The sequence below is a fragment of the Amia ocellicauda genome, assembly GCF_036373705.1.
Source record: "Amia ocellicauda isolate fAmiCal2 chromosome 11 unlocalized genomic scaffold, fAmiCal2.hap1 SUPER_11_unloc_2, whole genome shotgun sequence".
NCBI classification, from domain to species: Eukaryota; Metazoa; Chordata; class Actinopteri; order Amiiformes; family Amiidae; genus Amia; species Amia ocellicauda.
The window spans coordinates 516,267-660,445 of NW_027102660.1; the positions used below are offsets into that span (position 1 = coordinate 516,267).

At 44.0% G+C, this 144,179-nt stretch overlaps 16 non-coding genes across 16 annotated transcripts in view; all 16 read right to left on the reverse strand.

Moving 5' to 3' along the window:
• The window catches only part of trnav-aac (transfer RNA valine (anticodon AAC)), a 73-nt gene extending 6 nt beyond the window's left edge, over positions 1–67 (reverse strand). Inside the window, exon 1 of the tRNA in view lies at positions 1–67. This exon is cut by the window's left edge and continues 6 nt beyond it. This is a non-coding gene — a tRNA (tRNA-Val).
• Positions 68–32,477: 32,410 nt separating this feature from the next.
• On the reverse strand, positions 32,478–32,550 carry trnav-aac (transfer RNA valine (anticodon AAC)). Its single transcript has one exon. It is a non-coding gene; the product is annotated as a tRNA-Val (tRNA).
• Positions 32,551–33,422: 872 nt separating this feature from the next.
• Positions 33,423–33,495, reverse strand: trnav-cac (transfer RNA valine (anticodon CAC)). Its single transcript has one exon. It is a non-coding gene; the product is annotated as a tRNA-Val (tRNA).
• Positions 33,496–51,022: 17,527 nt separating this feature from the next.
• On the reverse strand, positions 51,023–51,095 carry trnav-aac (transfer RNA valine (anticodon AAC)). The gene has a single exon. It is a non-coding gene; the product is annotated as a tRNA-Val (tRNA).
• An 872-nt stretch (positions 51,096–51,967) lies between these two features.
• trnav-cac (transfer RNA valine (anticodon CAC)) lies at positions 51,968–52,040 on the reverse strand. The gene has a single exon. It is a non-coding gene; the product is annotated as a tRNA-Val (tRNA).
• A 1,529-nt stretch (positions 52,041–53,569) lies between these two features.
• trnav-aac (transfer RNA valine (anticodon AAC)) lies at positions 53,570–53,642 on the reverse strand. The gene has a single exon. It is a non-coding gene; the product is annotated as a tRNA-Val (tRNA).
• Positions 53,643–69,564: 15,922 nt separating this feature from the next.
• trnav-aac (transfer RNA valine (anticodon AAC)) lies at positions 69,565–69,637 on the reverse strand. The gene has a single exon. It is a non-coding gene; the product is annotated as a tRNA-Val (tRNA).
• Positions 69,638–85,523: 15,886 nt separating this feature from the next.
• Positions 85,524–85,596, reverse strand: trnav-aac (transfer RNA valine (anticodon AAC)). Its single transcript has one exon. It is a non-coding gene; the product is annotated as a tRNA-Val (tRNA).
• Positions 85,597–86,195: 599 nt separating this feature from the next.
• trnav-aac (transfer RNA valine (anticodon AAC)) lies at positions 86,196–86,268 on the reverse strand. Its single transcript has one exon. It is a non-coding gene; the product is annotated as a tRNA-Val (tRNA).
• Positions 86,269–101,918: 15,650 nt separating this feature from the next.
• trnav-aac (transfer RNA valine (anticodon AAC)) lies at positions 101,919–101,991 on the reverse strand. The gene has a single exon. It is a non-coding gene; the product is annotated as a tRNA-Val (tRNA).
• Positions 101,992–108,596: 6,605 nt separating this feature from the next.
• trnav-cac (transfer RNA valine (anticodon CAC)) lies at positions 108,597–108,669 on the reverse strand. The gene has a single exon. It is a non-coding gene; the product is annotated as a tRNA-Val (tRNA).
• A 3,348-nt stretch (positions 108,670–112,017) lies between these two features.
• trnav-aac (transfer RNA valine (anticodon AAC)) lies at positions 112,018–112,090 on the reverse strand. The gene has a single exon. It is a non-coding gene; the product is annotated as a tRNA-Val (tRNA).
• A 6,151-nt stretch (positions 112,091–118,241) lies between these two features.
• Positions 118,242–118,314, reverse strand: trnav-cac (transfer RNA valine (anticodon CAC)). The gene has a single exon. It is a non-coding gene; the product is annotated as a tRNA-Val (tRNA).
• A 2,685-nt stretch (positions 118,315–120,999) lies between these two features.
• Positions 121,000–121,072, reverse strand: trnav-aac (transfer RNA valine (anticodon AAC)). Its single transcript has one exon. It is a non-coding gene; the product is annotated as a tRNA-Val (tRNA).
• Positions 121,073–127,223: 6,151 nt separating this feature from the next.
• Positions 127,224–127,296, reverse strand: trnav-cac (transfer RNA valine (anticodon CAC)). The gene has a single exon. It is a non-coding gene; the product is annotated as a tRNA-Val (tRNA).
• Positions 127,297–130,627: 3,331 nt separating this feature from the next.
• On the reverse strand, positions 130,628–130,700 carry trnav-aac (transfer RNA valine (anticodon AAC)). The gene has a single exon. It is a non-coding gene; the product is annotated as a tRNA-Val (tRNA).
• Positions 130,701–144,179: the final 13,479 nt, after the last annotated feature.

The following is a 144,179-nucleotide window of genomic DNA, read 5'->3' on the forward strand; positions in this document are numbered from 1 at the left end:
CGCCCGGTTTCGAACCGGGGACCTTTCGCGTGTTAGGCGAACGTGATAACCGCTACACTACGGAAACTGACACCGCCACGTCTTGCTTCAAACGGTTACCGTTGAAGCCTGCTGGTAAAACGGGCTCAGGCATTTCAGGTCGGCTAGACTGTGAGATGGCGTCTGAAGTGCCGCGAAAGGATGCCATTTTCACAGACCTGTTTGGCATTGCTAAAGGGCACATCAGGACACTTCGGAAACTCTTTCAAAGGCAGGACGCCCTGCGCTCTGACAGTGCCTGCACTTAGCCCAACAAGGTGATGCTGAATGGCTTGTTCAAACGGCTGGTGGTCTTCCGTCACCACCAGACTATCAGAGCTATACTGCGCCTTCAACTACATAAGAGTAGATAGTAGGGTTTTTTGGGCGCGGCCTATTTTGTTATGACGTATGCCCTAAGCTTATTAATATTCCTACGTCATAATTGGGGGGCGTGATTTTAGGTAGAGTTATTTCCTTAATTATTCCTACATCATATCCGTCAGAAAGTGTACACCCATAAAACCCTGAACATCAAGGCCACCCATAAATACCCCCACCCCTCTGAAGGCAACGCCCCGAAACTCTCCTCTCTATTTAAGAACCCGCGCTGCTTTTAGGCAATACCTCTTTAATTCTCAGCATCAGAAACATCCCGCTTCTTCAACATGTCCAGCGACATCAACATGAAACCCCGCAAGAAACAATCCCGGGCAAGGGTTCCTGTACTCACCAATTTGAAGATTGAACGCTCCTGGGTGTTGTTCTGGGGGGCTCGACGGGGTTACCGCTTTAAAAGGGATCCCAGCTATGTTGGAGTGGAGCTTTTTGCTTTGGGAGAGAAGGAGGGTACGTTGGAACCTTTTGAGACGGTAATTGAATACTCTTATGAGGACTGGTTGAAGGTGATGGCCTGGAGAGATCTGGGGCTTGTGGATAAGACTCTAGAAGGCTTGCAAGAGGGTCCAAGAGAATGCGAAATGGAGTCTCCGACTCAGGGTTTTGAAAGGTGTGAATGGGAAAGCTTGCAGAACTACGGTAGAGTGGTGAAGAGTCTATCTCTAACTACAGATCGTAAGGTTTTGTTTAGCAGTACCCTGATTACAAACCCTATTGAAGGGGGTGTGGAGGATCCAGAAAAACAGGTTACTGAAATTATGTTTGACGCCGTGGACTGGCCGTTCTTGAAAGAGGTCATAAACTGTATAAATGATGGTTTTGACATCTTGACCAAATGTTCGCAACTGGATTTGGTTAGAAGGAGAATATGCTGGATTATGGATTATATATCCCCCTTGAATGACGACGACGATGATAAAACAGACGACGTGTGGGGTTTTGGAGGGGGGTCTGACGGCTCAGGGGCTACTCTCTTCTAAGAGGGCGGTGTGTCGTGACGTAGTGAAGAGATAGGATAAAAGGCGCAACAATTCAATCATGGTTTAAAATTAAAGAGAATGTCTTACCTGAAAGCTGCGGACGTCGACAGGCTCTACAGGCCTCTTCAAACCCGGGATCACCCCTGGTTCTATTCCCCAGATTTTGTATACACTCTGGAACCCTTTGACTGCGGTTACTCTCCAAGACCTCAGACCCTGGACTGCTTCTGCAACTGGTTCTGTCATCAACACTCTGCAGCTAACCTGAGAGCGCTATTACACCATGTGCTTGACAGAAAAGTAGCCAACGCGAGCCTTTTCTCTACAGATTTAACCATCGATGAGGATCAACTTTCAAACCTGGAAAAGTTAATGGCTGCTGTAACAAAGACCGGGGGGTACGAACACTGGGATGAAGCGCTCAAGGGGGCCAAGAATGATATTAGGCCATTTCATCAACATCTGTATGACCTTTTACTGAGCATGTTTAATACACCTCTGTTTACTTTTAAAATAGGTCATATTGTTGTTTTATTTACATATGTAACTGAGGTGTGTGCCTACAAGATAAAGAAACAGGTATATTTGTTGATATAGATCAAGTAACCAATCATCTGATTTCTTTTTGTCTGGACCGTAGAAAAAATTGTTGTGTATGTTATACTTTTCTCAAATGTCTAAAAAGGGGTATCTGCTCTCCTGAAGTTGAATAAAAAACCTTGTATAAAAACTTTGCGCATAGTGTGGGTCTGTGTGGTTATTTGACAGAATGACTCGGCAAGCTCCCCAAATGCAGGAACTATACTACAACCCAGCCAAGATTGGGGGTTTGGCGGGTAAGAAGGGTTTTCAAAGAGGACTCGCTGAGGCCGGAGTGAAGGTTAATGATGTGGTTGTTTCAGAATGGTTACGGGAACAAGACGCCTATACCTTACATAAACCTCTCAGGATTAACTTTAAAAGAAACCGCGTATATGCAACTGACATAGACTCACAATGGCAAATGGATCTAGTCGATATGTCAAATTTATCAAAACATAACAATGGTCACAAATTGATGTTGATGTGTATCGATGTGTTATCAAAATATGCCTGGGCTCGCATTCTACATAATAAAACAGGTCGGGCGGTGACAAGGGCCTTTGAGGATATATTGTCCCAGGGTCGATGTCCTAAAAAACTGCAGACTGATAAAGGAAAAGAGTTTCTCAACAGAGAATTTCAGAATCTACTGAAGAGACACAAAATACATCATTTCACCACCGGTAATGAGCTTAAGGCATCGGTAGTGGAGAGGTTTAACCGCACCATAAAGACCAAAATGTGGAGATATTTTACAGCGGTCAACACGTTCAAGTATTTTGATAAAGTTCAGGATTTTATCGATACTTACAACCAAGGGTATCACACCAGTATTAAAATGAAGCCTTTAGATGTGGATCAAAGTAATTCTTTTAAGGTCTATAAAAAATTATACGGACCATTTATTAAGAAGGGAAAAACTACTTATAAGTTCAACATCTGTGATGTGGTTCGCGTTTCAAAGCTAAGGAGTACTTTTACAGTTACCAAACAGTTGGCTAGAGACCCCCCCGTGTACCGGTTAAAAGACTATGACGGGGAGAATATAGAAGGAACGTTTTACGAAGCCGAGTTACAAAAAATTATTGTGGGTAAAGACAGTGTATACAGAGTTGAAAAGATATTAGCTGAAAAAACCCAGAACCGGAAAAAATATGTGTTGATGAAATGGCTTGGATGGCCTGAAAAGTTCAATAGTTGGGTCCCGGAACAACAGGTTTGCGATATTCAATCCTTATAACAACTTGCCCGCGGGTGTGTTGGGGGCATTACTTTCGATACTCAAGATCGAATCAGGAGGCTTCTACGTGACTCTACCCAGTAACGCCTCTCTCGATATATACCCTAAAAATGAAATATTTGGAATTTGGAAAATCTATAGATCTAAGGGGGTCGTGGGAAGTGGGGTTGGCGGAAATACAGTATCCTTACACTTGGGCTGTTTTACAAGATAAGGATGCCACTTTCGCCATTTTTGATGATGTTAAAAAGAGTCAATGGACATTCACGATACAAGGAGGTTATTATGACAATGTGGATAAAATATTAGATGAGATGCATAAACAGTTCTCAGAAGGCACCCCCAACATCAAGCTATATTACAACCCTATTAAAAACAGAGTGTACAAGGTGTCAAAACCAGGTATTAGCATTCAAACCAGCGGCCAACTGGGGCGTATATTAGGGTTCTATTCGGACACAGAGAGCAGGTTCTCAGAAGTGGTGTGGCGGCTTTTACACTCTTTATGTGTATACGGATATCATAACCCACCAGAGGGTCTGGGATAGTTATGTCCCCCTTTTGAGAAATGTACTTATTAAAGGTAAAAGCAATGACATGGTCACAATTACTTATGACAAACCACACTACGTACCAGTCTCAATGACCCACTTTGACAACATCACGATCGAAGTAAAATCGGATCAGAATATCAACGTACCCTTCCGCTTCGGTAAAGTTAATGTCAAACTACATTTTCGACCCCTGAAACAGTGTGTACATTATTAAAATGGCTACCTCGAGGGGTTATGTAGATCCTAGCGCCTATGTGGATTATTACAAGATGCAAGATGGAACGGCTTGCCCGGTTTTGTAGGAGCCCCCACAATGTATGGCGCCGGTCTAGGAGGACTCTTTCATGGTCTCTTTAGAATGGCCGTACCCCTGCTTAAGAGAGGCTTTGCTATAGCCAGACCCCACTTGAAATCAGCGGCTAAAAATATTGTTAGTGACGTGTTCACCAATGTTATGAACCGGGCAGCTAGCCATGAGCATCAGGAGGGTTCGGGTCTCATGGTAATGGCGAGGAGGGGGGGTAAAAGAAGAAACAGCATGTGTCCACCAGGGCGACGAAGATCCGTGGCTAACAAAAAACGAAGAATCTCTCATTCTCCAACATATCGTGGAAACACTCGGAGAAGGAAGCAGCACAAGAAAAAACCTGCAAAAAGAAAGTCTCAAAGAAAGAAAAATAGAGCCTCAGGATACATCTTTTAAACATGTCTTTTTTCCACAGTCTATCGGAAGTATGCGTCAAATCAGAACTGGATCTGTTTACAGTTCCATACACTCAAACGAGTATAGATAAGATCATATATGTAGAGATTCCCCCTCTATCTGCAATTTCAAACACGGCCCCTCTGGAGTTTTTTATAGCTGGCAATGGCGAGGATTATATTGATTTGAATAACACATTTATTTTAATGAACTGTAAAGTGACTGATTAGGATGGCGATGCAATCGAGAATACGGCCATCGCTGGGGTCATCAATTACCCGGTGGCCACCATGTTTTCACAGGTGGATGTGACCCTGGGAGATCGGCTCATTAGTCAAAGCAGCAATACTTACCCCTATAGAGCCATGATGGAGTGTAAACTTAATTATAGTGAGGAGACCCTAAGCAAACAGTTCAGCCCCGGCCTTTTCTTCAAAGACATCTCGGAAGCTATGGACGACAAGGATCCAGAGGGACTCAATAAGGGTTTGCAAAAAAGAACGGCCTCTTCAACAGAAGGGAGGACCTTTGAGCTAATGGGGCATATCCATGCAGACATATTTTTCCAAGAAAAACTCATGCTCAACGGGGTAGACATTAAAATTAAAATGATCCGTAGTAAAAATGCTTTTTGTCTGATGACCCCTGATACGGAAAAATATAAACTGACCATATTATCGGCCTCGCTGTTTGTGAAAAAAGTGTCCGTCTCCCCGGCGGTTAAACTAGGACACGCGCAGGCGTTAATGACGGCAAACGCCGAGTACCCGATCGAAAGAGTCTATATGAAAGTCCACAGTATCCCTGCAGGGACACGGGTGATGAACCAGGAAAATCTGTTTCTAGGACAGCTCCCAAAACAGGTTATTATTGGTCTCGTGGATAATGATGCATTTACCGGGGTTTACAACAAGAACCTTTTTAACTTTAAACATTATAACGCGGAATTTATAGCGTTGTACGTCGATGGTGTGCAGGTTCCATCCAGACCTTTTCAACCTGACTTTGAAAACGGCAATGCGGTTCGTGAATATTACAGTGTAGTACTGGCTACGGGTCGCCATCTCAAGGATCAAACTCTGCTGATCGATCGCCGGGAATACTGCAGCGGTTACACCCTGTACGGTTTCAACCTGACCCCTGACGAAGAGTGTGGACAACATTTTTCACTGATGAAGACGGGCAATATGCGTTTGGAGATGCGTTTCAAGCAGCCTCTACCACGCACTGTAAATATGGTCGTGTATGCTGTGTTTGACAACATTATTGAGGTGAATCGGAGGAGAAACGTTCTGTATGATTATTATTAAAATGAACACCAGAGAGCTCAACCACATCATGAATGCCCTGGCCGGCTCACGGAAACTGTTTCAAGGAGTCTACGCCTGCGATCAGCTACCTAAATTTAAGATCAAGAATTTACCTGCAATGTACATAATCAACACACACCCTAAAAATATGCCCGGAGAACATTGGCTGGCTATTTATCTAAGGGAGGACCACCGTGGTGAATTTTTTGATTCCTATGGAAACCCCCCGGATTTCAGACCTTTCCCTCGGAAGATCAATAACTTTCTGCTCAACAACTGTCAAGAAACCATTTACAGCGGTCGTCAAGTACAAAGTCTTCAGACCTTCACTTGTGGTCAGCACTGTGTGTTTTTCTTATATCATAGATCTAAAGGAAGGTCATACCCCGATATTATGGCCTTGTACAGTGAGGATTTAGGCCAAAATGATAAAAAAGTGGCAGAGTTTGTCAGTACACTGTGGACCCCCCTTATAACACAATGACTTACGACCCTAGCCAGTCATGTATACAGATGGGGTGTTCTTGTGAGGATTTTAAAAGATGTCATGCGTGTTAAGGTGAAAAAATAATGAAAACAGCCTTTGAATCATTAGTTTTGTTTTTATTCAAAACAATTCTTATACAAAGCAGGGGTTATGTTATAAATAAATGTACAACATTTGAAAATAAAAAAAAATAAATAAAAAATTGTTTGTCGGGTCATTATTTACAGGGGAGACAAATAAAAACATGAGATTAATAAGCTTCCCAACGATGGATAGATCCTGAGGATGGTCGCTAAGCACGGTCAGAGTAATGAGATATCGGAGTCAGATCAGGCTACACCTCTTTACACAGATGGATTTTTTGTCGCGTTTCCTGGTTAGGAACTGTGGATTGGGGCATGTTCAGACAGGCCATCGCCTGTAGGAAAGCATTCCAGCCTACAGGTCGGCGACTCTCGGGTACCTTATTAGTGCTATTGACACTCTTCAACAAATCAAACATGTGTGAACCTTTGATCAGTTGTCCTTTAAAAACAAATTCACCCTGTTCATTCCAAGCCGTTACCCGCGGTTTCTGAACCATTTTGCGCAGGATATATTCTGCATGTCTCCTGCTTCTGGCCGGCATGTTTCTCAAAACATCCGTTACAACATCTCCCTCTGAACTCTCAACAGGTTCGGTCACCGCAACATCTTTATCAACCGTACCCCCCGCATCAGCCCCAGAACCATTTTCTTGAGAGGCCATGGTTAAAGTTAAAATGTTTTGATCTTTTTCACCCTGTCTAACCAGACGGAGGTAACGCTGTAACGTGTTGGTATACAACTGGGCTTTGGAATACTGATTTAAATCGGCCCTGGCCTGTATAGCTTTCATTTCAGAGTCCAGGTTGTTTTCGGCCGTTTGTCTAATGGGCTCTTGCCCGACAACATTTTTTCTCAGTTTCTCAAGCTGCTCCTGAGGGATCAAAAACATTTTCTGAGCATATTCCATTATTAACCCACTCTGGAAGCTAGAAGACTGGTTAGGAAAGGCACGGCTATGCTCAACAGCGGTCCTATAAAACCCCTGGTTTGATTAATCTTCTTTCTTTTTCTTTTAATAGAATACTTCTTATTAGCGATGATCTTGATAACCGCTTTTTGTTTTTTGAGTTTAGAATGTTAAGAAGGGGTTAGGGGTATATTACCGTGTAAGATGTTAAAAGCTATTTCACACATGGTCTCGATCAAATCCGAGGGGGCCCCTGCCAGCACAGCTTTCCTATGGCGCAGGCTCCCCTCAAATAACATTTGCAAAAGTGGCAGATTTCTTTTAATCCGAACAGACATTCTTATTTATTTCCTTTTCTTTAGCACATACACTGCCGGCCAATCGGGCGGGCACAAACCTGTTCTGAGGCGAAAGTCTTCTGGGGTTTGTGCTTTTAAGTCCGCAATCAAGTACCCGTAGGGTTTTTTGGTGGCATCCTCAAATGCCTCCAAAAAGAACTTGGTCTGGTTAGGGTACATTTGACGAGCCAAGACGGTGACCTGTAGTTTATCTCTGGGGTTTTTAAAAAGAATTATATAATTGGCATTTAAATTAATAGTGCGGCTTTTTTTACCTTGAAAAAATAGATTTTGAACTAAATAAAGAATACTTAAATTCCTATGATGAGTGTACTTTGTGAAAGCTTTTTCCACTTCACTGTTGTCACCGGCCTGCTCCATCAGGTCATCAAGGATCACTAGGTTAGTTTGACCGGGCGGGAACAAGTCATCGTCTTACAACGAGGCGGGGAGACCTTGCACAAATTTCAGATTATTTTTTTTCGAAGCCAAATCATCGTAGAGAGGTTGCCAGCAAGAGTAACACCACACTATGTTGTCAAGAGCTTGGGACACGGTTGCGTCCACATCTTCTATGATGTTCCTTATAAGATAGCTCTTCCCCGAATTGGAGGGACCAGCTATAATACAGGAGAAAGGGTGTTGAAGTCTGTTATCAAAACCACCGCTAATATCCATAAGGCAGAGTGGTATAATCAGTCTTCAACACTCCTTTATTGTACACCACCCTGAACCGTTTGTTTAGTGATCTATTTTCCAACGTGTACTCCTTTTTATTGCGATAGATCTGATTTCCGGCTGTAATAATCTCACGAGGAGGCGCGTCTTTCTCGGTTACAAAACTTTCTACCAGGGTCGTCAGAGACTTGATGTTAATGAGCTTGTTGTTACAATGGTTCAGAGTGAAACCCTTAACTTTCATACAGGTCTTACCCGCAGCCGTTCTGTATGCGTCTTAGGACCCCCTGAAACAAACTCCACTATGTGGTCCTGAGGATCTAGTTCGCTCGTTAACTCCCCAAGGTAGTCCCCGAGGGGAGGGACCCAATCCCCTGGCCTGGTGACAAAGATTACAGAGTCAGAATCATGATAGAGTGTGCGTTCCTGCAACTGATCCATTAAGTTGTACAGTTCAAGCCGGGCGTAAGCCGTGGTAAAAACCGCTATGAAAACATTAACGTTCCCCTGTTTGGTGGGGAAATCTTTAGGGGCCCTCCACTGGACCTGTGCCACGTGGTCATTTAAGAATTGAAAGTGTGATACTGCATGTTGTTTGGAAAACATAAATTCTATAAACTGTTCAGGGGTTTTAATCAAGGTTGTGTTTAGACGGTAATTTCTTTCCCCAAACTTACCCCACAGACTGTTTAAAATCAGTTTGGACATTTGTCTCTTGGCGGGGTTTACAGTTATGTTCCCCGGCTCTAGACGGATCCCTTCCTTTTCAAAATATTGCTGAACGTATTGCTCTTTGGCCGCGGAGTCAACACACCATGAGGGATAGCCCGATGCCTCCTGTTTCCCTTTCAGATGGGTCATAATGTAATCAGCAAAAAGAGTATCAGGTTTTTCAGAAAAATGCCAAACCTCATACACCTTACCGACTCTGTAACCTTTCTCCACCGCCTTGTCAAGCTCAATGCTACACCAGACACCCGTCAGCGCTCTCTCTTCATCACTGTGCAGACAAGAGGTAGTTTGATTTTCAGTTTCCACACACGTTCTACACAGAGGGAACATCAATTTTCCCGAACACCTGTAAGGCAACACGGGTAAGAACAGCTCGCGAGGAGGGTACATGGTGACTTTGATCAAACCAAAGTAATGTCCGATTTCGAGAAAGTCACGATAAACAATGGTTGGACGCCCCATCGGGTACATTTTGGTCTTGTTGACATAAGGGTACAGACTGGTGAAATCATAGTAATCTACTCTCTCACCCTCCTTTACCTCATAATGTAAACAGAGGGCATTGGTACGACCCCCAAATAACGCATCCCGGGGCTCTAGACGTTCAGGAAAGTCCAAGGTTTCCATAAACCGTTGTACCCCCGCATCCTGTTGCTTCAGGGTCGTCCACTCGTGTTCCCAAATCACCAGCACGTTCAAACCATAGGTGTTTTTTAAAGTTTCAATTCGTTCCTGGAAATCATAGTACATATCACCGCAGAGTTTTTGTGTTACAGGGTTAAAGGTGTTTGGGTCGAAGCACTGAGGACAGCCATGGTAAATACAACCTGCAAACTCATAAGCGGTACGCCGCCCGGACACGTCGCTAAAACCGTCTAAGTAGTAAGGCCCCATTTTTACTTCCCCTTGATTTAAAGCATGTCTGATGAAGATGTTATCCCGGGCACTCAGGTATTCCAGCCACTGTATGGAGACAGTCGAAAAGTTATTTTGTCTAGCACGATAGTTGTCAGAAGTGGTGACCGCTATAGTGATTTTCTGCAAGAAATTGGACCGATACATTTTCATGCAGAGAGACGCTATGGTCACACTTTGCAAAGGGTCGAGACCCGATGTGTTGATAACCTCGGCGCGGAAACGCACACAGGCTTCTTTAAGGATCACCACATCATTTTTACAATAAGCGGCCATCTCTTCTCGGTAATCAAAAACACCTCCCTTAACCGTATTGTACCATTTAAAGAATTCCTCCCTCTCATGAGACATCATAGTATCAACCCCATAATAAGAGGCGGGCAGGTAGGACCCTCGATAATTTTGAGTGTCCAGAGTATTAAAAAAATGGCAGAACCAACCTTTCTTCTGAGCCTCAAAACCCAGAGCCTTAGGCAAAGCGCTCAATTTCATGGGGAGGAAATTTAACGAGTCTATGTAACGTTAGTTGAAAGCTTCGTCGGTGAAACACATGATCTTGTCACCCTGAGCTATTATTTTTGGGGTCACCCCATTTTCCACCAGATACTTCATCAAAATGTAAGAATCATAACCCTTAGCATTGTGGGCAATAAATGTGTAATTGAGGTATTTTGGACCGCGATACCGCGTAAATCCCTGACACAACTCTCACCGCTAGCTGACCACTCACGATCCAACATGTCAATACAGTGTATATAATTAGCAACGTGGACCCCGTTTTCTTGCCGGCATTCAAAAGCAAAAAAGACATACCGGTTGTGCGGCGGCTCCTTTTTAACCGGCTGAATAAAGCACTGGTGTTCGGACCCCGGGGTTAAATCAGCATTACAGATCCTGCATCTCGGCTCCAGACATTTGTGTGGTTTTATCTCATGAAAACGGTACTGGAGGCAACACTGCGGGCAATATTTAGTTTGATCACAATAACTCAATTTTTTAACCCCCTCAGCAGCGCCCTCTGTACCTTATGCTCGGAAAAACAGAACGCTGAGAGACAAATCCTTAAGCAATCTTTACATCGGATGGTAGGGGCCAAACCCTTACGACATTGCGGATTGAAACAGACGTTACAGTAACCGTCACAGCGGTGCTTAAGCTTATCATTGAAGGCCTTATAACACCAATGACAAACATACAAACAACCCAAAAAAGCCGTCAAACTCTTTATTCCATAGTAATGACTATCACTTAGGAAGAGAAACAGTGTCTGTGTATGGGTTTCAGGATGTGTCTGAAATTTCACAAATACTTCCTTTACCTCACAACGGTACCACACAACAATTTTTAAAGACAACAACTCCTCAAACTTGGTGATGTCTGAAAAGGCAACCATCTGTTGAGAGTTTAAGCCGGCCCTCTGATGAAGCATTAAAGCCTCTTGCAGAGCTTGGGGTTCAGGCATGTCGGGGGTGAGTAGTTTTATTAAACTGTAAGCAAAACAGAGCTTATTGTCCCCACTGGAACTCACCACTAATTGCCTGAGCTTGGTCCTAATTATGTTGTTCTTCAAGCATTTCGACAGTCTTCTAAGCGCCCCACCCTCAGGGTTATGAACCACATTCATTACCAGAGACAGACTTTCATCAGCTAAGATGGCTGCGTTACTTTGCAATAACGCTTCGATTTTAGCCAGACATCTAAATTATCTCCACTCAGCATTACAGATAGGTTGCTAAACAAATCATCCCCTCTGAGTTCTAACTGTACAACATCTCGAGGTCTGACCCTTTCAGCAACCTGTTCAAGCATTTTCTGCAAGGCCTCGTGTATGTTGACAAATATTTCTGCATAATTGTCACAATTTAAAAGTTCTGCAAAAGTAAAACGCTGAATCATTTCAAAATTGTTATAGGCCGGTCTATCTATAATCACGGGATCACTGGTACTCTTGGACACATCATCATTTTGAACCAAGCCTTCACCCCCTACATTCTCACAGAGCATGTCCTCCACAGCCTTATCAGTCTCAGAACCCTCCACATTCCGAACACCCCCACTGCTGACATCTACAAAACCCCCTTTTTGAGGAGGCTCATTTAAAGCCTGTAAAAGTCCTTCAAAGATATCCAACCGGTTAATGTCAATACCCTCCTCTATAGTGATGGCTGCTTCTGCCGCCATCCTGTGTTCTAATTGTCTCAAATCATTTATAATAGGGGCAGAATTTGGTAGGGGTAGCTCCTCCAAAGCCTCCACCATTTCAAACAAATCGGGGTGAACTAGGGGGTGAACCTCTATAAGCGCTACCGGTGGGAGGTGGTTATTTAGATCATTGACCATCTGTAACAGGTCGGGGTTCACCGGTAAGTCTGTTAATTCACATTCTATCGGTGGTAATTGGGGGTTATTTGAATCATTTATCATTTGTAATAGTTCCAGGTTCATTGGGACATCAGAGGAGTTCACAACAGGGCCGGGGATGTTCTCTCGGGAAGGTCTTTTTGGGGCCCTAGCTTGTTCATAATCCTTTAGTTTGTGAGTTCTTTTACCAAGTCAGGACATTTTTAAAAAAAAAAAATATTTTTCCAACAACCCACAATAGTAAGGCATTTTGTGTCTATTAAAACATTAAATACGGTACAATTCGTTAGTAAGGGGATTAATAAGGGTGTTTTGGCTCTCTATCATCAGGTTTTGCCCCACTAACACAAGTCTTTGATTTTGTAACAAAGTATGTAGCAACTCATGCCGACCTTCAGGAAGTAGCTCCGGGGGCTGGTGGCCTGGCTCAGCTTCAAAGGATGGTCGCTCCGGTAAATCTCGGTCGAAGGAGGCAGGGAGCGAGCGTATACTCATGGACGGAGACCAAGAAGGCCTTTGCGGTTACACCCTGGCCAAGCGCGGGGTACTGTTCCGCGTTTCTGTAGCCAAGAAACGGGTCTGGGGGGACGATGTTGAAACCAGGCCGTCGTTGGGTGGTGTGTCAGCCCTGACTGACGGCGACCCCTGAGGTTGTTGGATGCCTGTATTTGTTCCGCCCGACAATGCGGCGGGCTGAATCTGGGGTGTTGAATTACCCCCAGAAGGCTGTGGCCTGAGTAGATGTTGGGGTGTCTCCAAGACCACCGTGGGGGATCCTCTCGGTGATCTCACCGGGGAAGATGTTTGATCCCACTTAGACGGGGTAATTGTCCTCAATAGCTCATCCACAGAATGACTATCCCAAGAGTCTTGGGAAGAATAAAAATATACATTACATTTACATCTTTAAACGGCGACAGAAATCAAACTTAAAACAACATGTCCAGGACATTCAAAACCTTTAGCTTTTTTAGACCTTTGAAAATAGCCTTAGACATTCACTACAACGCCTTATTATTTACAGACAATATATTTATTAGGACTTGATAATAAATGTAAAACAGAGAAGCCGCTGTAAATAAACTGTTTCTTAAATGTTTCTTTAAAAACTGAAATATTGTTAATAAAACACACACACACACAACAACATTTCATTTTTAAACGAACCTTCCAAGTGTAAACGCTTCCTGATCCCGGGACTTCCTGTTTCACAAACGTTTTCACGATCTGTTTAAATATTAAATACAATGAACACCTTCAAGCCTTTTCCTACAACCACTTTAAAACAGAAGTATAATAGCGGGAGATAAGCCAAACAACTTACTAAACCCTTTCGGACGGCTTTACTTCCTAACCAGACGGTACGGCAATCGGTCATTTCTAAACACGTTCCCCAGAAACAAGCCTAGACCTGTCCGGACTTCTAAAGATCTTTCCCAGAACCCCCCGCCCTACAGGAAACGGTCACCCATCGCTTAAATATTAGCCCCCAACGGGCAAAACAAAGCCCTTTTAAAAACATTAAAGTTTGAAAGATCTTACTTACCTCCACAGAATAATCGTTTCTTATGTTTTTCGGCTGGTTTAGCTTTTTGCACCGCTGTGAATGTAAGAGACATGTTTAACCTTTAACCACACCGCTTTATAAAAAGCTTTAACCTCTTACAGGCTGCAGATATATACTCACAGCTATCAGATACCGGGGCTGACGGCCTTTCAGATTCTTGAAAGGTTACGGTTCTCGAAGGTAAAACGAAACAAGCCCTCGATGTGGAAGGCCTTTCGTTGTCTCGAACCACGTTTCTTAATACTGCTAGACAGGATAATTTTTTAAAATTAACAAAACTGGACTCAAACATCTTACAGAAACGTTATACAAACAAACAGGGGTTTAGTTCTTACCCGGTCGGCAGACAGCCTGTCTAGGGACAACCACTTCTCTTGGTCGATCCTCGGAGACATTAATCACAGGCCTTTCGATAGTTTCTGTGTAATTAACGAGACCGGCATTAATATATATTAAAACGTTTTCATAACTCTAATGAGCCGCTTCAAAACCACACACACCCATACATAAGAACCCATGAGCGCAAACACAAAAATCTTACGTCGTTGTTCCAGATGATCTCCTCAGCGTTGGGAATTAACTCCTGTTGACTGGCTGAAAAATAATTTTACAGAACTTAAAACAGATGACGCTCTGAGTCAATGAAAATAATCTGAAGACTTGCCTAAAAACTCGTTTAAATCGAAGTCGCTGATGTTGTTTCCGGACATTGTTGATCTTTAGTTTTAAATCGAAAGGTCAGTGTGAGTCTGTCGAGCTGAAGACCAGACCTTCATACTTATACTGATGGCCACATGCCGGATCTGCTTGTAAGGCATTGTTCTGGTCTGGCCTTTGTGCCGCCCTGTTACCAATTAACATATCAAAACCAACCAATAAAATGACACTGCATCAAATTTCAAATAGAAACCAAGATGGAGACGATCTCTCTCCTCTCTACTCTAAACTTTTATTAGAACCTTTTGGTCTCTCAAAAAACATTTTTAAGCATCAAGACCTATAGTCAACAACCACTAAGAATATTTCAGGCCTTTATAAGCGCTAATAAACAACCTGAGCCAAGAAAATAACTATAAAGATCTAAAATAACTAGCGCTTTTACAGTGATTTTTTTTTTTTTTTTTTATAGCGATGCTTTGTTTGGTATTAAACAAGTCACAAACTACTCAGAACAGCGTTTATCCCCGCAAAAGAGATATTTGGGTTTATTTTACAAAGCTTATAAATTATATAGGTTAAAAGTATTCTGAATGTTTTGATACCACACGCCATACGTACTGTTGTCTGAGCCCACCCCCGCCCCCCATGGTGTGAGTGATTTAGCCTTGAGTGTTGTGATCTATTTAGCATTGAGTGATCAGTTGTTTTTATTTTTTAAACGATTCCTTATCATCAGGGATTGAGACTGCTAAAATACCTTAAAAGCATATCCTTATCTTAAGTCTAACTCTTATGAGCTTTAAGACCCTAGAATGTATTTAAGTAAAACGACTGAACACATTATGTGAGAGATAAAATTTAACCACAGCTTTTTTTGTTTTTGTTTTACAAAAACAATTAACCTATACACACAAACACCCACACACACACCCTCTTTTTTAATTTTATTTTTAATTAAATTTGAGGGGAGAGACAGAGCCAGATACAGTGTGGATAACATAAGAACCCTATGCAAAACAGGCATTGTTAGGACCTGGGATCATAACAGACAACAGAACTTGTTGATCTTATAAAATGATTGGGCGAGAGAGAGAGAGAGACAGACAGAGACAGTGTGAATATGATAAACGCACTATTCAAAACTGGCATTGTTAAGACCTGGGACCATTACAGACAACAGAACTTGTTGATCTTATAACGGTTTAGATTTACTAAACCATTACATGTATATTTAAAAAAGACCCCCAACCACTACAGGAAGAGCCGACCCATTCACACTCTACAGTTGACCAACAAGAACAACAAGAACAACAGGATATGGGCGGCCTTGTTGTTCAGGGTTTTATGGGTGTACACTTTCTGACGGATATGACGTAGGAATAATTAAGGATATAACTCTACCTAAAATCACGCCCCCCAATTATGACGTAGGAATATTAATAAGCTTAGGGCATACGTCATAACAAAATAGGCCGCGCCCAAAAAACCCTACTATCTACTCATAAGAGTAACAGCAATGTCGCTGATCCTGCTACGGTCGTATTGTAACAGCAACAACATGTATCGATTTTAAAAGTGTCAGTTCCAGCGCTTCGCAAAGCTACCCTTCTGCGATCGTTTGTTCTCAAGGTCAGGATTTCTTGCCACTCCGATGAAGAGAAAACGATGGCCAGCCTTGGGGCAGAGAGATGGCGACAGGTAACACGGCACTGGCACGCGTGCACCGCGGGTTGTTTCCGCACAGTTTCGAACCAGGGACCTTTCGCATGTGAGGCGTATGTGATAACGCTATGCTACGGAAACCGACACTGCCGCTTCTTGCTTCGAACGGTTACTGTTGAAGCCTGCTGGTAAAACGGGCTGTGGCGATTCAGGTCGGTTAGACTGTGAGATGGCGTCTGAAGTGCCGCGAAAGGATGCCATTTTCACAGACCTGTTTGGCATTGCTAAAGGGCACATCAGGACACTTTGGAAACTCTTTCAAAGGCAGGACGCCCTGCGCTCTGACAGTGCCTGCACTTAGCCCAACAAGGTGATGCTGAATGGCTTGTTCAAACGGCTGGTGGTCTTCCGTCACCACCAGACTATCAGAGCTATACTGCGCCTTCAACTACATAAGAGTAGATAGTAGGGTTTTTTGGGCGCGGCCTATTTTGTTATGACGTATGCCCTAAGCTTATTAATATTCCTACGTCATAATTGGGGGGCGTGATTTTAGGTAGAGTTATTTCCTTAATTATTCCTACGTCATATCCGTCAGAAAGTGTACACCCATAAAACCCTGAACAACAAGGCCACCCATAAATACCCCCACCCCTCTGAAGGCAACGCCCCGAAACTCTCCTCTCTATTTAAGAACCCGCGCTGCTTTTAGGCAATACCTCTTTAATTCTCAGCATCTGAAACATCCCGCTTCTTCAACATGTCCAGCGACATCAACATGAAACCCCGCAAGAAACAATCCCAGGCAAGGGTTCCTGTACTCACCAATTTGAAGATTGAACGCTCCTGGGTGTTGTTCTGGGGGGCTCGACGGGGTTACCGCTTTAAAAGGGATCCCAGCTATGTTGGAGTGGAGCTTTTTGCTTTGGGAGAGAAGGAGGGTACGTTGGAACCTTTTGAGACGGTAATTGAATACTCTTATGAGGACTGGTTGAAGGTGATGGCCTGGAGAGATCTGGGGCTTGTGGATAAGACTCTAGAAGGCTTGCAAGAGGGACCAAAAGAATGCGAAATGGAGTCTCCGACTCAGGGTTTTGAAAGGTGTGAATGGGAAAGCTTGCAGAACTACGGTAGAGTGGTGAAGAGTCTATCTCTAACTACAGATCGTAAGGTTTTGTTTAGCAGTACCCTGATTACAAACCCTATTGAAGGGGGTGTGGAGGATCCAGAAAAACAGGTTACTGAAATTATGTTTGACGCCGTGGACTGGCCGTTCTTGAAAGAGGTCATAAACTGTATAAATGATGGTTTTGACATCTTGACCAAATGTTCGCAACTGGATTTGGTTAGAAGGAGAATATGCTGGATTATGGATTATATATCCCCCTTGAATGACGACGACGATGATAAAACAGATGACGTGTGGGGTTTTGGAGGGGGGTCTGACGGCTCAGGGGCTACTCTATTCTAAGAGGGCGGTGTGTCGTGACGTAGTGAAGAGATAGGATAAAAGGCGCAACAATTCATTCATGGTTTAAAATTAAAGAGAATGTCTTACCCGAAAGCTGCGGATGTCGACAGGCTCTACAGGCCTCTTCAAACCCGGGATCACCCCTGGTTCTATTCCCCAGATTTTGTATACACTCCGGAACCCTCTGACTGCGGTTACTCTCCGAGACCTCAGACCCCGGTCCCTCATTACGAAACAACATGCGGTGCGATGGATGTCCAAATGAGTCTCGGGGATCCCCAGCCTCTGGAGCTCATGGAGGGCCTCGATTTTGCCGAACTGTCTACCGTCTGTGCGTCTCAGGAGGGGGTCAGTCCAATTGATGTTGAAACACCCCACAAACCACCAGGCGACCCAATGAGCATCGGACTGTCCCGGGGGGTGATGAAGACGCAGGATTTATGCCCGGGGTATGTGACCAAGTAAGCAGAGTGGTTAAAAGCACCCTGGTGTATATTCTGAGTGCTCTCATCGACCGAGCTCTGAAAGAAGTCTGTCGGGGGTGTGAAGTGAATCACCCCAGTCAGTTGAGACACAGTTGTTTGTTTGAACCAGACCGTTACTATTTCCTGTTCTATTTCAACGTGTTTTACAGAAGACTGAACAAACCGTGGCTGAAACCGGCACTAATCAAGGCGCTGTCTTACTCCCACATACATGTCACTGCGGGACAAGTCCAGAAAATCATAGATGAGATTTTGCTGGAGCTGAAAAAGGAGCCGTTTATAATAGAGAAACTTGGGCAGCTGGTCAATGACCTGGATGAGCCGAGTAGAAAAACCGCTGGCAAGCTAAAAGCTTATTTCTTCCGTAAAGAAGTTAAAGCTGGGGGCAGCGACGAAGAATTCGACATCTACGCCACTGATTCAGACTCTGACCTGAACTAAGGGACTTTGAACATGGGGAATGTTCTGGACTGCTTCTGCAACTGGTTCTGTCATCAACACTCTGCAGCTAACCTGAGAGCGTTATTACACCATGTGCTTGACAGAAAAGTAGCCAACGCGAGCCTTTTCTCTACAGATTTAACCATCGATGAGGATCAACTTTCAAACCTGGCAAAGTGAATGGCTGCTGTAACAAAGACCGGTGGGTACGAACACTGGGATGAAGGGCTCAAGGGGGCCAAGAATGATATTAGGCCATTTCATCAACATCTGTATGACCTTTTACTGAGCATGTTTAATACACCTCTGTTTACTTTTAAAATAGGTCATATTGTTGTTTTATTTACATATGTAACTGAGGTGTGTGCCTACAAGATAAAGAAACAGGTATATTTGTTGATATAGATCAAGTAACCAATCATCTGATTTCTTTTTGTCTGGACCGTAGAAAAAATTGTTGTGTATGTTATACTTTTCTCAAATGTCTAAAAAGGGGTATCTGCTCTCCTGAAGTTGAATAAAAAACCTTGTATAAAAACTTTGCGCATAGTGTGGGTCTGTGTGGTTATTTGACAGAATGACTCGGCAAGCTCCCCAAATGCAGGAACTATACTACAACCCAGCCAAGATTGGGGGTTTGGCGGGTAAGAAGGGTTTTCAAAGAGGACTCGCTGAGGCCGGAGTGAAGGTTAATGATGTGGTTGTTTCAGAATGGTTACGGGAACAAGACGCCTATACCTTACATAAACCTCTCAGGATTAACTTTAAAAGAAACCGCGTATATGCAACTGACATAGACTCACAATGGCAAATGGATCTAGTCGATATGTCAAATTTATCAAAACATAACAATGGTCACAAATTTATGTTGATGTGTATCGATGTGTTATCAAAATATGCCTGGGCTCGCATTCTACATAATAAAACAGGTCGGGCGGTGACAAGGGCCTTTGAGGATATATTGTCCCAGGGTCGATGTCCTAAAAAACTGCAGACTGATAAAGGAAAAGAGTTTCTCAACAGAGAATTTCAGAATCTACTGAAGAGACACAAAATACATCATTTCACCACCGGTAATGAGCTTAAGGCATCGGTAGTGGAGAGGTTTAACCGCACCATAAAGACCAAAATGTGGAGATATTTTACAGCGGTCAACACGTTCAAATATTTTGATAAAGTTCAGGATTTTATCGATACTTACAACCAAGGGTATCACACCAGTATTAAAATGAAGCCTATAGATGTGGATCAAAGTAATTCTTTTAAGGTCTATAAAAAATTATACGGACCATTTATTAAGAAGGGAAAATCTACTTATAAGTTCAACATCGGTGATGTGGTTCGCGTTTCAAAGCTAAGGAGTACTTTTGCCAAAGGTTATGAACAAACATTTTCTTACGAATATTTTACAGTTACCGAACAGTTGGCTAGAGACCCCCCCGTGTACCGGTTAAAAGACTATGACGGGGAGGATATAGAAGGAACGTTTTACGAAGCCGAGTTACAAAAAATTATTGTGGGTAAAGACAGTGTATACAGAGTTGAAAAGATATTTGCTGAAAAATCCCAGAACCGGAAAAAATATGTGTTGGTGAAATGGCTTGGATGGCCTGAAAAGTTCAATAGTTGGGTCCCGGAACAACAGGTTTGCGATATTCAATCCTTATAACAACATGCCCGCGGGTGTGTTGGGGGCATTACTTTCGATACTAAAGATCGAATCAGGAGGCTTCTACGTGACTCTACCCAGTAACGCCTCTCTCGATATATACCCTAAAAATGAAATATCCAGTTACACGGTACAATTTGGAAAATCTATAGATCTAAGGGGGTCGTGGGAAGTGGGGTTGGCGGAAATACAGTATCCTTACACTTGGGCTGTTTTACAAGATAAGGATGCCACCTTCGCCATTTTTGATGATGTTAAAAAGAGTCAATGGACATTCACGATACAAGGAGTTTATTATGACAATGTGGATAAAATATTAGATGAGATGCATAAACAGTTCTCAGAAGGCACCCCCAACATCAAGCTATATTACAACCCTATTAAAAACAGAGTGTACAAGGTGTCAAAACCAGGTATTAGCATTCAAACCAGGGGCCAACTGGGGCGTATATTAGGGTTCTATTCTGACACAGAGAGCAGGTTCTCAGAAGTGGTGTGGCGGCTTCTACACTCTTTATGTGTATACGGATATCATAACCCACCAGAGGGTTGGGGATAGTTATGTCCCCCTTTTGAGAAATGTACTTATTAAAGGTAAAAGCAATGACATGGTCACAATTACTTATGACAAACCACACTACGTACCAGTCTCAAAGACCCACTTTGACAACATCACGATCAAAGTAAAATCGGATCAGAATATCAACGTACCCTTCCGCTTCGGTAAAGTTAATGTCAAACTACATTTTCGACCCCTGAAACAGTGTGTACATTATTAAAATGGCTACCTCGAGGGGTTATGTAGATCCTAGCGCCTATGTGGATTATTACAAGATGCAAGATGGAACGGCTTGCCCGGTTTTGTAGGAGCCCCCACAATGTATGGCGTCAGTCTAGGAGGACTCTTTCGTGGTCTCTTTAGAATGGCCGTACCCCTGCTTAAGAGAGGCTTTGCTATAGCCAGACCCCACTTGAAATCAGCGGCTAAAAATATTGTTAGTGACGTGTTCACCAATGTTATGAACCGGGCAGCTAGCCATGAGCATCAGGAGGGTTCGGGTCTCATGGTAATGGCGAGGAGGGGGGGTAAAAGAAGAAACAGCATGTGTCCACCAGGGCGACGAAGATCCGTGGCTAACAAAAAACGAGGAATCTCTCATTCTTCAACATATCGTGGAAACACTCGGAGAAGGAAGCAGCACAAGAAAAAACCTGCAAAAAGAAAGTCTCAAAGAAAGAAAAATAGAGCCTCAGGATACATCTTTTAAACATGTCTTTTGTCCACAGTCTATCGGAAGAATGCGTCAAATCAGAACTGGATCTGTTTACAGTTCCATACACTCAAACGAGTATAGATAAGATCATATATGTAAAGATTCCCCCTCTTTCTGCAATTTCAGACACGGCCTCTCTGGAGTTTTTTAAAGCTGGCAATGGCGAGGATTATATTGATTTGAATAACACATTTATTTTAATGAACTGTAAAGTGACTGATTAGGATGGCGATGCAATCGAGAAGACGGCCAACGCTGGGGTCATCAATTACCCGGTGGCCACCATGTTTTCACAGGTGGATGTGACCCTGGGAGATCGGCTCATTAGTCAAAGCAGCAATACTTACCCCTATAGAGCCATGATGGAGTGTAAACTTAATTATAGTGAGGAGACCCTAAGCAAACAGTTCAGCCCCGGCCTTTTCTTCAAAGACATCCCGGAAGCTATGGACGACAAGGATCCAGAGGGACTCAATAAGGGTTTGCAAAAAAGAACGGCCTCTTCAACAGAAGGGAGGACCTTTGAGCTAATGGGGCATATCCATGCAGACATATTTTTCCAAGAAAAACTCATGCTCAACGGGGTAGACATAAAAATTAAAATGATCCGTAGTAAAAGTGCTTTTTGTCTGATGACCCCTGATACTGAAAAATATAAACTGAGCATATTATCGGCCTCGCTGTTTGTGAAAAAAGTGTCCGTCTCCCCGGCGGTTAAACTAGGACACGCGCAGGCGTTAAGTACCCGATCGAAAGAGTCTATATGAAAGTCCACAGTATCCCCGCAGGGACACGGGTGATGAACCAGGAAAATCTGTTTCTAGGACAGCTCCCAAAACAGGTTATTATAGGTCTCGTGGATAATGATGCATTTACCGGGGTTTACAACAAGAACCCCTTTAACTTTAAACATTATAACGTGGAATTTATAGTATTGTACGTCGATGGTGTGCAGGTTCCATCCAGACCTTTTCAACCTGACTTTGAAAACGGCAATGCGGTTCGTGAATATTACAGTCTAGTACTGGCTAAGGGTCGCCATCTCAAGGATCAAACTCTGCTGATCGATCGCCGGGAATACTGCAGCGGTTACACCCTGTACGGTTTCAACCTGACCCCTGACGAAGAGTGTGGACAACATTTTTCACTGATGAAGACGGGCAATATGCGTTTGGAGATGCGTTTCAAGCAGCCTCTACCACGCACTGTAAATATGGTCGTGTATGCTGTGTTTGACAACATTATTGAGGTGCATCAGAGGAGAAACGTTCTGTATGATTATTATTAAAATGAACACCAGAGAGCTCAACCACATCATGAATGCCCTGGCCGGCTCACGGAAACTGTTTCAAGGAGTCTACGCCTGCGATCAGCTGCCTAAATTTAAGATCAAGAATTTACCTGCAATGTACATAATCAACACACACCCTAAAAATATGCCCGGAGAACATTGGCTGGTTATTTATCTAAGGGAGGACCAACGTGGTGAATTTTTTGATTCCTATGGAAACCCCCCAGATTTCAGACCTTTCCCTCGGAAGATCAATAACTTTCTGCTCAACAACTGTCAAGAAAGCATTTACAGCTGTCGTCAAGTACAAAGTCTTCAGACCTTCACTTGTGGTCAACACTGTGTGTTTTTCTTATATCATAGATCTAAAGGAAGGTCATACCCCGATATTATGGCCTTGTACAGTGAGGATTTAGGCCAAAATGATAAAAAAGTGGCAGAGTTTGTCAGGACACTGTGGACCCCCCCTTATAACACAATGACTTACGACCCTAGCCAGCCATGTATACAGATGGGGTGTTCTTGTGAGGATTTTAATAGATGTCATGCGTGTTAAGGTGAAAAAATAATGAAAACAGCCTTTTAATCATTAGTTTTGTTTTTATTCAACACAATTCTTATACAAAGCAGGGGTTATGTTATAAATAAATGTACAACATTTGAAAATAAAAAAAATAAAATAAAAAATTGTTTGTCGGGTCATTATTTACAGGGGAGACAAATAAAAACATGAGATTAATAAGCTTCCCAACGATGGATAGATCCTGAGGATGGTCGCTCAGCACGGTCAGAGTAATGAGATATCGGAGTCAGATCAGGCTCCACCTCTTTACACAGACGGATTTTTTGTCGCGTTTCCTGGTTAGGAACTGTGGATTGGGGCATGTTCAGACAGGCCATCGCCTGTAGGAAAGCATTCCAGCCTACAGGTCGGCGACTATCGGGTACCTTATTAGTGCTAGTGACACTCTTCAACAAATCAAACATGTGTGAACCTTTGATCAGTTGTCCTTTAAAAACAAATTCACCCTGTTCATTCCAAGCCGTTACCCGCGGTTTCTGAACCATTTTGTGCAGGATATATTCTGCATGTCTTTTGCTTCTGGCCGGCATGTTTCTCAAAACATCCGTTACAACATCTCCCTCTGAACTCTCAACAGGTTCGGTCACCGCAACATCTTTATCAACCGTACCCCCCGCATCAGCCCCAGAACCATTTTCTTGAGAGGCCATGGTTAAAGTTAAAATGTTTTGATCTTTTTCACCCTGTCTAACCAGACGGAGGTAGCGCTGTAACGTGTTGGTATACAACTGGGCTTTGGAATACTGATTTAAATCGGCCCTGGCCTGTATAGCTTTCATTTCAGAGTCCAGGTTGTTTTCGGCCGTTTGTCTAATGGGCTCTGGCCCGACAACATTTTTTCTCAGTTTCTCAAGCTGCTCCTGAGGGATCAAAAACATTTTCTGAGCATATTCCATTATTAACCCACTCTGGAAGCTAGAAGACTGGTTAGGAAAGGCACGGCTATGCTCAACAGCGGTCCTATAAAACCCCCGGTTTGATTAATCTTCTTTCTTTTTCTTTTAATAGAATACTTCTTATTAGCGATGATCTTGATAACCGCTTTTTGTTTTTTGAGTTTAGAATGTTGAGAAGGGGTTAGGGGTATATTACCGCGTAAGATGTTAAAAGCTATTTCACACAGGGTCTCGATCAAATCCGAGGGGGCCCCTGCCAGCACAGCTTTCCTATGGCGCGGGCTCCCCTCAAATAACATTTGCAAAAGCGGCAGATTTCTTTTAATCCGAACAGACATTCTTATTTATTTCCTTTTCTTTAGCACATACACTGCCGGCCAATCGGGCGGGCACAAACCTGTTCTGAGGCGAAAGTCTTCTGGGGTTTGTGCTTTTAAGTCCGCAATCAAGTACCCGTAGGGTTTTTTGGTGGCATCCTCAAATGCCTCCAAAAAGAACTTGGTCTGGTTAGGGTACATTTGACGAGCCAAGACGGTGACCTGTAGTTTATCTCTGGGGTTTTTAAAAAGAATTATATAATTGGCATTTAAATTAATAGTGCGGCTTTTTTTACCTTGAAAAAATAGATTTTGAACTAAATAAATAATACTTAAATTCCTATGATGAGTGTACTTTGTGAAAGCTTTTTCCACTTCACTGTTGTCACCGGCCTGCTCCATCAGGTCATCAAGGATCACTAGATTAGTTTGACCGGGCGGGAACAAGTCATCGTCACACAACGAGGCGGGGAGACCTTGCACAAATTTCAGATTATTTTTTTTCGAAGCCAAATCATCGTAGAGAGGTTGCCAGCAAGAGTAACACCACACTATGTTGTCAAGAGCTTGGGACACGGTTGCGTCCACATCTTCTATGATGTTCTTTATAAGATAGCTCTTCCCCGAATTGGAGGGACCGGCTATAATACAGGAGAAAGGGTGTTGAAGTCTGTTATCAAAACCACCGCTAATATCCATAAGGCAGAGTGGTATAATCAGTCTTCAAGACTCTTTTATTGTACACCACCCTGAACCGTTTGTTTAGTGATCTATTTTCCAACGTGTACCCCTTTTTATTGCGATAGATCTGATTTCCGGCTGTAATAATCTCACGAGGAGGCGCGTCTTTCTCGGTTACAAAACTTTCTACCAGGGTCGTCAGAGACTTGATGTTAATGAGCTTGTTGTTACAATGTTTCAGAGTGAAACCCTTAACTTTCATACAGGTCTTACCCGCAGCCGTTCTGTATGCGTAAGTCTTAGGACCCCCTGAAACAAACTCCACTATGTGGTCCTGAGGATCTAGTTCGCTCGTTAACTCCCCAAGGTAGTCCCCGAGGGGAGGGACCCAATCCCCTGGCCTGGTGACAAAGATTACAGAGTCAGTATCATGATAGAGCGTGCGTTCCTGCAACTGATCCATTAAGTTGTACAGTTCAAGCCGGGCGTAAGCCGTGGTAAAAACCGCTATGAAAACATTAACGTTCCCCTGTTTGGTGGGGAAATCTTTAGGGGCCCTCCACTGGACCTGTGCCACGTGGTCATTTAAGAATTGAAAGTGTGATACTGCATGTTGTTTGGAAAACATAAATTCTATAAACTGTTCAGGGGTTTTAATCATGGTTGTGTTTAGACGGTAATTTCTTTCCCCAAACTTACCCCACAGACTGTTTAAAATCAGTTTGGACATTTGTCTCTTGGCGGGGTTTACAGTTATGTTCCCCGGCTCTAGACGGATCCCTTCCTTTTCAAAATATTGCTGAACGTATCGCTCTTTGGCCGCGGAGTCAACACACCATGAGGGATAGCCCGATGCCTCCTGTTTCCCTTTCAGATGGGTCATAATGTAATCAGCAAAAAGAGTATCAGGTTTTTCAGAAAAATGCCAAACCTCATACACCTTACCGACTCTGTAACCTTTCTCCACCGCCTTGTCAAGCTCAATGCTACACCAGACACCCGTCAGCGCTCTCTCTTCATCACTGTGCAGACAAGAGGTAGTTTGATTTTCAGTTTCCACACACGTTCTACACAGAGGGAACATCAATTTTCCCGAACACCTGTAAGGCAACACGGGTAAGAACAGCTCACGAGGAGGGTACATGGTGACTTTGATCAAACCAAAGAAATGTCCGATTTTGAGAAAGTCACGATAAACAATGGTTGGACGCCCCACCGGGTACATTTTGGTCTTGTTGACATAAGGGTACAGACTGGTGAAATCATAGTAATCTACTCTCTCACCCTCCTTTACCTCATAATGTAAACAGAGGGCGTTGGTACGACCCCCAAATAACGCATCCCGGGGCTCTAGACGTTCAGGAAAGTCCAAGGTTTCCATAAACCATTGTACCCCCGCATCCTGTTGCTTCAGGGTCGTCCACTCGTGTTCCCAAATCACCAGCACGTTCAAACCATAGGTGTTTTTTAAAGTTTCAATTCGTTCCTGGAAATCATAGTACATATCACCGCAGAGTTTTTGTGTTACGGGGTTAAAGGTGTTTGGGTCGAAGCACTGAGGACAGCCATGGTAAATACAACCAGCAAACTCATAAGCGGTACGCCGCCCGGACACGTCGCTAAAACCGTCTAAGTAGTAAGGCCCCATTTTGACTTTCCCTTGATTTAAAGCATGTCTGATGAAGATGTTATCCCGGGCACTCAGGTATTCCAGCCACTGTATGGAGACAGTCGAAAAGTTCTTTTGTCTAGCACGATAGTTGTCAGAAGTGGTGACCGCTATAGTGTTTTTCTGCAAGAAATTGGACCGATACATTTTCATGCAGAGAGACGCTATGGTCACACTTTGCAAAGGGTCGAGACCCGATGTGTTGATAACCTCGGCGCAGAAACGCACACAGGCTTCTTTAAGGATCACCACATCATTTTTACAATAAGCGGCCATCTCTTCTCGGTATTGTACCATTTAAAGAATTCGTCCCTCTCATGAGACATCATAGTATCAACCCCATAATAAGAGGCGGGCGGGTAGGACCCTCGATAATTTTGAGTGTCCTTAGTATTAAAAAAATGGCAGAACCAACCTTTCTTCTGAGCCTCAAAACCCAGAGCCTTAGGCAAAGCGCTCAATTTCATGGGGAGGAAATTTAACGAGTCTATGTAACGTTAGTTGAAAGCTTCGTCGGTGAAACACATGATCTTGCTACCCTGAGCTATTATTTTTGGGGTCACCCCATTTTCCACCAGATACTTCATCAAAATGTAAGAATCATAACCCTTAGCATTGTGGGCAATAAATGTGTAATTGAGGTATTTTGGACCGCGATACCGCGTAATGATTTCCCTGACACAACTCTCACCGCTAGCTGACCACTCACGATCCAACATGTCAATACAGTGTATATAATTAGCAACGTGGACCCCGTTTTCTTGCCGGCATTCAAAAGCAAAAAAGACATACCGGTTGTGCGGCGGCTCCTTTTTAACCGGCTGAATAAAGCACTGGTGTTCGGACCCCGGGGTTAAATCAGCATTACAGATCCTGCATCTCGGCTCCAGACATTTGTGTGGTTTAACCTCATGAAAACGGTACTGGAGGCAACACTGCGGGCAATATTTAGTTTGATCACAATAACTCAGTTTTTTAACCCCCTCAGCAGCGGCCCTCTGTACCTTATGCTCGGAAAAACAGAACGCAGAGAGACAAATCCTTAAGCAATCTTTTCATCGGATGGTAGGGGCCAAACCCTTACAACATTGGGGATTGAATCAGACGTTACAGTAACCGTCACAGCGGTGCTTAAGCTTATCATTGAAGGCCTTATAACAACAATGACAAACATACGAACAACCCAAAAAAGCCGTCAAACTCTTTATTCCAAAGTAATGACTATCACTTAGGAAGAGAAACAGTGTCTGTGTATGGGTTTCAGGATGTGTCTGAAATTTCACAAATACTTCCTTTACCTCACAACGGTACCACACAACAATTTTTAAAGACAACAACTCCTCAAACTTGGTGATGTCTGAAAAGGCAACCATCTGTTGAGAGTTTAAGCCGGCCCTCTGATGAAGCATTAAAGCCTCTTGCAGAGCTTGGGGTTCAGGCATGTCGGGGGTGAGTAATTTTATTAAACTGTAAGCAAAACAGAGCTTATTGTCCCCACTGGAACTCACCACTAATTGCCTGAGCTTGGTCCTAATTATGTCGTTCTTCAAGCATTTCGACAGTCTTCTAAGCACCCCACCCTCAGGGTTACGAACCACATTCATTACCAGAGACAGACTTTCATCAGCTATGATGGCTGTGTTACTTTGCAATAACGCTTCGATTTTAGCCAGACGTCTAAATTATCTCCACTCAGCATTACAGATAGGTTGCTAAACAAATCATCCCCTCTGAGTTCTAACTGTACAACATCTCGAGGTCTGACCCTTTCAGCAACCTGTTCAAGCATTTTCTGCAAGGCCTCGTATATGTTGACAAATATTTCTGCATAATTGTCACAATTTAAAAGTTCTGCAAAATTAAAACGCTGAATCATTTCAAAATTGTTATAGGCCGGTCTATCTATAATCACGGGATCACTGGTACTCTTGGACACATCATCATTTTGAACAAAGCCTTTACCCCCTACATTCTCACAGAGCATGTCCTCCACAGCCTTATCAGTCTCAGAACCCTCCAAATTCCAAACACCCCCACTGCTGACATCTACAAAACCCCCTTTTTGAGGAGGCTCATTTAAAGCCTGTAAAAGTCCTTCAAAGATATCCAACCGGTTAATGTCAAGACCCTCCTCTATAGTGATGGCTGCTTCTGCCGCCATCCTGTGTTCTAATTGTTTCAAATCATTTATAATAGGGGCAGAATTTGGTCGGGGTAGCTCCTCCAAAGCCTCCACCATTTCAAACAAATCGGGGTGAACTAGGGGGTGAACCTCTATAAGCGCTACCGGTGGGAGGTGGTTATTTAGATCATTGACCATCTGTAACAGGTCGGGGTTCACCGGTAATTCTGTTAATTCACATTCTATCGGTGGTAATTGGGGGTTATTTAAATCATTTATCATTTGTAATAGTTCCAGGTTCATTGGGACATCAGAGGAGTTCACAACAGGGCCGGGGATGTTCTCTCGGGAAGGTCTTTTTGGGGCCCTAGCTTGTTCATAATCCTTTAGTTTGTGAGTTCTTTTACCAAGTCAGGACATTTTTTAATTTATTTTTTATTTTTCCAACAACCCACAATAGTAAGGCGTTTTGTGTCTATTAAAACATTAAATACGGTACAATTCGTTAGTAAGGGTATTAATAAGGGTGTTTTGGCTCTCTATCAGCAGGTTTTGCCCCACTAACACAAGTCTTTGATTTTGTAACAAAGTATGTAGCAACTCATGCCGACCTTCAGGAAGAAGCTCCGGGGGCTGGTGGCCTGGCTCAGCTTCAAAGGATGGTCGCTCCGGTAAATCTCGGTCGAAGGAGGCAAGGAGCGAGTGTATACTCATGGACGGAGACCAAGAAGGCCTTTGCGGTGACACCCTGGCCAAGCGCGGGGTACTGTTCCGCGTTTCTGTAGCCAAGAAACGGGTCTGGGGGGACGATGTTGAAACCAGGCCGTCGTTGGGTGGTGTGTCAGCCCTGACTGACGGCGACCCCTGAGGTTGTTGGATGCCTGTATTTGTTCCGCCCGACAATGCGGCGGGCTGAATCTGGGGTGTTGAATTACCCCCAGAAGGCTGTGGCCTGAGTAGATGTTGGGGGGTCTCCAAGACCACCGTGGGGGATCCTCTCGGTGATCTCACCGGGAAAGATGTTTGATCCCACTTAGACGGGGTAATTGTCATCAATAGCTCATTCACAGAATGACTATCCCAAGAGTCTTGGGAAGAATAAAAATATACATTACATTTACATCTTTAAACGGCGACAGAAATCAAACTTAAAACAACATGTCCAGGACATTCAAAACCTTTAGCTTTTTTAGACCTTTGAAAATAGCCTTAGACATTCACTACAACACCTTATTATTTACAGACAATATATTTATTAGGACTTGATAATAAATGTAAAACAGAGAAGCCGCTGTAAATAAACTGTTTCTTAAATGTTTCTTTAAAAACTGTAATATTGTTAATAAAACACACACACACACAACAACATTTCATTTTTAAACGAACCTTCCAAGTGTAAACGCTTCCTGATCCCGGGACTTCCTGTTTCACAAACGTTTTCACGATCTGTTTAAATATTAAATACAATGAACACCTTCAAGCCTTTTCCTACAACCACTTTAAAACAGAAGTATAATAGCGGGAGATAAGCCAAACAACTTACTAAACCCTTTCGGACGGCTTTACTTCCTAACCAGACGGTACGGCAATCGGTCATTTCTAAACACGTTCCCCAGAAACAAGCCTAGACCTGTCCGGACTTCTAAAGATCTTTCCCAGAACCCCCCGCCCTACAGGAAACGGTCACCCATCGCTTAAATATTAGCCCTCAACGGGCAAACAAAGCCCTTTTAAAAACATTAAAGTTTGAAAGATCTTACTTACCTCCACAGAATAATCGTTTCTTATGTTTTTCGGCTGGTTTAGCTTTTTGCACCGCTGTGAAGGTAAGAGACATGTTTAACCTTTAACCACACCGCTTTATAAAAAGCTTTAACCTCTTACAGGCTGCAGATATATACTCACAGCTATCAGATACCGGGGCTGACGGCCTTTCAGATTCTTGAAAGGTTACGGTTCTCGAAGGTAAAACGAAACAAGCCCTCGATGTGGAAGGCCTTTCGTTGTCTCGAACCACATTTCTTAATACTGTTAGACAGGATAATTTTTTTAAATTAACAAAACTGGACTCAAACATCTTACAGAATCGTTATACAAACAAACAGGGGTTTAGTTCTTACCCGGTCGGCAGACAGCCTGTCTAGGGATAACCACTTCTCTTGGTCGATCCTCGGAGACATTAATCACAGGCCTTTCGATAGTTTCTGTGTAATTAAAGAGACCGGCATTAATATATATTAAAACGTTTTCATAACTCTAATGAGCCGCTTCAAAACCACACACACCCATGCATAAGAACCCATGAGCGCAAACACAAAATTCTTACCGTCGTTGTTCCAGATGATCTCCTCAGCGTTGGAAATGAACTCCTGTTGACTGGCTGAAAAATAATTTTACAGAACTTAAAACAGATGTTATAGCCTTATTTACAATACATGCACACAACACGCTCTGAGTCAATGAAAATAATCTGAAGACTTGCCTAAAAACTCGTTTAAATCGAATCGCTGATGTTGTTTCCGGACATTGTTGATCTTTAGTCTTAAATCGAAAGGTCAGTATGAGTCTGTCGAGCTGAAGACCAGACCTTCATACTTATACTGATGGCCACATGCCGGATCTGCTTGTAAGGCATTGTTCTGGTCTGGCCTTTGTGCCGCCCTGTTACCAATTAACATATCAAAACCAACCAATAAAATGACACTGCATCAAATTTCAAATAGAAACCAAGATGGAGACGATCTCTCTCCTCTCTACTCTAAACTTTTATTAGAACCTTTTGGTCTCTCAAAAAAACATTTTTAAGCATCAAGACCTATAGTCAACAACCACTAAGAATATTTCAGGCCTTTATAAGCACTAAAAAACAACCTGAGCCTAGAAAATAACTATAAAGATCTAAAATAACTAGCGCTTTTACAGTGATTTTTTTTTTTTTTTAATAGCGATGCTTTGTTTGGTATTAAACAAGTCACAAACTACTCAGAACAGCGTTTATCCCCGCAAAAGAGATATTTGGGTTTATTTTACAAAGCTTATAAATTATATAGGTTAAAAGTATTCTGAATGTTTTGATATCACACGCCATACCAACTGTTGTCTTCTACACCTTACGGTAGCAACAAATCTAACTACTGCTTTACTTTAACAATAATAATGACGGCGACCACGATGACAACAAGAACAACAACAACAAGAACAACAACAACAACATCATCATCATCATCATCATCAGATTTTAATTAAAAGTGGCTACACCAGCGTTTACAATTTCAACCTGTCGACGGACGGACGCTCTGAGTGCATCGATTGCGGGCACTCCAATGAAGAAAAGACACCCACCGCCTCCGGGGAACCACGAGGGCAAGCATGACGAAAAGGGCCAGCCCACAGTAGGCTGTTTCCGCCCGGTTTCGAACCGGGGACCTTTCGCGCGTTAGGCGAACGTGATAACCGCTACACTACGGAAACTGACACCGCTGCCTCTTGCTTCAAATGGTTACCGTTAAAGCCTGCTGGTAAAACGGGCTCAGGTGTTTCAGGTCGGCTAGGCTGTGAGATGGCGTCTGAAGTGCGGCGAAAGGATGCCATTTTCACTGACCTGTTTGGCATTGCTAAAGGGCACATCAGGACACTTCGGAAACTCTTTTAAAGGCAGGACGCCCTGCGCTCTGACAGTGCCTGCACTTAACCCAACAAGGTGATGCTGAATGGCTTGTTCAAACGTCTGGTGGTCTTCCTTCACCACCAGACTATCAGAGCTATTGTGCCTTCTACACCTTACGGTAGCAACAAATCTAACTACTGCTTTACTTTAACATTAATAATGACGGCGACTACGACGACAACAAGAATAACAACAACAACATCTTCATCATCAGATTTTAATTAAAAGTGGCTACACCAGCGTTTACAATTTCAACCTGTCGACGGACGGACGCTCTGAGTGCACCGATTTCGGGACACTTCGGAAACTCTTTCAAAGGCAGGACGACCTGCGCTCTGACAGTGCCTGCGTTTAGCCCTACAAGGTGATGCTGAATGGCTTGTTCAAACGGCTGGTGGTCTTCCGTCACCACCAGACTATCAGAGCTATACTGCGCCTTCAACTACATAAGAGTAACAGCAATGTCGCCGATCCTGCTACGGTCGTATTGTAACAGCAACAACATGTATCGATTTTAAAAGTGTCAGTTCCAGTGCCTCGCAAAGCTACCCTTCTGCGATCGTTTGTTCTCAAGGTCAGGATTTCTTGCCACTCCGAGGAAGAGAAAACGACGGCCGGCTTTGGGGCAGAGAGATGGCGACGGGTAACACGGCACTGGCACGCGTGCACCGCGGGTTGTTTCCGCCCGGTTTCGAACCAGGGACCTTTCGCGTGTGAGGCGAACGTGATAGCCACTACACTACAGAAACCGACCCGTCCTGGTGTTTCAAATGGCTCCCATCGAAGCCGGCTGGTAAAACGCGCACAGGGGTTTCCCGTGGGCCAGCCTGTGAGATAAAGGTTTCTATTTTCACTGACCTATTTTGCATTGCTAAAGGGCACATCAGGACACTTTGGAAACTCTTTCAAAGGAAGAACGCCCTGAGCTATGACGAGACTTACACTTACCCTAACAAGGTGATGCTCAATGGCTTGTTCAAACAGCTGCTGCTCGTCTTGTGCCACCATCAGACAATCACAAAGCTATTGTGCCTTCTACACCTTACGGTAGCAACAAATCTAACTACTGCTTTACTTTAACAATAATAATGACGGCGACCACGACGACAACAAGAAAAACAAAAGAACAACAACAACAACAAGAACAAGAACAAGAACATCATCATCATCATCATCATATTTTAATTAAAAGTGGCTACACCAGCGTTTACAATTTCAACCTGTCGACGGACGGACGCTCTGAGTGCACCGATTTCGGGACACTTAGGATACTCTATCAAAGGCAGGTCGCCCTGCGCTCTGACAGTGCCTGCACTCAGCCCAACAAGGTGATGCTGAATGGCTTGTTCAAACGGTTGGAGGTCTTCCGTCACCACCAGACTATCAGAGCTATACTGCGCCTTCGACTACATAAGAGTAACAGCAATGTCGCTGATCCTGCTATGGTCGTATTGTAACAGCTACAACATGTATCGATTTTAAAAGTGTGAGTTCCAGCGCCTCGCAAAGCTACCCTTCTGCGATCGTTTGTTCTCAAGGTCAGGATTTCTTGCCACTCCGAGGAAGAGAAAACGACGGCCGGCCTTGGGGCAGAGAGATGGCGACGGGTAACACGGCACTGGCACGCGTGCACCGCGGGTTGTTTCTGCCCGGTTTCGAACCGGGGACCTTTCGCGTGTGAGGCGAACGTGATAGCCACTACACTACGGAAAACGACCCGTCCTGGCGTTTCGAATGGCTCCCATCGAAGCAGGCTGATAAAACGCGCACAGGCGTTTCCCGTGGGCCAGCCTGTGAGATAAAGGTTTCTATTTTCACTGACCTATTTTGCATTGCTAAAGGGCACATCAGGACACTTTGGAAACTCTTTCAAAGGCAGGACGCCCTGCGCTCTGACAGTGCCTGCACTTAGCCCAACAAGGTGATGCTGAATGGCTTGTTCAAACGTCTGGTGGTCTTCCTTCACCACCAGACTATCAGAGCTATTGTGCCTTCTACACCTTACGGTAGCAACAAATCTAACTACTGCTTTACTTTAACAATAATAATGACGGCGACTACGACGACAACAAGAACAACAAGAACAACAACAACAACATCATCATCATCATCATCATCAGATTTTAATTAAAAGTGGCTACACCAGCGTTTACAATTTCAACCTGTCGACGGACGGACGCTCTGAGAGCACCGATTTCGGGCACTCCAATGAAGAAAAGCCACCCACCGCCTGCGGGGAACCACAAGGGCAAGCAGGACGAAAAGGGCCGGCCCAAAGCAGGCTGTTTCCGCCCGGTTTCGAAAAGGGGACCTTTCGCGCGTTAGGCGAATTTGATAACCGCTACACTACGGAAACTGACAACGCCGCCTCTTGCTTCAAACGGTTACCGTTGGAGCCTGCTGGTAAAACGGGCTCAGGCGTTTCAGGTCGGCTAGACTGTGAGATGGCGTCTGAAGTGCCGCGAAAGGATGCCATTTTCACAGACCTGTTTGGCATTGCTAAAGGGCACATCAGGACACTTCGGAAACTCTTTCAAAGGCAGGACGCCCTGCGCTCTGACAGTGCCTGCACTTAACCCAACAAGGTGATGCTGAATGGCTTGTTCAAACGGCTGGTGGTCTTCCGTCACCACCAGACTATGAGAGCTATACTGCGCCTTCAACTACATAAGAGTAGATAGTAGGGTTTTTTGGGCGCGGCCTATTTTGTTATGACGTATGCCCTAAGCTTATTAATATTCCTACGTCATAATTGGGGGGCGTGATTTTAGGTAGAGTTATTTCCTTAATTATTCCTACGTCATATCCGTCAGAAAGTGTGCACCCATAAAACCCTGAACAACAAGGCCACCCATAAATACCCCCACCCCTCTGAAGGCAACGCCCCGAAACTCTCCTCTCTATTTAAGAACTCGCGCTTCTATTAGGCAATACCTCTTTAATTCTCAGCTTCTGAAACATCCCGCTTCTTCATCATGTCCAGCGACATCAACATGAAACCCCGCAAGAAACAATCCCGGGCAAGGGTTCCTGTACTCACCAATTTGAAGATTGAACGCTCCTGGGTGTTGTTCTGGGGGGCTCGACGGGGTTACCGCTTTAAAAGGGATCCCAGCTATGTTGGAGTGGAGCTTCTTGCTTTGGGAGAGAAGGAGGGTACGTTGGAACCTTTTGAGACGGTAATTGAATACTCTTATGAGGACTGGTTGAAGGTGATGGCCTGGAGAGATCTGGGGCTTGTGGATAAGACTCTAGAAGGCTTGCAAGAGGGTCCAAGAGAATGCGAAATGGAGTCTCCGACTCAGGGTTTTGAAAGGTGTGAATGGGAAAGCTTGCAGAACTACGACAGACGACGTGTGGGGTTATGGAGGGGGGTCTGACGGCTCAGGGGCTACTCTCTTCTAAGAGGGCGGTGTGTCGTGACGTAGTGAAGAGATAGGATAAAAGGTGCAACAATTCATTCATGGTTTAAAATTAAAGAGAATGTCTTACCCGAAAGCTGCGGACGTCGACAGGCTCTACAGGCCTCTTCAAACCCGGGATCACCCCTGGTTCTATTCCCCAGATTTTGTATACACTCTGGAACCCTTTGACTGTGGTTACTCTCCAAGACCTCAGACCCCGGTCCCTCAGGACGAAACAACATGCGGTGCGATGGATGTCCAAATGAGTCTCGGGGATCCCCAGCCTCTGGAGCTCATGGAGGGCCTCGATTTTGCCGAACTGTCTACCGTCTGTGCGTCTCAGGAGGGGGTCAGTCCAATGGATGGAGAAACACCCCACAAACCACCAGGCGACCCAATGAGCATCGGACTGTCCCGGGGGCGTGATGAAGACGCAGGATTTTTGCCCGGGGTATGTGACCAAGTAAGCAGAGTGGTTAAAAGCACCCTGGTGTATATTCTGAGTGCTCTCATCGACCGAGCTCTGAAAGAAGTCTGTCGGGGGTGTGAAGTGAATCACCCCAGTCAGTTGAGACACAGTTGTTTGTTTGAACCAGACCGTTACTATTTCCTGTTCTATTTCAACGTGTTTTACAGAAGACTGAACAAACCGTGGCTGAAACCGGCACTAATCAAGGCGCTCTCTTACTCCCACATACATGTCACTGTGGGACAAGTCCAGAAAATCATAGATGAGATTTTGCTGGAGCTGAAAAAGGAGCCGTTTATAATAGAGAAACTTGGGCAGCTGCTCAATGACCTGGATGAGCCGAGTAGAAAAACCGCTGGCAAGCTAAAAGCTTATTTCTTCCGTAAAGAAGTTAAAGCTGGGGGCAGCGACGAAGAATTCGACATCTACGCCACTGATTCAGACTCTGACCTGAACTAAGGGACTTTGAACATGGGGAATGTTCTGGACTGCTTCTGCAACTGGTTCTGTCATCAACACTCTGCAGCTAACCTGAGAGCGCTATTACACCATGTGCTTGACAGAAAAGTAGCCAACGCGAGCCTTTTCTCTACAGATTTAACCATCGATGAGGATCAACTTTCAAACCTGGAAAAGTTAATGGCTGCTGTAACAAAGACCGGGGGGTACGAACACTGGGATGAAGCGCTCAAGGGGGCCAAGAATGATATTAGGCCATTTCATCAACATCTGTATGACCTTTTACTGAGCATGTTTAATACACCTCTATTTACTTTTAAAATAGGTCATATTGTTGTTTTATTTACATATGTAACTGAGGTGTGTGCCTACAAGATAAAGAAACAGGTATATTTGTTGATATAGATCAAGTAACCAATCATCTGATTTCTTTTTGTCTGGACCGTAGAAAAAATTGTTGTGTATGTTATACTTTTCTCAAATGTCTAAAAAGGGGTATCTGCTCTCCTGAAGTTGAATAAAAAACCTTGTATAAAAACTTTGCGCATAGTGTGGGTCTGTGTGGTTATTTGACAGAATGACTCGGCAAGCTCCCCAAATGCAGGAACTATACTACAACCCAGCCAAGATTGGGGGTTTGGCAGGTAAGAAGGGTTTTCAAAGAGGACTCGCTGAGGCCGGAGTGAAGGTTAATGATGTGGTTGTTTCAGAATGGTTACGGGAACAAGACGCCTATACCTTACATAAACCTCTCAGGATTAACTTTAAAAGAAACCGCGTATATGCAACTGACATAGATTCACAATGGCAAATGGATCTAGTCGATATGTCAAATTTATCAAAACATAACAATGGTCACAAATTGATGTTGATGTGTATCGATGTGTTATCAAAATATGCCTGGGCTCGCATTCTACATAATAAAACAGGTCGGGCGGTGACAAGGGCCTTTGAGGATATATTGTCCCAGGGTCGATGTCCTAAAAAACTGCAGACTGATAAAGGAAAAGAGTTTCTCAACAGAGAATTTCAGAATCTACTGAAGAGACACAAAATACATCATTTCACCACCGGTAATGAGCTTAGGGCATCGGTATTGGAGAGGTTTAACCGCACCATAAAGACCAAAATGTGGAGATATTTTACAGCGGTCAACACGTTCAAGTATTTTGATAAAGTTCAGGATTTTATCGATGCTTACAACCAAGGGTATCACACCAGTATTAAAATGAAGCCTTTAGATGTTGATCAAAGTAATTCTTTTAAGGTCTATAAAAAATTATACGGACCATTTATTAAGAAGGGAAAAACTACTTATTAGTTCAACATCGGTGATGTGGTTCGCGTTTCAAAGCTAAGGAGTACTTTTGCCAAAGGTTATGAAGAAACATTTTCTGACGAATATTTTACAATTACCGAACAGTTGGCTAGAGACCCCCCCGTGTACCGGTTAAAAGACTATGACAGGGAGGATATAGAAGGAACGTTTTACGAAGCCAAGTTACAAAAAATTATTGTGGGTAAAGACAGTGTATACAGAGTTGAAAAGATATTAGCTGAAAAAACCCAGAACCGGAAAAAATATGTGTTGATGAAATGGCTTGGATGGCCTGAAAAGTTCAATAGTTGGGTCCCGGAACAACAGGTTTGCGATATTCAATCCTTATAACAACATGCCCGCGGGTGTGTTGGGGGCATTACTTTCGATTCTCAAGATGGAATCAGGAGGCTTCTACGTGACTCTACCCAGTAATGCCTCTCTCGATATATATCCTAAAAATGAAATATCCAGTTACACGGTACAATTTGGAAAATCTATAGATCTAAGGGGGTCGTGGGAAGTGGGGTTGGCGGAAATACAGTATCCTTACACTTGGGCTGTTTTACAAGATACGGATGCCACCTTTGCCATTTTTGATGATGTTAAAAAGAGTCAATGGACATTCACGATACAAGGAGGTTATTATGACAATGTGGATAAAATATTAGATGAGATGCATAAACAGTTCTCAGAAGGCACCCCCAACATCAAGCTATATTACAACCCTATTAAAAACAGAGTGTACAAGGTGTCAAAACCAGGTATTAGCATTCAAACCAGCGGCCAACTGGGGCGTATATTTGGGTTCTATTCTGACACAGAGAGCAGGTTCTCAGAAGTGGTGGGGCGGCTTTTACACTCTTTATGTGTATACGGATATCATAACCCACCAGAGGGTCGGGGATAGTTATGTCCCCCTTTTGAGAAATGTACTTATTAAAGGTAAAAGCAATGACATGGTCACAATTACTTATGACAAACCACACTACGTACCAGTCTCAAAGACCCACTTTGACAACATCACGATCGAAGTATAATCGGATCAGAATATCAACGTACCCTTCCGCTTCGGTAAAGTTAATGTCAAACTACATTTTCGACCCCTGAAACAGTGTGTACATTATTAAAATGGCTACCTCGAGGGGTTATGTAGATCCTAGCGCCTATGTGGATTATTACAAGATGCAAGATGGAACGGCTTGCCCGGTATTGTAGGAGCCCCCACAATGTATGGCGCCGGTCGAGGAGGACTCTTTCGTGGTCTCTTTAGAATGGCCATACCCCTGCTTAAGAGAGGCTTTGCTATAGCCAGACCCCACTTGAAATCAGCGGCTAAAAATATTGTTAGTGACGTGTTCACCAATGTTATGAACCGGGCAGCTAGCCATGAGCATCAGGAGGGTTCGGGTCTCATGGTAATGGCGAGGAGGGGGGGTAAAAGAAGAAACAGCATGTGTCCACCAGGGGGCGACAAAGATCCGTGGCTAACAAAAAACGAAGAATCTCTCATTCTCCAACATATCGTGGAAACACTCGGAGAAGGAAGCAGCACAAGAAAAAACCTGCATAAAGAAAGTATCAAAGAAAGAAAAATAGAGCCTCAGGATACATCTTTTAAACATGTCTTTTGTCCACAGTCTATCGGAAGAATGCGTCAAATCAGAACTGGATCTGTTTACAGTTCCATACACTCAAACGAGTATAGATAAGAGCATATATGTAGAGATTCCCCCTCTTTCTGCAATTTCAGACACGGCCCCTCTGGAGTTTTTTATAGCTGGCAATGGCGAGGATTATATTGATTTGAATAACACATTTATTTTAATGAACTGTAAAGTGACTGATGAGGATGGCGATGCAATCGAGAAGACGACCAACGCTGGGGTCATCAATTACCCGGTGGCCACCATGTTTTCACAGGTGGATGTGACCCTGGGAGATCGGCTCATTAGTCAAAGCAGCAATACTTACCCCTATAGAGCCATGATGGAGTGTATACTTAATTATAGTGAGGAGACCCTAAGCAAACAGTTCAGCCCCGGCCTTTTCTTCAAAGACATTCCGGAAGCTATGGACGACAAGGATCCAGAGGGACTCAATAAGGGTTTGCAAAAAAGAACGGCCTTTTCAACAGAAGGGAGGACCTTTGAGCTAATGGGGCATATCCATGCAGACATATTTTTCCAAGAAAAACTCATGCTCAACGGGGTAGACATTAAAATTAAAATGATCCGTAGTAAAAGTGCTTTTTGTCTGATGACCCCTGATACTGAAAAATATAAACTGACCATATTATCGGCCTCGCTGTTTGTGAAAAAAGTGTCCGTCTCCCCGGCGGTTAAACTAGGACACGCGCAGGCGTTAATGACGGCAAACGCCAAGTACCCGATTGAAAGAGTCTATATGAAAGTCCACAGTATCCCCGCAGGGACACGGGTGATGAACCAGGAAAATCTGTTTCTAGGACAGCTCCCAAAACAGGTTATTATAGGTCTCGAAGATAATGATGCATTTACCGGGGTTTACAACAAGAACCCCTTTAACTTTAAACATTATAACGCGGAATTTATAGCGTTGTACGTCGATGGTGTGCAGGTTCCATCCAGACCTTTTCAACCTGACTTTGAAATCGGCAATGCGGTTCGTGAATATGACAGTCTAGTACTGGCTACGGGTCGCCATCTCAAGGATCAAACTCTGCTGATCGATCGCCGGGAATACTGCAGCGGTTACACCCTGTACGGTTTCAACCTGACCCCTGACGAAGAGTGTGGACAACATTTTTCACTGATGAAGACGGGCAATATGCGTTTGGAGATGCGTTTCAAGCAGCCTCTACCACGCACTGTAAATATGGTCGTGTATGCAGTGTTTGACAACATTATTGAGGTGAATCAGAGGAGAAACGTTATGTATGATTATTATTAAAATGAACACCAGAGAGCTCAACCACATCATGAATGCCCTGGCCGGCTCACGGAAACTGTTTCAAGGAGTCTACGCCTGCGATCAGCTGCCTAAATTTAAGATCAAGAATTTACCTGCAATGTACATAATCAACACACACCCTAAAAATATGCCCGGAGAACATTGGCTGGCTATTTATCTAAGGGAGGACCACCGTGGTGAATTTTTTGATTCCTATGCAAACCCCCCGGATTTCAGACCTTTCCCTCGGAAGATCAATAACTTTCTGCTCAACAACTGTCAAGAAACCATTTACAGCGGTCGTCAAGTACAAAGTCTTCAGACCTTCACTTGTGGTCAACACTGTGTGTTTTTCTTATATCATAGATCTAAAGGAAGGTCATACCCCGATATTATGGCCTTGTACAGTGAGGATTTAGGCCAAAATGATAAAAAAGTGGCAGAGTTTGTCAGGACACTGTGGACCCCCCCTTATAACACAATGACTTACGACCCTAGCCAGCCGTGTATACAGATGGGGTGTTCTTGTGAGGATTTTAAAAGATGTCATGCGTGTTAAGGTGAAAAAATAATGAAAACAGCCTTTGAATCATTAGTTTTGTTTTTATTCAACACAATTCTTATACAAAGCAGGGGTTATGGTATAAATAAATGTACAACATTTGAAAAATAAAAAATAAAAATAAAAAAATGTTTGTCGAGACATTATTTACAGGGGAGACAAATAAAAACATGAGATTAATAAGCTTCCCAACGATGGATAGATCCTGAGGATGGTCGCTCAGCACGGTCAGAGTAATGAGATATCGGAGTCAGATCAGGCTCCACCTCTTTACACAGACGGATTTTTTGTCGCGTTTCCTGGTTAGGAACTGTTGATTGGGGCATGTTCAGACAGGCCATCGCCTGTAGGAAAGCATTCCAGCCTACAGGTCGGCGACTATCGGGTACCTTATTAGTGCTAGTGACACTCTTCAACAAATCAAACATGTGTGAACCTTTGATCAGTTGTCCTTTAAAAACAAATTCACCCTGTTCATTCCAAGCCGTTACCCGCGGTTTCTGAACCATTTTGTGCAGGATATATTCTGCATGTCTTTTGCTTCTGGCCGGCATGTTTCTCAAAACATCCGTTACAACATCTCCCTCTGAACTCTCAACAGGTTCGGTCACCGCAACATCTTTATCAACCGTACCCCCCGCATCAGCCCCAGAACCATTTTCTTGAGAGGCCATGGTTAAAGTTAAAATGTTTTGATCTTTTTCACCCTGTCTAACCAGACGGAGGTAGCGCTGTAACGTGTTGGTATACAACTGGGCTTTGGAATACTGATTTAAATCGGCCCTGGCCTGTATAGCTTTCATTTCAGAGTCCAGGTTGTTTTCGGCCATTTGTCTAATGGGCTCTGGCCCGACAACATTTTTTCTCAGTTTCTCAAGCTGCTCCTGAGGGATCAAAAACATTTTCTGAGCATATTCCATTATTAACCCACTCTGGAAGCTAGAAGACTGGTTAGGAAAGGCACGGCTATGCTCAACAGCGGTCCTATAAAACCCCCGGTTTGATTAATCTTCTTTCTTTTTCTTTTAATAGAATACTTCTTATTAGCGATGATCTTGATAACCGCTTTTTGTTTTTTGAGTTTAGAATGTTGAGAAGGGGTTAGGGGTATATTACCGCGTAAGATGTTAAAAGCTATTTCACACAGGGTCTCGATCAAATCCGAGGGGGCCCCTGCCAGCACAGCTTTCCTATGGCGCGGGCTCCTCTCAAATAACATTTGCAAAAGTGGCAGATTTCTTTTAATCCGAACAGACATTCTTATTTATTTCCTTTTCTTTAGCACATACACTGCCGGCCAATCGGGCGGGCACAAACCTGTTCTGAGGCGAAAGTCTTCTGGGGTTTGTGCTTTTAAGTCCGCAATCAAGTACCCGTAGGGTTTTTTGGTGGCATCCTCAAATGCCTCCAAAGAGAACTTGGTCTGGTTAGGGTACATTTGACGAGCCAAGACGGTGACCTGTAGTTTATCTCTGGGGTTTTTAAAAATAATTATATCATTGGCATATAAATTAATAGTGCGGCTTTTTTTACCTTGAAAAAATAGATTTTGAACTAAATAAATAATACTTAAATTCCTATGATGAGTGTACTTTGTGAAAGCTTTTTCCACTTCACTGTTGTCACCGGCCTGCTCCATCAGGTCATCAAGGATCACTAGGTTAGTTTGACCGGGCGGGAACAAGTCATCACCACACAACGAGGCGGGGAGACCTTGCACAAATTTCAGATTATTTTTTTTCGAAGCCAAATCATCGTAGAGAGGTTGCCAGCAAGAGTAACACCACACTATGTTGTCAAGAGCTTGGGACACGGTTGCGTCCACATCTTCTATGATGTTCTTTATAAGATAGCTCTGCCCCGAATTGGAGGGACCGGCTATAATACAGGAGAAAGGGTGTTGAAGTCTGTTTTCAAAACCACCGCTAATATCCATAAGGCAGAGTGGTATAATCAGTCTTCAACACTCTTTTATTGTACACCACTCTGAACCGTTTGTTTAGTGATCTATTTTCCAACGTGTACCCCTTTTTATTGCGATAGATCTGATTTCCGGCTGTAATAATCTCACGAGGAGGCGCGTCTTTCTCGTTACATAACTTTCTACCAGGGTCGTCAGAGACTTGATGTTAATGAGCTTGTTGTTACAATGGTTCAGAGTGAAACCCTTAACTTTCATACAGGTCTTACCCGCAGCCGTTCTGTATGCGTAAGTCTTAGGACCCCCTGAAACAAACTCCACTATGTGGTCCTGAGGATCTAGTTCGCTCGTTAACTCCCCAAGGTAGTCCCCGAGGGGAGGGACCCAATCCCCTGGCCTGGTGACAAAGATTACAGAGTCAGTATCATGATAGAGCGTGCGTTCCTGCAACTGATCCATTAAGTTGTACAGTTCAAGCCGGGCGTAAGCCGTGGTAAAAACCGCTATGAAAACATTAACGTTCCCCTGTTTGGTGGGGAAATCTTTAGGGGCCCTCCACTGGACCTGTGCCACGTGGTCATTTAAGAATTGAAAGTGTGATACTGCATGTTGTTTGGAAAACATAAATTCTATGAACAGTTCAGGGGTTTTAATCAAGGTTGTGTTTAGACGGTAATTTCTTTCCCCAAACTTACCCCACAGACTGTTTAAAATCAGTTTGGACATTTGTCTCTTGGCGGGGTTTACAGTTATGTTCCCCGGCTCTAGACGGATCCCTTCCTTTTCAAAATATTGCTGAACGTATCGCTCTTTGGCCGCGGAGTCAACACACCATGAGGGATAGCCCGATGCCTCCTGTTTCCCTTTCAGATGGGTCATAATGTAATCAGCAAAAAGAGTATCAGTTTTTTCAGAAAAATGCCAAACCTCATACACCTTACCGACTCTGTAACCTTTCTCCACCGCCTTGTCAAGCTCAATGCTACACCAGACACCCGTCAGCGCTCTCTCTTCATCACTGTGCAGACAAGAGGTAGTTTGATTTTCAGTTTCCACACACGTTCTACAAAGTGGGAACATCAATTTTCCCGAACACCTGTAAGGCAACACGGGTAAGAACAGCTCGCGAGGAGGGTACATGGTGACTTTGATCAAACGAAAGTAATGTCCGATTTCGAGAAAGTCACGATAAACAATGGTTGGACGCCCCACCGGGTACATTTTGGTCTTGTTGACATAAGGGTACAGACTGGTGAAATCATAGTAATCTACTCTCTCACCCTCCTTTACCTCATAATGTAAACAGAGGGCATTGGTACAACCCCCAAATAACGCATCCCGGGGCTCTAGACATTCAGGAAAGTCCAAGGTTTCCATAAACCGTTATACCCCCGCATCCTGTTGCTTCAGGGTCGTCCACTCGTGTTCCCAAATCACCAGCATGTTCAAACCATAGGTGTTTTTTAAAGTTTCAATTCGTTTCTGGAAATCATAGTACATATCACCGCAGAGTTTTAGTGTTACGGGGTTAAAGGTGTTTGGGTCGAAGCACTGAGGACAGCCATGGTAAATACAACCGGCAAACTCATAAGCGGTACGCCGCCCGGACACGTCGCTAAAACCGTCTAAGTAGTAAGGCCCCATTTTTACTTCCCCTTGATTTAAAGCATGTCTGATGAAGATGTTATCCCGGGCACTCAGGTATTCCACCCACTGTATGGAGACAGTCGAAAAGTTCTTTTGTCTAGCACGATAGTTGTCAGAAGTGGTGACCGCTATAGTGTTTTTCTGCAAGAAATTGGACCGATACATTTTCATGCAGAGAGACGCTATGGTCACACTTTGCAAAGGGTTGAGACCCGATGTGTTGATAACCTCGGCGCAGAAACGCACACAGGCTTCTTTAAGGATCACCACATCATTTTTACAATAAGCGGCCATCTCTTCTCGGAAATCAAAAACACCTCCCTTAACCGTATTGTACCATTTAAAGAATTCCTCCCTCTCATGAGACATCATAGTATCAACCCCATAATAAGAGGCGGGCGGGTAGGACCCTTGATAATTTTGAGTGTCCTTAGTATTAAAAAAATGGCAGAACCAACCTTTCTTCTGAGCCTCAAAACCCAGAGCCTTAGGCAAAGCGCTCAATTTCATGGGGAGGAAATTTAACAAGTCTATGTAACGTTAGTTGAAAGCTTCGTCGGTGAAACACATGATCTTGCTACCCTGAGCTATTATTTTTGGGGTCACCCCATTTTCCACCAGATACTTCATCAAAATGTAAGAATCATAACCCTTAGCATTGTGGGCAATAAATGTGTAATTGAGGTATTTTGGACCTCGATACCGCGTAAAGAAATCCCTGACACAACTCTCACCGCTAGCTGACCACTCACGATCCAACATGTCAATACAGTGTATATAATTAGCAACGTGGACCCCGTTTTCTTGCCGGCATTCAAAATCAAAAAAGACATACCAGTTGTGCGGCGGCTCCTTTTTAACCGGCTGAATAAAGCACTGGTGTTCGGACCCCGGGGTTAAATCAGCATTACAGATCCTGCATCTCGGCTCCAGACATTTGTGTGGTTTAACCTCATGAAAACGGTACTGGAGGCAACACTGCGGGCAACATTTAGTTTGATCACAATAACTCCATTTTTTAACCCCTCTCAGCAGCGGCCCTCTGTACCTTATGTTCGGAAAAACAGAACGCTGAGAGACAAATCCTTAAGCAATCTTTACATCGGATGGTAGGGGCCAAACCCTTACGACATTGCGGATTGAAACAGACATTACAGTAACCGTCACATCGGTGCTTAAGCTTATCATTGAAGGCCTTATAACACCAATGACAAACATACGAACAACCCAAAAAAGCCGTCAAACTCTTTATTCCAAAGTAATGACTATCACTTAGGAAGAGAAACAGTGTCTGTGTATGGGTTTCAGGATGTGTCTGAAATTTCACAAATACTTCCTTTACCTCACAACGGTACCACACAACAATTTTTAAAGACAACAACTCCTCAAACTTGGTGATGTCTGAAAAGGCAACCATCTGTTGAGAGTTTAAGCCGGCCCTCTGATGAAGCATTAAAGCCTCTTGCAGAGCTTGGGGTTCAGGCATGTCGGGGGTGAGTAGTTTTATTAAACTGTAAGCAAAACAGAGCTTATTGTCCCCACTGGATCTCACCACTAATTGCCTGAGCTTGGTCCTAATTATGTCGTTCTTCAAGCATTTCGACAGTCTTCTAAGCGCCCCACCCTCAGGGTTACGAACCACATTCATTACCAGAGACAGACTTTCATCAGCTAAGATGGCTGCGTTACTTTGCAATAACGCTTCGATTTTAGCCAGACATCTAAATTATCTCCACTCAGCATTACAGATAGGTTGCTAAACAAATCATCCCCTCTGAGTTCTAACTGTACAACATCTCGAGGTCTGACCCTTTCAGCAACCTGTTCAAGCATTTTCTGCAAGGCCTCGTGTATGTTGACAAATATTTCTGCATAATTGTCACAATTTAAAAGTTCTGCAAAATTAAAACGCTGAATCATTTCAAAATTGTTATAGGCCGGTCTATCTATAATCACGGGATCACTGGTACTTTTGGACACATCATCATTTTGAACAAAGCCTTCACCCCCTACATTCTCACAGAGCATGTCCTCCACAGCCTTATCAGTCTCAGAACCCTCCACATTCCGAACACCCCCACTGCTGACATCTACAAAACCCCCTTTTTGAGGAGGCTCATTTAAAGCCTGTAAAAGTCCTTCAAAGATATCCAACCGGTTAATGTCAAGACCCTCCTCTATAGTGATGGCTGCTTCTGCCGCCATCCTGTGTTCTAATTGTCTCAAATCATTTATAATAGGGGCAGAATTTGGTCGGGGTAGCTCCTCCAAAGCCTCCACCATTTCAAACAAATCGGGGTGAACTAGGGGGTGAACCTCTATAAGCGCTACCGGTGGGAGGTGGTTATTTAGATCATTGACCATCTGTAACAGGTCGGGGTTCACCGGTAAGTCTGTTAATTCACATTCTATCGGTGGTAATTGGGGGTTATTTAAATCATTTATCATTTGTAATAGTTCCAGGTTCATTGGGACATCAGAGGAGTTCACAACAGGGCCGGGGATGTTCTCTCGGGAAGGTCTTTTTGGGGCCCTAGCTTGTTCATAATCCTTTAGTTTGTGAGTTCTTTTACCAAGTCAGGACATTTTTTAATTTATTTTTTATTTTTCCAACAACCCACAATAGTAAGGCGTTTTGTGTCTATTAAAACATTAAATACGGTACAATTCGTTAGTAAGGGTATTAACAAGGATGTTTTGGCTCTCTATCACCAGGTTTTGCCCCACTAACACAAGTCTTTGATTTTGTAACAAAGTATGTAGCAACTCATGCCGACCTTCAGGATGTAGCTCCGGGGGCTGGTGGCCTGGCTCAGCTTCAAAGGATGGTCGCTCCGGTAAATCTCGGTCGAAGGAGGCAGGGAGCGAGCGTATACTCATGGACGGAGACCAAGAAGGCCTTTGCGGTGACACCCTGGCCAAGCGCGGGGTACTGTTCCGCGTTTCTGTAGCCAAGAAACGGGTCTGGGGGGACGATGTTGAAACCAGGCCGTCGTTGGGTGGTGTGTCAGCCCTGACTGACGGCGACCCCTGAGGTTGTTGGATGCCTGTATTTGTTCCGCCCGACAATGCGGCGGGCTGAATCTGGGGTGTTGAATTACTCCCAGAAGGCTGTGGCCTGAGTAGATGTTGGGGGGTCTCCAAGACCACCGTGGGGGATCCTCTCGGTGATCTCACCGGGGAAGATGTTTGATCCCACTTAGACGGGGTAATTGTCCTCAATAGCTCATTCACAGAATGACTATCCCAAGAGTCTTGGGAAGAATAAAAATATACATTACATTTACATCTTTAAACGGTGACAGAAATCAAACTTAAAACAACATGTCCAGGACATTCAAAACCTTTAGCTTTTTTAGACCTTTGAAAATAGCCTTAGACATTCACTACAACGCCTTATTATTTACAGACAATATATTTATTAGGACTTGATAATAAATGTAAAACAGAGAAGCCGCTGTAAATAAACTGTTTCTTAAATGTTTCTTTAAAAACTGTAATATTGTTAATAAAACACACACACACACAACAACATTTCATTTTTAATCGAACCTTCCAAGTGTAAACGCTTCCTGATCCCGGGACTTCCTGTTTCACAAACGTTTTCACGATCTGTTTAAATATTAAATACAATGAACACCTTCAAGCCTTTTCCTACAACCACTTTAAAACAGAAGTATAATAGCGGGATATAAGCCAAACAACTTACTAAACCCTTTCGGACGGCTTTACTTCCTAACCAGACGGTACAGCAATCGGTCATTTCTAAACACGTTCCCCAGAAACAAGCCTAGACCTGTCCGGACTTCTAAAGATCTTTCCCAGAACCCCCCGCCCTACAGGAAACGGTCACCCATCGCTTAAATATTAGCCCTCAACGGGCAAAAAAGCCCTTTTAAAAACATTAAAGTTTGAAAGATCTTACTTACCTCCACAGAATAATCGTTTCTTATGTTTTTCGGCTGGTTTAGCTTTTTGCACCGCTGTGAAGGTAAGAGACATGTTTAACCTTTAACCACACCGCTTTATAAAAAGCTTTAACCTCTTACAGGCTGCAGATATATACTCACAGCTATCAGATACCGGGGCTGACGGCCTTTCAGATTCTTGAAAGGTTACGGTTCTCGAAGGTAAAACGAAACAAGCCCTCGATGTGGAAGGCCTTTCGTTGTCTCGAACCACGTTTCTTAATACTGTTAGACAGGATAATTTTTTTAAATTAACAAAACTGGACTCAAACATCTTACAGAAACGTTATACAAACAAACAGGGGTTTAGTTCTTACCCGGTCGGCAGACAGCCTGTCTAGGGACAACCACTTCTCTTGGTCGATCCTCGGAGACATTAATCACAGGCCTTTCGATAGTTTCTGTGTAATTAAAGAGACCGGCATTAATATATATTAAAACGTTTTCATAACTCTAATGAGCCGCTTCAAAACCACACACACCCATGCATAAGAACCCATGAGCGCAAACACAAAAATCTTACCGTCGTTGTTCCAGATGATCTCCTCAGCGTTGGGAATTAACTCCTGTTGACTGGCTGAAAAATAATTTTACAGAACTTAAAACAGATGTTATAGCCTTATTTACAATACATGCACACAACACGCTCTGAGTCAATGAAAATAATCTGAAGACTTGCCTAAAAACTCGTTTAAATCGAATCGCTGATGTTGTTTCCGGACATTGTTGATCTTTAGTCTTAAATCGAAAGGTCAGTGTGAGTCTGTCGAGCTGAAGACCAGACCTTCATACTTATACTGATGGCCACATGCCGGATCTGCTTGTAAGGCATTGTTCTGGTCTGGCCTTTGTGCCACCCTGTTACCAATTAACATATCAAAACCAACCAATAAAATGACACTGCATCAAATTTCAAATAGAAACCAAGATGGAGACGATCTCTCTCCTCTCTACTCTAAACTTTTATTAGAACCTTTTGGTCTCTCAAAAAAACATTTTTAAGCATCAAGACCTATAGTCAACAACCACTAAGAATATTTCAGGCCTTTATAAGCGCTAAAAAACAACCTGAGCCTAGAAAATAACTATAAAGATCAAAAATAACTAGCGCTTTTACAGTGATTTTTTTATTTATTTTTTATAGCGATGCTTTGTTTGGTATTAAACAAGTCACAAACTACTCAGAACAGCGTTTATCCCCGCAAAAGAGATATTTGGGTTTATTTTACAAAGCTTATAAATTATATAGGTTAAAAGTATTCTGAATGTTTTGATATCACACGCCATACCTACTGTTGTCTTCTACACCTTACGGTAGCAACAAATCTAACTACTGCTTTACTTTAACAATAATAATGACGGCGACCACGATGACAACAAGAACAACAACAACAACAACAACAACAACAACATCATCATCATCATCATCATCAGATTTTAATTAAAAGTGGCTACACCAGCGTTTACAATTTCAACCTGTCGACGGACGGACGCTCTGAGTGCATCGATTACGGGCACTCCAATGAAGAAAAGACACCCACCGCCTCCGGGGAACCACGAGGGCAAGCATGACGAAAAGGGCCAGCCCACAGTAGGCTGTTTCCGCCCGGTTTCGAACCGGGGACCTTTCGCGCGTTAGGCGAACGTGATAACCGCTACACTACGGAAACTGACACCGCTGCCTCTTGCTTCAAATGGTTACCGTTAAAGCCTGCTGGTAAAACGGGCTCAGGTGTTTCAGGTCGGCTAGGCTGTGAGATGTCGTCTGAAGTGCGGCGAAAGGATGCCATTTTCACTGACCTGTTTGGCATTGCTAAAGGGCACATCAGGACACTTCGGAAACTCTTTTAAAGGCAGGACGCCCTGCGCTCTGACAGTGCCTGCACTTAGCCCAACAAGGTGATGCTGAATGGCTTGTTCAAACGTCTGGTGGTCTTCCTTCACCACCAGACTATCAGAGCTATTTTGCCTTCTACACCTTACGGTAGCAACAAATCTAACTACTGCTTTACTTTAACATTAATAATGACGGCGACTACGACGACAACAAGAATAACAACAACAACATCATCATCATCAGATTTTAATTAAAAGTGGCTACACCAGCGTTTACAATTTCAACCTGTCGACGGACGGACGCTCTGAGTGCACCGATTTCGGGACACTTCGGAAACTCTTTCAAAGGCAGGACGACCTGCGCTCTGACAGTGCCTGCGTTTAGCCCAACAAGGTGATGCTGAATGGCTTGTTCAAACGGCTGGTGGTCTTCCGTCACCACCAGACTATCAGAGCTATACTGCGCCTTCAACTAGATAAGAGTAACAGCAATGTCGCCGATCCTGCTACGGTCGTATTGTAACAGCAACAACATGTATCGATTTTAAAAGTGTCAGTTCCAGTGCCTCACAAAGCTACCCTTCTGCGATCGTTTGTTCTCAAGGTCAGGATTTCTTGCCACTCCGAGGAAGAGAAAACGACGGCCGGCCTTGGAGCAGAGAGATGGCGACGGGTAACACGGCACTGGCACGCGTGCACCGCGGGTTGTTTCCGCCCGGTTTCGAACCAGGGACCTTTCGCGTGTGAGGCGCACGTGATAGCCACTACACTACGGAAACCGACCCGTCCTGGTGTTTCAAATGGCTCCCATCGAAGCCGGCTGGTAAAACGCGCACAGGGGTTTCCCGTGGGCCAGCCTGTGAGATAAAGGTTTCTATTTTCACTGACCTATTTTGCATTGCTCAAGGGCACATCAGGACACTTTGGAAACTCTTTCAAAGGAAGAACGCCCTGAGCTATGACAAGACTTACACTTACCCCAACATGGTGATGCTCAATGGCTTGTTCAAACAGCTGCTGCTCGTCTTGTGCCACCATCAGACAATCACAGAGCTATTGTGCCTTCTACACCTTACGGTAGCTACAAATCTAACAACTGCTTTACTTTAACAATAATAATGACGGCGACCACGACGACAACAAGAAAAACAAGAACAACAACAACAACAAGAACAAGAACAAGAACAACAACATCATCATCATCATCATCATATTTTAATTAAAAGTGGCTACACCAGCGTTTACAATTTCAACCTGTCGACGGACGGACGCTCTGAGTGCACCGATTTCGGGACACTTAGGAAACTCTATCAAAGGCAGGTCGCCCTGCGCTCTGACAGTGCCTGCACTTAGCCCAACAAGGTGATGCTGAATGGCTTGTTCAAACGGCTGGAGGTCTTCCGTCACCACCAGACTATCAGAGCTATACTGCGCCTTCGACTACATAAGAGTAACAGCAATGTCGCTGATCCTGCTACGGTCGTATTGTAACAGCTACAACATGTATCGATTTTAAAAGTGTGAGTTCCAGCGCCTCGCAAAGCTACCCTTCTGCGATCGTTTGTTTTTAAGGTCAGGATTTCTTGCCACTCCGAGGAAGAGAAAACGACGGCCGGCCTTGGGGCAGAGAGAAGGCGACGGGTAACATGGCACTGGCACGCGTGCACCGGGGGTTGTTTCCGCCCGGTTTCGAACCGGGGACCTTTCGCGTGTGAGGCAAACGTGATAGCCACTACACTACGGAAAACAACCCGTCCTGGTGTTTCGAATGGCTTCCATCGAAGCAGGCTGATAAAACGCGCACAGGCGTTTCCCGTGGGCCAGCCTGTGAGATAAAGGTTTCTATTTTCACTGACCTATATTGCATTGCTAAAGGGCACATCAGGACACTTTGGAAACTCTTTCAAAGGCAGGACGCCCTGCGCTCTGACAGTGCCTGCACTTAGCCCAACAAGGTGATGCTGAATGGCTTGTTCAAACGTCTGGTGGTCTTCCTTCACCACCAGACTATCAGAGCTATTGTGCCTTCTACACCTTACGGTAGCAACAAATCTAACTACTGCTTTACTTTAACAATAATAATGACGGCGACTACGACGACAACAAGAACAACAACAACAACAACATCATCATCATCATCATCAGATTTTAATTAAAAGTGGCTACACCAGCGTTTACAATTTCAACCTGTCGACGGACGGACGCTCTGAGAGCACCGATTTCGGGCACTCCAATGAAGAAAAGCCACCCACCGCCTGCGGGGAACCACGAGGGCAAGCAGGACGAAAAGGGCCGGCCCAAAGCAGGCTGTTTCCGCCCGGTTTCGAACCGGGGACCTTTCGCGCGTTAGGCGAATGTGATAACCGCTACACTACGGAAACTGACAACGCCACCTCTTGCTTCAAACGGTTACCGTAGGAGCCTGCTGGTAAAACGGGCTCAGGCGTTTCAGGTCGGCTAGACTGTGAGATGGCGTCTGAAGTGCCGCGAAATGATGCCATTTTCACAGACCTGTTTGGCATTGCTAAAGGGCACATCAGGACACTTCGGAAACTCTTTCAAAGGCAGGACGCCCTGCGCTCTGACAGTGCCTGCACTTAACCCAACAAGGTGATGCTGAATGGCTTGTTCAAACGGCTGGTGGTCTTCCGTCACCACCAGACTATGAGAGCTATACTGCGCCTTCAACTACATAAGAGTAGATAGTAGGGTTTTTTGGGCGCGGCCTATTTTGTTATGACGTATGCCCTAAGCTTATTAATATTCCTACGTCATAATTGGGGGGCGTGATTTTAGGTAGAGTTATTTCCTTAATTATTCCTACCTCATATCCGTCAGAAAGTGTACACCCATAAAACCCTGAACAACAAGGCCACCCATAAATACCCCCACCCCTCTGAAGGCAACGCCCCGAAACTCTCCTCTCTATTTAAGAACCCGCGCTTCTTTTAGGCAATACCTCTTTAATTCTCAGCTTCTGAAACATCCCGCTTCTTCAACATGTCCAGCGACATCAACATGAAACCCCGCAAGAAACAATCCCGGGCAAGGGTTCCTGTACTCACCAATTTGAAGATTGAACGCTCCTGGGTGTTGTTCTGGGGGGCTCGACGGGGTTACCGCTTTAAAAGGGATCCCAGCTATGTTGGAGTGGAGCTTCTTGCTTTGGGAGAGAAGGAGGGTACGTTGGAACCTTTTGAGACGGTAATTGAATACTCTTATGAGGACTGGTTGAAGGTGATGGCCTGGAGAGATCTGGGGCTTGTGGATAAGACTCTAGAAGGCTTGCAAGAGGGTCCAAGAGAATGCGAAATGGAGTCTCCGACTCAGGGTTTTGAAAGGTGTGAATGGGAAAGCTTGCAGAACTACGACAGACGACGTGTGGGGTTTTGGAGGGGGGTCTGACGGCTCAGGGGCTACTCTCTTCTAAGAGGGCGGTGTGTCGTGACGTAGTGAAGAGATAGGATAAAAGGTGCAACAATTCATTCATGGTTTAAAATTAAAGAGAATGTCTTACCCGAAAGCTGCGGACGTCGACAGGCTCTACAGGCCTCTTCAAACCCGGGATCACCCCTGGTTCTATTCCCCAGATTTTGTATACACTCTGGAACCCTTTGACTGTGGTTACTCTCCAAGACCTCAGACCCCGGTCCCTCAGGACGAAACAACATGCGGTGCGATGGATGTCCAAATGAGTCTCGGGGATCCCCAGCCTCTGGAGCTCATGGAGGGCCTCGATTTTGCCGAACTGTCTACCGTCTGTGCGTCTCAGGAGGGGGTCAGTCCAATGGATGGAGAAACACCCCACAAACCACCAGGCGACCCAATGAGCATCGGACTGTCCCGGGGGCGTGATGAAGACGCAGGATTTATGCCCGGGGTATGTGACCAAGTAAGCAGAGTGGTTAAAAGCACCCTGGTGTATATTCTGAGTGCTCTCATCGACCGAGCTCTGAAAGAAGTCTGTCGGGGGTGTGAAGTGAATCACCCCAGTCAGTTGAGACACAGTTGTTTGTTTGAACCAGACCGTTACTATTTCCTGTTCTATTTCAATGTGTTTTACAGAAGACTGAACAAACCGTGGCTGAAACCGGCACTAATCAAGGCGCTCTCTTACTCCCACATACATGTCACTGTGGGACAAGTCCAGAAAATCATAGATGAGATTTTGCTGGAGCTGAAAAAGGAGCCGTTTATAATAGAGAAACTTGGGCAGCTGCTCAATGACCTGGATGAGCCGAGTAGAAAAACCGCTGGCAAGCTAAAAGCTTATTTCTTCCGTAAAGAAGTTAAAGCTGGGGGCAGCGACGAAGAATTCGACATCTACGCCACTGATTCAGACTCTGACCTGAACTAAGGGACTTTGAACATGGGGAATGTTCTGGACTGCTTCTGCAACTGGTTCTGTCATCAACACTCTGCAGCTAACCTGAGAGCGCTATTACACCATGTGCTTGACAGAAAAGTAGCCAACGCGAGCCTTTTCTCTACAGATTTAACCATCGATGAGGATCAACTTTCAAACCTGGAAAAGTGAATGGCTGCTGTAACAAAGACCGGGGGGTACGAACACTGGGATGAAGGGCTCAAGGGGGCCAAGAATGATATTAGGCCATTTCATCAACATCTGTATGACCTTTTACTGAGCATGTTTAATACACCTCTGTTTACTTTTAAAATAGGTCATATTGTTGTTTTATTTACATATGTAACTGAGGTGTGTGCCTACAAGATAAAGAAACAGGTATATTTGTTGATATAGATCAAGTAACCAATCATCTGATTTCTTTTTGTCTGGACCGTAGAAAAAATTGTTGTGTATGTTATACTTTTCTCAAATGTCTAAAAAGGGGTATCTGCTCTCCTGAAGTTGAATAAAAAACCTTGTATAAAAACTTTGCGCATAGTGTGGGTCTGTGTGGTTATTTGACAGAATGACTCGGCAAGCTCCCCAAATGCAGGAACTATACTACAACCCAGCCAAGATTGGGGGTTTGGCGGGTAAGAAGGGTTTTCAAAGAGGACTCGCTGAGGCCGGAGTGAAGGTTAATGATGTGGTTGTTTCAGAATGGTTACGGGAACAAGACGCCTATACCTTACATAAACCTCTCAGGATTAACTTTAAAAGAAACCGCGTATATGCAACTGACATAGATTCACAATGGCAAATGGATCTAGTCGATATGTCAAATTTATCAAAACATAACAATGGTCACAAATTGATGTTGATGTGTATCGATGTGTTATCAAAATATGCCTGGGCTCGCATTCTACATAATAAAACAGGTCGGGCGGTGACAAGGGCCTTTGAGGATATATTGTCCCAGGGTCGATGTCCTAAAAAACTGCAGACTGATAAAGGAAAAGAGTTTCTCAACAGAGAATTTCAGAATCTACTGAAGAGACACAAAATACATCATTTCACCACTGGTAATGAGCTTAGGGCATCGGTAGTGGAGAGGTTTAACCGCACCATAAAGACCAAAATGTGGAGATATTTTACAGCGGTCAACACGTTCAAGTATTTTGATAAAGTTCAGGATTTTATCGATGCTTACAACCAAGGGTATCACACCAGTATTAAAATGAAGCCTATAGATGTTGATCAAAGTAATTCTTTTAAGGTCTATAAAAAATTATACGGACCATTTATTAAGAAGGGAAAAACTACTTATTAGTTCAACATCGGTGATGTGGTTCGCGTTTCAAAGCTAAGGAGTACTTTTGCCAAAGGTTATGAACAAACATTTTCTGACGAATATTTTACAGTTACCGAACAGTTGGCTAGAGACCCCCCCGTGTACCGGTTAAAAGACTATGACAGGGAGGATATAGAAGGAACGTTTTACGAAGCCGAGTTACAAAAAATTATTGTGGGTAAAGACAGTGTATACAGAGTTGAAAAGATATTAGCTGAAAAAACCCAGAACCGGAAAAAATATGTGTTGATGAAATGGCTTGGATGGCCTGAAAAGTTCAATAGTTGGGTCCCGGAACAACAGGTTTGCGATATTCAATCCTTATAACAACATGCCCGCGGGTGTGTTGGGGGCATTACTTTCGATTCTCAAGATGGAATCAGGAGGCTTCTACGTGACTCTACCCAGTAATGCCTCTCTCGATATATATCCTAAAAATGAAATATCCAGTTACACGGTACAATTTGGAAAATCTATAGATCTAAGGGTGTCGTGGGAAGTGGGGTTGGCGGAAATACAGTATCCTTACACTTGGGCTGTTTTACAAGATAAGGATGCCACCTTCGCCATTTTTGATGATGTTAAAAAGAGTCAATGGACATTCACGATACAAGGAGGTTATTATGACAATGTGGATAAAATATTAGATGAGATGCATAAACAGTTCTCAGAAGGCACCCCCAACATCAAGCTATATTACAACCCTATTAAAAACAGAGTGTACAAGGTGTCAAAACCAGGTATTAGCATTCAAACCAGCGGCCAACTGGGGCGTATATTTGGGTTCTATTCTGACACAGAGAGCAGGTTCTCAGAAGTGGTGGGGCGGCTTTTACACTCTTTATGTGTATACGGATATCATAACCCACCAGAGGGTCGGGGATAGTTATGTCCCCCTTTTGAGAAATGTACTTATTAAAGGTAAAAGCAATGACATGGTCACAATTACTTATGACAAACCACACTACGTACCAGTCTCAAAGACCCACTTTGACAACATCACGATCGAAGTAAAATTGGATCAGAATATCAACGTACCCTTCCGCATCGGTAAAGTTAATGTCAAACTACATTTTCGACCCCTGAAACAGTGTGTACATTATTAAAATGGCTACCTCGAGGGGTTATGTAGATCCTAGCGCCTATGTGGATTATTACAAGATGCAAGATGGAACGGCTTGCCCGGTATTGTAGGAGCCCCCACAATGTATGGCGCCAGTCTAGGAGGACTCTTTCGTGGTCTCTTTAGAATGGCCATACCCCTGCTTAAGAGAGGCTTTGCTATAGCCAGACCCCACTTGAAATCAGCGGCTAAAAATATTGTTAGTGACGTGTTCACCAATGTTATGAACCGGGCAGCTAGCCATGAGCATCAGGAGGGTTCGGGTCTCATGGTAATGGCGAGGAGGGGGGGTAAAAGAAGAAACAGCATGTGTCCACCAGGGGGCGACAAAGATCCGTGGCTAACAAAAAACGAAGAATCTCTCATTCTCCAACATATCGTGGAAACACTCGGAGAAGGAAGCAGCACAAGAAAAAACCTGCAAAAAGAAAGTCTCAAAGAAAGAAAAATAGAGCCTCAGGATACATCTTTTAAACATGTCTTTTGTCCACAGTCTATCGGAAGAATGCGTCAAATCAGAACTGGATCTGTTTACAGTTCCATACACTCAAACGAGTATAGATAAGAGCATATATGTAGAGATTCCCCCTCTTTCTGCAATTTCAGACACGGCCCCTCTGGAGTTTTTTATAGCTGGCAATGGCGAGGATTATATTGATTTGAATAACACATTTATTTTAATGAACTGTAAAGTGACTGATGAGGATGGCGATGCAATCGAGAAGACGACCAACGATGGGGTCATCAATTACCCGGTGGCCACCATGTTTACACAGGTGAATGTGACCCTGGGAGATCGGCTCATTAGTCAAAGCAGCAATACTTACCCCTATAGAGCCATGATGGAGTGTATACTTAATTATAGTGAGGAGACCCTAAGCAAACAGTTCAGCCCCGGCCTTTTCTTCAAAGACATCCCGGAAGCTATGGACGACAAGGATCCAGAGGGACTCAATAAGGGTTTGCAAAAAAGAACGGCCTCTTCAACAGAAGGGAGGACCTTTGAGCTAATGGGGCATATCCATGCAGACATATTTTTCCAAGAAAAACTCATGCTCAACGGGGTAGACATTAAAATTAAAATGATCCGTAGTAAAAGTGCTTTTTGTCTGATGACCCCTGATACTGAAAAATATAAACTGACCATATTATCGGCCTCGCTGTTTGTGAAAAAAGTGTCCGTCTCCCCGGCGGTTAAACTAGGACACGCGCAGGCGTTAATGACGGCAAACGCCAAGTACCCGATCGAAAGAGTCTATATGAAAGTCCACAGTATCCCCGCAGGGACACGGGTGATGAACCAGGAAAATCTGTTTCTAGGACAGCTCCCAAAACAGGTTATTATAGGTCTCGAAGATAATGATGCATTTACCGGGGTTTACAACAAGAACCCCTTTAACTTTAAACATTATAACGCGGAATTTATAGCGTTGTACGTCGATGGTGTGCAGGTTCCATCCAGACCTTTTCAACCTGACTTTGAAAACGGCAATGCGGTTCGTGAATATGACAGTCTAGTACTGGCTACGGGTCGCCATCTCAAGGATCAAACTCTGCTGATCGATCGCCGGGAATACTGCAGCGGTTACACCCTGTACGGTTTCAACCTGACCCCTGACGAAGAGTGTGGACAACATTTTTCACTGATGAAGACGGGCAATATGCGTTTGGAGATGCGTTTCAAGCAGCCTCTACCACGCACTGTAAATATGGTCGTGTATGCAGTGTTTGACAACATTATTGAGGTGAATCAGAGGAGAAACGTTATGTATGATTATTATTAAAATGAACACCAGAGAGCTCAACCACATCATGAATGCCCTGGCCGGCTCACGGAAACTGTTTCAAGGAGTCTACGCCTGCGATCAGCTGCCTAAATTTAAGATCAAGAATTTACCTGCAATGTACATAATCAACACACACCCTAAAAATATGCCCGGAGAACATTGGCTGGCTATTTATCTAAGGGAGGACCACCGTGGTGAATTTTTTGATTCCTATGCAAACCCCCCGGATTTCAGACCTTTCCCTCGGAAGATCAATAACTTTCTGCTCAACAACTGTCAAGAAACCATTTACAGCGGTCGTCAAGTACAAAGTCTTCAGACCTTCACTTGTGGTCAACACTGTGTGTTTTTCTTATATCATAGATCTAAAGGAAGGTCATACCCCGATATTATGGCCTTGTACAGTGAGGATTTAGGCCAAAATGATAAAAAAGTGGCAGAGTTTGTCAGGACACTGTGGACCCCCCCTTATAACACAATGACTTACGACCCTAGCCAGCCGTGTATACAGATGGGGTGTTCTTGTGAGGATTTTAAAAGATGTCATGCGTGTTAAGGTGAAAAAATAATGAAAACAGCCTTTGAATCATTAGTTTTGTTTTTATTCAACACAATTCTTATACAAAGCAGGGGTTATGGTATAAATAAATGTACAACATTTGAAAAATAAAAAATAAAAATAAAAAATTGTTTGTCGGGTCATTATTTACAGGGGAGACAAATAAAAACATGAGATTAATAAGCTTCCCAACGATGGATAGATCCTGAGGATGGTCGCTCAGCACGGTCAGAGTAATGAGATATCGGAGTCAGATCAGGCTCCACCTCTTTACACAGACGGATTTTTTGTCGCGTTTCCTGGTTAGGAACTGTTGATTGGGGCATGTTCAGACAGGCCATCGCCTGTAGGAAAGCATTCCAGCCTACAGGTCGGCGACTATCGGGTACCTTATTAGTGCTAGTGACACTCTTCAACAAATCAAACATGTGTGAACCTTTGATCAGTTGTCCTTTAAAAACAAATTCACCCTGTTCATTCCAAGCCGTTACCCGCGGTTTCTGAACCATTTTGTGCAGGATATATTCTGCATGTCTTTTGCTTCTGGCCGGCATGTTTCTCAAAACATCCGTTACAACATCTCCCTCTGAACTCTCAACAGGTTCGGTCACCGCAACATCTTTATCAACCGTTCCCCCCGCATCAGCCCCAGAACCATTTTCTTGAGAGGCCATGGTTAAAGTTAAAATGTTTTGATCTTTTTCACCCTGTCTAACCAGACGGAGGTAGCGCTGTAACGTGTTGGTATACAACTGGGCTTTGGAATACTGATTTAAATCGGCCCTGGCCTGTATAGCTTTCATTTCAGAGTCCAGGTTGTTTTCGGCCGTTTGTCTAATGGGCTCTGGCCCGACAACATTTTTTCTCAGTTTCTCAAGCTGCTCCTGAGGGATCAAAAACATTTTCTGAGCATATTCCATTATTAACCCACTCTGGAAGCTAGAAGACTGGTTAGGAAAGGCACGGCTATGCTCAACAGCGGTCCTATAAAACCCCCGGTTTGATTAATCTTCTTTCTTTTTCTTTTAATAGAATACTTCTTATTAGCGATGATCTTGATAACCGCTTTTTGTTTTTTGAGTTTAGAATGTTGAGAAGGGGTTAGGGGTATATTATCGCGTAAGATGTTAAAAGCTATTTCACACAGGGTCTCGATCAAATCCGAGGGGGCCCCTGCCAGCACAGCTTTCCTATGGCGCGGGCTCCTCTCAAATAACATTTGCAAAAGCGGCAGATTTCTTTTAATCCGAACAGACATTCTTATTTATTTCCTTTTCTTTAGCACATAGACTGCCGGCCAATCGGGCGGGCACAAACCTGTTCTGAGGCGAAAGTCTTCTGGGGTTTGTGCTTTTAAGTCCGCAATCAAGTACCCGTAGGGTTTTTTGGTGGCATCCTCAAATGCCTCCAAAAAGAACTTGGTCTGGTTAGGGTACATTTGACGAGCCAAGACGGTGACCTGTAGTTTATCTCTGGGGTTTTTAAAAAGAATTATATAATTGGCATTTAAATTAATAGTGCGGCTTTTTTTACCTTGAAAAAATAGATTTTGAACTAAATAAATAATACTTTAATTCCTATGATGAGTGTACTTTGTGAAAGCTTTTTCCACTTCACTGTTGTCACCGGCCTGCTCCATCTGGTCATCAAGGATCACTAGGTTAGTTTGACCGGGCGGGAACAAGTCATCGCCACACAACGAGGCGGGGAGACCTTGCACAAATTTCAGATTATTTTTTTCCGAAGCCAAATCATCGTAGAGAGGTTGCCAGCAAGAGTAACACCACACTATGTTGTCAAGAGCTTGGGACACGGTTGCGTCCACATCTTCTATGATGTTCTTTATAAGATAGCTCTTCCCCGAATTGGAGGGACCGGCTATAATACAGGAGAAAGGGTGTTGAAGTCTGTTATCAAAACCACCGCTAATATCCATAAGGCAGAGTGGTATAATCAGTCTTCAACACTCTTTTATTGTACACCACCCTGAATCGTTTGTTTAGTGATCTATTTTCCAACGTGTACCCCTTTTTATTGCGATAGATCTGATTTCCGGCTGTAATAATCTCACGAGGAGGCGCGTCTTTCTCGGTTAAAAAACTTTCTACCAGGGTCGTCAGAGACTTGATGTTAATGAGCTTGTTGTTACAATGGTTCAGAGTGAAACCCTTAACTTTCATACAGGTCTTACCCGCAGCCGTTCTGTATGCGTAAGTCTTAGGACCCCCTGAAACAAACTCCACTATGTGGTCCTGAGGATCTAGTTCGCTCGTTAACTCCCCAAGGTAGTCCCCGAGGGGAGGGACCCAATCCCCTGGCCTGGTGACAAAGATTACAGAGTCAGTATCATGATAGAGCGTGCGTTCCTGCAACTGATCCATTAAGTTGTACAGTTCAAGCCGGGCGTAAGCCGTGGTAAAAACCGCTATGAAAACATTAACATTCCCCTGTTTGGTGGGGAAATCTTTAGGGGCCCTCCACTGGACCTGTGCCACGTGGTCATTTAAGAATTGAAAGTGTGATACTGCATGTTGTTTGGAAAACATAAATTCTATGAACAGTTCAGGGGTTTTAATCAAGGTTGTGTTTAGACGGTAATTTCTTTCCCCAAACTTACCCCACAGACTGTTTAAAATCAGTTTGGACATTTGTCTCTTGGCGGGGTTTACAGTTATGTTCCCCGGCTCTAGACGGATCCCTTCCTTTTCAAAATATTGCTGAACGTATCGCTCTTTGGCCGCGGAGTCAACACACCATGAGGGATAGCCCGATGCCTCCTGTTTCCCTTTCAGATGGATCATAATGTAATCAGCAAAAAGAGTATCAGTTTTTTCAGAAAAATGCCAAACCTCATACACCTTACCGACTCTGTAACCTTTCTCCACCGCCTTGTCAAGCTCAATGCTACACCAGACACCCGTCAGCGCTCTCTCTTCATCACTGTGCAGACAAGAGGTAGTTTGATTTTCAGTTTCCACACACGTTCTACACAGAGGGAACATCAATTTTCCCGAACACCTGTAAGGCAACACGGGTAAGAACAGCTCGCGAGGAGGGTACATGGTGACTTTGATCAAACTAAAGTAATGTCCGATTTCGAGAAAGTCACGATAAACAATGGTTGGACGCCCCACCGGGTACATTTTGGTCTTGTTGACATAAGGGTACAGACTGGTGAAATCATAGTAATCTACTCTCTCACCCTCCTTTACCTCATAATGTAAACAGAGGGCATTGGTACAACCCCCAAATAACGCATCCCGGGGCTCTAGACATTCAGGAAAGTCCAAGGTTTCCATAAACCGTTGTACCCCCGCATCCTGTTGCTTCAGGGTCGTCCACTCGTGTTCCCAAATCACCAGCACTTTCAAACCATAGGTGTTTTTTAAAGTTTCAATTCGTTCCTGGAAATCATAGTACATATCACCGCAGAGTTTTAGTGTTACGGGGTTAAAGGTGTTTGGGTCAAAGCACTGAGGACAGCCATGGTAAATACAACCGGCAAACTCATAAGCGGTACGCCGCCCGGACACGTCGCTAAAACCGTCTAAGTAGTAAGGCCCCATTTTTACTTCCCCTTGATTTAAAGCATGTCTGATGAAGATGTTATCCCGGGCACTCAGGTATTCCACCCACTGTATGGAGACAGTCGAAAAGTTCTTTTGTCTAGCACGATAGTTGTCAGAAGTGGTGACCGCTATAGTGTTTTTCTGCAAGAAATTGGACCGATACATTTTCATGCAGAGAGACGCTATGGTCACACTTTGCAAAGGGTTGAGACCCGATGTGTTGATAACCTCGGCGCAGAAACGCACACAGGCTTCTTTAAGGATCACCACATCATTTTTACAATAAGCGGCCATCTCTTCTCGGAAATCAAAAACACCTCACTTAACCGTATTGTACCATTTAAAGAATTCCTCCCTCTCATGAGACATCATAGTATCAGCCCCATAATAAGAGGCGGGCGGGTAGGACCCTTGATAATTTTGAGTGTCCTTAGTATTAAAAAAATGGCAGAACCAACCTTTCTTCTGAGCCTCAAAACCCAGAGCCTTAGGCAAAGCGCTCAATTTCATGGGGAGGAAATTTAACAAGTCTATGTAACGTTAGTTGAAAGCTTCGTCGGTGAAACACATGATCTTGCTACCCTGAGCTATTATTCTTGGGGTCACCCCATTTTCCACCAGATACTTCATCAAAATGTAAGAATCATAACCCTTAGCATTGTGGGCAATAAATGTGTAATTGAGGTATTTTGGACCTCGATACCGCGTAAAGAAATCCCTGACACAACTCTCACCGCTAGCTGACCACTCACGATCCAACATGTCAATACAGTGTATATAATTAGCAACGTGGACCCCGTTTTCTTGCCGGCATTCAAAATCAAAAAAGACATACCAGTTGTGCGGCGGCTCCTTTTTAACCGGCTGAATAAAGCACTGGTGTTCGGACCCCGGGGTTAAATCAGCATTACAGATCCTGCATCTCGGCTCCAGACATTTGTGTGGTTTAACCTCATGAAAACGGTACTGGAGGCAACACTGCGGGCAACATTTAGTTTGATCACAATAACTCCATTTTTTAACCCCTCTCAGCAGCGGCCCTCTGTACCTTATGCTCGGAAAAACAGAACGCTGAGAGACAAATCCTTAAGCAATCTTTACATCGGATGGTAGGGGCCAAACCCTTACGACATTGCGGATTGAAACAGACGTTACAGTAACCGTCACAGCGGTGCTTAAGCTTATCATTGAAGGCCTTATAACACCAATGACAAACATACGAACAACCCAAAAAAGCCGTCAAACTCTTTATTCCAAAGTAATGACTATCACTTAGGAAGAGAAACAGTGTCTGTGTATGGGTTTCAGGATGTGTCTGAAATTTCACAAATACTTCCTTTACCTCACAACGGTACCACACAACAATTTTTAAAGACAACAACTCCTCAAACTTGGTGATGTCTGAAAAGGCAACCATCTGTTGAGAGTTTAAGCCGGCCCTCTGATGAAGCATTAAAGCCTCTTGCAGAGCTTGGGGTTCAGGCATGTCGGGGGTGAGTAGTTTTATTAAACTGTAAGCAAAACAGAGCTTATTGTCCCCACTGGAACTCACCACTAATTGCCTGAGCTTGGTCCTAATTATGTCGTTCTTCAAGCATTTCGACAGTCATCTAAGCGCCCCACCCTCAGGGTTACGAACCACATTCATTACCAGAGACAGACTTTCATCAGCTAAGATGGCTGCGTTACTTTGCAATAACGCTTCGATTTTAGCCAGACGTCTAAATTATCTCCACTCAGCATTACAGATAGGTTGCTAAACAAATCATCCCCTCTGAGTTCTAACTGTACAACATCTCGAGGTCTGACCCTTTCAGCAACCTGTTCAAGCATTTTCTGCAAGGCCTCGTGTATGTTGACAAATATTTCTGCATAATTGTCACAATTTAAAAGTTCTGCAAAATTAAAACGCTGAATCATTTCAAAATTGTTATAGGCCGGTCTATCTATAATCACGGGATCACTGGTACTCTTGGACACATCATCATTTTGAACAAAGCCTTCACCCCCTACATTCTCACAGAGCATGTCCTCCACAGCCTTATCAGTCTCAGAACCCTCCACATTCCGAACACCCCCACTGCTGACATCTACAAAACCCCCTTTTTGAGGAGGCTCATTTAAAGCCTGTAAAAGTCCTTCAAAGATATCCAACCGGTTAATGTCAAGACCCTCCTCTATAGTGATGGCTGCTTCTGCCGCCATCCTGTGTTCTAATTGTCTCAAATCATTTATAATAGGGGCAGAATTTGGTCGGGGTAGCTCCTCCAAAGCCTCCACCATTTCAAACAAATCGGGGTGAACTAGGGGGTGAACCTCTATAAGCGCTACCGGTGGGAGGTGGTTATTTAGATCATTGACCATCTGTAACAGGTCGGGGTTCACCGGTAAGTCTGTTAATTCACATTCTATCGGTGGTAATTGGGGGTTATTTAAATCATTTATCATTTGTAATAGTTCCAGGTTCATTGGGACATCAGAGGAGTTCACAACAGGGCCGGGGATGTTCTCTCGGGAAGGTCTTTTTGGGGCCCTAGCTTGTTCATAATCCTTTAGTTTGTGAGTTCTTTTACCAAGTCAGGACATTTTTTAATTTATTTTTTATTTTTCCAACAACCCACAATAGTAAGGCGTTTTGTGTCTATTAAAACATTAAATACGGTACAATTCGTTAGTAAGGGTATTAATAAGGGTGTTTTGGCTCTCTATCACCAGGTTTTGCCCCACTAACACAAGTCTTTGATTTTGTAACAAAGTATGTAGCAACTCATGCCGACCTTCAGGAAGTAGCTTCGGGGGCTGGTGGCCTGGCTCAGCTTCAAAGGATGGTCGCTCCGGTAAATCTCGGTCGAAGGAGGCAGGGAGCGAGCGTATACTCATGGACGGAGACCAAGAAGGCCTTTGCGGTGACACCCTGGCCAAGCGCGGGGTACTGTTCCGCGTTTCTGTAGCCAAGAAACGGGTCTGGGGGGACGATGTTGAAACCAGGCCGTCGTTGGGTGGTGTGTCAGCCCTGACTGACGGCGACCCCTGAGGTTGTTGGATGCCTGTATTTGTTCCGCCCGACAATGCGGCGGGCTGAATCTGGGGTGTTGAATTACCCCCAGAAGGCTGTGGCCTGAGTAGATGTTGGGGGGTCTCCAAGACCACCGTGGGGGATCCTATCGGTGATCTCACCGGGGAAGATGTTTGATCCCACTTAGACGGGGTAATTGTCCTCAATAGCTCATCCACAGAATGACTATCCCAAGAGTCTTGGGAAGAATAAAAATATACATTACATTTACATCTTTAAACGGTGACAGAAATCAAACTTAAAACAACATGTCCAGGACATTCAAAACCTTTAGCTTTTTTAAACCTTTGAAAATAGCCTTAGACATTCACTACAACGCCTTATTATTTACAGACAATATATTTATTAGGACTTGATAATAAATGTAAAACAGAGAAGCCGCTGTAAATAAACTGTTTCTTAAATGTTTCTTTAAAAACTGTAATATTGTTAATAAAACACACACACACACAACAACATTTCATTTTTAAACGAACCTTCCAAGTGTAAACGCTTCCTGATCCCGGGACTTCCTGTTTCACAAATGTTTTCACGATCTGTTTAAATATTAAATACAATGAACACCTTCAAGCCTTTTCCTACAACCACTTTAAAACAGAAGTATAATAGCGGGAGATAAGCCAAACAACTTACTAAACCCTTTCGGACGTCTTTACTTCCTAACCAGACGGTACGGCAATCGGTCATTTCTAAACACGTTCCCCAGAAACAAGCATAGACCTGTCCGGACTTCTAAAGATCTTTCCCAGAACCCCCCGCCCTACAGGAAACGGTCACCCATCGCTTAAATATTAGCCATCAACGGGCAAACAAAGCCCTTTTAAAAACATTAAAGTTTGAAAGATCTTACTTACCTCCACAGAATAATCGTTTCTTATGTTTTTCGGCTGGTTTAGCTTTTTGCACCGCTGTGAAGGTAAGAGACATGTTTAACCTTTAACCACACCGCTTTATAAAAAGCTTTAACCTCTTACAGGCTGCAGACATATACTCACAGCTATCAGATACCGGGGCTAACGGCCTTTCAGATTCTTGAAAGGTTACGGTTCTCGAAGGTAAAACGAAACAAGCCCTCGATGTGGAAGGCCTTTCGTTGTCTCGAACCACGTTTCTTAATACTGTTAGACAGGATAATTTTTTAAAATTAACAAAACTGGACTCAAACATCTTACAGAAACGTTATACAAACAAACAGGGGTTTAGTTCTTACCCGGTCGGCAGACAGCCTGTCTAGGGACAACCACTTCTCTTGGTCGATCCTCGGAGACATTAATCACAGGCCTTTCGATAGTTTCTGTGTAATTAAAGAGACCGGCATTAATATATATTAAAACGTTTTCATAACTCTAATGAGCCGCTTCAAAACCACACACACCCATGCATAAGAACCCATGAGCGCAAACACAAAAATCTTACCGTCGTTGTTCCAGATGATCTCCTCAGCGTTGGGAATTAACTCCTGTTGACTGGTTGAAAAATAATTTTACAGAACTTAAAACAGATGTTATAGCCTTATTTACAATACATGCACACAACACGCTCTGAGTCAATGAAAATAATCTGAAGACTTGCCTAAAAACTCGTTTAAATCGAATCGCTGATGTTGTTTCCGGACATTGTTGATCTTTAGTCTTAAATCGAAAGGTCAGTATGAGTCTGTCGAGCTGAAGACCAGACCTTCATACTTATACTGATGGCCACATGCCGGATCTGTTTGTAAGGCATTGTTCTGGTCTGGCCTTTGTGCCACCCTGTTACCAATTAACATATCAAAACCAACCAATAAAATGACACTGCATCAAATTTCAAATAGAAACCAAGATGGAGACGATCTCTCTCCTCTCTACTCTAAACTTTTATTAGAACCTTTTGGTCTCTCAAAAAAACATTTTTAAGCATCAAGACCTATAGTCAACAACCACTAAGAATATTTCAGGCCTTTATAAGCGCTAAAAAACAACCTGAGCCTAGAAAATAACTATAAAGATCAAAAATAACTAGCGCTTTTACAGTGATTTTTTTTTTTTTTTTTTATAGCGATGCTTTGTTTGGTATTAAACAAGTCACAAACTACTCAGAACAGCGTTTATCCCCGCAAAAGAGATATTTGGGTTTATTTTACAAAGCTTATAAATTATATAGGTTAAAAGTATTCTGAATGTTTTGATATCACACGCCATACCAACTGTTGTCTTCTACACCTTACGGTAGCAACAAATCTAACTACTGCTTTACTTTAACAATAATAATGACGGCGACCACGATGACAACAAGAACAACAACAACAAGAACAACAACAACAACATCATCATCATCATCATCATCAGATTTTAATTAAAAGTGGCTACACCAGCGTTTACAATTTCAACCTGTCGACGGACGGACGCTCTGAGTGCATCGATTGCGGGCACTCCAATGAAGAAAAGACACCCACCGCCTCCGGGGAACCACGAGGGCAAGCATGACGAAAAGGGCCAGCCCACAGTAGGCTGTTTCCGCCCGGTTTCGAACCGGGGACCTTTCGCGCGTTAGGCGAACGTGATAACCACTACACTACGGAAACTGACACCGCTGCCTCTTGCTTCAAATGGTTACCGTTAAAGCCTGCTGGTAAAACGGGCTCAGGTGTTTCAGGTCGGCTAGGCTGTGAGAAGTGCGGCGAAAGGATGCCATTTTCACAGACCTGTTTGGCATTGCTAAAGGGCACATCAGGACACTTCGGAAACTCTTTCAAAGGCAGGACGCCCTGCGCTCTGACAGTGCCTGCACTTAACCCAACAAGGTGATGCTGAATGGCTTGTTCAAACGGCTGGTGGTCTTCCGTCACCACCAGACTATGAGAGCTATACTGCGCCTTCAACTACATAAGAGTAGATAGTAGGGTTTTTTGGGCGCGGCCTATTTTGTTATGACGTATGCCCTAAGCTTATTAATATTCCTACGTCATAATTGGGGGGCGTGATTTTAGGTAGAGTTATTTCCTTAATTATTCCTACGTCATATCCGTCAGAAAGTGTGCACCCATAAAACCCTGAACAACAAGGCCACCCATAAATACCCCCACCCCTCTGAAGGCAACGCCCCGAAACTCTCCTCTCTATTTAAGAACCCGCGCTTCTTTTAGGCAATACCTCTTTAATTCTCAGCATCTGAAACATCCCGCTTCTTCAACATGTCCAGCGACATCAACATGAAACCCCGCAAGAAACAATCCCGGGCAAGGGTTCCTGTACTCACCAATTTGAAGATTGAACGCTCCTGGGTGTTGTTCTGGGGGGCTCGACGGGGTTACCGCTTTAAAAGGGATCCCAGCTATGTTGGAGTGGAGCTTTTTGCTTTGGGAGAGAAGGAGGGTACGTTGGAACCTTTTGAGACGGTAATTGAATACTCTTATGAGGACTGGTTGAAGGTGATGGCCTGGAGAGATCTGGGGCTTGTGGATAAGACTCTAGAAGGCTTGCAAGAGGGTCCAAGAGAATGCGAAATGGAGTCTCCGACTCAGGGTTTTGAAAGGTGTGAATGGGAAAGCTTGCAGAACTACGACAGACGACGTGTGGGGTTTTGGAGGGGGGTCTGACGGCTCAGGGGCTACTCTCTTCTAAGAGGGCGGTGTGTCGTGACGTAGTGAAGAGATAGGATAAAAGGTGCAACAATTCATTCATGGTTTAAAATTAAAGAGAATGTCTTACCCGAAAGCTGCGGACGTCGACAGGCTCTACAGGCCTCTTCAAACCCGGGATCACCCCTGGTTCTATTCCCCATATTTTGTATACACTCTGGAACCCTTTGACTGTGGTTACTCTCCAAGACCTCAGACCCCGGTCCCTCAGGACGAAACAACATGCGGTGCGATGGATGTCCAAATGAGTCTCGGGGATCCCCAGCCTCTGGAGCTCATGGAGGGCCTCGATTTTGCCGAACTGTCTACCGTCTGTGCGTCTCAGGAGGGGGTCAGTCCAATGGATGGAGAAACACAAACCACCAGGCGACCCAATGAGCATCGGACTGTCCCGGGGGCGTGATGAAGACGCAGGATTTATGCCCGGGGTATGTGACCAAGTAAGCAGAGTGGTTAAAAGCACCCTGGTGTATATTCTGAGTGCTCTCATCGACCGAGCTCTGAAAGAAGTCTGTCGGGGGTGTGAAGTGAATCACCCCAGTCAGTTGAGACACAGTTGTTTGTTTGAACCAGACCGTTACTATTTCCTGTTCTATTTCAATGTGTTTTACAGAAGACTGAACAAACCGTGGCTGAAACCGGCACTAATCAAGGCGCTGTCTTACTCCCACATACATGTCACTGCGGGACAAGTCCAGAAAATCATAGATGAGATTTTGCTGGAGCTGAAAAAGGAGCCGTTTATAATAGAGAAACTTGGGCAGCTGGTCAATGACCTGGATGAGCCGAGTAGAAAAACCGCTGGCAAGCTAAAAGCTTATTTCTTCAGTAAAGAAGTTAAAGCTGGGGGCAGCGACGAGGAATTCGACATCTACGCCACTGATTCAGACTCTGACCTGAACTAAGGGACTTTGAACATGGGGAATGTTCTGGACTGCTTCTGCAACTGGTTCTGTCATCAACACTCTGTAGCTAACCTGAGAGCGCTATTACACCATGTGCTTGACAGAAAAGTAGCCAACGCGAGCCTTTTCTCTACAGATTTAACCATCGATGAGGATCAACTTTCAAACCTGGAAAAGTGAATGGCTGCTGTAACAAAGACCGGGGGGTACGAACACTGGGATGAAGCGCTCAAGGGGGCCAAGAATGATATTAGGCCATATCATCAACATCTGTATGACCTTTTGCTGAGCATGTTTAATACACCTCTGTTTACTTTTAAAATAGGTCATATTGTTGTTTTATTTACATATGTAACTGAGGTGTGTGCCTACAAGAAAAAGAAACAGGTATATTTGTTGATATAGATCAAGTAACCAATCATCTGATTTCTTTTTGTCTGGACCGTAGAAAAAATTGTTGTGTATGTTATACTTTTCTCAAATGTCTAAAAAGGGGTATCTGCTCTCCTGAAGTTGAATAAAAAACCTTGTATAAAAACTTTGCGCATAGTGTGGGTCTGTTTGGTTATTTGACAGAATGACTCGGCAAGCTCCCCAAATGCAGGAACTATACTACAACCCAGCCAAGATTGGGGGTTTGGCGGGTAAGAAGGGTTTTCAAAGAGGACTCGCTGAGGCCGGAGTGAAGGTTAATGATGTGGTTGTTTCAGAATGGTTACGGGAACAAGACGCCTATACCTTACATAAACCTCTCAGGATTAACTTTAAAAGAAACCGCGTATATGCAACTGACATAGACTCACAATGGCAAATGGATCTAGTCGATATGTCAAATTTATCAAAACATAACAATGGTCACAAATTGATGTTGATGTGTATCGATGTGTTATCAAAATATGCCTGGGCTCGCATTCTACATAATAAAACAGGTCGGGCGGTGACAAGGGCCTTTGAGGATATATTGTCCCAGGGTCGATGTCCTAAAAAACTGCAGACTGATAAAGGAAAAGAGTTTCTCAACAGAGAATTTCAGAATCTACTGAAGAGACACAAAATACATCATTTCACCACCGGTAATGAGCTTAGGGCATCGGTAGTGGAGAGGTTTAACCGCACCATAAAGACCAAAATGTGGAGATATTTTACAGCGGTCAACACGTTCAAGTATTTTGATAAAGTTCAAGATTTTATCGATGCTTACAACCAAGGGTATCACACCAGTATTAAAATGAAGCCTTTAGATGTTGATCAAAGTAATTCTTTTAAGGTCTATAAAAAATTATACCGACCATTTATTAAGAAGGGAAAAACTACTTATTAGTTCAACATCGGTGATGTGGTTCGCGTTTCAAAGCTAAGGAGTACTTTTGCCAAAGGTTATGAACAAACATTTTCTGACGAATATTTTACAGTTACCGAACAGTTGGCTAGAGACCCCCCCGTGTACCGGTTAAAAGACTATGACAGGGAGGATATAGAAGGAACGTTTTACGAAGCCGAGTTACAAAAAATTATTGTGGGTAAAGACAGTGTATACAGAGTTGAAAAGATATTAGCTGAAAAAACCCAGAACCGGAAAAAATATGTGTTGATGAAATGGCTTGGATGGCCTGAAAAGTTCAATAGTTGGGTCCCGGAACAACAGGTTTGCGATATTCAATCCTTATAACAACATGCCCGCGGGTGTGTTGGGGGCATTACTTTCGATTCTCAAGATGGAATCAGGAGGCTTCTACGTGACTCTACCCAGTAATGCCTCTCTCGATATATATCCTAAAAATGAAATATCCAGTTACACGGTACAATTTGGAAAATCTATAGATCTAAGGGGGTCGTGGGAAGTGGGGTTGGCGGAAATACAGTATCCTTACACTTGGGCTGTTTTACAAGATAAGGATGCCACCTTCGCCATTTTTGATGATGTTAAAAAGAGTCAATGGACATTCACGATACAAGGAGGTTATTATGACAATGTGGATAAAATATTAGATGAGATGCATAAACAGTTCTCAGAAGGCACCCCCAACATCAAGCTATATTACAACCCTATTAAAAACAGAGTGTACAAGGTGTCAAAACCAGGTATTAGCATTCAAACCAGCGGCCAACTGGGGCGTATATTTGGGTTCTATTCTGACACAGAGAGCAGGTTCTCAGAAGTGGTGGGGCGGCTTTTACACTCTTTATGTGTATACGGATATCATAACCCACCAGAGGGTCGGGGATAGTTATGTCCCCCTTTTGAGAAATGTACTTAATAAAGGTAAAAGCAATGACATGGTCACAATTACTTATGACAAACCACACTACGTACTAGTCTCAAAGACCCACTTTGACAACATCACGATCGAAGTAAAATCGGATCAGAATATCAACGTACCCTTCCGCTTCGGTAAAGTTAATGTCAAACTACATTTTCGACCCCTGAAACAGTTTGTACATTATTAAAATGGCTACCTCGAGGGGTTATGTAGATCCTAGCGCCTATGTGGATTATTACAAGATGCAAGATGGAACGGCTTGCCCGGTATTGTAGGAGCCCCCACAATGTATGGCGCCGGTCTAGGAGGACTCTTTCGTGGTCTCTTTAGAATGGCCATACCCCTGCTTAAGAGAGGCTTTGCTATAGCCAGACCCCACTTGAAATCAGCGGCTAAAAATATTGTTAGTGACGTGTTCACCAATGTTATGAACCGGGCAGCTAGCCATGAGCATCAGGAGGGTTCGGGTCTCATGGTAATGGCGAGGAGGGGGGTAAAAGAAGAAACAGCATGTGTCCACCAGGGGGCGACAAAGATCCGTGGCTAACAAAAAACGAAGAATCTCTCATTCTCCAACATATCGTGGAAACACTCGGAGAAGGAAGCAGCACAAGAAAAAACCTGCAAAAAGAAAGTCTCAAAGAAAGAAAAATAGAGCCTCAGGATACATCTTTTAAACATGTCTTTTGTCCACAGTCTATCGGAAGAATGCGTCAAATCAGAACTGGATCTGTTTACAGTTCCATACACTCAAACGAGTATAGATAAGATCATATATGTAGAGATTCCCCCTCTTTCTGCAATTTCAGACACGGCCCCTCTGGAGTTTTTTATAGCTGGCAATGGCGAGGATTATATTGATTTGAATAACACATTTATTTTAATGAACTGTAAAGTGACTGATGAGGATGGCGATGCAATCGAGAAGACGACCAACGCTGGGGTCATCAATTACCCGGTGGCCACCATGTTTTCACAGGTGGATGTGACCCTGGGAGATCGGCTCATTAGTCAAAGCAGCAATACTTACCCCTATAGAGCCATGATGGAGTGTATACTTAATTATAGTGAGGAGACCCTAAGCAAACAGTTCAACCCCGGCCTTTTCTTCAAAGACATCCCGGAAGCTATGGACGACAAGGATCCAGAGGGACTCAATAAGGGTTTGCAAAAAAGAACGGCCTTTTCAACAGAAGGGAGGACCTTTGAGCTAATGGGGCATATCCATGCAGACATATTTTTCCAAGAAAAACTCATGCTCAACGGGGTAGACATTAAAATTAAAATGATCCGTAGTAAAAGTGCTTTTTGTCTGATGACCCCTGATACTGAAAAATATAAACTGACCATATTATCGGCCTCGCTGTTTGTGAAAAAAGTGTCCGTCTCCCCGGCGGTTAAACTAGGACACGCGCAGGCGTTAATGACGGCAAACGCCAAGTACCCGATCGAAAGAGTCTATATGAAAGTCCACAGTATCCCCGCAGGGACACGGGTGATGAACCAGGAAAATCTGTTTCTAGGACAGCTCCCAAAACAGGTTATTATAGGTCTCGTGGATAATGATGCATTTACCGGGGTTTACAACAAGAACCCCTTTAACTTTAAACATTATAACGCGGAATTTATAGCGTTGTACTTCGATGGTGTGCAGGTTCCATCCAGACCTTTTCAACCTGACTTTGAAAACGGCAATGTGGTTCGTGAATATGACAGTCTAGTACTGGCTACGGGTCGCCATCTCAAGGATCAAACTCCCGGCTGATCGATCGCCGGGAATACTGCAGCGGTTACACCCTGTATGGTTTCAACCTGACCCCTGACGAAGAGTGTGGACAACATTTTTCACTGATGAAGATGGGCAATATGCGTTTGGAGATGCGTTTCAAGCAGCCTCTACCACGCACTGTAAATATGGTCGTGTATGCAGTGTTTGACAACATTATTGAGGTGAATCAGAGGAGAAACGTTATGTATGATTATTATTAAAATGAACACCAGAGAGCTCAACCACATCATGAATGCCCTGGCCAGCTCACGGAAACTGTTTCAAGGAGTCTACACCTGCGATCAGCTGCCTAAATTTAAGATCAAGAATTTACCTGCAATGTACATAATCAACACACACCCTAAAAATATGCCCGGAGAACATTGGCTGGCTATTTATCTAAGGGAGGACCACCGTGGTGAATTTTTTGATTCCTATGCAAACCCCCCGGATTTCAGACCTTTCCCTCGGAAGATCAATAACTTTCTGCTCAACAACTGTCAAGAAACCATTTACAGCGGTCGTCAAGTACAAAGTCTTCAGACCTTCACTTGTGGTCAACACTGTGTGTTTTTCTTATTTCATAGATCTAAAGGAAGGTCATACCCCGATATTATGGCCTTGTACAGTGAGGATTTAGGCCAAAATGATAAAAAAGTGGCAGAGTTTGTCAGGACACTGTGGACCCCCCCTTATAACACAATGACTTACGACCCTAGCCAGCCGTGTATACAGATGGGGTGTTCTTGTGAGGATTTTAAAAGATGTCATGCGTGTTAAGGTGAAAAAATAATGAAAACAGCCTTTGAATCATTAGTTTTGTTTTTATTCAACACAATTCTTATACAAAGCAGGGGTTATGGTATAAATAAATGTACAACATTTGAAAAATAAAAAATAAAAATAAAAAATTGTTTGTCGGGTCATTATTTACAGGGGAGACAAATAAAAACATGAGATTAATAAGCTTCCCAACAATGGATAGATCCTGAGGATGGTCGCTCAGCATGGTCAGAGTAATGAGATATCGGAGTCAGATCAGGCTCCACCTCTTTACACAGACGGATTTTTTGTCGCGTTTCCTGGTTAGGAACTGTTGATTGGGGCATGTTCAGACAGGCCATCGCCTGTAGGAAAGCATTCCAGCCTACAGGTCGGCGACTATCGGGTACCTTATTAGTGCTAGTGACACTCTTCAACAAATCGAACATGTGTGAACCTTTGATCAGTAGTCCTTTAAAAACAAATTCACCCTGTTCATTCCAAGCCGTTACCCGCAGTTTCTGAACCATTTTGTGCAGGATATATTGTGCATGTCTTTTGCTTCTGGCCGGCATGTTTCTCAAAACATCCGTTACAACATCTCCCTCTGAACTCTCTACAGGTTCGGTCACCGCAACATCTTTATCAACCGTTCCCCCCGCATCAGCCCCAGAACCATTTTCTTGAGAGGCCATGGTTAAAGTTAAAATGTTTTGATCTTTTTCACCCTGTCTAACCAGACGGAGGTAGCGCTGTAACGTGTTGGTATACAACTGGGCTTTGGAATACTGATTTAAATCGGCCCTGGCCTGTATAGCTTTCATTTCAGAGTCCAGGTTGTTTTCGGCCGTTTGTCTAATGGGCTCTGGCCCGACAACATTTTTTCTCAGTTTCTCAAGCTGCTCCTGAGGGATCAAAAACATTTTCTGAGCATATTCCATTATTAACCCACTCTGGAAGCTAGAAGACTGGTTAGGAAAGGCACGGCTATGCTCAACAGCGGTCCTATAAAACCCCCGGTTTGATTAATCTTCTTTCTTTTTCTTTTAATAGAATACTTCTTATTAGCGATGATCTTGATAACCGCTTTTTGTTTTTTGAGTTTAGAATGTTGAGAAGGGGTTAGGGGTATATTACCGCGTAAGATGTTAAAAGCTATTTCACACAGGGTCTCGATCAAATCCGAGGGGGCCCCTGCCAGCACAGCTTTCCTATGGCGCGGGCTCCTCTCAAATAACATTTGCAAAAGCGGCAGATTTCTTTTAATCCGAACAGACATTCTTATTTATTTCCTTTTCTTTAGCACATAGACTGCCGGCCAATCGTGCGGGCACAAACCTGTTCTTAGGCGAAAGTCTTCTGGGGTTTGTGCATTTAATTCCGCAATCAAGTACCCGTAGGGTTTTTTGGTGGCATCCTCAAATGCCTCCAAAAAGAACTTGGTCTGGTTAGGGTACATTTGACGAGCCAAGACGGTGACCTGTAGTTTATCTCTGGGGTTTTTAAAAAGAATTATATAATTGGCATATAAATTAATAGTGCGGCTTTTTTTACCTTGAAAAAATAGATTTTGAACTAAATAAATAATACTTAAATTCCTATGATGAGTGTACTTTGTGAAAGCTTTTTCCACTTCACTGTTGTCACCGGCCTGCTCCATCAGGTCATCAAGGATCACTAGGTTAGTATTACCGGGCGGGAACAAGTCATCGCCACACAACGAGGCGGGGAGACCTTGCACAAATTTCAGATTATTTTTTTTCCAAGCCAAATCATCGTAGAGAGGTTGCCAGCAAGAGAAACACCACACTATGTTGTCAAGAGCTTGGGACACGGTTGCGTCCACATCTTCTATGATGTTCTTTATAAGATAGCTCTTCCCCGAATTGGAGGGACCGGCTATAATACAGGAGAAAGGGTGTTGAAGTCTGTTTTCAAAACCACCGCTAATATCCATAAGGCAGAGTGGTATAATCAGTCTTCAACACTCTTTTATTGTACACCACCCTGAACCGTTTGTTTAGTGATCTATTTTCCAACGTGTACCCCTTTTTATTGCGATAGATCTGATTTCCGGCTGTAATAATCTCACGAGGAGGCGCGTCTTTCTCGGTTACAAAACTTTCTACCAGGGTCGTCAGAGACTTGATGTTAATGAGCTTGTTGTTACAATGGTTCAGAGTGAAACCCTTAACTTTCATACAGGTCTTACCCGCAGCCGTTCTGTATGCGTAAGTCTTAGGACCCCCTGAAACAAACTCCACTATGTGGTCCTGAGGATCTAGTTCGCTCGTTAACTCCCCAAGGTAGTCCCCGAGGGGAGGGACCCAATCCCCTGGCCTGGTGACAAAGATTACAGAGTCAGTATCATGATAGAGCGTGCGTTCCTGCAACTGATCCATTAAGTTGTACAGTTCAAGCCGGGCGTAAGCCGAGGTAAAAACCGCTATGAAAACATTAACGTTCCCCTGTTTGGTGGGGAAATCTTTAGGGGCCCTCCACTGGACCTGTGCCACGTGGTCATTTAAGAATTGAAAGTGTGATACTGCATGTTGTTTGGAAAACATAAATTCTATAAACTGTTCAGGGGTTTTAATCAAGGTTGTGTTTAGACGGTAATTTCTTTCCCCAAACTTACCCCACAGACTGTTTAAAATCAGTTTGGACATTTGTCTCTTGGCGGGGTTTACAGTTATGTTCCCCAGCTCTAGACGGATCCCTTCCTTTTCAAAATATTGCTAAACGTATCGCTCTTTGGCCGCGGAGTCAACACACCATGAGGGATAGCCCGATGCCTCCTGTTTCCCTTTCAGATGGGTCATAATGTAATCAGCAAAAAGAGTATCAGATTTTTCAGAAAAATGCCAAACCTCATACACCTTACCGACTCTGTAACCTTTCTCCACCGCCTTGTCAAGCTCAATGCTACACCAGACACCCGTCAGCGCTCTCTCTTCATCACTGTGCAGACAAGAGGTAGTTTGATTTTCAGTTTCCACACACGTTCTACACAGAGGGAACATCAATTTTCCCGAACACCTGTAAGGCAACACGGGTAAGAACAGCTCGCGAGGAGGGTACATGGTGACTTTGATCAAACCAAAGTAATGTCCGATTTCGAGTAAGTCACGTTAAACAATGGTTGGACGCCCCACCGGGTACATTTTGGTCTTGTTGACATAAGGGTACAGACTGGTGAAATCATAGTAATCTACTCTCTCACCCTCCTTTACCTCATAATGTAAACAGAGGGCGTTGGTACGACCCCCAAATAACGCATCCCGGGGCTCAAGACGTTCAGGAAAGTCCAAGGTTTCCATAAACCGTTGTACCCCCGCTTCCTGTTGCTTCAGGGTCGTCCACTCGTGTTCCCAAATCACCAGCACGTTCAAACCATAGGTGTTTTTTAAAGTTTCAATTCGTTCCTGGAAATCATAGTACATATCACTGCAGAGTTTTTGTGTTACGGGGTTAAAGGTGTTTGGGTCGAAGCACTGAGGACAGCCATGGTAAATACAACCTGCAAACTCATAAGCGGTACGCCGCCCGGACACGTCGCTAAAACCGTCTAAGTAGTAAGGCCCCATTTTGACTTCCCCTTGATTTAAAGCATGTCTGATGAAGATGTTATCCCGGGCACTCAGGTATTCCAGCCACTGTATGGAGACAGTCGAAAAGTTCTTTTGTCTAGCACGATAGTTGTCAGAAGTGGTGACCGCTATAGTGTTTTTCTGCAAGAAATCGGACCGATACATTTTCATGCAGAGAGACGCTATGGTCACACTTTGCAAAGGGTCGAGACCCGATGTGTTGATAACCTCGGCGCGGAAACGCACACAGGCTTCTTTAAGGATCACCACATCATTTTTACAATAAGCAGCCATCTCTTCTCGGTCATCAAAAACACCTCCCTTAACCGTATTGTACCATTTAAAGAATTCCTCCCTCTCATGAGACATCATAGTATCAACCCCATAATAAGTGGCGGGCAGGTAGGACCCTCGATAATTTTGAGTGTCCATAGTATTAAAAAAATGGCAGAACCAACCTTTCTTCTGAGCCTCAAAACCCAGAGCCTTAGGCAAAGCGCTCAATTTCATGGGGATGAAATTTAACGAGTCTATGTAACGTTAGTTGAAAGCTTCGTCGGTGAAACACATGATCTTGCTACCCTGAGCTATTATTTTTGGGGTCACCCCATTTTCCACCAGATACTTCATCAAAATGTAAGAATCATAACCCTTAGCATTGTGGGCAATAAATGTGTAATTGAGGTATTTTGGACCGCGATACCGCGTAAAGAAATCCCTGACACAACTCTCACCGCTAGCTGACCACTCACGATCCAACATGTCAATACAGAGTATATAATTAGCAACGTGGACCCCGTTTTCTTGCCGGCATTCAAAAGCAAAAAAGACATACCGGTTGTGCGGCGGCTCCTTTTTAACCGGCTGAATAAAGCACTGGTGTTCGGACCCCGGGGTTAAATCAGCATTACAGATCCTGCATCTCGGCTCCAGACATTTGTGTGGTTTAACCTCATGAAAACGGTACTGGAGGCAACACTGCGGGCAATATTTAGTTTGATCACAATAACTCCGTTTTTTAACCCCCTCAGCAGCGGCCCTCTGTACCTTATGCTCGGAAAAACAGAACGCTGAGAGACAAATCCTTAAGCAATCTTTACATCGGATGGTAGGGGCCAAACCCTTACGACATTGCGGATTGAAACAGACGTTACAGTAACCGTCACATCGGTGCTTAAGCTTATCATTGAAGGCCTTATAACACCAATGACAAACATACGAACAACCCAAAAAAGCCGTCAAACTCTTTATTCCAAAGTAATGACTATCACTTAGGAAGAGAAACAGTGTCTGTGTATGGGTTTCAGGATGTGTCTGAAATTTAACAAATACTTCCTTTACCTCACAACGGTACCACACAACAATTTTTAAAGACAACAACTCCTCAAACTTGGTGATGTCTGAAAAGGCAACCATCTGTTGAGAGTTTAAGCCGGCCCTCTGATGAAGCATTAAAGCTTCTTGCAGAGCTTGGGGTTCAGGCATGTCGGGGGTGAGTAGTTTTATTAAACTGTAAGCAAAACAGAGCTTATTGTCCCCACTGGAACTCACCACTAATTGCCTGAGCTTGGTCCTAATTATGTCGTTCTTCAAGCATTTCGACAGTCTTCTAAGCGCCCCACCCTCAGGGTTACGAACCACATTCATTACCAGAGACAGACTTTCATCAGCTATGATGGCTGCGTTACTTTGCAATATCGCTTCGATTTTAGCCAGACGTCTAAATTATCTCCACTCAGCATTACAGATAGGTTGCTAAACAAATCATCCCCTCTGAGTTCTAACTGTACAACATCTCGAGGTCTGACCCTTTCAGCAACCTGTTCAAGCATTTTCTGCAAGGCCTCGTGTATGTTGACAAATATTTCTGCATAATTGTCACAATTTAAAAGTTCTGCAAAATTAAAACGCTGAATCATTTCAAAATTGTTATAGGCCGGTCTATCTATAATCACGGGATCACTGGTACTCTTGGACACATCATCATTTTGAACAAAGCCTTCACCCCCTACATTCTCACAGAGCATGTCCTCCACAGCCTTATCAGTCTCAGAACCCTCCACATTCAGAACACCCCCACTGCTGACATCTACAAAACCCCCTTTTTGAGGAGGCTCATTTAAAGCCTGTAAAAGTCCTTCAAAGATATCCAACCGGTTAATGTCAAGACCCTCCTCTATAGTGATGGCTGCTTCTGCCGCCATCCTGTGTTCTAATTGTCTCAAATCATTTATAATAGGGGCAGAATTTGGTCGGGGTAGCTCCTCCAAAGCCTCCACCATTTCAAACAAATCGGGGTGAACTAGGGGGTGAACCTCTATAAGCGCTACCGGTGGGAGGTGGTTATTTAGATCATTGAACATCTGTAACAGGTCGGGGTTCACCGGTAAGTCTGTTAATTCACATTCTATCGGTGGTAATTGGGGGTTATTTAAATAATTTATCATTTGTAATAGTTCCAGGTTCATTGGGACATCAGAGGAGTTCACAACAGGGCCGGGGATGTTCTCTCGGGAAGGTCTTTTTGGGGCCCTAGCTTGTTCATAATCCTTTAGTTTGTGAGTTCTTTTACCAAGTCAGGACATTTTTTAATTTATTTTTTATTTTTCCAACAACCCACAATAGTAAGGCGTTTTGTGTCTATTAAAACATTAAATACGGTACAATTCGTTAGTAAGGGTATTAATAAGGATGTTTTGGCTCTCTATCACCAGGTTTTGCCCCACTAACACATGTCTTTGATTTTGTAACAAAGTATGTAGCAACTCATGCCGACCTTCAGGATGTAGCTCCGGGGGCTGGTGGCCTGGCTCAGCTTCAAAGGATGGTCGCTCCGGTAAATCTCGGTCGAAGGAGGCAGGGAGCGAGCGTACACTCATGGACGGAGACCAAGAAGGCCTTTGCGGTGACACCCTGGCCAAGCGCGGGGTACTGTTCCGCGTTTCTGTAGCCAAGAAACGGGTCTGGGGGGACGATGTTGAAACCAGGCCGTCGTTGGGTGGTGTGTCAGCCCTGACTGACGGCGACCCCTGAGGTTGTTGGATGCCTGTATTTGTTCCGCCCGACAATGCGGCGGGCTGAATCTGGGGTGTTGAATTACCCCCAGAAGGCTGTGGCCTGAGTAGATGTTGGGGGGTCTCCAAGACCACCGTGGGGGATCCTCTCGGTGATCTCACCGGGAAAGATGTTTGATCCCACTTAGACGGGGTAATTGTCCTCAATAGCTCATTCACAGAATGACTATCCCAAGAGTCTTGGGAAGAATAAAAATATACATTACATTTACATCTTTAAACGGCGACAGAAATCAAACTTAAAACAACATGTCCAGGACATTCAAAACCTTTAGCTTTTTTAGACCTTTGAAAATAGCCTTAGACATTCACTACAACGCCTTATTATTTACAGACAATATATTTATTAGGACTTGATAATAAATTTAAAACAGAGAAGCCGCTGTAAATAAACTGTTTCTTAAATGTTTCTTTAAAAACTGTAATATTGTTAATAAAACACACACACACACAACAACATTTCATTTTTAAACGAACCTTCCAAGTGTAAACGCTTCCTGATCCCGGGACTTCCTGTTTCACAAACGTTTTCACGATCTGTTTAAATATTAAATACAATGAACACCTTCAAGCCTTTTCCTACAACCACTTTAAAACAGAAGTATAATAGCGGGAGATAAGCCAAACAACTTACTAAACCCTTTCGGACGGCTTTACTTCCTAACCAGACGGTACGGCAATCGGTCATTTCTAAACACGTTCCCCAGAAACAAGCCTAGACCTGTCCGGACTTCTAAAGATCTTTCCCAGAACCCCCCGCCCTACAGGAAACGGTCACCCATCGCTTAAATATTAGCCCTCAACGGGCAAACAAAGCCCTTTTAAAAACATTAAAGTTTGAAAGATCTTACTTACCTCCACAGAATAATCGTTTCTTATGTTTTTCGGCTGGTTTAGCTTTTTGCACCGCTGTGAAGGTAAGAGACATGTTTAACCTTTAACCACACCGCTTTATAAAAAGCTTTAACCTCTTACAGGCTGCAGATATATACTCACAGCTATCAGATACCGGGGCTGACGGCCTTTCAGATTCTTGAAAGGTTACGGTTCTCGAAGGTAAAACGAAACAAGCCCTCGATGTGGAAGGCCTTTCGTTGTCTCGAACCACGTTTCTTAATACTGTTAGACAGGATAATTTTTTTAAATTAACAAAACTGGACTCAAACATCTTACAGAAACGTTATACAAACAAACAGGGGTTTAGTTCTTACCCGGTCGGCAGACAGCCTGTCTAGGGACAACCACTTCTCTTGGTCGATCCTCGGAGACATTAATCACAGGCCTTTCGATAGTTTCTGTGTAATTAAAGAGACCGGCATTAATATATATTAAAACGTTTTCATAACTCTAATGAGCCGCTTCAAAACCACACACACCCATGCATAAGAACCCATGAGCGCAAACACAAAAATCTTACCGTCGTTGTTCCAGATGATCTCCTCAGCGTTGGGAATGAACTCCTGTTGACTGGCTGAAAAATAATTTTACAGAACTTAAAACAGATGTTATAGCCTTATTTACAATACATGCACACAACACGCTCTGAGTCAATGAAAATAATCTGAAGACTTGCCTAAAAACTCGTTTAAATCGAATCGCTGATGTTGTTTGACATTGTTGATCTTTAGTCTTAAATCGAAAGGTCAGTGTGAGTCTGTCGAGCTGAAGACCAGACCTTCATACTTATACTGATGGCCACATGCCGGATCTGCTTGTAAGGCATTGTTCTGGTCTGGCCTTTGTGCCACCCTGTTACCAATTAACATATCAAAACCAACCAATAAAATGACACTGCATCAAATTTCAAATAGAAACCAAGATGGAGACGATCTCTCTCCTCTCTACTCTAAACTTTTATTAGAACCTTTTGGTCTCTCAAAAAAACATTTTTAAGCATCAAGACCTATAGTCAACAACCACTAAGAATATTTCAGGCCTTTATAAGCGCTAAAAAACAACCTGAGCCTAGAAAATAACTATAAAGATCAAAAATAACTAGAGCTTTTACAGTGATTTTTTTATTTATTTTTTATAGCGATGCTTTGTTTGGTATTAAACAAGTCACAAACTACTCAGAACAGCGTTTATCCCCGCAAAAGAGATATTTGGGTTTATTTTACAAAGCTTATAAATTATATAGGTTAAAAGTATTCTGAATGTTTTGATATCACACGCCATACCTACTGTTGTCTTCTACACCTTACGGTAGCAACAAATCTAACTACTGCTTTACTTTAACAATAATAATGACGGCGACCACGATGACAACAAGAACAACAACAACAACAACATCATCATCATCATCATCATCAGATTTTAATTAAAAGTGGCTACACCAGCGTTTACAATTTCAACCTGTCGACGGACGGACGCTCTGAGTGCATCGATTGCGGGCACTCCAATGAAGAAAAGACACCCACCGCCTCCGGGGAACCACGAGGGCAAGCATGACGAAAAGGGCACAGTAGGCTGTTTCCGCCCGGTTTCGAACCGGGGACCTTTCGCGCGTTGGGCGAACGTGATAACCGCTACACTACGGAAACTGACACCGCTGCCTCTTGCTTCAAATGGTTACCGTTAAAGCCTGCTGGTAAAACGGGCTCAGGTGTTTCAGGTCGGCTAGGCTGTGAGATGTCGTCTGAAGTGCGGCGAAAGGATGCCATTTTCACTGACCTGTTTGGCATTGCTAAAGGGCACATCAGGACACTTTGGAAACTCTTTCAAAGGAAGAACGCCCTGAGCTATGACAAGACTTACACTTACCCCAACAAGGTGATGCTCAATGGCTTGTTCAAACAGCTGCTGCTTGTCTTGTGCCACCATCAGACAATCACAGAGCTATTGTGCCTTCTGCACCTTACGGTAGCAACAAATCTAACTACTGCTTTACTTTAACAATAATAATGACGGCGACCACGATGACAACAAGAACAACAACAAGAACAACAACAACAACATCATCATCATCATCATCATCAGATTTTAATTAAAAGTGGCTACACCAGCGTTTACAATTTCAACCTGTCGACGGACGGACGCTCTGAGAGCACCGATTTCGGGCACTCCAATGAAGAAAAGCTACCCACCGCCTCCGGGGAACCACAAGGGCAAACAGGATGAAATGGACCGGCCCACAGCAGGCTGTTTCCGCCCGGTTTCGAACCGGGGACCTTTCGCGTGTTAGGCGAACGTGATAACCGCTACACTACGGAAACTGACACCGCCACGTCTTGCTTCAAACGGTTACCGTTGAAGCCTGCTGGTAAAACGGGCTCACGCATTTCAGGTCGGCTAGACTGTGAGATGGCGTCTGAAGTGCCGCGAAAGGATGCCATTTTCACAGACCTGTTTGGCATTGCTAAAGGGCACATCAGGACACTTTGGAAACTCTTTCAAAGGCAGGTCGCCCTGCGCTTTAAAAGGGATCCCAGCTATGTTGGAGTGGAGCTTTTTGCTTTAAGAGAGAAGGAGGGTACGTTGGAACCTTTTGAGACGGTAATTGAATACTCTTATGAGGACTGGTTGAAGGTGATGGCCTGGAGAGATCTGGGGCTTGTGGATAAGACTCTAGAAGGCTTGCAAGAGGGTCCAAGAGAATGCGAAATGGAGTCTCCGACTCAGGGTTTTGAAAGGTGTGAATGGGAAAGCTTGCAGAACTACGGTAGAGTGGTGAAGAGTCTATCTCAAACTACAGATCGTAAGGTTTTGTTTAGCAGTACCCTGATTACAAACCCTATTGAAGGGGGTGTGGAGGATCCAGAAAAACAGGTTACTGAAATTATGTTTGACGCCGTGGACTGGCCGTTCTTGAAAGAGGTCATAAACTGTATAAATGATGGTTTTGACATCTTGACCAAATGTTCGCAACTGGATTTGGTTAGAAGGAGAATATGCTGGATTATGGATTATATATCCCCCTTGAATGACGACGACGATGATAAAACAGACGACGTGTGGGGTTTTGGAGGGGGGTCTGACGGCTCAGGGGCTACTCTCTTCTAAGAGGGCGGTGTGTCGTGACGTAGTGAAGAGATAGGATAAAAGGCGCAACAATTCATTCATGGTTTAAAATTAAAGAGAATGTCTTACCCGAAAGCTGCGGACGTCGACAGGCTCTACAGGCCTCTTCAAACCCGGGATCACCCCTGGTTCTATTCCCCAGATTTTGTATACACTCTGGAACCCTCTGACTGCGGTTACCCTCCAAGACCTCAGACCCCGGTCCCTCAGGACGAAACAACATGCGGTGCGATGGATGTCCAAATGAGTCTCGGGGATCCCCAGCCTCTGGAGCTCATGGAGGGCCTCGATTTTGCCGAACTGTCTACCGTCTGTGCGTCTCAGGAGGGGGTCAGTCCAATGGATGTAGAAACACCCCACAAACCACCAGGCGACCCAATGAGCATCGGACTGTCCCAGGGGCGTGATGAAGACGCAGGATTTGTGCCCGGGGTATGTGACCAAGTAAGCAGAGTGGTTAAAAGCACCCTGGTGTATATTCTGAGTGCTCTCATCGACCGAGCTCTGAAAGAAGTCTGTCGGGGGTGTGAAGTGAATCACCCCAGTCAGTTGAGACACAGTTGTTTGTTTGAACCAGACCGTTACTATTTCCTGTTCTATTTCAACGTGTTTTACAGAAGACTGAACAAACCGTGGCTGAAACCGGCACTAATCAAGGCGCTGTCTTACTCCCACATACATGTCACTGCGGGACAAGTCCAGAAAATCATAGATGAGATTTTGCTGGAGCTGAAAAAGGAGCTGTTTATAATAGAGAAACTTGGGCAGCTGGTCAATGACCTGGATGAGCCGAGTAGAAAAACCGCTGGCAAGCTAAAAGCTTATTTCTTCAGTAAAGAAGTTAAAGCTGGGGGCAGCGACGAGGAATTCGACATCTACGCCACTGATTCAGACTCTGACCTGAACTAAGGGACTTTGAACATGGGGAATGTTCTGGACTGCTTCTGCAACTGGTTCTGTCATCAACACTCTGTAGCTAACCTGAGAGCGCTATTACACCATGTGCTTGACAGAAAAGTAGCCAACGCGAGCCTTTTCTCTACAGATTTAACCATCGATGAGGATCAACTTTCAAACCTGGAAAAGTGAATGGCTGCTGTAACAAAGACCGGGGGGTACGAACACTGGGATGAAGCGCTCAAGGGGGCCAAGAATGATATTAGGCCATATCATCAACATCTGTATGACCTTTTGCTGAGCATGTTTAATACACCTCTGTTTACTTTTAAAATAGGTCATATTGTTGTTTTATTTACATATGTAACTGAGGTGTGTGCCTACAAGATAAAGAAACAGGTATATTTGTTGATATAGATCAAGTAACCAATCATCTGATTTCTTTTTGTCTGGACCGTAGAAAAAATTGTTGTGTATGTTATACTTTTCTCAAATGTCTAAAAAGGGGTATCTGCTCTCCTGAAGTTGAATAAAAAACCTTGTATAAAAACTTTGCGCATAGTGTGGGTCTGTTTGGTTATTTGACAGAATGACTCGGCAAGCTCCCCAAATGCAGGAACTATACTACAACCCAGCCAAGATTGGGGGTTTGGCGGGTAAGAAGGGTTTTCAAAGAGGACTCGCTGAGGCCGGAGTGAAGGTTAATGATGTGGTTGTTTCAGAATGGTTACGGGAACAAGACGCCTATACCTTACATAAACCTCTCAGGATTAACTTTAAAAGAAACCGCGTATATGCAACTGACATAGATTCACAATGGCAAATGGATCTAGTCGATATGTCAAATTTATCAAAACATAACAATGGTCACAAATTGATGTTGATGTGTATCGATGTGTTATCAAAATATGCCTGGGCTCGCATTCTACATAAAAAAACAGGTCGGGCGGTGACAAGGGCCTTTGAGGATATATTGTCCCAGGGTCGATGTCCTAAAAAACTGCAGACTGATAAAGGAAAAGAGTTTCTCAACAGAGAATTTCAGAATCTACTGAAGAGACACAAAATACATCATTTCACCACCGGTAATGAGCTTAAGGCATTGGTAGTGGAGAGGTTTAACCGCACCATGAAGACCAAAATCTGGAGATATTTTACAGCGGTCAACACGTTCAAGTATTTTGATAAAGTTCAGGATTTTATCGATGCTTACAACCAAGGGTATCACACCAGTATTAAAATGAAGCCTATAGATGTTGATCAAAGTAATTCTTTTAAGGTCTATAAAGAATTATACGGACCATTTATTAAGAAGGGAAAAACTACTTATAAGTTCAACATCGGTGATGTGGTTCGCGTTTCAAAGCTAAGGAGTACTTTTGCCAAAGGTTATGAACAAACATTTTCTGACGAATATTTTACAGTTACCGAACAGTTGGCTTGAGACCCCCCCGTGTGCCGGTTAAAAGACTATGACGGGGAGGATATAGAAGGAACGTTTTACGAAGCCGAGTTACAAAAAATGATTGTGGGTAAAGACAGTGTATACAGAGTTGAAAAGATATTAGCTGAAAAAACCCAGAACCGGAAAAAATACGTGTTGGTGAAATGGCTTGGATGGCCTGAAAAGTTCAATAGTTGGGTCCCGGAACAACAGGTTTGCGATATTCAATCCTTATAACAACATGCCCGTGGGTAGGTTGGGGGCATTACTTTCGGTACTCAAGATGGAATCAGGAGGCTTCTACGTGACTCTACCCAGTAACGCCTCTCTCGATATATACCCTAAAAATGAAATATCCAGTTACACGGTACAATTTGGAAAATCTATAGATCTAAGGGGGTCGTGGGAAGTGGGGTTGGCGGAAATACAGTATCCTTACACTTGGGCTGTTTTACAAGATAAGGATGCCACCTTCGCCATTTTTGATGATGTTAAAATCAATGGATATTCACGATACAAGGAGGTTATTATGACAATGTGGATAAAATATTAGATGAGATGCATAAACAGTTCTCAGAAGGCACCCCCAACATCAAGCTATATTACAACCCTATTAAAAACAGAGTGTACAAGGTGTCAAAACCAGGTATTAGCATTCAAACCAGCGGCCAACTGGGGCGTATATTAGGGTTCTATTCTGACACAGAGAGCAGGTTCTCAGAAGTGGTGGGGCGGCTTTTACACTCTTTATGTGTATACGGATATCATAACCCACCAGAGGGTCGGGGATAGTTATGTCCCTTTTGAGAAATGTACTTATTAAAGGTAAAAGCAATGACATGGTCACAATTACTTATGACAAGCCACACTACGTACCAGTCTCAAAGACCCACTTTGACAACATCACGATCGAAGTCAAATCGGATCAGAATATCAACGTACCCTTCCGCTTCGGTAAAGTTATTGTCAAACTACATTTTCGACCCCTGAAACAGTGTGTACATTATTAAAATGGCTACCTCGAGGGGTTATGTAGATCCTAGCGCCTATGTGGATTATTACAAGATGCAAGCCGGGAACGGCTTGCCCGGTATTGTAGGAGCCCCCACAATGTATGGCGCCGGTCTAGGAGGACTCTTTCGTGGTCTCTTTAGAATGGCCGTACCCCTGCTTAAGAGAGGCTTTGCTATAGCCAGACCCCACTTGAAATCAGCGGCTAAAAATATTGTTAGTGACGTGTTCACCAATGTTATGAACCGGGCAGCTAGCCATGAGCATCAGGAGGGTTCGGGTCTCATGGTAATGGCGAGGAGGGGGGGTAAAAGAAGAAACAGCATGTGTCCACCAGGGGGCGACAAAGATCCGTGGCTAACAAAAAACGAAGAATCTCTCATTCTCCAACATATCGTGGAAACACTCGGAGAAGGAAGCAGCACAAGAAAAAACCTGCAAAAAGAAAGTCTCAAAGAAAGAAAAATAGAGCCTCAGGATACATCTTTTAAACATGTCTTTTGTCCACAGTCTATCGGAAGAATGCGTCAAATCAGAACTGGATCTGTTTACAGTTCCATACACTCAAACGAGTATAGATAAGAGCATATATGTAGAGATTCCCCCTCTTTCTGCAATTTCAGACACGGCCCTCTGGAGTTTTTTATAGCTGGCAATGGCGAGGATTATATTGATTTGAATAACACATTTATTTTAATGAACTTTAAAGTGACTGATGAGGATGGCGATGCAATCGAGAAGACGACCAACGCTGGGGTCATCAATTACCCGGTGGCCACCATGTTTACACAGGTGGATGTGACCCTGGGAGATCGGCTCATTAGTCAAAGCAGCAATACTTACCCCTATAGAGCCATGATGGAGTGTATACTTAATTATAGTGAGGAGACCCTAAGCAAACAGTTCAGCCCCGGCCTTTTCTTCAAAGACATCCCGGAAGCTATGGACGACAAGGATCCAGAGGGACTCAATAAGGGTTTGCAAAAAAGAACGGCCTCTTCAACAGAAGGGAGGACCTTTGAGCTAATGGGGCATATCCATGCAGACATATTTTTCCAAGAAAAACTCATGCTCAACGGGGTAGACATTAAAATTAAAATGATCCGTAGTAAAAGTGCTTTTTGTCTGATGACCCCTGATACTGAAAAATATAAACTGACCATATTATCGGCCTCGCTGTTTGTGAAAAAAGTGTCCGTCTCCCCGGCGGTTAAACTAGGACACGCGCAGGCGTTAATGACGGCAAACGCCAAGTACCCGATCGAAAGAGTCTATATGAAAGTCCACAGTATCCCCGCAGGGACACGGGTGATGAACCAGGAAAATCTGTTTCTAGGACAGCTCCCAAAACAGGTTATTATAGGTCTCGAAGATAATGATGCAATTACCGGGGTTTACAACAAGAACCCCTTTAACTTTAAACATTATAACGCGGAATTTATTGCGTTGTACGTCGATGGTGTGCAGGTTCCATCCAGACCTTTTCAACCTGACTTTGAAAACGGCAATGCGGTTCGTGAATATGACAGTCTAGTACTGGCTACGGGTCGCCATCTCAAGGATCAAACTCTGCTGATCGATCGCCGGGAATACTGCAGCGGTTACACCCTGTACGGTTTCAACCTGACCCCTGACGAAGAGTGTGGACAACATTTTTCACTGATGAAGACGGGCAATATGCGTTTGGAGATGCGTTTCAAGCAGCCTCTACCACGCACTGTAAATATGGTCGTGTATGCAGTGTTTGACAACATTATTGAGGTGAATCAGAGGAGAAACGTTATGTATGATTATTATTAAAATGAACACCAGAGAGCTCAACCACATCATGAATGCCCTGGCCGGCTCACGGAAACTGTTTCAAGGAGTCTACGCCTGCGATCAGCTGCCTAAATTTAAGATCAAGAATTTACCTGCAATGTACATAATCAACACACACCCTAAAAATATGCCCGGAGAACATTGGCTGGCTATTTATCTAAGGGAGGACCACCGTGGTGAATTTTTTGATTCCTATGCAAACCCCCCGGATTTCAGACCTTTCCCTCGGAAGATCAATAACTTTCTGCTCAACAACTGTCAAGAAACCATTTACAGCGGTCGTCAAGTACAAAGTCTTCAGACCTTCACTTGTGGTCAACACTGTGTGTTTTTCTTATATCATAGATCTAAAGGAAGGTCATACCCCGATATTATGGCCTTGTACAGTGAGGATTTAGGCCAAAATGATAAAAAAGTGGCAGAGTTTGTCAGGACACTGTGGACCCCCCCTTATAACACAATGACTTACGACCCTAGCCAGCCGTGTATACAGATGGGGTGTTCTTGTGAGGATTTTAAAAGATGTCATGCGTGTTAAGGTGAAAAAATAATGAAAACAGCCTTTGAATCATTAGTTTTGTTTTTATTCAACACAATTCTTATACAAAGCAGGGGTTATGGTATAAATAAATGTACAACATTTGAAAAATAAAAAATAAAAATAAAAAAATGTTTGTCGAGACATTATTTACAGGGGAGACAAATAAAAACATGAGATTAATAAGCTTCCCAACGATGGATAGATCCTGAGGATGGTCGCTCAGCACGGTCAGAGTAATGAGATATCGGAGTCAGATCAGGCTCCACCTCTTTACACAGACGGATTTTTTGTCGCGTTTCCTGGTTAGGAACTGTTGATTGGGGCATGTTCAGACAGGCCATCGCCTGTAGGAAAGCATTCCAGCCTACAGGTCGGCGACTATCGGGTACCTTATTAGTGCTAGTGACACTCTTCAACAAATCAAACATGTGTGAACCTTTGATCAGTTGTCCTTTAAAAACAAATTCACCCTGTTCATTCCAAGCCGTTACCCGCGGTTTCTGAACCATTTTGTGCAGGATATATTCTGCATGTCTTTTGCTTCTGGCCGGCATGTTTCTCAAAACATCCGTTACAACATCTCCCTCTGAACTCTCAACAGGTTCGGTCACCGCAACATCTTTATCAACCGTACCCCCCGCATCAGCCCCAGAACCATTTTCTTGAGAGGCCATGGTTAAAGTTAAAATGTTTTGATCTTTTTCACCCTGTCTAACCAGACGGAGGTAGCGCTGTAACGTGTTGGTATACAACTGGGCTTTGGAATACTGATTTAAATCGGCCCTGGCCTGTATAGCTTTCATTTCAGAGTCCAGGTTGTTTTCGGCCGTTTGTCTAATGGGCTCTGGCCCGACAACATTTTTTCTCAGTTTCTCAAGCTGCTCCTGAGGGATCAAAAACATTTTCTGAGCATATTCCATTATTAACCCACTCTGGAAGCTAGAAGACTGGTTAGGAAAGGCACGGCTATGCTCAACAGCGGTCCTATAAAACCCCCGGTTTGATTAATCTTCTTTCTTTTTCTTTTAATAGAATACTTCTTATTAGCGATGATCTTGATAACCGCTTTTTGTTTTTTGAGTTTAGAATGTTGAGAAGGGGTTAGGGGTATATTACCGCGTAAGATGTTAAAAGCTATTTCACACAGGGTCTCGATCAAATCCGAGGGGGCCCCTGCCAGCACAGCTTTCCTATGGCGCGGGCTCCTCTCAAATAACATTTGCAAAAGCGGCAGATTTCTTTTAATCCGAACAGACATTCTTATTTATTTCCTTTTCTTTAGCACATAGACTGCCGGCCAATCGGGCGGGCACAAACCTGTTCTGAGGCGAAAGTCTTCTGGGGTTTGTGCTTTTAAGTCCGCAATCAAGTACCCGTAGGGTTTTTTGGTGGCATCCTCAAATGCCTCCAAAAAGAACTTGGTCTGGTTAGGGTACATTTGACGAGCCAAGACGGTGACCTGTAGTTTATCTCTGGGGTTTTTAAAAAGAATTATATAATTGGCATTTAAATTAATAGTGCGGCTTTTTTTACCTTGAAAAAATAGATTTTGAACTAAATAAATAATACTTTAATTCCTATGATGAGTGTACTTTGTGAAAGCTTTTTCCACTTCACTGTTGTCACCGGCCTGCTCCATCTGGTCATCAAGGATCACTAGGTTAGTTTGACCGGGCGGGAACAAGTCATCGCCACACAACGAGGCGGGGAGACCTTGCACAAATTTCAGATTATTTTTTTCCGAAGCCAAATCATCGTAGAGAGGTTGCCAGCAAGAGTAACACCACACTATGTTGTCAAGAGCTTGGGACACGGTTGCGTCCACATCTTCTATGATGTTCTTTATAAGATAGCTCTTCCCCGAATTGGAGGGACCGGCTATAATACAGGAGAAACGGTGTTGAAGTCTGTTATCAAAACCACCGCTAATATCCATAAGGCAGAGTGGTATAATCAGTCTTCAACACTCTTTTATTGTACACCACCCTGAATCGTTTGTTTAGTGATCTATTTTCCAACGTGTACCCCTTTTTATTGCGATAGATCTGATTTCCGGCTGTAATAATCTCACGAGGAGGCGCGTCTTTCTCGGTTAAAAAACTTTCTACCAGGGTCGTCAGAGACTTGATGTTAATGAGCTTGTTGTTACAATGGTTCAGAGTGAAACCCTTAACTTTCATACAGGTCTTACCCGCAGCCGTTCTGTATGCGTAAGTCTTAGGACCCCCTGAAACAAACTCCACTATGTGGTCCTGAGGATCTAGTTCGCTCGTTAACTCCCCAAGGTAGTCCCCGAGGGGAGGGACCCAATCCCCTGGCCTGGTGACAAAGATTACAGAGTCAGTATCATGATAGAGCGTGCGTTCCTGCAACTGATCCATTAAGTTGTACAGTTCAAGCCGGGCGTAAGCCGTGGTAAAAACCGCTATGAAAACATTAACGTTCCCCTGTTTGGTGGGGAAATCTTTAGGGGCCCTCCACTGGACCTGTGCCACGTGGTCATTTAAGAATTGAAAGTGTGATACTGCATGTTGTTTGGAAAACATAAATTCTATGAACAGTTCAGGGGTTTTAATCAAGGTTGTGTTTAGACTGTAATTTCTTTCCCCAAACTTACCCCACAGACTGTTTAAAATCAGTTTGGACATTTGTCTCTTGGCGGGGTTTACAGTTATGTTCCCCGGCTCTAGACGGATCCCTTCCTTTTCAAAATATTGCTGAACGTATCGCTCTTTGGCCGCGGAGTCAACACACCATGAGGGATAGCCCGATGCCTCCTGTTTCCCTTTCAGATGGGTCATAATGTAATCAGCAAAAAGAGTATCAGTTTTTTCAGAAAAATGCCAAACCTCATACACCTTACCGACTCTGTAACCTTTCTCCACCGCCTTGTCAAGCTCAATGCTACACCAGACACCCGTCAGCGCTCTCTCTTCATCACTGTGCAGACAAGAGGTAGTTTGATTTTCAGTTTCCACACACGTTCTACACAGAGGGAACATCAATTTTCCCGAACACCTGTAAGGCAACACGGGTAAGAACAGCTCGCGAGGAGGGTACATGGTGACTTTGATCAAACTAAAGTAATGTCCGATTTCGAGAAAGTCACGATAAACAATGGTTGGACGCCCCACCGGGTACATTTTGGTCTTGTTGACATAAGGGTACAGACTGGTGAAATCATAGTAATCTACTCTCTCACCCTCCTTTACCTCATAATGTAAACAGAGGGCATTGGTACAACCCCCAAATAACGCATCCCGGGGCTCTAGACATTCAGGAAAGTCCAAGGTTTCCATAAACCGTTGTACCCCCGCATCCTGTTGCTTCAGGGTCGTCCACTCGTGTTCCCAAATCACCAGCACTTTCAAACCATAGGTGTTTTTTAAAGTTTCAATTCGTTCCTGGAAATCATAGTACATATCACCGCAGAGTTTTAGTGTTACGGGGTTAAAGGTGTTTGGGTCAAAGCACTGAGGACAGCCATGGTAAATACAACCGGCAAACTCATAAGCGGTACGCCGCCCGGACACGTCGCTAAAACCGTCTAAGTAGTAAGGCCCCATTTTTACTTCCCCTTGATTTAAAGCATGTCTGATGAAGATGTTATCCCGGGCACTCAGGTATTCCACCCACTGTATGGAGACAGTCGAAAAGTTCTTTTGTCTAGCACGATAGTTGTCAGAAGTGGTGACCGCTATAGTGTTTTTCTGCAAGAAATTGGACCGATACATTTTCATGCAGAGAGACGCTATGGTCACACTTTGCAAAGGGTTGAGACCCGATGTGTTGATAACCTCGGCGCAGAAACGCACACAGGCTTCTTTAAGGATCACCACATCATTTTTACAATAAGCGGCCATCTCTTCTCGGAAATCAAAAACACCTCACTTAACCGTATTGTACCATTTAAAGAATTCCTCCCTCTCATGAGACATCATAGTATCAGCCCCATAATAAGAGGCGGGCGGGTAGGACCCTTGATAATTTTGAGTGTCCTTAGTATTAAAAAAATGGCAGAACCAACCTTTCTTCTGAGCCTCAAAACCCAGAGCCTTAGGCAAAGCGCTCAATTTCATGGGGAGGAAATTTAACAAGTCTATGTAACGTTAGTTGAAAGCTTCGTCGGTGAAACACATGATCTTGCTACCCTGAGCTATTATTCTTGGGGTCACCCCATTTTCCACCAGATACTTCATCAAAATGTAAGAATCATAACCCTTAGCATTGTGGGCAATAAATGTGTAATTGAGGTATTTTGGACCTCGATACCGCGTAAAGAAATCCCTGACACAACTCTCACCGCTAGCTGACCACTCACGCTCCAACATGTCAATACAGTGTATATAATTAGCAACGTGGACCCCGTTTTCTTGCCGGCATTCAAAATCAAAAAAGACATACCAGTTGTGCGGCGGCTCCTTTTTAACCGGCTGAATAAAGCACTGGTGTTCGGACCCCGGGGTTAAATCAGCATTACAGATCCTGCATCTCGGCTCCAGACATTTGTGTGGTTTAACCTCATGAAAACGGTACTGGAGGCAACACTGCGGGCAACATTTAGTTTGATCACAATAACTCCATTTTTTAACCCCTCTCAGCAGCGGCCCTCTGTACCTTATGCTCGGAAAAACAGAACGCTGAGAGACAAATCCTTAAGCAATCTTTACATCGGATGGTAGGGGCCAAACCCTTACGACATTGCGGATTGAAACAGACGTTACAGTAACCGTCACAGCGGTGCTTAAGCTTATCATTGAAGGCCTTATAACACCAATGACAAACATACGAACAACCCAAAAAAGCCGTCAAACTCTTTATTCCAAAGTAATGACTATCACTTAGGAAGAGAAACAGTGTCTGTGTATGGGTTTCAGGATGTGTCTGAAATTTCACAAATACTTCCTTTACCTCACAACGGTACCACACAACAATTTTTAAAGACAACAACTCCTCAAACTTGGTGATGTCTGAAAAGGCAACCATCTGTTGAGAGTTTAAGCCGGCCCTCTGATGAAGCATTAAAGCCTCTTGCAGAGCTTGGGGTTCAGGCATGTCGGGGGTGAGTAGTTTTATTAAACTGTAAGCAAAACAGAGCTTATTGTCCCCACTGGAACTCACCACTAATTGCCTGAGCTTGGTCCTAATTATGTCGTTCTTCAAGCATTTCGACAGTCATCTAAGCGCCCCACCCTCAGGGTTACGAACCACATTCATTACCAGAGACAGACTTTCATCAGCTAAGATGGCTGCGTTACTTTGCAATAACGCTTCGATTTTAGCCAGACGTCTAAATTATCTCCACTCAGCATTACAGATAGGTTGCTAAACAAATCATCCCCTCTGAGTTCTAACTGTACAACATCTCGAGGTCTGACCCTTTCAGCAACCTGTTCAAGCATTTTCTGCAAGGCCTCGTGTATGTTGACAAATATTTCTGCATAATTGTCACAATTTAAAAGTTCTGCAAAATTAAAACGCTGAATCATTTCAAAATTGTTATAGGCCGGTCTATCTATAATCACGGGATCACTGGTACTCTTGGACACATCATCATTTTGAACAAAGCCTTCACCCCCTACATTCTCACAGAGCATGTCCTCCACAGCCTTATCAGTCTCAGAACCCTCCACATTCCGAACACCCCCACTGCTGACATCTACAAAACCCCCTTTTTGAGGAGGCTCATTTAAAGCCTGTAAAAGTCCTTCAAAGATATCCAACCGGTTAATGTCAAGACCCTCCTCTATAGTGATGGCTGCTTCTGCCGCCATCCTGTGTTCTAATTGTCTCAAATCATTTATAATAGGGGCAGAATTTGGTCGGGGTAGCTCCTCCAAAGCCTCCACCATTTCAAACAAATCGGGGTGAACTAGGGGGTGAACCTCTATAAGCGCTACCGGTGGGAGGTGGTTATTTAGATCATTGACCATCTGTAACAGGTCGGGGTTCACCGGTAAGTCTGTTAATTCACATTCTATCGGTGGTAATTGGGGGTTATTTAAATCATTTATCATTTGTAATAGTTCCAGGTTCATTGGGACATCAGAGGAGTTCACAACAGGGCCGGGGATGTTCTCTCGGGAAGGTCTTTTTGGGGCCCTAGCTTGTTCATAATCCTTTAGTTTGTGAGTTCTTTTACCAAGTCAGGACATTTTTTAATTTATTTTTTATTTTTCCAACAACCCACAATAGTAAGGCGTTTTGTGTCTATTAAAACATTAAATACGGTACAATTCGTTAGTAAGGGTATTAACAAGGATGTTTTGGCTCTCTATCACCAGGTTTTGCCCCACTAACACAAGTCTTTGATTTTGTAACAAAGTATGTAGCAACTCATGCCGACCTTCAGGATGTAGCTCCGGGGGCTGGTGGCCTGGCTCAGCTTCAAAGGATGGTCGCTCCGGTAAATCTCGGTCGAAGGAGGCAGGGAGCGAGCGTATACTCATGGACGGAGACCAAGAAGGCCTTTGCGGTGACACCCTGGCCAAGCGCGGGGTACTGTTCCGCGTTTCTGTAGCCAAGAAACGGGTCTGGGGGGACGATGTTGAAACCAGGCCGTCGTTGGGTGGTGTGTCAGCCCTGACTGACGGCGACCCCTGAGGTTGTTGGATGCCTGTATTTGTTCCGCCCGACAATGCGGCGGGCTGAATCTGGGGTGTTGAATTACTCCCAGAAGGCTGTGGCCTGAGTAGATGTTGGGGGGTCTCCAAGACCACCGTGGGGGATCCTCTCGGTGATCTCACCGGGGAAGATGTTTGATCCCACTTAGACGGGGTAATTGTCCTCAATAGCTCATTCACAGAATGACTATCCCAAGAGTCTTGGGAAGAATAAAAATAAACATTACATTTACATCTTTAAACGGTGACAGAAATCAAACTTAAAACAACATGTCCAGGACATTCAAAACCTTTAGCTTTTTTAGACCTTTGAAAATAGCCTTAGACATTCACTACAACGCCTTATTATTTACAGACAATATATTTATTAGGACTTGATAATAAATGTAAAACAGAGAAGCCGCTGTAAATAAACTGTTTCTTAAATGTTTCTTTAAAAACTGTAATATTGTTAATAAAACACACACACACACAACAACATTTCATTTTTAATCGAACCTTCCAAGTGTAAACGCTTCCTGATCCCGGGACTTCCTGTTTCACAAACGTTTTCACGATCTGTTTAAATATTAAATACAATGAACACCTTCAAGCCTTTTCCTACAACCACTTTAAAACAGAAGTATAATAGCGGGATATAAGCCAAACAACTTACTAAACCCTTTCGGACGGCTTTACTTCCTAACCAGACGGTACAGCAATCGGTCATTTCTAAACACGTTCCCCAGAAACAAGCCTAGACCTGTCCGGACTTCTAAAGATCTTTCCCAGAACCCCCCGCCCTACAGGAAACGGTCACCCATCGCTTAAATATTAGCCCTCAACGGGCAAAAAAGCCCTTTTAAAAACATTAAAGTTTGAAAGATCTTACTTACCTCCACAGAATAATCGTTTCTTATGTTTTTCGGCTGGTTTAGCTTTTTGCACCGCTGTGAAGGTAAGAGACATGTTTAACCTTTAACCACACCGCTTTATAAAAAGCTTTAACCTCTTACAGGCTGCAGATATATACTCACAGCTATCAGATACCGGGGCTGACGGCCTTTCAGATTCTTGAAAGGTTACGGTTCTCGAAGGTAAAACGAAACAAGCCCTCGATGTGGAAGGCCTTTCGTTGTCTCGAACCACGTTTCTTAATACTGTTAGACAGGATAATTTTTTTAAATTAACAAAACTGGACTCAAACATCTTACAGAAACGTTATACAAACAAACAGGGGTTTAGTTCTTACCCGGTCGGCAGACAGCCTGTCTAGGGACAACCACTTCTCTTGGTCGATCCTCGGAGACATTAATCACAGGCCTTTCGATAGTTTCTGTGTAATTAAAGAGACCGGCATTAATATATATTAAAACGTTTTCATAACTCTAATGAGCCGCTTCAAAACCACACACACCCATGCATAAGAACCCATGAGCGCAAACACAAAAATCTTACCGTCGTTGTTCCAGATGATCTCCTCAGCGTTGGGAATTAACTCCTGTTGACTGGCTGAAAAATAATTTTACAGAACTTAAAACAGATGTTATAGCCTTATTTACAATACATGCACACAACACGCTCTGAGTCAATGAAAATAATCTGAAGACTTGCCTAAAAACTCGTTTAAATCGAATCGCTGATGTTGTTTCCGGACATTGTTGATCTTTAGTCTTAAATCGAAAGGTCAGTGTGAGTCTGTCGAGCTGAAGACCAGACCTTCATACTTATACTGATGGCCACATGCCGGATCTGCTTGTAAGGCATTGTTCTGGTCTGGCCTTTGTGCCACCCTGTTACCAATTAACATATCAAAACCAACCAATAAAATGACACTGCATCAAATTTCAAATAGAAACCAAGATGGAGACGATCTCTCTCCTCTCTACTCTAAACTTTTATTAGAACCTTTTGGTCTCTCAAAAAAACATTTTTAAGCATCAAGACCTATAGTCAACAACCACTAAGAATATTTCAGGCCTTTATAAGCGCTAAAAAACAACCTGAGCCTAGAAAATAACTATAAAGATCAAAAAGAACTAGCACTTTTACAGTGATTTTTTTATTTATTTTTTATAGCGATGCTTTGTTTGGTATTAAACAAGTCACAAACTACTCAGAACAGCGTTTATCCCCGCAAAAGAGATATTTGGGTTTATTTTACAAAGCTTATAAATTATATAGGTTAAAAGTATTCTGAATGTTTTGATATCACACGCCATACCTACTGTTGTCTTCTACACCTTACGGTAGCAACAAATCTAACTACTGCTTTACTTTAACAATAATAATGACGGCGACCACGATGACAACAAGAACAACAACAACAACAACAACAACAACATCATCATCATCATCATCATCAGATTTTAATTAAAAGTGGCTACACCAGCGTTTACAATTTCAACCTGTCGACGGACGGACGCTCTGAGTGCATCGATTACGGGCACTCCAATGAAGAAAAGACACCCACCGCCTCCGGGGAACCACGAGGGCAAGCATGACGAAAAGGGCCAGCCCACAGTAGGCTGTTTCCGCCCGGTTTCGAACCGGGGACCTTTCGCGCGTTAGGCAAACGTGATAACCGCTACACTACGGAAACTGACACCGCTGCCTCTTGCTTCAAATGGTTACCGTTAAAGCCTGCTGGTAAAACGGGCTCAGGTGTTTCAGGTCGGCTAGGCTGTGAGATGTCGTCTGAAGTGCGGCGAAAGGATGCCATTTTCACTAACCTGTTTGGCATTGCTAAAGGGCACATCAGGACACTTCGGAAACTCTTTCAAAGGCAGGACGCCCTGCGCTCTGACAGTGCCTGCACTTAGCCCAACAAGGTGATGCTGAATGGCTTGTTCAAACGGCTGGTGGTCTTCCGTCACCACCAGACTATCAGAGCTATACTGCGCCTTCAACTACATAAGAGTAGATAGTAGGGTTTTTTGGGCGCGGCCTATTTTGTTATGACGTATGCCCTATGCTTATTAATATTCCTACGTCATAATTGGGGGGCGTGATTTTAGGTAGAGTTATTTCCTTAATTATTCCTACGTCATATCCGTCAGAAAGTGTACACCCATAAAACCCTGAACAACAAGGCCACCCATAAATACCCCCACCCCTCTGAAGGCAACGCCCCGAAACTCTCCTCTCTATTTAAGAACCCGCGCTTCTTTTAGGCAATACCTCTTTAATTCTCAGCTTCTGAAACATCCCGCTTCTTCAACATGTCCAGCGACATCAACATGAAACCCCGCAAGAAACAATCCCGGGCAAGGGTTCCTGTACTCACCAATTTGAAGATTGAACGCTCCTGGGTGTTGTTCTGGGGGGCTCGACGGGGTTACCGCTTTAAAAGGGATCCCAGCTATGTTGGAGTGGAGCTTCTTGCTTTGGGAGAGAAGGAGGGTACGTTGGAACCTTTTGAGACGGTAATTGAATACTCTTATGAGGACTGGTTGAAGGTGATGGCCTGGAGAGATCTGGGGCTTGTGGATAAGACTCTAGAAGGCTTGCAAGAGGGTCCAAGAGAATGCGAAATGGAGTCTCCGACTCAGGGTTTTGAAAGGTGTGAATGGGAAAGCTTGCAGAACTACGACAGACGACGTGTGGGGTTTTGGAGGGGGGTCTGACGGCTCAGGGGCTACTCTCTTCTAAGAGGGCGGTGTGTCGTGACGTAGTGAAGAGATAGGATAAAAGGTGCAACAATTCATTCATGGTTTAAAATTAAAGAGAATGTCTTACCCGAAAGCTGCGGACGTCGACAGGCTCTACAGGCCTCTTCAAACCCGGGATCACCCCTGGTTCTATTCCCCATATTTTGTATACACTCTGGAACCCTTTGACTGTGGTTACTCTCCAAGACCTCAGACCCCGGTCCCTCAGGACGAAACAACATGCGGTGCGATGGATGTCCAAATGAGTCTCGGGGATCCCCAGCCTCTGGAGCTCATGGAGGGCCTCGATTTTGCCGAACTGTCTACCGTCTGTGCGTCTCAGGAGGGGGTCAGTCCAATGGATGGAGAAACACCCCACAAACCACCAGGCGACCCAATGAGCATCGGACTGTCCCGGGGGCGTGATGAAGACGCAGGATTTATGCCCGGGGTATGTGACCAAGTAAGCAGAGTGGTTAAAAGCACCCTGGTGTATATTCTGAGTGCTCTCATCGACCGAGCTCTGAAAGAAGTCTGTCGGGGGTGTGAAGTGAATCACCCCAGTCAGTTGAGACACAGTTGTTTGTTTGAACCAGACCGTTACTATTTCCTGTTCTATTTCAATGTGTTTTACAGAAGACTGAACAAACCGTGGCTGAAACCGGCACTAATCAAGGCGCTCTCTTACTCCCACATACATGTCACTGTGGGACAAGTCCAGAAAATCATAGATGAGATTTTGCTGGAGCTGAAAAAGGAGCCGTTTATAATAGAGAAACTTGGGCAGCTGCTCAATGACCTGGATGAGCCGAGTAGAAAAACCGCTGGCAAGCTAAAAGCTTATTTCTTCCGTAAAGAAGTTAAAGCTGGGGGCAGCGACGAAGAATTCGACATCTACGCCACTGATTCAGACTCTGACCTGAACTAAGGGACTTTGAACATGGGGAATGTTCTGGACTGCTTCTGCAACTGGTTCTGTCATCAACACTCTGCAGCTAACCTGAGAGCGCTATTACACCATGTGCTTGACAGAAAAGTAGCCAACGCGAGCCTTTTCTCTACAGATTTAACCATCGATGAGGATCAACTTTCAAACCTGGAAAAGTGAATGGCTGCTGTAACAAAGACCGGGGGGTACGAACACTGGGATGAAGGGCTCAAGGGGGCCAAGAATGATATTAGGCCATTTCATCAACATCTGTATGACCTTTTACTGAGCATGTTTAATACACCTCTGTTTAATTTTAAAATAGGTCATAATGTTGTTTTATTTACATATGTAACTGAGGTGTGTGCCTACAAGATAAAGAAACAGGTATATTTGTTGATATAGATCAAGTAACCAATCATCTGATTTCATTTTGTCTGGACCGTAGAAAAAATTGTTGTGTATGTTATACTTTTCTCAAATGTCTTAAAAGGGGTATCTGCTCTCCTGAAGTTGAATAAAAAACCTTGTATAAAAACTTTGCGCATAGTGTGGGTCTGTGTGGTTATTTGACAGAATGACTCGGCAAGCTCCCCAAATGCAGGAACTATACTACAACCCAGCCAAGATTGGGGGTTTGGCGGGTAAGAAGGGTTTTCAAAGAGGACTCGCTGAGGCCGGAGTGAAGGTTAATGATGTGGTTGTTTCAGAATGGTTACGGGAACAAGACGCCTATACCTAACATAAACCTCTCAGGATTAACTTTAAAAGAAACCGCGTATATGCAACTGACATAGACTCACAATGGCAAATGGATCTAGTCGATATGTCAAATTTATCAAAACATAACAATGGTCACAAATTGATGTTGATGTGTATCGATGTGTTATCAAAATATGCCTGGGCTCGCATTCTACATAATAAAACAGGTCGGGCGGTGACAAGGGCCTTTGAGGATATATTGTCCCAGGGTCGATGTCCTAAAAAACTGCAGACTGATAAAGGAAAAGAGTTTCTCAACAGAGAATTTCAGAATCTACTGAAGAGACACAAAATACATCATTTCACCACCGGTAATGAGCTTAGGGCATCGGTAGTGGAGAGGTTTAACCGCACCATAAAGACCAAAATGTGGAGATATTTTACAGCGGTCAACACGTTCAAGTATTTTGATAAAGTTCAGGATTTTATCGATGCTTACAACCAAGGGTATCACACCAGTATTAAAATGAAGCCTAAAGATGTTGATCAAAGTAATTCTTTTAAGGTCTATAAAAAATTATACGGACCATTTATTAAGAAGGGAAAAACTACTTATAAGTTCAACATCGGTGATGTGGTTCGCGTTTCAAAGCTAAGGAGTACTTTTGCCAAAGGTTATGAAGAAACATTTTCTGACGAATATTTTACAGTTACCGAACAGTTGGCTAGAGACCCACCCGTGTACCGGTTAAAAGACTATGACGGGGAGGATATAGAAGGAACGTTTTACGAAGCCGAGTTACAAAAAATTATTGTGGGTAAAGACAGTGTATACAGAGTTGAAAAGATATTAGCTGAAAAAACCCAGAACCGGAAAAAATATGTGTTGATGAAATGGCTTGGATGGCCTGAAAAGTTCAATAGTTGGGTCCCGGAACAACAGGTTTGCGATATTCAATCCTTATAACAACTTGCCCGCGGGTGTGTTGTGGGCATTACTTTCGATACTCAAGATGGAATCAGGAGGCTTCTACGTGACTCTACCCAGTAACGCCTCTCTCGATATATACCCTAAAAATGAAATATCCAGTTACACGGTACAATTTGGAAAATCTATAGATCTAAGGGGGTCGTGGGAAGTGGGGTTGGCGGAAATACAGTATCCTTACACTTGGGCTGTTTTACAAGATAAGGATGCCACCTTCGCCATTTTTGATGATGTTAAAAAGAGTCAATGGACATTCACGATACAAGGAGGTTATTATGACAATGTGGATAAAATATTAGATGAGATGCATAAACAGTTCTCAGAAGGCACCCCCAACATCAAGCTATATTACAACCCTATTAAAAACAGAGTGTACAAGGTGTCAAAACCAGGTATTAGCATTCAAACCAGCGGCCAACTGGGGCGTATATTTGGGATCTATTCTGACACAGAGAGCAGGTTCTCAGAAGTGGTGGGGCGGCTTTTACACTCTTTATGTGTATACGGATATCATAACCCACCAGAGGGTCGGGGATAGTTATGTCCCCCTTTTGAGAAATGTACTTATTAAAGGTAAAAGCAATGACATGGTCACAATTACTTATGACAAGCCACACTACGTACCAGTCTCAAAGACCCAATTTGACAACATCACGATCGAAGTAAAATCGGATCAGAATATCAACGTACCCTTCCGCTTCAGTAAAGTTATTGTCAAACTACATTTTCGACCCCTGAAACAGTTTGTACATTATTAAAATGGCTACCTCGAGGGGTTATGTAGATCCTAGCGCCTATGTGGATTATTACAAGATGCAAGCCGGGAACGGCTTGCCCGGTTTTGTAGGAGCCCCCACAATGTATGGCGCCGGTCTAGGAGGACTCTTTCATGGTCTCTTTAGAATGGCCGTACCCCTGCTTAAGAGAGGCTTTGCTATAGCCAGACCCCACTTGAAATCAGCGGCTAAAAATATTGTTAGTGACGTGTTCACCAATGTTATGAACCGGGCAGCTAGCCATGAGCATCAGGAGGGTTCGGGTCTCATGGTAATGGCGAGGAGGGGGGGTAAAAGAAGAAACAGCATGTGTCCACCAGGGCGACGAAGATCCGTGGCTAACAAAAAACGAAGAATCTCTCATTCTCCAACATATCGTGGAAACACTCGGAGAAGGAAGCAGCACAAGAAAAAACCTGCAAAAAGAAAGTCTCAAAGAAAGAAAAATAGAGCCTCAGGATACATCTTTTAAACATGTCTTTTGTCAACAGTCTATCGGAAGAATGCGTCAAATCAGAACTGGATCTGTTTACAGTTCCATACACTCAAACGAGTATAGATAAGATCATATATGTAGAGATTCCCCCTCTTTCTGCAATTTCAGACACGGCCCCTCTGGAGTTTTTTATAGCTGGCAATGGCGAGGATTATATTGATTTGAATAACACATTTATTTTAATGAACTGTAAAGTGACTGATTAGGATGGCGATGCAATCGAGAAGACGGCCAACGCTGGGGTCATCAATTAATCAATTACCCGGTGGCCACCATGTTTTCACAGGTGGATGTGACCCTGGGAGATCGGCTCATTAGTCAAAGCAGCAATACTTACCCCTATAGAGTCATGATGGAGTGTATCCTTAATTATAGTGAGGAGACCCTAAGCAAACAGTTCAGCCCCGGCCTTCTCTTCAAAGACATCCCGGAAGCTATGGACGACAAGGATCCAGAGGGACTCAATAAGGGTTTGCAAAAAAGATCGGCCTCTTCAACAGAAGGGAGGACCTTTGAGCTAATGGGGCATATCCATGCAGACATATTTTTCCAAGAAAAACTCATGCTCAACGGGGTAGACATTAAAATTAAAATGATCCGTAGTAAAAGTGCTTTTTGTCTGATGACCCCTGATACGGAAAAATATAAACTGACCATATTATCGGCCTCGCTGTTTGTGAAATAAGTGTCCGTCTCCCCGGCGGTTAAACTAGGACACGCGCTGGCGTTAGTGACGGCAAACGCCAAGTACCCGATCGAAAGAGTCTATATGAAAGTCCACAGTATCCCCGCAGGGACACGGGTGATGAACCAGGAAAATCTGTTTCTAGGACAGCTCCCAAAACAGGTTATTATAGGTCTCGTGGATAATGATGCATTTACCGGGGTTTACAACAAGAACACCTTTAACTTTAAACATTATAACGCGGAATTTATAGCATTGTACGTCGATGGTGTGCAGGTTCCATCCAGACCTTTTCAACCTGACTTTGAAAACGGCAATGCGGTTCGTGAATATTACAGTCTAGTACTGGCTACGGGTCGCCATCTCAAGGATCAAACTCTGCTGATCGATCGCCGGGAATACTGCAGCGGTTACACCCTGTATGGTTTCAACCTGACCCCTGACGAAGAGTGTGGACAACATATTTCACTGATGAAGACGGGCAATATGCGTTTGGAGATGCGTTTCAAGCAGCCTCTACCACACACTGTAAATATGGTCGTGTATGCTGTGTTTGACAACATTATTGAGGTGAATCAGAGGAGAAACGTTCCGTATGATTATTATTAAAATGAACACCAGAGAGCTCAACCACATCATGAATGCCCTGGCCGGCTCACGGAAACTGTTTCAAGGAGTCTACGCCTGCGATCAGCTGCCTAAATTTAAGATCAAGAATTTACCTGCAATGTACATAATCAACACACACCCTAAAAATATGCCCGGAGAACATTGGCTGGCTATTTATCTAAGGGAGGACCACCGTGGTGAATTTTTTGATTCCTATGCAAACCCCCCGGATTTCAGACCTTTCCCTCGGAAGATCAATAACTTTCTGCTCAACAACTGTCAAGAAACCATTTACAGCGGTCGTCAAGTACAAAGTCTTCAGACCTTCACTTGTGGTCAGCACTGTGTGTACTAGCACGCATGCACCGCGGGTTGTTTCCGCCCGGTTTCGAACCAGGGACCTTTCGCGTGTGAGGCGAACGTGATAGCCACTACACTACGGAAACCGACCTGTCCTGGTGTTTCGAATGGCTCCCATCGAAGCCGGCTGGTAAAACGCGCACAGGCGTTTCCCGTGGGCCAGCCTGTGAGATAAAGGTTTCTACACTCACCTAAAGGATTATTAGGAACACCTGTTCAATAACCAACCAATCATATGGCAGTTGCTTCAATGCATTTAGGGGTGTGGTCCTGGTCAAGACAATCTCCTGAACTCCAAACTGAAAGTCTGAATGGGAAAGAAAGGTGATTTAAGCAATTTTGAGCGTGGCATGGTTGTTGGTGCCAGACGGGCTGGTCTGAGTATTTCACAATCTGCTCAGTTACTGGGATTTTCACGCACAACCATTTCTAGGGTTTACAAAGAATGGTGTGAAAAGGGAAAAACATCCAGTATGCGGCAGTCCTGTGGGCGAAAATGCCTTGTTGATGCTAGAGGTCAGAGGAGAATGGGCCGACTGATTCAAGCTGATAGAAGAGCAACTTTGACTGAAATAACCACTCGTTACAACCGAGGTATGCAGCAAAGCATTTGTGAAGCCACAACACGTACAACCTTGAGGCGGATGGGCTACAACAGCAGAAGACCCCACCGGGTACCACTCATCTCCACTACAAATAGGAAAAAGAGGCTACAATTTGCACAAACTCACCAAAATTGGACAGTTGTTGCCTGGTCTGATGAGTCTCGATTTCTGTTGAGACATTCAGATGGTAGAGTCAGAATTTGACGTAAACAGAATGAGAACATGGATCCATCATGCCTTGTTACCACTGTGCAGGCTGGTGGTGGTGGTGTAATGGTGTGGGGGATGTTTTCTTGGCACACTTTAGGCTCCTTAGTGCCAATTGGGCATCGTTTAAATGCCACGGCCTACCTGAGCATTGTTTCTGACCATGTCCATCCCTTTATGACCACCATGTACCCATCCTCTGATGGCTACTTCCAGCAGGATAATGCACCATGTCACAAAGGTTGAATCATTTCAAATTGGTTTCTTGAACATGACAATGAGTTCACTGTACTAAACTGGCCCCCACAGTCACCAGATCTCAACCCAATAGAGCATCTTTGGGATGTGGTGGAACGGGAGCTTCGTGCCCTGGATGTGCATCCCACAAATCTCCATCAACTGCAAGATGCTATCCTATCAATTTGGGCCAACATTTCTAAAGAATGCTTTCAGCACCTTGTTGAATCAATGCCACGTAGAATTAAGTCAGTTCTGAAGGCGAAAGGGTGTCAAACATAGTATTAGTATGGTGTTCCTAATAATCCTTTAGGTGAGTGTATTTTCACTGACCTATTTTGCATTGCTCAAGGACACATCAGGACACTTTGGAAACTCTTTCAAAGGAAGAACGCCCTGAGCTATGACAAGACTTACACTTACCCCAACAAGGTGATGCTCAATGGCTTGTTCAAACAGCTGCTGCTCGTCTTGTGCCACCATCAGACAATCACAGAGCTATTGTGCCTTCTACACCTTACGGTAGCTTTACTTTAACAATAATAATGACGGCGACCACGACGACAAAAAGAAAAACAAGAACAACAACAACAACAACAAGAACAATAACATCATCATCAGATTTTAATTAAAAGTGGCTACACCAGCGTTTACAATTTCAACCTGTCGACGGACGGACGCTCTGAGTCCAACAATTTCGGGAACTCCAATGAAGAAAAGCCACCTACCGCCTCTGGGGAACCACGAGGGCAAGCAGGACGAAAAGGGCCGGCCCACAGCAGGCTCTTTCCGCCCGGTTTCAAACCGGGGACCTTTCGTGCGTTAGGCGAACGTGATAGCCACTACACTACGGAAACCAACCCGTCCTGGTGTTTCGAATAACTCCTATCGAAGCCGGCTGGTAAAACGCACACAGGCGTTTCCCGTGGGCCAGCCTGTGAGATAAAGGTTTCTATTTTCACTGACCTATTTTGCATTGCTCAAGGGCACATCAGGACACTTTGGAAACTCTTTCAAAGGAAGAACGCCCTGAGCAATGACAAGACTTACACTTACCCCAACAAGGTGATGCTCAATGGCTTGTTCAAACAGCTGCTGCTCGTCTTGTGCCACCATCAGACAATCACAGAGCTATTGTGCCTTCTGCACCTTACGGTAGCAACAAATCTAACTACTGCTTTACTTTAACATTAATAATGACGGCGACTACGACGACAACAAGAACAACAACAACAACAACAACATCAACAAGAACAACAACAACATCATCATCATCATCATCAGATTTTAATTAAAAGTGGCTACACCAGCGTTTACAATTTCAACCTGTCGACGGACGGACGCTCTGAGTGCACCGATTTCGGGATACTTTGGAAACTCTTTCAAAGGCAGGACGCCCTGCGATCAGACAGTGCCTGCACTTAGCCCAACAAGGTGATGCTGAATGGCTTGTTCAAACGGCTGGTGGTCTTCCGTCACCACCAGACTATCAGAGCTATTTTGCGCCTTCAACTACATAAGAGTAACAGCAATGTCACCGATCCTGCTACGGTCGTATTGCAACAGCAACGACATGTATCGATTTTAAAAGTGTCAGTTCCAGCGCCTCGCAAAGCTACCCTTCTGCGATCATTTGTTCTCAAGGTCAGGATTTCTTGCCACTCCGAGGAAGAGAAAACGACGGCCGGCCATGGGGCAGAGAGATGAGGACGGGTAACACGGCACTGGCACGCGTGCACCGCGGGTTGTTTCCGCCCAGTTTCGAACCAGGGACTTCTCGCGTGTGAGGCGAACATGATAGCCACTACACTACAGAAACCAACCTGTCCTGGGGTTTCGATTGGCTCCCATCGAAGCAGGCTGGTAAAACGCGCACAGGCGTTTCCCGTGGGCCTGCCTGTGAGATAAAGGTTTCTATTTTCACTGACCTATATTGCATTGCTCAAGGGCACATCAGGACACTTTGGAAACTCTTTTAAAGGAAGAATGCCCTGAGCTATGACAAGACTTACACTTACCCCAACAAGGTGATGCTCAATGGCTTGTTCAAACAGCTGCTGCTCGTCTTGTGCCACCATCAGACAATCACAGAGCTATTGTGCCTTCTACACCTTACGGTAGCAACAAATCTAACTACTGCTTTACTTTAACAATAATAATGACGGCGACCACGATGACAACAAGAACAACAACAACAACATCATCATCATCATCATCATCAGATTTTAATTAAAAGTGGCTACACCAGCGTTTACAATTTCAACCTGTCGACGGACGGACGCTCTGAGAGCACCGATTTCGGGCACTCCAATGAAGAAAAGCTACCCACCGCCTCCGGGGAACCACGAGGGCAAACAGGACGAAAAGGGCCGGCCCACAGCAGGCTGTTTCCGCCCGGTTTCGAACCGGGGACCTTTCGCGTGTTAGGCGAACGTGATAACCGCTACACTACGGAAACTGACACCGCCACGTCTTGCTTCAAACGGTTACCGTTGAAGCCTGCTGGTAAAACGGGCTCAGGCATTTCAGGTCGGCTAGACTGTGAGATGGCGTCTGAAGTGCCGCGAAAGGATGCCATTTTCACAGACCTGTTTGGCATTGCTAAAGGGCACATCAGGACACTTCGGAAACTCTTTCAAAGGCAGGACGCCCTGCGCTCTGACAGTGCCTGCACTTAGCCCAACAAGGTGATGCTGAATGGCTTGTTCAAACGGCTGGTGGTCTTCCGTCACCACCAGACTATCAGAGCTATACTGCGCCTTCAACTACATAAGAGTAGATAGTAGGGTTTTTTGGGCGCGGCCTATTTTGTTATGACGTATGCCCTAAGCTTATTAATATTCCTACGTCATAATTGGGGGGCGTGATTTTAGGTAGAGTTATTTCCTTAATTATTCCTACGTCATATCCGTCAGAAAGTGTACACCCATAAAACCCTGAACATCAAGGCCACCCATAAATACCCCCACCCCTCTGAAGGCAACGCCCCGAAACTCTCCTCTCTATTTAAGAACCCGCGCTGCTTTTAGGCAATACCTCTTTAATTCTCAGCATCAGAAACATCCCGCTTCTTCAACATGTCCAGCGACATCAACATGAAACCCCGCAAGAAACAATCCCGGGCAAGGGTTCCTGTACTCACCAATTTGAAGATTGAACGCTCCTGGGTGTTGTTCTGGGGGGCTCGACGGGGTTACCGCTTTAAAAGGGATCCCAGCTATGTTGGAGTGGAGCTTTTTGCTTTGGGAGAGAAGGAGGGTACGTTGGAACCTTTTGAGACGGTAATTGAATACTCTTATGAGGACTGGTTGAAGGTGATGGCCTGGAGAGATCTGGGGCTTGTGGATAAGACTCTAGAAGGCTTGCAAGAGGGTCCAAGAGAATGCGAAATGGAGTCTCCGACTCAGGGTTTTGAAAGGTGTGAATGGGAAAGCTTGCAGAACTACGGTAGAGTGGTGAAGAGTCTATCTCTAACTACAGATCGTAAGGTTTTGTTTAGCAGTACCCTGATTACAAACCCTATTGAAGGGGGTGTGGAGGATCCAGAAAAACAGGTTACTGAAATTATGTTTGACGCCGTGGACTGGCCGTTCTTGAAAGAGGTCATAAACTGTATAAATGATGGTTTTGACATCTTGACCAAATGTTCGCAACTGGATTTGGTTAGAAGGAGAATATGCTGGATTATGGATTATATATCCCCCTTGAATGACGACGACGATGATAAAACAGACGACGTGTGGGGTTTTGGAGGGGGGTCTGACGGCTCAGGGGCTACTCTCTTCTAAGAGGGCGGTGTGTCGTGACGTAGTGAAGAGATAGGATAAAAGGCGCAACAATTCAATCATGGTTTAAAATTAAAGAGAATGTCTTACCTGAAAGCTGCGGACGTCGACAGGCTCTACAGGCCTCTTCAAACCCGGGATCACCCCTGGTTCTATTCCCCAGATTTTGTATACACTCTGGAACCCTTTGACTGCGGTTACTCTCCAAGACCTCAGACCCTGGACTGCTTCTGCAACTGGTTCTGTCATCAACACTCTGCAGCTAACCTGAGAGCGCTATTACACCATGTGCTTGACAGAAAAGTAGCCAACGCGAGCCTTTTCTCTACAGATTTAACCATCGATGAGGATCAACTTTCAAACCTGGAAAAGTTAATGGCTGCTGTAACAAAGACCGGGGGGTACGAACACTGGGATGAAGCGCTCAAGGGGGCCAAGAATGATATTAGGCCATTTCATCAACATCTGTATGACCTTTTACTGAGCATGTTTAATACACCTCTGTTTACTTTTAAAATAGGTCATATTGTTGTTTTATTTACATATGTAACTGAGGTGTGTGCCTACAAGATAAAGAAACAGGTATATTTGTTGATATAGATCAAGTAACCAATCATCTGATTTCTTTTTGTCTGGACCGTAGAAAAAATTGTTGTGTATGTTATACTTTTCTCAAATGTCTAAAAAGGGGTATCTGCTCTCCTGAAGTTGAATAAAAAACCTTGTATAAAAACTTTGCGCATAGTGTGGGTCTGTGTGGTTATTTGACAGAATGACTCGGCAAGCTCCCCAAATGCAGGAACTATACTACAACCCAGCCAAGATTGGGGGTTTGGCGGGTAAGAAGGGTTTTCAAAGAGGACTCGCTGAGGCCGGAGTGAAGGTTAATGATGTGGTTGTTTCAGAATGGTTACGGGAACAAGACGCCTATACCTTACATAAACCTCTCAGGATTAACTTTAAAAGAAACCGCGTATATGCAACTGACATAGACTCACAATGGCAAATGGATCTAGTCGATATGTCAAATTTATCAAAACATAACAATGGTCACAAATTGATGTTGATGTGTATCGATGTGTTATCAAAATATGCCTGGGCTCGCATTCTACATAATAAAACAGGTCGGGCGGTGACAAGGGCCTTTGAGGATATATTGTCCCAGGGTCGATGTCCTAAAAAACTGCAGACTGATAAAGGAAAAGAGTTTCTCAACAGAGAATTTCAGAATCTACTGAAGAGACACAAAATACATCATTTCACCACCGGTAATGAGCTTAGGGCATCGGTAGTGGAGAGGTTTAACCGCACCATAAAGACCAAAATGTGGAGATATTTTACAGCGGTCAACACGTTCAAGTATTTTGATAAAGTTCAGGATTTTATCGATGCTTACAACCAAGGGTATCACACCAGTATTAAAATGAAGCCTAAAGATGTTGATCAAAGTAATTCTTTTAAGGTCTATAAAAAATTATACGGACCATTTATTAAGAAGGGAAAAACTACTTATAAGTTCAACATCGGTGATGTGGTTCGCGTTTCAAAGCTAAGGAGTACTTTTGCCAAAGGTTATGAAGAAACATTTTCTGACGAATATTTTACAGTTACCGAACAGTTGGCTAGAGACCCACCCGTGTACCGGTTAAAAGACTATGACGGGGAGGATATAGAAGGAACGTTTTACGAAGCCAAGTTACAAAAAATTATTGTGGGTAAAGACAGTGTATACAGAGTTGAAAAGATATTAGCTGAAAAAACCCAGAACCGGAAAAAATATGTGTTGATGAAATGGCTTGGATGGCCTGAAAAGTTCAATAGTTGGGTCCCGGAACAACAGGTTTGCGATATTCAATCCTTATAACAACTTGCCCGCGGGTGTGTTGTGGGCATTACTTTCGATACTCAAGATGGAATCAGGAGGCTTCTACGTGACTCTACCCAGTAACGCCTCTCTCGATATATACCCTAAAAATGAAATATCCAGTTACACGGTACAATTTGGAAAATCTATAGATCTAAGGGGGTCGTGGGAAGTGGGGTTGGCGGAAATACAGTATCCTTACACTTGGGCTGTTTTACAAGATAAGGATGCCACCTTCGCCATTTTTGATGATGTTAAAAAGAGTCAATGGACATTCACGATACAAGGAGGTTATTATGACAATGTGGATAAAATATTAGATGAGATGCATAAACAGTTCTCAGAAGGCACCCCCAACATCAAGCTATATTACAACCCTATTAAAAACAGAGTGTACAAGGTGTCAAAACCAGGTATTAGCATTCAAACCAGCGGCCAACTGGGGCGTATATTTGGGATCTATTCTGACACAGAGAGCAGGTTCTCAGAAGTGGTGGGGCGGCTTTTACACTCTTTATGTGTATACGGATATCATAACCCACCAGAGGGTCGGGGATAGTTATGTCCCCCTTTTGAGAAATGTACTTATTAAAGGTAAAAGCAATGACATGGTCACAATTACTTATGACAAGCCACACTACGTACCAGTCTCAAAGACCCAATTTGACAACATCACGATCGAAGTAAAATCGGATCAGAATATCAACGTACCCTTCCGCTTCAGTAAAGTTATTGTCAAACTACATTTTCGACCCCTGAAACAGTTTGTACATTATTAAAATGGCTACCTCGAGGGGTTATGTAGATCCTAGCGCCTATGTGGATTATTACAAGATGCAAGCCGGGAACGGCTTGCCCGGTTTTGTAGGAGCCCCCACAATGTATGGCGCCGGTCTAGGAGGACTCTTTCATGGTCTCTTTAGAATGGCCGTACCCCTGCTTAAGAGAGGCTTTGCTATAGCCAGACCCCACTTGAAATCAGCGGCTAAAAATATTGTTAGTGACGTGTTCACCAATGTTATGAACCGGGCAGCTAGCCATGAGCATCAGGAGGGTTCGGGTCTCATGGTAATGGCGAGGAGGGGGGGTAAAAGAAGAAACAGCATGTGTCCACCAGGGCGACGAAGATCCGTGGCTAACAAAAAACGAAGAATCTCTCATTCTCCAACATATCGTGGAAACACTCGGAGAAGGAAGCAGCACAAGAAAAAACCTGCAAAAAGAAAGTCTCAAAGAAAGAAAAATAGAGCCTCAGGATACATCTTTTAAACATGTCTTTTGTCAACAGTCTATCGGAAGAATGCGTCAAATCAGAACTGGATCTGTTTACAGTTCCATACACTCAAACGAGTATAGATAAGATCATATATGTAGAGATTCCCCCTCTTTCTGCAATTTCAGACACGGCCCCTCTGGAGTTTTTTATAGCTGGCAATGGCGAGGATTATATTGATTTGAATAACACATTTATTTTAATGAACTGTAAAGTGACTGATTAGGATGGCGATGCAATCGAGAAGACGGCCAACGCTGGGGTCATCAATTAATCAATTACCCGGTGGCCACCATGTTTTCACAGGTGGATGTGACCCTGGGAGATCGGCTCATTAGTCAAAGCAGCAATACTTACCCCTATAGAGTCATGATGGAGTGTATCCTTAATTATAGTGAGGAGACCCTAAGCAAACAGTTCAGCCCCGGCCTTCTCTTCAAAGACATCCCGGAAGCTATGGACGACAAGGATCCAGAGGGACTCAATAAGGGTTTGCAAAAAAGATCGGCCTCTTCAACAGAAGGGAGGACCTTTGAGCTAATGGGGCATATCCATGCAGACATATTTTTCCAAGAAAAACTCATGCTCAACGGGGTAGACATTAAAATTAAAATGATCCGTAGTAAAAGTGCTTTTTGTCTGATGACCCCTGATACGGAAAAATATAAACTGACCATATTATCGGCCTCGCTGTTTGTGAAATAAGTGTCCGTCTCCCCGGCGGTTAAACTAGGACACGCGCTGGCGTTAGTGACGGCAAACGCCAAGTACCCGATCGAAAGAGTCTATATGAAAGTCCACAGTATCCCCGCAGGGACACGGGTGATGAACCAGGAAAATCTGTTTCTAGGACAGCTCCCAAAACAGGTTATTATAGGTCTCGTGGATAATGATGCATTTACCGGGGTTTACAACAAGAACACCTTTAACTTTAAACATTATAACGCGGAATTTATAGCATTGTACGTCGATGGTGTGCAGGTTCCATCCAGACCTTTTCAACCTGACTTTGAAAACGGCAATGCGGTTCGTGAATATTACAGTCTAGTACTGGCTACGGGTCGCCATCTCAAGGATCAAACTCTGCTGATCGATCGCCGGGAATACTGCAGCGGTTACACCCTGTATGGTTTCAACCTGACCCCTGACGAAGAGTGTGGACAACATATTTCACTGATGAAGACGGGCAATATGCGTTTGGAGATGCGTTTCAAGCAGCCTCTACCACACACTGTAAATATGGTCGTGTATGCTGTGTTTGACAACATTATTGAGGTGAATCAGAGGAGAAACGTTCCGTATGATTATTATTAAAATGAACACCAGAGAGCTCAACCACATCATGAATGCCCTGGCCGGCTCACGGAAACTGTTTCAAGGAGTCTACGCCTGCGATCAGCTGCCTAAATTTAAGATCAAGAATTTACCTGCAATGTACATAATCAACACACACCCTAAAAATATGCCCGGAGAACATTGGCTGGCTATTTATCTAAGGGAGGACCACCGTGGTGAATTTTTTGATTCCTATGCAAACCCCCCGGATTTCAGACCTTTCCCTCGGAAGATCAATAACTTTCTGCTCAACAACTGTCAAGAAACCATTTACAGCGGTCGTCAAGTACAAAGTCTTCAGACCTTCACTTGTGGTCAGCACTGTGTGCACTAGCACGCATGCACCGCGGGTTGTTTCCGCCCGGTTTCGAACCAGGGACCTTTCGCGTGTGAGGCGAACGTGATAGCCACTACACTACGGAAACCGACCTGTCCTGGTGTTTCGAATGGCTCCCATCGAAGCCGGCTGGTAAAACGCGCACAGGCGTTTCCCGTGGGCCAGCCTGTGAGATAAAGGTTTCTACACTCACCTAAAGGATTATTAGGAACACCTGTTCAATAACCAACCAATCATATGGCAGTTGCTTCAATGCATTTAGGGGTGTGGTCCTGGTCAAGACAATCTCCTGAACTCCAAACTGAAAGTCTGAATGGGAAAGAAAGGTGATTTAAGCAATTTTGAGCGTGGCATGGTTGTTGGTGCCAGACGGGCTGGTCTGAGTATTTCACAATCTGCTCAGTTACTGGGATTTTCACGCACAACCATTTCTAGGGTTTACAAAGAATGGTGTGAAAAGGGAAAAACATCCAGTATGCGGCAGTCCTGTGGGCGAAAATGCCTTGTTGATGCTAGAGGTCAGAGGAGAATGGGCCGACTGATTCAAGCTGATAGAAGAGCAACTTTGACTGAAATAACCACTCGTTACAACCGAGGTATGCAGCAAAGCATTTGTGAAGCCACAACACGTACAACCTTGAGGCGGATGGGCTACAACAGCAGAAGACCCCACCGGGTACCACTCATCTCCACTACAAATAGGAAAAAGAGGCTACAATTTGCACAAACTCACCAAAATTGGACAGTTGTTGCCTGGTCTGATGAGTCTCGATTTCTGTTGAGACATTCAGATGGTAGAGTCAGAATTTGACGTAAACAGAATGAGAACATGGATCCATCATGCCTTGTTACCACTGTGCAGGCTGGTGGTGGTGGTGTAATGGTGTGGGGGATGTTTTCTTGGCACACTTTAGGCTCCTTAGTGCCAATTGGGCATCGTTTAAATGCCACGGCCTACCTGAGCATTGTTTCTGACCATGTCCATCCCTTTATGACCACCATGTACCCATCCTCTGATGGCTACTTCCAGCAGGATAATGCACCATGTCACAAAGGTTGAATCATTTCAAATTGGTTTCTTGAACATGACAATGAGTTCACTGTACTAAACTGGCCCCCACAGTCACCAGATCTCAACCCAATAGAGCATCTTTGGAATGTGGTGGAACGGGAGCTTCGTGCCCTGGATGTGCATCCCACAAATCTCCATCAACTGCAAGATGCTATCCTATCAATTTGGGCCAACATTTCTAAAGAATGCTTTCAGCACCTTGTTGAATCAATGCCACGTAGAATTAAGTCAGTTCTGAAGGCGAAAGGGTGTCAAACATAGTATTAGTATGGTGTTCCTAATAATCCTTTAGGTGAGTGTATTTTCACTGACCTATTTTGCATTGCTCAAGGACACATCAGGACACTTTGGAAACTCTTTCAAAGGAAGAACGCCCTGAGCTATGACAAGACTTACACTTACCCCAACAAGGTGATGCTCAATGGCTTGTTCAAACAGCTGCTGCTCGTCTTGTGCCACCATCAGACAATCACAGAGCTATTGTGCCTTCTACACCTTACGGTAGCTTTACTTTAACAATAATAATGACGGCGACCACGACGACAAAAAGAAAAACAAGAACAACAACAACAACAACAAGAACAATAACATCATCATCAGATTTTAATTAAAAGTGGCTACACCAGCGTTTACAATTTCAACCTGTCGACGGACGGACGCTCTGAGTGCACCGATTTCGGGATACTTCGGAAACTCTTTCAAAGGCAGGACGCCCTGCGATCAGACAGTGCCTGCACTTAGCCCAACAAGGTGATGCTGAATGGCTTGTTCAAACGGCTGGTGGTCTTCCGTCACCACCAGACTATCAGAGCTATTTTGCGCCTTCAACTACATAAGAGTAACAGCAATGTCACCGATCCTGCTACGGTCGTATTGCAACAGCAACGACATGTATCGATTTTAAAAGTGTCAGTTCCAGCGCCTCGCAAAGCTACCCTTCTGCGATCATTTGTTCTCAAGGTCAGGATTTCTTGCCACTCCGAGGAAGAGAAAACGACGGCCGGCCATGGGGCAGAGAGATGAGGACGGGTAACACGGCACTGGCACGCGTGCACCGCGGGTTGTTTCCGCCCAGTTTCGAACCAGGGACTTCTCGCGTGTGAGGCGAACATGATAGCCACTACACTACAGAAACCAACCTGTCCTGGGGTTTCGATTGGCTCCCATCGAAGCAGGCTGGTAAAACGCGCACAGGCGTTTCCCGTGGGCCTGCCTGTGAGATAAAGGTTTCTATTTTCACTGACCTATATTGCATTGCTCAAGGGCACATCAGGACACTTTGGAAACTCTTTTAAAGGAAGAATGCCCTGAGCTATGACAAGACTTACACTTACCCCAACAAGGTGATGCTCAATGGCTTGTTCAAACAGCTGCTGCTCGTCTTGTGCCACCATCAGACAATCACAGAGCTATTGTGCCTTCTACACCTTACGGTAGCAACAAATCTAACTACTGCTTTACTTTAACAATAATAATGACGGCGACCACGATGACAACAAGAACAACAACAACAACATCATCATCATCATCATCATCAGATTTTAATTAAAAGTGGCTACACCAGCGTTTACAATTTCAACCTGTCGACGGACGGACGCTCTGAGAGCACCGATTTCGGGCACTCCAATGAAGAAAAGCTACCCACCGCCTCCGGGGAACCACGAGGGCAAACAGGACGAAAAGGGCCGGCCCACAGCAGGCTGTTTCCGCCCGGTTTCGAACCGGGGACCTTTCGCGTGTTAGGCGAACGTGATAACCGCTACACTACGGAAACTGACACCGCCACGTCTTGCTTCAAACGGTTACCGTTGAAGCCTGCTGGTAAAACGGGCTCAGGCATTTCAGGTCGGCTAGACTGTGAGATGGCGTCTGAAGTGCCGCGAAAGGATGCCATTTTCACAGACCTGTTTGGCATTGCTAAAGGGCACATCAGGACACTTCGGAAACTCTTTCAAAGGCAGGACGCCCTGCGCTCTGACAGTGCCTGCACTTAGCCCAACAAGGTGATGCTGAATGGCTTGTTCAAACGGCTGGTGGTCTTCCGTCACCACCAGACTATCAGAGCTATACTGCGCCTTCAACTACATAAGAGTAGATAGTAGGGTTTTTTGGGCGCGGCCTATTTTGTTATGACGTATGCCCTAAGCTTATTAATATTCCTACGTCATAATTGGGGGGCGTGATTTTAGGTAGAGTTATTTCCTTAATTATTCCTACGTCATATCCGTCAGAAAGTGTACACCCATAAAACCCTGAACATCAAGGCCACCCATAAATACCCCCACCCCTCTGAAGGCAACGCCCCGAAACTCTCCTCTCTATTTAAGAACCCGCGCTGCTTTTAGGCAATACCTCTTTAATTCTCAGCATCAGAAACATCCCGCTTCTTCAACATGTCCAGCGACATCAACATGAAACCCCGCAAGAAACAATCCCGGGCAAGGGTTCCTGTACTCACCAATTTGAAGATTGAACGCTCCTGGGTGTTGTTCTGGGGGGCTCGACGGGGTTACCGCTTTAAAAGGGATCCCAGCTATGTTGGAGTGGAGCTTTTTGCTTTGGGAGAGAAGGAGGGTACGTTGGAACCTTTTGAGACGGTAATTGAATACTCTTATGAGGACTGGTTGAAGGTGATGGCCTGGAGAGATCTGGGGCTTGTGGATAAGACTCTAGAAGGCTTGCAAGAGGGTCCAAGAGAATGCGAAATGGAGTCTCCGACTCAGGGTTTTGAAAGGTGTGAATGGGAAAGCTTGCAGAACTACGGTAGAGTGGTGAAGAGTCTATCTCTAACTACAGATCGTAAGGTTTTGTTTAGCAGTACTCTGATTACAAACCCTATTGAAGGGGGTGTGGAGGATCCAGAAAAACAGGTTACTGAAATTATGTTTGACGCCGTGGACTGGCCGTTCTTGAAAGAGGTCATAAACTGTATAAATGATGGTTTTGACATCTTGACCAAATGTTCGCAACTGGATTTGGTTAGAAGGAGAATATGCTGGATTATGGATTATATATCCCCCTTGAATGACGACGACGATGATAAAACAGACGACGTGTGGGGTTTTGGAGGGGGGTCTGACGGCTCAGGGGCTACTCTCTTCTAAGAGGGCGGTGTGTCGTGACGTAGTGAAGAGATAGGATAAAAGGCGCAACAATTCAATCATGGTTTAAAATTAAAGAGAATGTCTTACCTGAAAGCTGCGGACGTCGACAGGCTCTACAGGCCTCTTCAAACCCGGGATCACCCCTGGTTCTATTCCCCAGATTTTGTATACACTCTGGAACCCTTTGACTGCGGTTACTCTCCAAGACCTCAGACCCTGGACTGCTTCTGCAACTGGTTCTGTCATCAACACTCTGCAGCTAACCTGAGAGCGCTATTACACCATGTGCTTGACAGAAAAGTAGCCAACGCGAGCCTTTTCTCTACAGATTTAACCATCGATGAGGATCAACTTTCAAACCTGGAAAAGTTAATGGCTGCTGTAACAAAGACCGGGGGGTACGAACACTGGGATGAAGCGCTCAAGGGGGCCAAGAATGATATTAGGCCATTTCATCAACATCTGTATGACCTTTTACTGAGCATGTTTAATACACCTCTGTTTACTTTTAAAATAGGTCATATTGTTGTTTTATTTACATATGTAACTGAGGTGTGTGCCTACAAGATAAAGAAACAGGTATATTTGTTGATATAGATCAAGTAACCAATCATCTGATTTCTTTTTGTCTGGACCGTAGAAAAAATTGTTGTGTATGTTATACTTTTCTCAAATGTCTAAAAAGGGGTATCTGCTCTCCTGAAGTTGAATAAAAAACCTTGTATAAAAACTTTGCGCATAGTGTGGGTCTGTGTGGTTATTTGACAGAATGACTCGGCAAGCTCCCCAAATGCAGGAACTATACTACAACCCAGCCAAGATTGGGGGTTTGGCGGGTAAGAAGGGTTTTCAAAGAGGACTCGCTGAGGCCGGAGTGAAGGTTAATGATGTGGTTGTTTCAGAATGGTTACGGGAACAAGACGCCTATACCTTACATAAACCTCTCAGGATTAACTTTAAAAGAAACCGCGTATATGCAACTGACATAGACTCACAATGGCAAATGGATCTAGTCGATATGTCAAATTTATCAAAACATAACAATGGTCACAAATTGATGTTGATGTGTATCGATGTGTTATCAAAATATGCCTGGGCTCGCATTCTACATAATAAAACAGGTCGGGCGGTGACAAGGGCCTTTGAGGATATATTGTCCCAGGGTCGATGTCCTAAAAAACTGCAGACTGATAAAGGAAAAGAGTTTCTCAACAGAGAATTTCAGAATCTACTGAAGAGACACAAAATACATCATTTCACCACCGGTAATGAGCTTAGGGCATCGGTAGTGGAGAGGTTTAACCGCACCATAAAGACCAAAATGTGGAGATATTTTACAGCGGTCAACACGTTCAAGTATTTTGATAAAGTTCAGGATTTTATCGATGCTTACAACCAAGGGTATCACACCAGTATTAAAATGAAGCCTAAAGATGTTGATCAAAGTAATTCTTTTAAGGTCTATAAAAAATTATACGGACCATTTATTAAGAAGGGAAAAACTACTTATAAGTTCAACATCGGTGATGTGGTTCGCGTTTCAAAGCTAAGGAGTACTTTTGCCAAAGGTTATGAAGAAACATTTTCTGACGAATATTTTACAGTTACCGAACAGTTGGCTAGAGACCCACCCGTGTACCGGTTAAAAGACTATGACGGGGAGGATATAGAAGGAACGTTTTACGAAGCCGAGTTACAAAAAATTATTGTGGGTAAAGACAGTGTATACAGAGTTGAAAAGATATTAGCTGAAAAAACCCAGAACCGGAAAAAATATGTGTTGATGAAATGGCTTGGATGGCCTGAAAAGTTCAATAGTTGGGTCCCGGAACAACAGGTTTGCGATATTCAATCCTTATAACAACTTGCCCGCGGGTGTGTTGTGGGCATTACTTTCGATACTCAAGATGGAATCAGGAGGCTTCTACGTGACTCTACCCAGTAACGCCTCTCTCGATATATACCCTAAAAATGAAATATCCAGTTACACGGTACAATTTGGAAAATCTATAGATCTAAGGGGGTCGTGGGAAGTGGGGTTGGCGGAAATACAGTATCCTTACACTTGGGCTGTTTTACAAGATAAGGATGCCACCTTCGCCATTTTTGATGATGTTAAAAAGAGTCAATGGACATTCACGATACAAGGAGGTTATTATGACAATGTGGATAAAATATTAGATGAGATGCATAAACAGTTCTCAGAAGGCACCCCCAACATCAAGCTATATTACAACCCTATTAAAAACAGAGTGTACAAGGTGTCAAAACCAGGTATTAGCATTCAAACCAGCGGCCAACTGGGGCGTATATTTGGGATCTATTCTGACACAGAGAGCAGGTTCTCAGAAGTGGTGGGGCGGCTTTTACACTCTTTATGTGTATACGGATATCATAACCCACCAGAGGGTCGGGGATAGTTATGTCCCCCTTTTGAGAAATGTACTTATTAAAGGTAAAAGCAATGACATGGTCACAATTACTTATGACAAGCCACACTACGTACCAGTCTCAAAGACCCAATTTGACAACATCACGATCGAAGTAAAATCGGATCAGAATATCAACGTACCCTTCCGCTTCAGTAAAGTTATTGTCAAACTACATTTTCGACCCCTGAAACAGTTTGTACATTATTAAAATGGCTACCTCGAGGGGTTATGTAGATCCTAGCGCCTATGTGGATTATTACAAGATGCAAGCCGGGAACGGCTTGCCCGGTTTTGTAGGAGCCCCCACAATGTATGGCGCCGGTCTAGGAGGACTCTTTCATGGTCTCTTTAGAATGGCCGTACCCCTGCTTAAGAGAGGCTTTGCTATAGCCAGACCCCACTTGAAATCAGCGGCTAAAAATATTGTTAGTGACGTGTTCACCAATGTTATGAACCGGGCAGCTAGCCATGAGCATCAGGAGGGTTCGGGTCTCATGGTAATGGCGAGGAGGGGGGGTAAAAGAAGAAACAGCATGTGTCCACCAGGGCGACGAAGATCCGTGGCTAACAAAAAACGAAGAATCTCTCATTCTCCAACATATCGTGGAAACACTCGGAGAAGGAAGCAGCACAAGAAAAAACCTGCAAAAAGAAAGTCTCAAAGAAAGAAAAATAGAGCCTCAGGATACATCTTTTAAACATGTCTTTTGTCAACAGTCTATCGGAAGAATGCGTCAAATCAGAACTGGATCTGTTTACAGTTCCATACACTCAAACGAGTATAGATAAGATCATATATGTAGAGATTCCCCCTCTTTCTGCAATTTCAGACACGGCCCCTCTGGAGTTTTTTATAGCTGGCAATGGCGAGGATTATATTGATTTGAATAACACATTTATTTTAATGAACTGTAAAGTGACTGATTAGGATGGCGATGCAATCGAGAAGACGGCCAACGCTGGGGTCATCAATTAATCAATTACCCGGTGGCCACCATGTTTTCACAGGTGGATGTGACCCTGGGAGATCGGCTCATTAGTCAAAGCAGCAATACTTACCCCTATAGAGTCATGATGGAGTGTATCCTTAATTATAGTGAGGAGACCCTAAGCAAACAGTTCAGCCCCGGCCTTCTCTTCAAAGACATCCCGGAAGCTATGGACGACAAGGATCCAGAGGGACTCAATAAGGGTTTGCAAAAAAGATCGGCCTCTTCAACAGAAGGGAGGACCTTTGAGCTAATGGGGCATATCCATGCAGACATATTTTTCCAAGAAAAACTCATGCTCAACGGGGTAGACATTAAAATTAAAATGATCCGTAGTAAAAGTGCTTTTTGTCTGATGACCCCTGATACGGAAAAATATAAACTGACCATATTATCGGCCTCGCTGTTTGTGAAATAAGTGTCCGTCTCCCCGGCGGTTAAACTAGGACACGCGCTGGCGTTAGTGACGGCAAACGCCAAGTACCCGATCGAAAGAGTCTATATGAAAGTCCACAGTATCCCCGCAGGGACACGGGTGATGAACCAGGAAAATCTGTTTCTAGGACAGCTCCCAAAACAGGTTATTATAGGTCTCGTGGATAATGATGCATATACCGGGGTTTACAACAAGAACACCTTTAACTTTAAACATTATAACGCGGAATTTATAGCATTGTACGTCGATGGTGTGCAGGTTCCATCCAGACCTTTTCAACCTGACTTTGAAAACGGCAATGCGGTTCGTGAATATTACAGTCTAGTACTGGCTACGGGTCGCCATCTCAAGGATCAAACTCTGCTGATCGATCGCCGGGAATACTGCAGCGGTTACACCCTGTACGGTTTCAACCTGACCCCTGACGAAGAGTGTGGACAACATATTTCACTGATGAAGACGGGCAATATGCGTTTGGAGATGCGTTTCAAGCAGCCTCTACCACACACTGTAAATATGGTCGTGTATGCTGTGTTTGACAACATTATTGAGGTGAATCAGAGGAGAAACATTCCGTATGATTATTATTAAAATGAACACCAGAGAGCTCAACCACATCATGAATGCCCTGGCCGGCTCACGGAAACTGTTTCAAGGAGTCAACGCCTGCGATCAGCTGCCTAAATTTAAGATCAAGAATTTACCTGCAATGTACATAATCAACACACACCCTAAAAATATGCCCGGAGAACATTGGCTGGCTATTTATCTAAGGGAGGACCATCGTGGTGAATTTTTTGATTCCTATGCAAACCCCCCGGATTTCAGACCTTTCCCTCGGAAGATCAATAACTTTCTGCTCAACAACTGTCAAGAAACCATTTACAGCGGTCGTCAAGTACAAAGTCTTCAGACCTTCACTTGTGGTCAGCACTGTGTGCACTAGCACGCATGCACCGCGGGTTGTTTCCGCCCGGTTTCGAACCAGGGACCTTTCGCGTGTGAGGCGAACGTGATAGCCACTACACTACGGAAACCGACCTGTCCTGGTGTTTCGAATGGCTCCCATCGAAGCCGGCTGGTAAAACGCGCACAGGCGTTTCCCGTGGGCCAGCCTGTGAGATAAAGGTTTCTACACTCACCTAAAGGATTATTAGGAACACCTGTTCAATAACCAACCAATCATATGGCAGTTGCTTCAATGCATTTAGGGGTGTGGTCCTGGTCAAGACAATCTCCTGAACTCCAAACTGAAAGTCTGAATGGGAAAGAAAGGTGATTTAAGCAATTTTGAGCGTGGCATGGTTGTTGGTGCCAGACGGGCTGGTCTGAGTATTTCACAATCTGCTCAGTTACTGGGATTTTCACGCACAACCATTTCTAGGGTTTACAAAGAATGGTGTGAAAAGGGAAAAACATCCAGTATGCGGCAGTCCTGTGGGCGAAAATGCCTTGTTGATGCTAGAGGTCAGAGGAGAATGGGCCGACTGATTCAAGCTGATCGAAGAGCAACTTTGACTGAAATAACCACTCGTTACAACCGAGGTATGCAGCAAAGCATTTGTGAAGCCACAACACGTACAACCTTGAGGCGGATGGGCTACAACAGCAGAAGACCCCACCGGGTACCACTCATCTCCACTACAAATAGGAAAAAGAGGCTACAATTTGCACAAACTCACCAAAATTGGACAGTTGTTGCCTGGTCTGATGAGTCTCGATTTCTGTTGAGACAGAATTTGACGTAAACAGAATGAGAACATGGATCCATCATGCCTTGTTACCACTGTGCAGGCTGGTGGTGGTGGTGTAATGGTGTGGGGGATGTTTTCTTGGCACACTTTAGGCTCCTTAGTGCCAATTGGGCATCGTTTAAATGCCACGGCCTACCTGAGCATTGTTTCTGACCATGTCCATCCCTTTATGACCACCATGTACCCATCCTCTGATGGCTACTTCCAGCAGGATAATGCACCATGTCACAAAGGTTGAATCATTTCAAATTGGTTTCTTGAACATGACAATGAGTTCACTGTACTAAACTGGCCCCCACAGTCACCAGATCTCAACCCAATAGAGCATCTTTGGGATGTGGTGGAACGGGAGCTTCGTGCCCTGGATGTGCATCCCACAAATCTCCATCAACTGCAAGATGCTATCCTATCAATTTGGGCCAACATTTCTAAAGAATGCTTTCAGCACCTTGTTGAATCAATGCCACGTAGAATTAAGTCAGTTCTGAAGGCGAAAGGGTGTCAAACATAGTATTAGTATGGTGTTCCTAATAATCCTTTAGGTGAGTGTATTTTCACTGACCTATTTTGCATTGCTCAAGGACACATCAGGACACTTTGGAAACTCTTTCAAAGGAAGAACGCCCTGAGCTATGACAAGACTTACACTTACCCCAACAAGGTGATGCTCAATGGCTTGTTCAAACAGCTGCTGCTCGTCTTGTGCCACCATCAGACAATCACAGAGCTATTGTGCCTTCTACACCTTACGGTAGCTTTACTTTAACAATAATAATGACGGCGACCACGACGACAAAAAGAAAAACAAGAACAACAACAACAACAACAAGAACAATAACATCATCATCAGATTTTAATTAAAAGTGGCTACACCAGCGTTTACAATTTCAACCTGTCGACGGACGGACGCTCTGAGTCCAACAATTTCGGGAACTCCAATGAAGAAAAGCCACCTACCGCCTCTGGGGAACCACGAGGGCAAGCAGGACGAAAAGGGCCGGCCCACAGCAGGCTCTTTCCGCCCGGTTTCAAACCGGGGACCTTTCGTGCGTTAGGCGAACGTGATAGCCACTACACTACGGAAACCAACCCGTCCTGGTGTTTCGAATAACTCCTATCGAAGCCGGCTGGTAAAACGCACACAGGCGTTTCCCGTGGGCCAGCCTGTGAGATAAAGGTTTCTATTTTCACTGACCTATTTTGCATTGCTCAAGGGCACATCAGGACACTTTGGAAACTCTTTCAAAGGAAGAACGCCCTGAGCAATGACAAGACTTACACTTACCCCAACAAGGTGATGCTCAATGGCTTGTTCAAACAGCTGCTGCTCGTCTTGTGCCACCATCAGACAATCACAGAGCTATTGTGCCTTCTGCACCTTACGGTAGCAACAAATCTAACTACTGCTTTACTTTAACATTAATAATGACGGCGACTACGACGACAACAAGAACAACAACAACAACAACAACATCAACAAGAACAACAACAACATCATCATCATCATCATCAGATTTTAATTAAAAGTGGCTACACCAGCGTTTACAATTTCAACCTGTCGACGGACGGACGCTCTGAGTGCACCGATTTCGGGATACTTCGGAAACTCTTTCAAAGGCAGGACGCCCTGCGATCAGACAGTGCCTGCACTTAGCCCAACAAGGTGATGCTGAATGGCTTGTTCAAACGGCTGGTGGTCTTCCGTCACCACCAGACTATCAGAGCTATTTTGCGCCTTCAACTACATAAGAGTAACAGCAATGTCACCGATCCTGCTACTGTCGTATTGCAACAGCAACGACATGTATCGATTTTAAAAGTGTCAGTTCCAGCGCCTCGCAAAGCTACCCTTCTGCGATCATTTGTTCTCAAGGTCAGGATTTCTTGCCACTCCGAGGAAGAGAAAACGACGGCCGGCCATGGGGCAGAGAGATGAGGACGGGTAACACGGCACTGGCACGCGTGCACCGCGGGTTGTTTCCGCCCAGTTTCGAACCAGGGACTTCTCGCGTGTGAGGCGAACATGATAGCCACTACACTACAGAAACCAACCTGTCCTGGGGTTTCGATTGGCTCCCATCGAAGCAGGCTGGTAAAACGCGCACAGGCGTTTCCCGTGGGCCTGCCTGTGAGATAAAGGTTTCTATTTTCACTGACCTATATTGCATTGCTCAAGGGCACATCAGGACACTTTGGAAACTCTTTTAAAGGAAGAATGCCCTGAGCTATGACAAGACTTACACTTACCCCAACAAGGTGATGCTCAATGGCTTGTTCAAACAGCTGCTGCTCGTCTTGTGCCACCATCAGACAATCACAGAGCTATTGTGCCTTCTACACCTTACGGTAGCAACAAATCTAACTACTGCTTTACTTTAACAATAATAATGACGGCGACCACGATGACAACAAGAACAACAACAACAACATCATCATCATCATCATCATCAGATTTTAATTAAAAGTGGCTACACCAGCGTTTACAATTTCAACCTGTCGACGGACGGACGCTCTGAGAGCACCGATTTCGGGCACTCCAATGAAGAAAAGCTACCCACCGCCTCCGGGGAACCACGAGGGCAAACAGGACGAAAAGGGCCGGCCCACAGCAGGCTGTTTCCGCCCGGTTTCGAACCGGGGACCTTTCGCGTGTTAGGCGAACGTGATAACCGCTACACTACGGAAACTGACACCGCCACGTCTTGCTTCAAACGGTTACCGTTGAAGCCTGCTGGTAAAACGGGCTCAGGCATTTCAGGTCGGCTAGACTGTGAGATGGCGTCTGAAGTGCCGCGAAAGGATGCCATTTTCACAGACCTGTTTGGCATTGCTAAAGGGCACATCAGGACACTTCGGAAACTCTTTCAAAGGCAGGACGCCCTGCGCTCTGACAGTGCCTGCACTTAGCCCAACAAGGTGATGCTGAATGGCTTGTTCAAACGGCTGGTGGTCTTCCGTCACCACCAGACTATCAGAGCTATACTGCGCCTTCAACTACATAAGAGTAGATAGTAGGGTTTTTTGGGTACGTTGGAACCTTTTGAGACGGTAATTGAATACTCTTATGAGGACTGGTTGAAGGTGATGGCCTGGAGAGATCTGGGGCTTGTGGATAAGACTCTAGAAGGCTTGCAAGAGGGTCCAAGAGAATGCGAAATGGAGTCTCCGACTCAGGGTTTTGAAAGGTGTGAATGGGAAAGCTTGCAGAACTACGACAGACGACGTGTGGGGTTTTGGAGGGGGGTCTGACGGCTCAGGGGCTACTCTCTTCTAAGAGGGCGGTGTGTCGTGACGTAGTGAAGAGATAGGATAAAAGGTGCAACAATTCATTCATGGTTTAAAATTAAAGAGAATGTCTTACCCGAAAGCTGCGGACGTCGACAGGCTCTACAGGCCTCTTCAAACCCGGGATCACCCCTGGTTCTATTCCCCAGATTTTGTATACACTCTGGAACCCTTTGACTGTGGTTACTCTCCAAGACCTCAGACCCCGGTCCCTCAGGACGAAACAACATGCGGTGCGATGGATGTCCAAATGAGTCTCGGGGATCCCCAGCCTCTGGAGCTCATGGAGGGCCTTGATTTTGCCGAACTGTCTACCGTCTGTGCGTCTCAGGAGGGGGTCAGTCCAATGGATGGAGAAACACCCCACAAACCACCAGGCGACCCAATGAGCATCGGACTGTCCCGGGGGCGTGATGAAGACGCAGGATTTTTGCCCGGGGTATGTGACCAAGTAAGCAGAGTGGTTAAAAGCACCCTGGTGTATATTCTGAGTGCTCTCATCGACCGAGCTCTGAAAGAAGTCTGTCGGGGGTGTGAAGTGAATCACCCCAGTCAGTTGAGACACAGTTGTTTGTTTGAACCAGACCGTTACTATTTCCTGTTCTATTTCAACGTGTTTTACAGAAGACTGAACAAACCGTGGCTGAAACCGGCACTAATCAAGGCGCTCTCTTACTCCCACATACATGTCACTGTGGGACAAGTCCAGAAAATCATAGATGAGATTTTGCTGGAGCTGAAAAAGGAGCCGTTTATAATAGAGAAACTTGGGCAGCTGCTCAATGACCTGGATGAGCCGAGTAGAAAAACCGCTGGCAAGCTAAAAGCTTATTTCTTCCGTAAAGAAGTTAAAGCTGGGGGCAGCGACGAAGAATTCGACATCTACGCCACTGATTCAGACTCTGACCTGAACTAAGGGACTTTGAACATGGGGAATGTTCTGGACTGCTTCTGCAACTGGTTCTGTCATCAACACTCAGCAGCTAACCTGAGAGCGCTATTACACCATGTGCTTGACAGAAAAGTAGCCAACGCGAGCCTTTTCTCTACAGATTTAACCATCGATGAGGATCAACTTTCAAACCTGGAAAAGTGAATGGCTGCTGTAACAAAGACCGGGGGGTACGAACACTGGGATGAAGGGCTCAAGGGGGCCAAGAATGATATTAGGCCATTTCATCAACATCTGTATGACCTTTTACTGAGCATGTTTAATACACCTCTGTTTACTTTTAAAATAGGTCATATTGTTGTTTTATTTACATATGTAACTGAGGTGTGTGCCTACAAGATAAAGAAACAGGTATATTTGTTGATATAGATCAAGTAACCAATCATCTGATTTATTTTTGTCTGGACCGTAGAAAAAATTGTTGTGTATGTTATACTTTTCTCAAATGTCTAAAAAGTGGTATCTGCTCTCCTGAAGTTGAATAAAAAACCTTGTATAAAAACTTTGCGCATAGTGTGGGTCTGTGTGGTTATTTGACAGAATGACTCGGCAAGCTCCCCAAATGCAGGAACTATACTACAACCCAGCCAAGATTGGGGGTTTGGCGGGTAAGAAGGGTTTTCAAAGAGGACTCGCTGAGGCCGGAGTGAAGGTTAATGATGTGGTTGTTTCAGAATGGTTACGAGAACAAGACGCCTATACCTTACATAAACCTCTCAGGATTAACTTTAAAAGAAACCGCGTATATGCAACTGACATAGATTCACAATGGCAAATGGATCTAGTCGATATGTCAAATTTATCAAAACATAACAATGGTCACAAATTGATGTTGATGTGTATCGATGTGTTATCAAAATATGCCTGGGCTCGCATTCTACATAATAAAACAGGTCGGGCGGTGACAAGGGCCTTTGAGGATATATTGTCCCAGGGTCGATGTCCTAAAAAACTGCAGACTGATAAAGGAAAAGAGTTTCTCAACAGAGAATTTCAGAATCTACTGAAGAGACACAAAATACATCATTTCACCACCGGTAATGAGCTTAGGGCATCGGTAGTGGAGAGGTTTAACCGCACCATAAAGACCAAAATGTGGAGATATTTTACAGCGGTCAACACGTTCAAGTATTTTGATAAAGTTCAAGATTTTATCGATGCTTACAACCAAGGGTATCACACCAGTATTAAAATGAAGCCTTTAGATGTTGATCAAAGTAATTCTTTTAAGGTCTATAAAAAATTATACCGACCATTTATTAAGAAGGGAAAAACTACTTATTAGTTCAACATCGGTGATGTGGTTCGCGTTTCAAAGCTAAGGAGTACTTTTGCCAAAGGTTATGAAGAAACATTTTCTGACGAATATTTTACAGTTACCGAACAGTTGGCTAGAGACCCCCCCGTGTACCGGTTAAAAGACTATGACAGGGAGGATATAGAAGGAACGTTTTACGAAGCCGAGTTACAAAAAATTATTGTGGGTAAAGACAGTGTATACAGAGTTGAAAAGATATTAGCTGAAAAAACCCAGAACCGGAAAAAATATGTGTTGATGAAATGGCTTGGATGGCCTGAAAAGTTCAATAGTTGGGTCCCGGAACAACAGGTTTGCGATATTCAATCCTTATAACAACATGCCCGCGGGTGTGTTGGGGGCATTACTTTCGATTCTCAAGATGGAATCAGGAGGCTTCTACGTGACTCTACCCAGTAATGCCTCTCTCGATATATATCCTAAAAATGAAATATCCAGTTACACGGTACAATTTGGAAAATCTATAGATCTAAGGGGGTCGTGGGAAGTGGGGTTGGCGGAAATACAGTATCCTTACACTTGGGCTGTTTTACAAGATAAGGATGCCACCTTCGCCATTTTTGATGATGTTAAAAAGAGTCAATGGACATTCACGATACAAGGAGGTTATTATGACAATGTGGATAAAATATTAGATGAGATGCATAAACAGTTCTCAGAAGGCACCCCCAACATCAAGCTATATTACAACCCTATTAAAAACAGAGTGTACAAGGTGTCAAAACCAGGTATTAGCATTCAAACCAGCGGCCAACTGGGGCGTATATTTGGGTTCTATTCTGACACAGAGAGCAGGTTCTCAGAAGTGGTGGGGCGGCTTTTACACTCTTTATGTGTATACGGATATCATAACCCACCAGAGGGTCGGGGATAGTTATGTCCCCCTTTTGAGAAATGTACTTAATAAAGGTAAAAGCAATGACATGGTCACAATTACTTATGACAAACCACACTACGTACCAGTCTCAAAGACCCACTTTGACAACATCACGATCGAAGTAAAATCGGATCAGAATATCAACGTACCCTTCCGCTTCGTTAAAGTTAATGTCAAACTACATTTTCGACCCCTGAAACAGTTTGTACATTATTAAAATGGCTACCTCGAGGGGTTATGTAGATCCTAGCGCCTATGTGGATTATTACAAGATGCAAGATGGAACGGCTTGCCCGGTATTGTAGGAGCCCCCACAATGTATGGCGCCGGTCTAGGAGGACTCTTTCGTGGTCTCTTTAGAATGGCCATACCCCTGCTTAAGAGAGGCTTTGCTATAGCCAGACCCCACTTGAAATCAGCGGCTAAAAATATTGTTAGTGACGTGTTCACCAATGTTATGAACCGGGCAGCTAGCCATGAGCATCAGGAGGGTTCGGGTCTCATGGTAATGGCGAGGAGGGGGGTAAAAGAAGAAACAGCATGTGTCCACCAGGGGGCGACAAAGATCCGTGGCTAACAAAAAACGAAGAATCTCTCATTCTCCAACATATCGTGGAAATACTCGGAGAAGGAAGCAGCACAAGAAAAAACCTGCAAAAAGAAAGTCTCAAAGAAAGAAAAATAGAGCCTCAGGATACATCTTTTAAACATGTCTTTTGTCCACAGTCTATCGGAAGAATGCGTCAAATCAGAACTGGATCTGTTTACAGTTCCATACACTCAAACGAGTATAGATAAGATCATATATGTAGAGATTCCCCCTCTTTCTGCAATTTCAGACACGGCCCCTCTGGAGTTTTTTATAGCTGGCAATGGCGAGGATTATATTGATTTGAATAACACATTTATTTTAATGAACTGTAAAGTGACTGATGAGGATGGCGATGCAATCGAGAAGACGACCAACGCTGGGGTCATCAATTACCCGGTGGCCACCATGTTTTCACAGGTGGATGTGACCCTGGGAAATCGGCTCATTAGTCAAAGCAGCAATACTTACCCCTATAGAGCCATGATGGAGTGTATACTTAATTATAGTGAGGAGACCCTAAGCAAACAGTTCAACCCCGGCCTTTTCTTCAAAGACATCCCGGAAGCTATGGACGACAAGGATCCAGAGGGACTCAATAAGGGTTTGCAAAAAAGAACGGCCTTTTCAACAGAAGGGAGGACCTTTGAGCTAATGGGGCATATCCATGCAGACATATTTTTCCAAGAAAAACTCATGCTCAACGGGGTAGACATTAAAATTAAAATGATCCGTAGTAAAAGTGCTTTTTGTCTGATGACCCCTGATACTGAAAAATATAAACTGACCATATTATCGGCCTCGCTGTTTGTGAAAAAAGTGTCCGTCTCCCCGGCGGTTAAACTAGGACACGCGCAGGCGTTAATGACGGCAAACGCCAAGTACCCGATCGAAAGAGTCTATATGAAAGTCCACAGTATCCCCGCAGGGACACGGGTGATGAACCAGGAAAATCTGTTTCTAGGACAGCTCCCAAAACAGGTTATTATAGGTCTCGTGGATAATGATGCATTTACCGGGGTTTACAACAAGAACCCCTTTAACTTTAAACATTATAACGCGGAATTTATAGCGTTGTACGTCGATGGTGTGCAGGTTCCATCCAGACCTTTTCAACCTGACTTTGAAAACGGCAATGTGGTTCGTGAATATGACAGTGTAGTACTGGCTACGGGTCGCCATCTCAAGGATCAAACTCCCGGCTGATCGATCGCCGGGAATACTGCAGCGGTTACACCCTGTACGGTTTCAACCTGACCCCTGACGAAGAGTGTGGACAACATTTTTCACTGATGAAGACGGGCAATATGCGTTTGGAGATGCGTTTCAAGCAGCCTCTACCACGCACTGTAAATATGGTCGTGTATGCAGTGTTTGACAACATTATTGAGGTGAATCAGAGGAGAAACGTTATGTATGATTATTATTAAAATGAACACCAGAGAGCTCAACCACATCATGAATGCCCTGGCCAGCTCACGGAAACTGTTTCAAGGAGTCTACACCTGCGATCAGCTGCCTAAATTTAAGATCAAGAATTTACCTGCAATGTACATAATCAACACACACCCTAAAAATATGCCCGGAGAACATTGGCTGGCTATTTATCTAAGGGAGGACCACCGTGGTGAATTTTTTGATTCCTATGCAAACCCCCCGGATTTCAGACCTTTCCCTCGGAAGATCAATAACTTTCTGCTCAACAACTGTCAAGAAACCATTTACAGCGGTCGTCAAGTACAAAGTCTTCAGACCTTCACTTGTGGTCAACACTGTGTGTTTTTCTTATTTCATAGATCTAAAGGAAGGTCATACCCCGATATTATGGCCTTGTACAGTGAGGATTTAGGCCAAAATTATAAAAAAGTGGCAGAGTTTGTCAGGACACTGTGGACCCCCCCTTATAACACAATGACTTACGACCCTAGCCAGCCGTGTATACAGATGGGGTGTTCTTGTGAGGATTTTAAAAGATGTCATGCGTGTTAAGGTGAAAAAATAATGAAAACAGCCTTTGAATCATTAGTTTTGTTTTTATTCAACACAATTCTTATACAAAGCAGGGGTTATGGTATAAATAAATGTACAACATTTGAAAAATAAAAAATAAAAATAAAAAATTGTTTGTCGGGTCATTATTTACAGGGGAGACAAATAAAAACATGAGATTAATAAGCTTCCCAACAATGGATAGATCCTGAGGATGGTCGCTCAGCACGGTCAGAGTAATGAGATATCGGAGTCAGATCAGGCTCCACCTCTTTACACAGACGGATTTTTTGTCGCGTTTCCTGGTTAGGAACTGTTGATTGGGGCATGTTCAGACAGGCCATCGCCTGTAGGAAAGCATTCCAGCCTACAGGTCGGCGACTATCGGGTACCTTATTAGTGCTAGTGACACTCTTCAACAAATCGAACATGTGTGAACCTTTGATCAGTAGTCCTTTAAAAACAAATTCACCCTGTTCATTCCAAGCCGTTACCCGCGGTTTCTGAACCATTTTGTGCAGGATATATTGTGCATGTCTTTTGCTTCTGGCCGGCATGTTTCTCAAAACATCCGTTACAACATCTCCCTCTGAACTCTCTACAGGTTCGGTCACCGCAACATCTTTATCAACCGTTCCCCCCGCATCAGCCCCAGAACCATTTTCTTGAGAGGCCATGGTTAAAGTTAAAATGTTTTGATCTTTTTCACCCTGTCTAACCAGACGGAGGTAGCGCTGTAACGTGTTGGTATACAACTGGGCTTTGGAATACTGATTTAAATCGGCCCTGGCCTGTATAGCTTTCATTTCAGAGTCCAGGTTGTTTTCGGCCGTTTGTCTAATGGGCTCTGGCCCGACAACATTTTTTCTCAGTTTCTCAAGCTGCTCCTGAGGGATCAAAAACATTTTCTGAGCATATTCCATTATTAACCCACTCTGGAAGCTAGAAGACTGGTTAGGAAAGGCACGGCTATGCTCAACAGCGGTCCTATAAAACCCCCGGTTTGATTAATCTTCTTTCTTTTTCTTTTAATAGAATACTTCTTATTAGCGATGATCTTGATAACCGCTTTTTGTTTTTTGAGTTTAGAATGTTGAGAAGGGGTTAGGGGTATATTACCGCGTAAGATGTTAAAAGCTATTTCACACAGGGACTCGATCAAATCCGAGGGGGCCCCTGCCAGCACAGCTTTCCTATGGCGCGGGCTCCTCTCAAATAACATTTGCAAAAGCGGCAGATTTCTTTTAATCCGAACAGACATTCTTATTTATTTCCTTTTCTTTAGCACATAGACTGCCGGCCAATCGTGCGGGCACAAACCTGTTCTTAGGCGAAAGTCTTCTGGGGTTTGTGCATTTAATTCCGCAATCAAGTACCCGTAGGGTTTTTTGGTGGCATCCTCAAATGCCTCCAAAAAGAACTTGGTCTGGTTAGGGTACATTTGACGAGCCAAGACGGTGACCTGTAGTTTATCTCTGGGGTTTTTAAAAAGAATTATATAATTGGCATATAAATTAATAGTGCGGCTTTTTTTACCTTGAAAAAATAGATTTTGAACTAAATAAATAATACTTAAATTCCTATGATGAGTGTACTTTGTGAAAGCTTTTTCCACTTCACTGTTGTCACCGGCCTGCTCCATCAGGTCATCAAGGATCACTAGGTTAGTATTACCGGGCGGGAACAAGTCATCGCCACACAACGAGGCGGGGAGACCTTGCACAAATTTCAGATTATTTTTTTTCGAAGCCAAATCATCGTAGAGAGGTTGCCAGCAAGAGAAACACCACACTATGTTGTCAAGAGCTTGGGACACGGTTGCGTCCACATCTTCTATGATGTTCTTTATAAGATAGCTCTTCCCCGAATTGGAGGGACCGGCTATAATACAGGAGAAAGGGTGTTGAAGTCTGTTTTCAAAACCACCGCTAATATCCATAAGGCAGAGTGGTATAATCAGTCTTCAACACTCTTTTATTGTACACCACCCTGAACCGTTTGTTTAGTGATCTATTTTCCAACGTGTACCCCTTTTTATTGCGATAGATCTGATTTCCGGCTGTAATAATCTCACGAGGAGGCGCGTCTTTCTCGGTTACAAAACTTTCTACCAGGGTCGTCAGAGACTTGATGTTAATGAGCTTGTTGTTACAATGGTTCAGAGTGAAACCCTTAACTTTCATACAGGTCTTACCCGCAGCCGTTCTGTATGCGTAAGTCTTAGGACCCCCTGAAACAAACTCCACTATGTGGTCCTGAGGATCTAGTTCGCTCGTTAACTCCCCAAGGTAGTCCCCGAGGGGAGGGACCCAATCCCCTGGCCTGGTGACAAAGATTACAGAGTCAGTATCATGATAGAGCGTGCGTTCCTGCAACTGATCCATTAAGTTGTACAGTTCAAGCCGGGCGTAAGCCGAGGTAAAATCCTCTATGAAAACATTAACGTTCCCCTGTTTGGTGGGGAAATCTTTAGGGGCCCTCCACTGGACCTGTGCCACGTGGTCATTTAAGAATTGAAAGTGTGATACTGCATGTTGTTTGGAAAACATAAATTCTATGAACAGTTCAGGGGTTTTAATCAAGGTTGTGTTTAGACGGTAATTTCTTTCCCCAAACTTACCCCACAGACTGTTTAAAATCAGTTTGGACATTTGTCTCTTGGCGGGGTTTACAGTTATGTTCCCCGGCTCTAGACGGATCCCTTCCTTTTCAAAATATTGCTGAACGTATCGCTCTTTGGCCGCGGAGTCAACACACCATGAGGGATAGCCCGATGCCTCCTGTTTCCCTTTCAGATGGGTCATAATGTAATCAGCAAAAAGAGTATCAGTTTTTTCAGAAAAATGCCAAACCTCATACACCTTACCGACTCTGTAACCTTTCTCCACCGCCTTGTCAAGCTCAATGCTACACCAGACACCCGTCAGCGCTCTCTCTTCATCACTGTGCAGACAAGAGGTAGTTTGATTTTCAGTTTCCACACACGTTCTACACAGAGGGAACATCAATTTTCCCGAACACCTGTAAGGCAACACGGGTAAGAACAGCTCGCGAGGAGGGTACATGGTGACTTTGATCAAACTAAAGTAATGTCCGATTTCGAGAAAGTCACGATAAACAATGGTTGGACGCCCCACCGGGTACATTTTGGTCTTGTTGACATAAGGGTACAGACTGGTGAAATCATAGTAATCTACTCTCTCACCCTCCTTTACCTCATAATGTAAACAGAGGGCATTGGTACGACCCCCAAATAACGCATCCCGGGGCTCTAGACATTCAGGAAAGTCCAAGGTTTCCATAAACCATTGTACCCCCGCATCCTGTTGCTTCAGGGTCGTCCACTCGTGTTCCCAAATCACCAGCACGTTCAAACCATAGGTGTTTTTTAAAGTTTCAATTCGTTCCTGGAAATCATAGTAGATATCACCGCAGAGTTTTTGTGATTCGGGGTTAAAGGTGTTTGGGTCGAAGCACTGAGGACAGCCATGGTAAATACAACCAGCAAACTCATAAGCGGTACGCCGCCCGAACACGTCGCTAAAACCGTCTAAGTAGTAAGGCCCCATTTTGACTTCCCCTTGATTTAAAGCATGTCTGATGAATATGTTATCCCGGGCACTCAGGTATTCCAGCCACTGTATGGAGACAGTCGAAAAGTTATTTTGTCTAGCACGATAGTTGTCAGAAGTGGTGACCGCTATAGTGTTTCTCTGCAAGAAATTGGACCGATACATTTTCATGCAGAGAGACACTATGGTCACACTTTGCAAAGGGTCGAGACCCGATGTGTTGATAACCTCGGCGCAGAAACGCACACAGGCTTCTTTAAGGATCACCACATCATTTTTACAATAAGCGGCCATCTCTTCTCGGAAATCAAAAACACCTCACTTAACCGTATTGTACCATTTAAAGAATTCCTCCCTCTCATGAGACATCATAGTATCAACCCCATAATAAGAGGCGGGCGGGTAGGACCCTCGATAATTTTGAGTGTCCTTAGTATTAAAAAAATGGCAGAACCAACCTTTCTTCTGAGCCTCAAAACCCAGAGCCTTAGGCAAAGCGCTCAATTTCATGGGGAGGAAATTTAACGAGTCTATGTAACGTTAGTTGAAAGCTTCGTCGGTGAAACACATGATCTTGCTACCCTGAGCTATTATTTTTGGGGTCACCCCATTTTCCACCAGATACTTCATCAAAATGTAAGAATCATAACCCTTAGCATTGTGGGCAATAAATGTGTAATTGAGGTATTTTGGACCGCGATACCGCGTAAAGAAATCCCTGACACAACTCTCACCGCTAGCTGACCACTCACGATCCAACATGTCAATACAGTGTATATAATTAGCAACGTGGACCCCGTTTTCTTGCCGGCATTCAAAAGCAAAAAAGACATACCGGTTGTGCGGCGGCTCCTTTTTAACCGGCTGAATAAAGCACTGGTGTTCGGACCCCGAGGTTAAATCAGCATTACAGATCCTGCATCTCGGCTCCAGACATTTGTGTGGTTTAACCTCATGAAAATGGTACTGGAGGCAACACTGCGGGCAATATTTAGTTTGATCACAATAACTCAGTTTTTTAACCCCCTCAGCAGCGGCCCTCTGTACCTTATGCTCGGAAAAACAGAACGTTGAGAGACAAATCCTTAAGCAATCTTTACATTGGATGGTAGGGGCCAAACCCTTACGACATTGCGGATTGAAACAGACGTTACAGTAACCGTCACAGCGGTGCTTAAGCTTATCATTGAAGGCCTTATAACACCAATGACAAACATACGAACAACCCAAAAAAGCCGTCAAACTCTTTATTCCAAATTAATGTCTATCACCTAGGAAGAGAAACAGTGTCTGTGTATGGGTTTCAGGATGTGTCTGAAATTTAACAAATACTTCCTTTACCTCACAACGGTACCACACAACAATTTTTAAAGACAACAACTCCTCAAACTTGGTAATGTCTGAAAAGGCAACCATCTGTTGAGAGTTTAAGCCGGCCCTCTGATGAAGCATTAAAGCCTCTTGCAGAGCTTGGGGTTCAGGCATGTCGGGGGTGAGTAGTTTTATTAAACTGTAAGCAAAACAGAGCTTATTGTCCCCACTGGAACTCACCACTAATTGCCTGAGCTTGGTCCTAATTATGTCGTTCTTCAAGCATTTCGACAGTCTTCTAAGCGCCCCACCCTCAGGGTTACGAACCACATTCATTACCAGAGACAGACTTTCATCAGCTAAGATGGCTGCGTTACTTTGCAATAACGCTTCGATTTTAGCCAGACATCTAAATTATCTCCACTCAGCATTGCAGATAGGTTGCTAAACAAAGCATCCCCTCTGAGTTCTAACTGTACAACATCTCGAGGTCTGACCCTTTCAGCAACCTGTTCAAGCATTTTCTGCAAGGCCTCGTGTATGTTGACAAATATTTCTGCATAATTGTCACAATTTAAAAGTTCTGCAAAAGTAAAACGCTGAATCATTTCAAAATTGTTATAGGCCGGTCTATCTATAATCACGGGATCACTGGTACTCTTGGACACATCATCATTTTGAACCAAGCCTTCACCCCCTACATTCTCACAGAGCATGTCCTCCACAGCCTTATCAGTCTCAGAACCCTCCACATTCCGAACACCCCCACTGCTGACATCTACAAAACCCCCTTTTTGAGGAGGCTCATTTAAAGCCTGTAAAAGTCCTTCAAAGATATCCAACCGGTTAATGTCAAGACCCTCCTCTATAGTGATGGCTGCTTCTGCCGCCATCCTGTGTTCTAATTGTCTCAAATCATTTATAATAGGGGCAGAATTTGGTCGGGGTAGCTCCTCCAAAGCCTCCACCATTTCAAACAAATCGGGGTGAACTAGGGGGTGAACCTCTATAAGCGCTACCGGTGGGAGGTGGTTATTTAGATCATTGACCATCTGTAACAGGTCGGGGTTCACCGGTAAGTGTGTTAATTCACATTCTATCGGTGGTAATTGGGGGTTATTTAAATCATTTATCATTTGTAATAGTTCCAGGTTCATTGGGACATCAGAGGAGTTCACAACAGGGCCGGGGATGTTCTCTCGGGAAGGTCTTTTTGGGGCCCTAGCTTGTTCATAATCCTTTAGTTTGTGAGTTCTTTTACCAAGTCAGGACATTTTTTAATTTATTTTTTATTTTTCCAACAACCCACAATAGTAAGGCGTTTTGTGTCTATTAAAACATTAAATACGGTACAATTCGTTAGTAAGGGTATTAATAAGGGTGTTTTGGCTCTCTATCACCAGGTTTTGCCCCAGTAACACAAGTCTTTGATTTTGTAACAAAGTATGTAGCAACTCATGCCGACCTTCAGGAAGTAGCTCCGGGGGCTGGTGGCCTGGCTCAGCTTCAAAGGATGGTCGCTCCGGTAAATCTCGGTCGAAGGAGGCAGGGAGCGAGCGTATACTCATGGACGGAGACCAAGAAGGCCTTTGCGGTGACACCCTGGCCAAGCGCGGGGTACTGTTCCGCGTTTCTGTAGCCAAGAAACGGGTCTGGGGGGACGATGTTGAAACCAGGCCGTCGTTGGGTGGTGTGTCAGCCCTGACTGACGGCGACCCCTGAGGTTGTTGGATGCCTGTATTTGTTCCGCCCGACAATGCGGCGGGCTGAATCTGGGGTGTTGAATTACCCCCAGAAGGCTGTGGCCTGAGTAGATGTTGGGGGGTCTCCAAGACCACCGTGGGGGATCCTCTCGGTGATCTCACCGGGGAAGATGTTTGATCCCACTTAGACGGGGTAATTGTCCTCAATAGCTCATCCACAGAATGACTATCCCAAGAGTCTTGGGAAGAATAAAAATATACATTACATTTACATCTTTAAACGGCGACAGAAATCAAACTTAAAACAACATGTCCAGGACATTCAAAACCTTTAGCTTTTTTAGACCTTTGAAAATAGCCTTAGACATTCACTACAACACCTTATTATTTACAGACAATATATTTATTAGGACTTGATAATAAATGTAAAAGAGAGAAGCCGCTGTAAATAAACTGTTTCTTAAATGTTTCTTTAAAAACTGTAATATTGTTAATAAAACACACACACACACAACAACATTTTTAAACGAACCTTCCAAGTGTAAACGCTTCCTGATCCCGGGACTTCCT